The 109,291-nt window shown below is 31.9% G+C and overlaps 1 protein-coding gene and 1 long non-coding RNA gene across 28 annotated transcripts; one reads left to right on the top strand and one right to left on the bottom strand.

Annotated features, from left to right (window-relative positions):
• Nucleotides 1-2,600: 2,600 nt before the first annotated feature.
• Nucleotides 2,601-105,099, bottom strand: LOC127730361 (unconventional myosin-Ia-like). 4 transcript variants are annotated; one of them, XM_052238732.1, is made up of 31 exons: nucleotides 105,002-105,099; nucleotides 80,996-81,151; nucleotides 79,803-79,918; nucleotides 79,034-79,128; nucleotides 77,599-77,703; nucleotides 76,163-76,209; nucleotides 75,428-75,491; nucleotides 70,953-70,966; nucleotides 70,353-70,437; nucleotides 68,837-68,943; nucleotides 55,872-56,019; nucleotides 53,477-53,595; nucleotides 51,334-51,420; nucleotides 50,419-50,484; nucleotides 48,611-48,715; nucleotides 47,978-48,040; nucleotides 46,932-46,952; nucleotides 43,202-43,396; nucleotides 42,800-42,970; nucleotides 42,085-42,150; nucleotides 35,958-36,025; nucleotides 33,325-33,541; nucleotides 32,105-32,254; nucleotides 31,340-31,408; nucleotides 13,174-13,335; nucleotides 10,430-10,561; nucleotides 9,666-9,772; nucleotides 8,931-9,066; nucleotides 8,247-8,399; nucleotides 6,386-6,522; nucleotides 2,601-5,551 (listed from the first exon to the last, which is right to left on the bottom strand). In XM_052238732.1, exons 2-31 carry the CDS (start codon nucleotides 81,128-81,130, stop codon nucleotides 5,428-5,430), a joined length of 3,264 nt encoding a protein of 1,087 aa, XP_052094692.1. In that variant the 5' UTR covers nucleotides 81,131-81,151; nucleotides 105,002-105,099; the 3' UTR covers nucleotides 2,601-5,427. The 4 variants fall into 4 exon arrangements, with proteins under 4 accessions (XP_052094692.1, XP_052094691.1, XP_052094693.1 ...); XM_052238731.1 differs by lacking the exon at nucleotides 105,002-105,099 and adding an exon at nucleotides 87,723-87,811; XM_052238733.1 differs by lacking the exon at nucleotides 105,002-105,099 and adding an exon at nucleotides 85,884-85,908.
• Nucleotides 11,126-13,167, top strand: LOC127730375 (uncharacterized). 24 transcript variants are annotated; one of them, XR_007995078.1, is made up of 8 exons: nucleotides 11,126-11,298; nucleotides 11,365-11,452; nucleotides 11,541-11,633; nucleotides 11,766-11,848; nucleotides 11,915-11,958; nucleotides 12,047-12,139; nucleotides 12,182-12,220; nucleotides 12,287-13,167. It is a non-coding gene; the product is annotated as an uncharacterized LOC127730375 (long non-coding RNA). The 24 variants fall into 24 exon arrangements; XR_007995066.1 differs by having other exon boundaries at nucleotides 11,541-11,650; nucleotides 11,783-11,848; nucleotides 11,893-11,958; XR_007995083.1 differs by having other exon boundaries at nucleotides 11,541-11,650; nucleotides 11,761-11,804.
• Nucleotides 105,100-109,291: the final 4,192 nt, after the last annotated feature.

Genomic DNA, 109,291 nt, shown 5'->3' with positions numbered 1-109,291 from the left:
CCAAATTCACAAATTTTCTCTGAATTTAAGTTTTGAATTTCAAATTGTACATTTAACCTGAAGAAAACAATAACAAATTGCTTTAGGTTGAAGGAAAGGATCATGCCTGACTCATTAAATGAGTATCAAACAGCTAACCTCTCAAAGTATGGAAAGCCATTGGAGCCATAAAACTTTTAATTTTGGATAAAGGCTGAAATATTAAGGTTTGCACATGGTAAGAGTTAGGTAATATCTACAGTGAAGAAACAAACCCTTTTCTGATTATCACATTAAAAGTTGTCTAATGTACAAAAGTATACTCTGTATTGAGAAACTGAAGATATAAAATTGTGTAAAAAAAGGAAATGTCCTTTTCTGATAATAGATTCCTTTTGATTTAAAACTGCCTCAATGGTCTTGTGGAAGCATATTAGCCTCCAGTTCAAGAGTTTATGAGTTCAATCCCTGACTCAGTATTTCAAAATTAAGGAGATACAAAGTCAGTTAAAAAGTTGTCTGACAATTAATATTTTGTGAGGTTGAAAAATTTGTATGAGGATTATTTTCTGATTATGGAATATTAAGGCACAAAAATCAGCTAGATCATATTATTTCTTGTAAAATATATCTATAACTAAATCTAGTAAATATTTATCCTGAAAACAATTAAGTTTTGGTTTGGAGTTCCTATTACGTACAAGGGTATCTTTTGTACACCAAACACTCTGAATAAGAGTACAAATACATGACTAGCTTAAGACTAGAGACAAAACTAACTATACTACATGTTTTAACATTTCAAGTCTAACATTAATTTCACACAACTGTCTACATAAAAACTATATTTTTGAAAATAAAATTTGTTTTAATGATTAAAAAAGACTAAGACATAGAAAAATAAACAAAATTTCTTTCTGTTACCATTTAAACACAGAATTATCTAAAATGGTCACTATGATAACTTAGAATAAAATAAAACAAACTAAGTAATTGGTCCAGATTGAATAAAATCATCAATTTTGATTAAAATAATATCACAAAGCATACATAAAATGCTTCCATATATAAAAATATAAATATACATATAATCATGGAAACTTCTGATTTAATGTGAAATGTCTGTCATAAACTGAGAGGATTAATACACAGATATAATGTCTCAATATATTTAAATCATAATTGACACTACAAAAGTTAGTTATTAATCAATTATATTTTTTCTATGTATTGTATGATGGATAAGTAATAATATGATTAGATTTAGTTTTTGAGGTGCAAATGTTCATCACACAAAAACAATGCTATAAATTTTTTTACATTTGTTTATTTTGAGCTACTAAATTTAATAAAATGCTCCGCTGGGGCGCAGCTTGATACGACCGCAGAGGTCAAACCCTGAACAGTTGGGGCAAGTATGGACACAACATTCAAGCTTGATACAGCACTGAATTTGGATTGTAATTAAATATTTGACACAGCATAGGTTTCTGACACAGAATGAAAGTGGTCTAAGAACTTATAATTTTTTAATTTACCTATTCATATATGTGATGGACTGTGAAACTCAGATCAGGAGATTGGGAAATTTTGGTCAGGAGATTAGGACTCAGATCAGGAGGTTTTTAATCGACATAAATTTTGTCGTAAATGTAACCGTGTGCTGTAAAAATGGTCTTTTAAAGTGTGTTTTCTTCAACTTTCCATCCAATTTATTATGTTTATAGTACCCTTGTACTTATAAAGTTTCTTCATCTTTATATTTTACATGTTCAATCTAACATTTTTTTTTTTTTCAGTATGTTCTTTAAATTTTTTACTTCATATTCTATAAAACATTTATTGCAACCAGAAAATTTGTTTAACTATCTGCAAATAACTTTTGTTTGCATACTCAGAAAATCATTCTAACTGTAAAACAAGGGTCATAGTTATTATATAAATTTCAATTTAAGCCTTGAAAGGAAGTATAGAATCCTCAAATAATTTTCAAATTATTATTTTTTTATTTGTCCTAAGACATTTAAAATCATTTATTTACCATCCTTTTATGATTATTTGTTCAGTTTATATTTTATTTATATTCTTTTAAAAATTTTCATTATTAAAAGGAAAGTAACTTAAAACAGGATAAATCAAGGGAAGTAACCCAATAAATACACAGTTTTTGTTACACAACGGCAGTTAGCCTGAGGTAAAAAATCGTTGATTACCAGTATGTTTGACACCCAAGCTGACAAGTGAAGCCATATAATTATGCATGTTAATTGATTTACAGGTAAAATATAACTTCAGGTAATGTGAGTTACACCAGATGCCTGAGATGATATGTTGGGCAGAAATTTTTCATTCATGAAAAATTTCATACACGTGATTATAATTTTCCTCTTCAACCGGAGGTCGGGAGGAGACTCCTGAAAACAGGATTATTGTACTCCTGTCGGGAGGTTCACATGTATGCTATTCAAACCATATCATTATTATTTGCTTTTATATATAAATCAGAAATAACCAATTTAAAATGGAAAATTTTAAAGAAAAAAAAGGAAAAAAAAATCCCCCCCCCCCCAAATTTTTTGAACCCCCTTATGATTCATCGCCCTCACACTCAATCCCAGCTTTCCCTTTGTGGTATGGTACCTTGCAGTACAATTTTAGAGAGATCCATTCACTTGAACACAAGTTATTGTCTGGAAACTAGGTAAATGCTTGTTTTTTTGTCCCTTTTTGGCCCCTAATTCCTAAACGTTTAGGGCAATTACCCCCAAACTCCAACCCAGCTTTCCCTTTGTGATATGGAACCTTGCAGTACAATTTCATAAAGATCCATACACTAACACACAAGTTATTGTCCTGAAACTAGAAAAATGCTTGTTTTTTGCCCCTTTTTGAACCCTAATTCCCCAAATTTGGAGGAAATTACCCCCAAAAATCAATCCCAGTATTCCCTTTGTGATATGGAATCTTGTGATACAATGTCAGAGAGATCCATACACTAACACACAAGTTATTGTCATGAAACTAGAAAAATGCTTGTTTTTTGCCCCTTTTTGGCCCCTAATTCCTAAAATTTGGAGGCAATTACCCCCAAAATCAATCCCAGCATTCCCTTTGTGATATGGAACCTTGTGGTACAATGTCAGAGAGATCCATATACTTACACACAAGTTATGTCTGGAAGTTACAAAAATGCTTATTTTTGGCCCCTTTTTGGCCCCTAATTCCTTAACTGTTAGTACCATAACCCCCAAAATCAATCCCCACCTTCCTTTTGTGGTATTGAACCTTATGGTAAAATTTCATTGAGATCCATTCACTTAAACTAAAGTTAGAGTGCGAAAACTAATGTGTATTCGGACGACGACGCCGGACGACGACGCCGACGACGACGACGACGCCAACGTCATACCAATATACGACCACAAAAATTTTTTTGCGGTCGTATAAAAAGTAAGTGGACACCTGTTCCCATATGCATTGCAAAATAGTTTTAAAAAATCACTGTATATATGAAAGACGAGATAAATTCTATACACATATAATATGACACTTAACACAACAACAACATATATAACATACATGTATATGATTTTGAAGCAAAATATAAAATATTAAAAATTCTTACAATTACATTGATAACATGAGGATATAAAATCTTTGGTGAACACTTGATCTTAACAACATATAATAAAACACATATAAATATATTTAATAGAAGATGTTTATCAGGAATTGTTGATCATATGAACAAAATATTAATGCTAAATCAGGAACATTCAATATCTCAGAAATTTTTGATATTTATTTCATTTCGAGTAAAAAGTCAATTTTTAGATTACAGACTGGATGACATAGTTAAATGAAAATACATCACATTCTAATAAAATTAAAAAAAAAAAAAGATGAAAATTTGTTTGATGCAAAAACACCATGCAATTGTCTCTAACAATGAGAAACACTAGATTCCACATATCTAGTACATGATCTATTAAGATGCTCCTTTCTTAAGAATGGTGTCACTCTGTATAACCAGCTTATGATATGATTTTAGAAATCTGGAAAAAAACCAATAACAAAAAGAAAATGCATAAAACATTTTTTTTTAAAACCTTATACAGATAGTTTGCAATTTATCATTTTATCTTTGATCCCAGCTGAACTAATTAACTTCATTAAAACATGGTGTCAGATATTATAAATATGATTGGATAAATTTGGATTTTGAAGATCATAAAAATGATTCGTAAATTGAGAAAAAAAATTAACGCAAAATAATTTTCTAAGTTAAATTCAAAGCTTAGCAAGAAAACAAGGTTTGTCAGACACAGAGTAAATTAATTTGTAGAAGATGACAACCCTAAATATTTGTGATAACTTTCCTATCTAAAATAGTGAAACTTACAAATTTGTGCTCAGGCACTTCTCTGTGCAATGTTTGCATAATAAATAACCCTGAAAAAATGTAAGGCATATATGCAGGAAGAAAGACAACAAATTGGTTCAGAATTTCCCACAATTCACCATGAGCAACCATCTTCAAGAAGTAATGCATATTAAAGGGGAGATAATTCCACACTCGATTAACCTTGAAACTAAAAGTGAATGTTAAAATATATGGTGAGCACCCTTTTTCACACAGAATTAACATAATCACATCTTAAAATAGTATCAAATTTGAAATCTCTCTAGAGTAAAATATATATAATAAGTACATATATGGAGATGTGTTATGATTGCCAATGAGACGACTATCTACCAGAGAACAAAGGACATGAATTCAAGAAACTATAGGGTACCATATGGCCTTCAACAATGAGCAAAAACCCAAGATTAATTACTTTTTCATTCAAATAAAAATAACTGGAAACTAGGTATGAGGTATTTGCCTAAAAGTCTTTTCCGATGCTGCCCAATAAAGGATTGTCTAGTAACATAAAATAAGATAAGGGATAACATGTGTATCATACTATAAGGTATAAGTTTTTATATATACTTGATTGTTTCTGGGAAATCTATTGAAATGATCTGTTTGGGACTGACTGTCATTAAAGAAGTATGTAAACAGATATAAGAGGGGGAAATTCTCATTCCAGGGTAATTATTTACTGTAATTAAGTAAAAATTAATGTAAAATAAATAAATTTTGAAAATTGAAAAGTACAAAAATAAAACCTACCAAATATTCTTATAAAACATTTGAAAAAATAGCTAATGAATTATAATGAAAAAAGTGAGTAACATTTAATCAGTTCTCTCCTTTTTATCTTCTGCTGATTTCTCTATAGAAATATTTTGCAGCTGTTCATGTATTATAACTCGTGTTACTGATAAAGTATGTATGACAAGATGTGTGGGTTAGTGTTCTTCAATGAAGACTGCACACTTATGTTTCCTTGATCATGGTTCGTCCCATGTGTACCTATCTACTATCACCAGACACAACAATGATCACTGCACCATTATAGTAAGATTATGTTTTTTCCTGGCTGCCTTGACTGTCCCTGATGGTAGATCTTTCATTCCTTCTGTAAATGTGATCTCTACTTCTGATCCACCAAACAAGGCTGGGATTCTGTTAAGTAAAAATCAGTAATTTTTTTCAACACACTTGTCAGCTTTCATTACTTTTACAAATGATAGAAAATAGAAGAATCTTATGCAGAAATCCATCTTTTTCCAGCTCTCACATAATAAATTAGATTACTTGTTTAAAATCAAGATTTGGGTGAGGAGAGATACATACTGCAACCTTTCCTCCATTCAATGATTGTGTGCCTACTCACAGTTAGGAAATGTTTACATCCTTTCTTGTCATATATAACAGATAGTCTTTATGTTCATATTGTTGGTATTCTCTGCTGTTTTACAAGTGATTATACCTCCACCTGTTCAATTACATGCTATAAGTAGACTGTTTATATCTATTGGCGTGAGCTCCCTTTCTATTTTTATAAATTTTAGATTTTACATTTCCAAGTTATGGGGTTTTATTTATTAAAAAAGGGTGATTTTCCAATTTTCGGACCATAACTCAAAAATGCTTTGAGCAGTTTTCTTGAAACTTTGGTGAATTGTTTATATCTATTGATGTAAGCTCCCTTTCGATTTTTCAAGTTATGGGATTTTGTTCATAAAAAAGGGGGATTATCCAGTTTTCGGACAATAAACTCAAAAGTGCTTTGAGCAGTTTTCAGGAAACTTTGGTGACTATTTTATATCTATTAAATTAACCTCCCTTTAGTTTTTTATAAATTTCTGATATGACATTGAGGAGTTATGGAACTTTATTCTTTGAAAAAGCGACGAGCGTATCATGCACTCATGGCGCAGCTCTTTATTACTGGTGTAAAACATTGTACCAATAAAATATATAAAGCATCCCCACTAATGGGTTCTTTGTACTTACGAATTCTGTATCTGAACTTCTGGTGGTTTTGATGATGAATTTTCAATGGCTAAATATGACTTTGCTACAAGTTCTATCAAATGATCACACAAAAATACATAGTCTCCTTTCTTACTCCACAAGTCTCCATTCTGTTGCTGAAAACGTAAAGCACATAAACTATGTGACAGGTATTAATAGGATCAATATTAAGTCCAAAGAACAATTTCATGAAGATGGTGGAAATGGGACTTTTACAAATTTGGGAGAATTTCTTCATTTATTTCTTTGATGACAGTGTCAAGTTTTTCTATTTTCAGTTAAAATGGAGGCCATGCTTGATAGAAGTAGGGACAGACTATCTATTATAGAAATGAAAAGGCATCACAAATTTATTATTTTTTAAACTTTAGTAGCAATTGATTCTTATCATGATTGCTCACAACTTTTTTATATTGAAACAGTTATCCATCAAAGGAAATAAGAAAATAATTAAACAATATTACAGTCACATACAGGACTAGCACAAGTCAAACGATATATCAAATAGTTGGTTTGGGAAACCAGTAAAATGAGGATATAATTTTGACTATAAGTAAAAATATGCTTGATTTTGTCTTAGAACAGTCTTTCCATTCTTGATAAAGAGCTGTTATAAGGGTTCCTGAACATACTGGAAATATGACATTATCAAATAAAAAAAATGTGGAATGTGTCCATGGGACACAGATGATGCCCCTGCTTGCATATCATATAAAGATATAAAGGGACATAACTGAAGAATGTAAAAGTGACGCTACCAAAATTTGTACTGGATCTGAGTTTTGTGGTAATAAGCATTGTGTATAAATTTCATAACATTTGGTTGAGGCAAACTAAAGTTAAAGGGAAACGAAAAATTCAGCAATTTTTATGTTTATAAAGGGGCATAACTCAAGAACGGTAAAAGTGACACCACCCAATTTCGAACTTGATCTGTATTATGTGGTAATAAGCATTGTGTATAAGTTTCATAACATTTGGTTGAAGCAAACTAAAGTCAGATAACGGAAATGAAAAACTCAGCAATTTTTATGTTTATAAAGGGGCATAACTGAAGAACCGTTACCTTGACGGCACCCAATCTCAAACTTGATCTGTGTTTTGTGGTAATAAGCATTGTGTATAAGTTACATAACATTTGGTTGAGGCAAACTAAAGTTAGAGAACTGAAACCAACTTTGGGACGTACGGACGTACGTACGTACAAGGGTAAAACTTAATGCCCCCTCCGCTACAGCGGGGGCATAAAAATTGCTTTACATTCATAATCCCTCACATAAATCAAATATTTGTGGTTTATAAGTTATCTTCTACAGCCATACAATCATCCCTATTTTTGATGCATTATACTCCAAGACCAATATTTGATTTGTCATTTTTTTTAAATCTCAGTTTACTCTTCAACTACATTAAGTACAAAATGTCAATACAGACTGAACATCACCATTAAAACATGGAACAAAGACTTGTTTAAGTTAGTGGTCATCCTGTTGGTAATTGGACTGAGCACATTTTTTAATGTGTTTTATTTTCATGACATGGTTAAGGGGGGATTTGTGTGTACCTAAAACTGGTTAAACCCCACCATATTTTTTACCAAGTTTGGCTATTTGAACAATGTATTGTATGTCTTTCTTTAGACCTCTTATTTTCTCATAAGAGTAAGCTGTTGATGTCGTCTGCTGTACTGTCAAATATTCCTGTTATGCTTTTTATGTATTATTGATCATTATATTTCAAAATAAACTTGTATGAATAAAAGAAAATAAATAGTTGAGCAGGGATTTTGTCAACATTATCCTTGAAAAAAGTTTCCACTCTATAAACTTGTGATAGTCACCTTCTGTATGTGAATAGCTACCACACAATCCTGGAAGGGACTGACTGAGATTCTTTGAACTTCTGAGAGAGGTATCATGTATTTTATCATCATGGTTCTGTGATCAAGGAAATGCATGAATCTTGTTGTCATTACTAGTAATTGGTCTACAAGCTGAAAACAAAGTCACAAATGTAGAAATAGAAAAAGGGTATTTTAGTTAATGACTACACAGTAAATTAATTGTTTTTGTATATCATCTTAACAAATTGGATTAATCTTTATTATATAGACAGTTTTTTCTTCCAGTCAACAAACTATTTAATCCTCATCATATAAGTAGAGTATGAGAGAAGGTCTCCCCCATTTTCACATAATAACCTCAAAAGGAAAGACAAAAAATTTGAATCCCTATTGCTGAGGTGCCAACCACAGCACAATTACACATATAAGTACAAACAAATTATACAGAACTATGCTGCAAACTTTACTTTGATCTTTTTAAATCTATTCTATAATTTGGTGCAAAAAATATTTGATTGCTGTATAATCAACATATCCATTTCTAACCTTCTATTGACAATATCAACAGCCAAAATGTATTGTGTATCAATATTGTCATACAAGGTCAACAGCCTATAAGATAAATATGCCAACAAGTTTTGTTACAGCACTGCGAAATGCTTCGATACGGATTTTACAAACCTTTCCATTAGCTCTGTGGATTTTCTTCACTAAGTGAGAGAATATAATATGATGATCTTGAATTTTATCTGCCATTTTCTGCCATTGTGGATTTTGTCGAATATTTTGATAGTCTCCCTTGTAAGGCACTGATACACTGTTTAATACAAAGCAAAAGAATATATTACTGGATATAACTAGGCAGCTACTAAATTCCTTTTATATTTCTAGCATAAAATTTTAATTTCATATTCAAATGTGTTACTATATTTTAAGATACTGTAAATTCAGATATTAATGCGAGGTTTTTATTAATGCGAATAATGCGACTTGGTGATTATCGCAATAATAAGAACTCGCATTCCGATATCTCATACGGGTATCTGTATGCAGATTTTCTTAAAATCGCAATAATTAATCTCGCATTTTTGTCCATTCTCAAAAAATCGCAATAATAAATGCACGCAATAATTTCTGAATTTGCAGTACCAGAATCTTCATGTTGTCACATTATAATTGAAGTTTGCATTTTGTAAATAAATTTCCTAATGCATTTTAATTTCATTACAATCTACTTTTCTTAAATGAACTCTTGTTTAAAATGTAAGATAAACAACTGCAGTAAACATGTCTCAGTTAACAGAATATCAAAAGCATTGAAATCAGTCTGTGTACATTATGTATATTTACAACATTATGACTTGTGGGGCAACATTTCCAGTAAACAGAAAACCTGACAGTCTTAAAAAACCTTACGTTTGACTATAAGTAGGTTTCCTATCTTTAAAGAGTTTGCTGGCAGTAAGTTTTTCTCTCATCTTGTACCTCTCAGCTTCATCAAATCTCTGTCTATATTTCATGCACTAAAATTCAAATAACAAATCGTCAGAGTTTTACCAACTACAGCCTTGCATATTTTTAATTTGAGCAAATGATATGCTGCATAATAATCTGTTTATGTTATCATATTCTCACTGGTTATATAACCTAAGATGTCTCCAATAGTCTCTTTGATGACTGAGTGTTTTTAAGTTGACTACAATTTTATATTGAAAATTCAGATATTTTTGTGATGTTTTTATATTTGTGAAAAATTGTGCCACAGTTTTTTGATTTTTGAAAGCATTATTTTGTATGCAGCATTTTCCTAAATCCCAATAAATTAATCTTGCATTTGTGTCTGGTTTTGGAATAACCTATATAAAAAAAAGCCTATTCATGTACAGTTTATGGTGAAGTATAAATTGACAAATACCCTTATCATATGTAAAACTGGAACTTTGAACTGATATTAAATGAAATTTTAATAATCCAATCTTTACTTTGACAACATTTTTTTGTTATTCAATTTGTTCATATTTATTCTTTACTCTTATTTGAAAATATTAAATAGTATGACAGAAACATACCAAAATATTCACACTATTAAAAAAAAACATTATCTTACTGAAAGAAAATTATAGGATTTTTTTTCTACACAGCAAGTCTAAACAATAGTACAGTAGCTTTATAATAGTTACCCTCCATTTATGGTGAATATCTCGTAACTGTTCTGATGTCGTTGAGAATAAAGATGAACACTTTGGCCAAGTTTTCTCCAACGGTGACATTGATGGCAGGCTAGACTTTACACGTAACAGGAACCGTTTCTTCTGCAAAAAGCATTAATCTGTGTTATATACATATATATAATAAAACCTGTCTTATAAACACCCAATAGATGTATACCCAAATCTCTTTGTTCATATGTATGAATCTATAACAATGTATAAACATACTACTATCTCACTGATGTATACCCAAATCTCATTGTTCATATGTATAAATCTATAACAATGTATAAACATACTACTATCTCACTGATGTATACCCAAATCTCTTTGATTATATGTATAAATCTATAACAATGTATAAACATACTACTATCTCACTGATGTATACCCAAATCTCTTTGTTCATATGTATGAATCTATAACAATGTATAAACATACTACTATCTCACTGATGTATACCCAAATCTCTTTGTTCATATGTATGAATCTATAACAATGTATAAACATACTACTATCTCACTGATGTATACCCAAATCTCATTGTTCATATGTATAAATCTATAACAATGTATAAACATACTACTATCTCACTGATGTATACCCAAATCTCATTGTTCATATGTATAAATCTATAACAATGTATAAACATACAAGTGTTGGTTCACTAGATAAGCCTAACTTGTTTTCTATAGGTTTTCTATCTTCAGAAATAACTAGAGGCTCACGCCTATATTACAGTGTAGTGAGGCATGTTTTTTACATAAATTTACTGTATGAAATATACATCAGCAGGTTAGGTATTTTGTATCAGCAGGTTAGGTATTTTGTATCAGCAGGTTAGATATTTTGTATCAGCAGGTTAGGTATTTTGTATCAGCAGGTAAGGTATTTTGTATCAGCAGGTTAGGTATTTTGTATCAGCAGGTTAGGTATTTTGTATCAGCAGGTTAGGTATTTTGTATCAGCAGGTTAGGTATTTTGTATCAGCAGGTTAGATATTTTGTATCATCAGGTTAGATATTTTGTATCAGCAGTTTAGGTATTTTGTATCAGCAGGTAAGGTATTTTGTATCAGCAGGTTAGGTATTTTGTATCAGCAGGTTAGATATTTTGTATCAGCAGGTTAGGTATTTTGTATCAGCAGGTTAGGTATTTTGTATCAGCAGGTTAGGTATTTTGTATCAGCAGGTTAGATATTTTGTATCATCAGGCTAGATATTTTGTATCAGCAGGTTAGGTATTTTGTATCAGCAGGTTATGGATTTTGTATCAGCAGGTTATGGATTTTGTATCAGCAGGTTAGATATTTTGTATCAGCAGGTTAGGTATTTTGTATCAGCAGGTTAGATATTTTGTATCAGCAGGTTAGGTATTTTGTATCAGCAGGTTATGGATTTTGTATCAGCAGGTTAGGTATTTTGTATCAGCAGGTTAGATATTTTGTATCAGCAGGTTAGGTATTTTGTATCAGCAGGTTAGGTATTTTGTATCAGCAGGTTATGGATTTTGTATCAGCAGGTTAGGTATTTTGTATCAGCAGGTTAGGTATTTTGTATCAGCAGGTTAGATATTTTGTATCAGCAGGTTAGGTATTTTGTATCAGCAGGTTAGGTATTTTGTATCAGCAGGTTAGGTATTTTGTATCAGCAGGTTAGGTATTTTGTATCAGCAGGTTAGGTATTGTATCAGCAGGTTAGGTATTTTGTATCAGCAGGTTAGGTATTTTGTATCAGCAGGTTAGGTATTTTGTATCAGCAGGTTAGATATTTTATATCAGCAGGTTAGATATTTTGTATCAGCAGGTTAGATATTTTGTATCAGCAGGTTAGGTATTTTGTATCAGCAGGTTAGGTATTTTGAGCTTGCTTTCAGTAACTGTTTCCATTGTTAGATATATAGTACTGTTTATTATACTTGTGATTTTTTTATACCCATATTATAGAGTTAAATGATTTTTCTGAACTGATTTTTATTACACTATCTTTTCTGTATCTTTGTTGAAAGTGGAAGGATACAGATCTAAAAAAAAACCTATTTTGACCCACCTACATATTCATTTATGAATACAATAAAATCAATCTATATAATCTTTCAATTAAAAAAAATTGTTTAAAAACAATAAACATGTTTATCCTGAAACCAGAAATTACAAGTCAAGTTATGACGGAGGTGATTAACACCTCATCAATAAATAAGAAGTGGAGGTCATTATCGACTTTCATATGTAAACATTCAAGTGACCTTGAAAAGGAAGTGTAGCATCTGTGGACTGGTCATAATGTGATGTAAAAATAAGCACATCTCATTAACCTGAATGTACCTGTGAAAAGGAAGTCATGTATATGTAAACTGGTCATAATGTGATGTAAAAGTAAGCACATCTCATTAACCTGAATGTACCTGTGAAAAGGAAGTCATGTATATGTAAACTGGTTATAATGTGATGTAACATTCATCTAAATATAATATAACATGTATCAGTATTGCTTATATTGCCAAATATGGAGGTGTAAATCATTTATAGTTTAAAAGTGTTTATTTTACTGTCAAATATGTTTTAGGAATATAGATACATGTATATACCGTAGTATTTCTGGCTAATTTTCATAATGTAGGATTCAGTTAAATATTTTAAAGCTAATATTTAGAACATCCTGATCTTTGGTCTAGTCATTGATCTCAATTAAAACTTCTATTATATAGAAACTTACCAATGCTACCCTCAAGAACTTAACAATCTTTGGTCCAGCTATAGATTTAAATTTACGTCTGTATTCTTTCCTAACTTTCCATCCATTGTGATATTTATGAATGACACCAACAGCCCACAATTCCAGCTTCTCTCTCTTAAGCTTTCTCAGTAACACACGTGCCTATAAATATCAAATGAAATAGTTCAACAGTCATTTCAGGCAAAGCATGAATTTGCATATGATGACATACCATTGAAGTATGCCTTCAAAATATTGTATATCTGAAAATAGCTTACCCATTACTAATATTATTAGCTCCTAATCACATAAAAAAAATCATTGACTGACAAACAGCTGGCCAAGAAAAACTATGCAGAGTTTTGTTGATGATTGGATAAAGTAACAGCCAAGCAAAAGGCAAACTGATCAGAAAAAATTTCTTCCTCTATATCAAACAGTCAGGGAATCCAAGTCAAAATTAAATAGTATTTTGAGGATAAAGATATGCAAAAATTTTCTCCTTTTTTCCTCAATTCACTACTAGATTTGTGAAAATATAATTTTCGTACAAAAACTGGATTTACTTTGATCGCTACCTAAAAATCTGACATTTCCTAATCTCTGTTTTATGCCAATTGATTTACTGTTTTTCAGTTTTTGAAGATAAACCTTCAAGACAATTTGTCCACATTCCTCATCAAAAACCAGTACTGATCGTGCAAGACCCTCATGGGTAGTCAAGGTCATTAAACACCCCCTCTAGTAGTAGAAAACCAGTAGATTTGTAGGTACACTTTTCAATTCAAATATTTCAGATTATGCAGATATAAAATATGATTACAGGCAAGGATCCAGAAATTTTTTCACCCATTTCGGTCATTTGGAGATGACTTAAAAGTTGGGGTTTATATTTTCAAACTATCCAATTCATACTAGATTCATGGCATCAACGAAAATCGGGATTTTGACAGTTTCATCGCATTTACTTCATGATATTTCTTTCCATTTTTCTAAAAACATTCAAGAATGCAACAGTTTAGAATTGAAAAGATTTTATTGACTTATAGGTATAGAACCACTAATTAGTTCCTACGTATAGCTGTATCTTTGTCAATAGGTGAAATATTTGGGTAGTTTTGGTATCAAATGAAAGCTTGGGGACTTGGGATCACTATAGAACTCTTGTTAAAAGTTTCTTTTGAATAGCAAGAGGCTCTCAAGAGCCTGAACCGCTCACCTGTAATTTTTTGCTTAAATCTTTCATCAATGATTATTTTTGCTTTTCAAAACATATTAATGAGTGGTTTAAAAATGCCATTTTAATGTTCTTTGTATCTGTCATATTTTCTTCAAAAGCAAAAAATGCATTTAACCCCTATGTTCCATTTTAGCCATAGTGGCTATGTTTCTTGACATACAAGAAAATAAAATACAAAATTTATACTAGATACTCTGAAACTCATTCAGCCCAAGTTTGGCTGAAATTGATTCAGCAGTTTCAAAGGAGAAGATTTTTTAAAGTAAGCACTAGATGAACAAATTGTGAAAAATTGTCTTTAAAGGGCAATAACTCCTTAAGGACACATTTGACAATTTTGGTCATATTAACTTATTTGTAGATCTTACTTTGCTGAACATTTTTGCTGTTCACAGTTTATCTTTATCATTAATAATATTCAAGATAATATTAAACCAAAAACTGCAAAATTCCTTAAAATTACCAATTTAATGGCAGCAACCCAACAATGGACTGTTAGATTCGTCTGAAAATTTGATGGCTGATAGAACTTGGCCTAATAAACATTTTAACCTCTCATCAGATTTAATCAAATTGCTGAAGTGTTTGAGATATATTAGCCAAAAACTGCATTTTACCCCTATATTCTAATTTTAGCCATGGTGGCCATGTTTTTTGACAAAACAGAAAATAAAACACAAACTTTATTCTAGATACCATGAGGATCATTCAGCTTAAGTTTGGTTGGAATTGGTTCAGTGGTTTCAGAGGAGAAGATTTTTTAAAGTTAGAAAACATGATAAACAAATTGTGTAAAATTTTCCTTAAATGGCAATAACTCTTTAAGGGATCAATTGAAAATTTTGGTCATATAAACTTATTTGTAGATCTTACATTGATGAACATATTTGCTGTTTACAGTTTATCTTTATCATTAATACTATTCAAGATAATAAACAAAAACTGCAAAATTTCCTTAAAATTACCAATTTAGTGGCAGCAACCCAACAATGGGTTATTAGATTCATCTGAAAATTTCAGGGCTGATAAAACTTCACACTTTTACCCCATGTCAGATTTTTTCTAACTCCTTTGGTTTTTTGGATATAAGCCAAAAACTGCATTTTACCCCTATGTTCTATTTTTAGCCATGGTGGCCATGTTTTTTGACGAAACAGAAAAGTAAACACAAACTTTATTCTAGATACACTAAGGATCATTCAGCTTAAGTTTGGTTGGAATTGGTTCAGTGGTTTCAGAGGAGAAGATTTTTTAAAGTTAGAAAACATGATAAACAAATTGTGTAAAATTGTCCTTAAAGGGCAATAACTCTTTAAGGGGTCAATTGACAATTTTGGTCATATAAACTTATTTGTAGATCTTACTTTGTTAAACATATTTGCTGTTTACAGTTTATCTTTATCATTAATACTATTCAAGATATTAACCAATAAAATGCTTCGCTGAGTGCAGCCTGATACGACCGCAGAGGTCGAACCCTGAACAGTTGGGGCAAATTTGGATATAATATTCAAGCTTGATACTGTCTGAATTTTGATTGTGATCAAATTTTTGACATAATATAGGTTTCTGACACAAAATAAATGTGGTAAAAGATCTTACAAATCTATTGCGCAATACTGTGCAATTGAAGATTACTTCTTGAAATTTTACAAAATTTGAAGTTTGAAAATTTTTGAAAAAAATATGAATTCCTTAAAAAAATTTGAAACCCCCCCCACGACTTTTGGAATCCCCCATTGGAGCAATTACCCAAAGACTCAATCCAATTCTTTCCTTTGTAGTATGGAACCTTGTAGTACAATTTCAGAGAGATCCATACACATCTAACACAAGTGATGGTTTGGAAACTAGAATAATGCATGTTTTTGGCCCTTTTTTGGCCCCTTATTCCTACATGTTGAGGCAATTACCCCCAAACTCAATCCCAACCTTCCCTTTGTGATATGGAACCTTATGGTACAATATCAGAGAGATCCATACACTTACACACAAGTTATTGTCTGGAAACTACAAAAATTGTTGTTTTTGGACCCTTTTAGGCCCTTAATTCCTAAACTGTTTGCCCCATAACCCCTAATATGAATCCCAACCTTCTACTTGTGGTATTAAACATTGTTGTACAATTTCAGAGCAATCGAAATACTTATACACAAGTAGGCGAGTGACAATTTTCAAAAAGAGGCTTAGTTAACAACTTTAATGCACCCACCTAACATACGGCTATATTATATATCATTCGAAAGCTTATTACCTGTACTTTCATTTTTGCCCTGTCGTCAATAATTCGTACGGTGCAATTTTCGTTAAATCAAGGTCAAAGGTCTAAACTGCATCTTGTTCAAAGTGCACATATGGAGGTTATACATGAAGGGATTTGTTTCATAATAGAAATATTCAAATAGCGCTAAAAACAGTAATCGCTTTAAATTTACCAGAACATACCTGCTTTCAAGCTATCTCATTAAGTTGACCCTAATCTTATTAAAATGTAGTTCTCTGATTTCGTTATTCTCATGTGATATATGAGCAGGCGAGTCGTGATTGATCTTACTTTTAGTCAGATTGTTTTAACCCATGTTTTTAACACTTATACATAAAATTTTGTACGTTTTTTTTTCATGTCAATTTATCTCACTTATTATGGTTGTGAGATCTTCGCACCATTAGAAACTTGAACTGAAAAATATGAAAATAAAGTGAGAAAATCGCAAAAAGTCGCTGTCAGTTCAATAACAGAGGGCTCAGTGCACAATAAATATCCACGAACATAATTTAAGATCAGATGACATTAAACCAATTAAAACAAGAGTGCACACGCTGAAATGTCTCGCCTTCTTTACTAATCATTGATATTATGTTGATAGTCCTAAATATAAAGCTTTATTACAACTGTCACATAAACTTAACATTAACCAAGTAAACTAAACATTGACCAATGAACCATGAAAATGAGGTCAAGGTCAGATGAACCATGCTAGGCAGGCATGTACAGCTAACAATTCTTCCATACAACAAATATAGTTGACCTATTGCTTAAAGTTTAAGAAAAACAGACGAAAACACAAAAACTTAACACTGAGCAATGAACCTTGAAAATGAGGTCAAGGTCAAATAAAACCTGCGTAACTGACATATAGATCATAAAATATTTCCATACACCAAATATAGTTGAACTATTGCATATAGTATTAGAAAAAAAGACCAAAACTCAAAAACTTAACTTTGACCACTGAACCATGAAAATGAGGTCAAGGTAAGATGACACCTGCCAGCTAGACATGTACACCTTACAATCATTCCATACACCAAATATAGCTGACCTATTGCATGCAGTATTAGAAAGAAAGACCAAAACTCAAAAACTTAACTTTGACCACTGAACCATGAAAATGAGGTCAAGGTCAGATGACACCTGCCAGCTAGACATGTACACCTTACAATCATTCCATACATCAAATATAGTAGACCTATTGCATACAGTATAAGAAAAACAGACCAAAACACAAAAACTTAACTATAACCACTGAACCATGAAAATGAGGTCAAGGTCAGATGACACCTGCCAGTTGGACATGTACACCTTACAGTCCTTCCATACACCGAATATACTAGACCTATTGCTTATAGTATCTGAGATATGGACTTGACCACGAAAACTTAACCTTGTTCACTGATCCATGAAATGAGGTTGAGGTCAAGTGAAAACTGTCTGACGGGCATGAGGACCTTGCAAGGTACGCACATACTAAATATAGTTATCCTATTACTTATAATAAGAGAGAATTTAACATTACAAAAAATCTGAACTTTTTTTTCAAGTAGTCACTGAACCATGAAAATGAGGTCAAGGACATTGGACATGTGACTGACGGAAACTTCGTAACATGAGGCATCCATATACAAAGTATGAAGCATCCAGGTCTTCCATCTTCTAAAATATAAAGCTTTTAAGAAGTTAGCTAACGCCGCCGCCGCCGCCGGATCGCTATCCCTATGTCGAGCTTTCTGTGACAAAAGTCGCAGGCTCGACAAAAACTGGATAAATTCAACCACAATTTTTTCATTTCTCACAATTGTATAGATATTTTAGAATAAAATAACTTCATTTTAACTATATGTATTCTTAATATACATGTCCTATCTTTAATATGCCAATGATCAACCAATGCTTAATAGATGATCTACTAAAATAGTAGATCGTGCTCTTTTTTTTTAAATGCCTGAAATGAAAATATTATGTGGCAAATCTACATTGAAATTTGAATGCAAAATCATGGCCAATTAAATTTGAAATAAAAGTGGTTCAAATGCATTTATATTTTTGTTTCTATTAGGAAACTTTACTTGTAACATTTAGCTGAAGTAAACATCAACATTAACACGGCTGTGTTTGGTTAGAGGTTGCTTACTTTTACAAAAGGTGATCAATGCTGATTGGTATATTTGTGTTGTGACACCTACACAGTAACTTCGTCCTTGATACTAATAGCTATAACTAATGTATTGTTGATGGGGATTGCCAGTTTTCCTGCTGAAGGTCGGTGGTTCCTTGGGCATTCCATGGGCCTAAACCATTTAAAACTGATTGCCGCAAAATACTTTAGAAGCCAAAAGTGCTAAACTGAAAATTGCGTCAAACACCAACAATCAATCAATCATCTTTATATTAAAATGTATTTATATGTAAACTATTCAGGGAGTAAATTTGATTAATGGAAATGTATATATTGTTATTGCGAATTGCTAGATTTCCCAATTCAAAAATTAATGTAAGTAAATATAATTGCGAGGGTCTCAATTTATTTACAAGAAATTACGTAGTTGGATAGGATTAAATATATTGGCCAGGCATGAAGAACATTTCAGTGGCTAGCTTATAATAGTTTTCACTTCCTAATTCAATGCAAGATGCAGTATAAGCAACCAAGAAAACATACAAATATTGAATTATCAAAGTTTCGCTCCCAAACTTTTCCCTATATGCACGAATTTTCTGTGTATTCTATCCTTTAACATTTTTGCAGTTTTAAAATTTGTGTTTTTCAACATAATATCAACTACATACAAATTGTTTTAACAAAGAACAGCTAAAAAAGCAATTTTTTGCAGATGGCGGTATTTTGGGCAACTGCATGGTTGTTATAATTGGCTGTTTAATTAACAAGAAGCGTAATTGCAGTAATTAAATGATGTCAAAAACATCCTTAGCACTAACTAAAATATGTTATTTTGTTTTATGGTGAATAACAGTTGAATCACAGACATAAAATTTGATTTTCATGCATTTTTGTCATTTTCAATGGAATTTCTGGAAAACAGCGCTATTTATCAAAAATCCGACATTAATATTTCAAAGTGCTTTTGATAAGTTGCTATTAACATCTGTTCTAACAGATTTCCATATGTCCATCCAAAATGTCATTATTCAGAAGACAGAATATGCAAAAAAATGCTGACTTCTTGTAAAATTAGAAGTTTTCTGTCCTTGACCTTTCGTTGTAATTTGACAGAAACTGCACCATACGAGTTTTTGACGACCGGGCAAAAAAGGTAGTGCAGATGATGTGCTTTCGAATGGTATATGATTTAGCCGTATGTTAGGTGGGTGCTTTAAAAATAAAATTTTATGGTTAATGTCACTCGTCTTAAGCTATTATCCTGAAACTAGAAAAATGTTTGTTTTGGGCCCCTAATTCCTCAACGGTTGGGACCATCATCCCCAAAATCAATCCCAACTTTCCTTTTGCGGTATTGAACCTTCTTAAAAAATTTCATAGAGATCCATTAACTTAAACTAAAGTTATTGTCCAAAAAAAAAACCAATGTGTCTTCGGACGACAACGCAGATGACGTAGACGACGTAGACGACATCATCCCATTATACGATCCCAAAAATTTTTTTTGCAGTCGTATAAAAACTGCAAAATTTCCTTAAAATTACCAATTTTGTGGCAGCAATTAAAGGTATGTTGAATTTTTCCTTAAAATTATCAATTTAGTGGCAGCAACCCAACAATGGGTTATTAGATTCATTTGAAAAATTTCAGGGCTGATAAACGACAAAATGTAGGATCGCTATGTCTCGCTTTTTCCACAAAAGTCAAAGGCTTGACAAAAAGTATATAAAATTATAACAGGAGGGCACATTTTCCCTGTTGTTCAGATCAGAAGTACCTGTTTTTGTACTATCAAACTTCTGTTAACCAGTACGGTCTAATATGCAATTAAAGGTATGTTGAATTTTTCCTTAAAACTACCAATTTAGTGGCAGCAACCCAACAATGGGTTATTAGATTCATCTGAAAAATTTCAGGGCTGATAGAACTTTTCCTTCTAAACACTTTTACCCCATGTCAGATTTGCTCTAACTGCTTTGGTTTTTGAGATATAAGAAACTAGAGGCTCTAAAGAGCCTGTGTCGCTCACCTTGGTATATGTGCATATTAAACAAAGGACAAAGATGGATTCATGACAAAATTGTGTTTTGGTGATGGTGATGTGTTTGTAGATCTTACTTTACTGAACATTCTTGCTGCTTACAATTATCTCTATCTATAATGAACTTGGCCCAGTAGTTATAGTGGAAAATATTTTGTAAAAATTTACAAAATTTACAAAATTTATGAAAAAATTGTAAAAAATTGACTATAAAGGGCAATAACTCCTTAAGGGGTCAATTGACAATTTTGGTAATGTTGACTTATTTGTAGATCTTACTTTGCTGTACATTATTGCTGTTTACAGTTTATCTCTATCTATAATAATATTCAAGATAATAACCAAAAGCTGCAAAATTTTCTTAAAATTACCAATTCAGGGGCAGCAACCCAACAACGTGTTGCCTGATTGGTCTGAAAATTTCAGGACAGATAGATCTTGACCTGATAATCAGTTTTACACAATGTAAGATTTACTCTAAATGCTTTGGTTTCAGAGATATAAGCCAAAATCTACATTTTACCCCTATGTTCTATTTTTAGCCATGTCGGCCATCTTGGTTCGCCGGAGGGGTCATCGGACACATTTTTTAAACTATATACCCTAATGATGATTGTGTAAAAGTTTGGTTAAATTTGTTTTAGTAGTTTCAGAGGAGAAGATTTTTGTAAAAGATTACAAAAATTTACGAAAAATGGTTAAAAATTGACTATAAAGGGCAATAACTCCTTAAGGGGTCAACTGACCATTTTGGTCAAGTTGACTTAATTGTAGATCTTACTTTGCTGAACATTATTGCTGTTTACAGTTTATCTCTATCTATAATAATATTCAAGATAATAACCAATAAAATGCTCCGCAGGGCGCAGCTTGATACGACCGCAGAGGTCGAACCCTGAACAGTTGGGGGAAGTATGGACACAACATTCAAGCTTGATACAGCTTTGGATTTGGATTGTGATTAAATATTTGACACAGCATAGGTTTCTAACACAGATTGAATGTGGTCTAAGAACTTAAAAATTTTAAATTGGACATTCACCTATTATGGTCCAATATCCAAAATCTAAATACATGGTTAGATTCAGCATATCAAAGAACCCCAAGAATTCAATTTTTGATGAAATCAAACAAAAGTTTAATTTTGGACCCTTTTGACCTCAATGTGGACAAAGTTGATAATGGGGCCCAAAAATCAAAAATCTAAATACATGGTTAGATTCAGCATATCAAAGAACCCCATATATTCAATTTTTGTTGAAATCAAACAAAGTTTAATTTTGGACCCCGATTTGGACCAACTTGAAAACTGGGCCCATAATCAAAAATCTAAATACATGTTTAGATTCAGCATATCAAAGAACCCTAAGAATTCAATTTTTGTTAAAATCAAACTAAGTTTAATTTTGGACCCTTTGGACCTTAATGTAGACCAATTTGAAAACGGAACCAAAAATTAAGAATCTAAATACACGGTTAGATTCGGCATATCAAAGAACCCAAATAATTCAATTTTTGATGAAATCAAACAAAGTTTAATTTTGGACCCCGATTTGGACCAACTTGAAAACTGGGCCCATAATCAAAAATCTAAATACATGTTTAGATTCAGCATATCAAAGAACCCTAAGAATTCAATTTTTGTTAAAATCAAACTAAGTTTAATTTTGGACCCTTTGGACCTTAATGTAGACCAATTTGAAAACGGAACCAAAAATTAAGAATCTAAATACACGGTTAGATTCGGCATATCAAAGAACCCCAATAATTCAATTTTTGATGAAATCAAACAAAGTTTAATTTTGGACCCTTTTGACCTCAATGTGGACAAAGTTGATAACGGGGCCCAAAAATCAAAAATCTAAATACATGGTTAGATTCAGCATATCAAAGAACCCCATATATTCAATTTTTGTTGAAATCAAACAAAGTTTAATTTTGGACCCCGATTTGGACCAACTTGAAAACTGGGCCCATAATCAAAAATCTAAATACATGTTTAGATTCAGCATATCAAAGAACCCTAAGAATTCAATTTTTGTTAAAATCAAACTAAGTTTAATTTTGGACCCTTTGGACCTTAATGTAGACCAATTTGAAAACGGAACCAAAATTTAAGAATCTAAATACACAGTTAGATTCGGCATATCAAAGAACCCCAATAATTCAATTTTTGATGAAATCAAACAAAGTTTAATTTTGGACCCTTTGGACCTCAATGTGGACCAATTTAAAAACGGGGCCCAAAATCCAAAAACTAAATACACGGTTATATTCAGCATATTAAAGAACCCCATGAAATCAAGAATAAAACCCCATTGAAATTGGTCAAGAAATAAGCAATTTATAGGAAGTATCTTCTTTTGCACAATCCTGTGCTATTAAATATTTCTTGCTATTGCGCAATACTGTACAATTGACAATTTCTTGCTATTGCGCAATATTGTGCTATTGGATATGTCTTGCTATTGCGCAATACTGTGCAATTGAAGATTTCTTGCTATTGCGCAATACTGTGCAATTGAAGATTTCTTGCTATTGTGCAATACTGTGCAATTGAAAATTTCTTGCTATTGCACAATACTTATTATATAATAATTTACACATCCTGTTTGGTGTGTATCTCCTACCATATCATTATTATTTGATTTTAAATATAAATCAGAAATAACCAACTTAAAATGGAAAATTTTAAAAGAAACAAAAAAGGAAAAAAATAAAAAAAAGGAAAAAAAAATAAATCCCCCCCCAAAATTTTTTGAACCCCCATTATGATTCATCACCCCCAAACTCAATCCCAGCCTTCCCTTTGTGGTATGGTACCTTGCAGTACAATTTCAGAGAGATCCATACACTTGAACACAAGTTATTGTCTGGAAACTAGAAAAAAATGTGTTTTTTGGCCCCTTTTTGGCCCCAAATTCCTAAACGTTTAGGGCAATTACCCCCAAACTCAAACCCAGCTTTCCCTTTGTGATATGGAACCTTGTAGTACAATTTCAGAAAGATCCATACACTTACACACAAGTTATTGTCATGAAACTAGAAAAATGCTTGTTTTTTGCCCCTTTTTTTGCCCCTAATTCCTAAAATTTGGAGGCAATTACCCCCAAAATCAATCCCAGCATTCCTTTAGTGATATGGAACCTTGTGGTACAATGTCAGAGAGATCCATACACTAACACACAAGTTATGTCTGGAAGTTACAAAAATGCTTATTTTTGGCCCCTTTTTGGCCCCTCATTCCTTTACTGTTATTACCATAACCCCCAAAATCAATCCCAACCTTCCTTTTGTGGTATTGAACCTTGTGGTAAAATTTCATAAAGATCCATTCACTTAAACTAAAGTTAGAGTGCGAAAACCAATGTGTCTTCGGACGACGCCAGACGACGCCGGACGACGACGACGACGACGACGACGCCGGACGACGACGCCAACGTCATACCAATATACGACCACAAAAATTTTTTTGCGGTCGTATAAAAACGACAAAATTTCATTAAAATTACCAATTCAGGGGCAGCAAACAAACAACGATTTGCCTGATTGGTCTGAAAATTTCAGGGCAGATAGATCTTGACCTGATAAACAATTTTACCCCATGTCAGATTTGCTCTAAATGCTTTGGTTTCAGAGATATGAGCCAAAAACTGCATTTTACCCTATGTACTATTTTTTAGCCATGTCGGCCATTTTAGTTCGTGGGCGGGGTCATCGGACACATTTTTTAAACTATATACCCTAATGATGATTGTGGACAAGTTTGGTTAAATTTGTTTTAGTAGTTTCAGAGGAGAAGATTTTGTAAAAGATTACAAAAATTTACGAAAAATGGTTAAAAATTGATTATAAAGGGCAATAACTCCTTAAGGGGTCAACTGACCATTTTGGTCAAGTTGACTTAATTGTAGATCTTACTCTGCTGAACATTATTGCTGTTTACAGTTTATCTCTATCTATAATAATATTCAAGATAATAACCAAAAACGGCAAAATTTCCTTAAAATTACCAATTCAGGGGCAGCAACCCAACAACGGGTTGTCAGATTCATCTGAAAATTTTAGCCAGATAGATCTAGACCTGATAAACAATTTTACCCCATGTCAGATTTGCTCTAAATGCTTTGGTTTCAGAGATATAAGCCAAAATCAACATTTTACCCCTATGTTCTATTTTTAGCCATGGCGGCCATCTTGGTTGGTTGACCAGATCACCGGACACATTTTTTAAACTAGATACCCCAATGATGATTGTGACCAAGTTTAGTTAAATTTGACCCAGTAGTTTCAGAGGAGAAGATTTTTGTAAAAGTTTACGGACGACGGACGACGGACGCAAAGTGATGAGAAAAGCTCACTTGACCTTTCAGGTCAGGTGAGCTAAAAACTGCATTTTACCCCTATGTTTTATTTTTAGCCATGGCGGCCATGTTTTTTGACGAAATAGAAAATAAAACACAAACTTTATTCTAGATACCCTAAGGATCATTCAGCTTAAGTTTGGTTGGAATTGGTTCAGTAGTTTCAGAGGAGAAGATGTTTGAAATAGTTTACACCAGACGGACGACGACGACGACAAACGCCAAGTGATGGCTAAAACTCACCGTTCCTTTGGAACGGTAAAGGAACGGTGAGCTAATAAAAAAAATCGTAAGGGTTCCGCGGAACCCAGTGTCTCGCCTACTTTTGCTGTTAATCACAGGCTCAACAAAAATGAGGAAAAAAATTAATAAAAATATTCCTCTCTATACTAGCTTTTGATTGTAAGTAGCTTCTGTCCAAGTTTGGTAAAAATCCAGGATAGTTTATGAATCTAATAAATGTTTTAAAAACTTAAACTGCAGACTGTATGTAATGTTAACTGGAAGAAAAACTAAGTCCATTTATAAGTAAAATACGGAAAAAATGGAACAAAATTTTAACAAAATTTCCTACTAGATACTAGCTTTTAATCACAAACAAGCTTCTGTCCAAGTTTGGTACAAATCCAAGATAGTTTAAGAAAGTTGTTAAAATTTAAAAAAAACTTTAACCACAGAGTGAATGTAATGTTAACTGGCAGAAAAACTAAGTCCATTTATAATTAAAATACTGAAAAAATGATTTTTTTTTATTACAAAATTTACTTCTGGATACTATCTTTATGATCATAAACAAGCTTCTTTCCAAGCTTGGTGGAAATCCAGGATAGTTTAAGAAAGTTATTAAAATTTCAAAATTTTTAACCACAGATTGAATGTAATGATTCCTGGCAGAAAAACTAAGTCCATTTATAAGTAAAATACAGAAAAAATGGAATTTTCTTTTTACAAAATTTTCTTTTGGATATTATCTTATGATCATAAACGAGCTTCTGTCCAAGTTTGGTAGAAATCCAGGATAGTTTAAGAAAGTTATTGAAATTTCAAAACCTTTAACCACAGAGTGAATATTTGTGGACGCCTCCGACGACGACAACGCTGACGACAAAATGTAGGATCGCTATGTCTCGCTTTTCCCACAAAAGTCAAAGGCTTGACAAAAAGTATATAAAATTATAATAGGAGGGCACATTTGCCCTGTTGTTCAGATCAGAAGTACCTGTTTTTGTACTATCAAACTTCCGGGAACCAGTATGGTCTAATATGCAATTAAAGGTATGTTGAATTTTTCAGCACAAGTCAGGATAAGTAAAATTGAGAATGGGGAATGTGTAAAAGAGACAACAACCCGACCATAGAGCAGACAACAGCCGAAGGCCACCAATGGGTCTTGAATGCAGCGAGAAACTCCCGCACTAAGAAACTAAAATTAAAAATGATACAAGACTAACAAAGGCCAGAGGCTCCCGACTTGGGACAGGCGCAAAAATGCGGCGGGCTTAAACATGTTTTTTGATATCTCAACCCTCCCCCTATACCTCTAGCCAATGTAGAAAAAACAAACGTACAACAGTACGCCAGTAAAACTCAGTTTAAGAGAAGTCTGAGTCTGATGTCAGAATAGGAAACAAAAGAAAATAAACAAAATGACAATAATATATAAATAACAACAGACTACTAGCAGTTACTGACAAGCCAGCTCCAGACCTCAATTAAACTGATTGAAAGATTATGTCTTCATCATATGAATATCAGGCACAATCCCTCCTGCTAGGGGTTTAGTATTATACCATCATAAAATATATGAGAAGAACATAACCCGTGTCATGCCAACAACTGGTTTTAGAATAAATATGTTTAATTCCGATGCAAAGACCCTATAAGTGAATCAATATTAAAGCCAAAATCTGCAATCTTTAATGACCTGAAGTCAAGGGTCTGGAAATGCTCATATGAATATATTATTTATATATCTATTATATGTGTACTCCACATGAGGCACCCAATTTACTTTATACTTAATGATATGAAAGGCCATTATATTTGAGCATTATATATAAGGTATAGTTTTGACATGAAAGGACTGTCCCTTTATTTGAACTTAAAACAAAGTAGCCATTAATGCTTGAAATTGTAGAATTTAACATAGAAAGCAATGGGGCTAAGAATTAATGGTTTTATTCCTGATAACTTTCTCTGGAATTGACCACGCTACTTTTAATTTTGAGAAATGAAATAACCAAAAAAAAAGATCTCAATGAAATGACCAAAATTATTTCTGTAAAAAAAATTTTGCGACCTAAATCCCAATCTACCATTTCAGTCACTTAGCTTTCAAATTAGGTTACGTCTGACAGATATGAGCATTTCCAGACCCTTGACTTCAGGTTTAATGTTTTTTCCTGTTCTTTTCTTATTTCAAACTTATTGTCATATTTATTCAAGAAATGTTTTTTTCAAATTACTTTAAGTAATACCTCATCAAAGGTATGGTAAGTGTCACCAAAGGTTACTAAATAACTGTTTCATGTGACCTTTAATTATTTGTAGATCTTTTCTCATTAGTTAACAGTCTAGATTAAATGTATAAAATCAGTATTTTTTTTATGCCAAACACAAGAAAAACAAGACCCACAGGAACAAACAACAATCACTGAAAAAGAAATGTTGAACAAAACAAACTCCTCTTTAATAGCAATATTAAATGCTCCTGGATGGTATGGCTCTTCAATTCAAAGTTGTGGCTTGATAATCAGTTTGCAAATAATTCCACTCAAACCGTGGCAAAGGAGCCGTCTTAAACTTGTGAAGTGAGAGTTTTTTTTGCTCTGTGTTGAAGGGCCTCACTGTGTCTTTGAGATAAAGAACAGCAATTAAATCACTGTTTCTTTGCTTTTTGTGTTTTGTTTTTTTTTGCTGTGCATGTACTGATTTTGTGTCATGGATGGATAACCCATATCCTTTCTTTTCTATTATATGTCTACTCCACATGAGGCACCCAATTTACTTTATACTTAATGATATGATAGGCCAAGTAGTATTGTGGAAGTCACTGACAAATATAAAATAGACTGTTTAAATATATGTTTACAAATATTCTCTATAAACTTCAGTTACTGCAATAAGAACTCCTAAGTGTAATCATCATGGCTTTGAAATTTTGAACAAATTACTTACTACAAATAAAACTTTTTTTGTAATGAATGGTCATATATGGAAATGAAGAATCTTATACAATACTACTTAAATTCATATAGAAAGTTTTTGTGAATCACAAGTCTTATATATCCATCTTTACTAAAAACTTTGCAATAATTTACTAATTCTGAACTTTTTCCAGCAAATGACACTAATAACAATTTGTAATATTACTTTTGATTAAATTTTGAAATCAAGCCCTTTGAAATATCATATTTTTAAACATTTTTACAAGCAACAAGTGGTGCCGATAAAAAATGTATCAAATTACGGCCAAACAGATATTTACCATTCCTTTTACTAAAAACAAGAGGCTCTCAAGAGCCTGAATCGCTCACCTCTTATTTTTTGCTTAAATCTTTCATCAATGATTATTTTTGCTTTTCAATACATATTAATGAGTGGCTTAAAAATGCAATTTAAATGTTCTTTGTATCTGTCATATTTTCTTCAAAAGCAAAAAAATGCATTTTACCCCTATGTTCCATTTTAGCCATAGTGGCTATGTTTCTTGACGTACAAGGAAATAAAATATAAAATTTATACAAGATACTCTGAAACTCATTCAGCACAAGTGTGGGCTAAAATTGATTCAGCAGTTTCATAGAAGAAGATTTTTTAAAGTAAGCAAACTAGATAAGATGAACTAATTGTGAAATATTGTCTTTAAGGGACAATAACTCCTTAAGGGGTCAATTGACAATATTGGTCATAAAAAAACTTATTTGTAGATCTTACTTTGCTGAACATTTTTGCTGTTTACAGTTTATCTTTATCTATAATAATATTCAAGATAATAACCAATAAAATGCTCCGCTGGGCGCAGCTTGATACGACCGCAGAGGTTGAACCCTGAACAGTTGGGGCAAGTATGGACACAACATTCAAGCTTGATACAGCACTGAATTTGGATTGTGATTAAATATTTGACACAGTATAGGTTTCTGACACAGAATGAATGTGGTCTAAGAACTTAAAATTTTTTAATATACCTATTCAAACCATATCATTATTATTTGCTTTTATATATAAATCAGAAATAACCAATTTAAAATGGAAAATTTTAAAGAAAAAAAATCCCCCCCCCCAATGTTTTGAACCCCCTTATGATTCATCACCCCCAAACTCAATCCCAGCCTTCCCTTTGTGGTATAGTACCTTGCAGTACAATTTCAGAGAGATCCATACACTTGAACACAAGTTATTGTCTGGAAACTAGAAAAATGCTTGTTTTTGGCCCCAAATTCCTAAACATTTAGGGCAATTACCCCCAAACTCAAACCCAGCTTTCCCTTTGAGATATGGAACCTTGCAGTACACTTTCATAAAGATCCATACACTTACACACAAGTTATTGTCCTGAAACTAGAAAAATGCTTGTTTTTTGCCTCTTTTTGGCCACTTATTCCAAAAATTTTGAGGCAATTACCCCCAAAATCAATCCCAGCCTTCCCTTTGTGGTATGGTACCTTGCAGTGCAATTTCAGAGAGATCCACACACTTGAACACAAGGAATTGTCTGGAAACTAGAAAAATGCTATTTTTGGCCCCTTTTTGGCACCTTATTTCTAAAGGTTTTGGGCAATTACCCCCAAACTCAATTCCAGCTTTCCCTTTGTGATATGGAACCTTGCAGTACAATTTCAGAAAGATCCATAGACTTACACAGAAGTTATTGTCATGAAACTAGAAAAATGCTTGTTTTTTGCCCCTAATTCCTAAAATTTTGAGGCAATTACCCCCAAAATCAATCCAAGCATTCCCTTTGTGATATGGAACCTTGCAGTACAATTTCAGAGAGATCTGTACACTTGAACACAAGTTAATGTCTGGAAACTAGAAAAATGCTTATTTTTGGCCCCTTGTTCCTAAACGTTTTGGGCAATTACCCCCAAACTCAATTCCAGCTTTCCCTTTGTGATATGGAACCTTGTAGTACAATTTCAGAAAGATCCATAGACTTACACACAAGTTATTGTCATGAAACTAGAAAAATGCTTGTTTTTTTCCCCTTTTTTGGCCCCTAATTCCTAAAATTTTGAGGCAATTACCCCAAAAATCAATCCAAGGATTCCTTTTGTGATATGGAACCTTGTGGTACAATATCAGAGAGATCCATACACTAACACACAAGTTATGTCTGGAAGTTACAAAAAATGCTTGTTTTTGGCCCCTTTTTGGCCCCTAATTCCTTAACTGTTGGTACCATAACCCCCAAAAACAATCCCAACCTTCCTTTTGTGGTATTGAACCTTATGGTAAAATTTCATAGAGATCCATTCACTTAAACTAAAGTTAGAGTGCGAAAACCAATGTGTCTTCGGACGACGATGCTATTTTGGGGTCGTATAAAAACTGCAAAATTTCCTTAAAATTACCAATTTAATGGCAGCAACCCAACAATGGGTTGTTAGATGCATCTGAAAATTTTCAGGCTAATAGAACTTGACCTAATGAACATTTTTACCCCGTCAGATTTGCTCCAAATGCTTTAGTTTTTGAGCTATAAGCCAAAAACTGCATTTTACCCCTATGTTCTATTTTTAGCCATGGCGGCCATGTTTTTTGACGAAACAGAAAATAAAACACAAACTTTATTCTAGATATCCTAAAGATCATTCAGCTTAAGTTTGGTTGGAATTGGTTCAGTAGTTTTAGAGGAGAAGATGTTTGAAATAATTTACACCGGACGGACAACGACGACGCCAGACAACGGATGCCAAGTGATGGCAAAAGCTCACCGTTCCTTCAGAAGGGTGAGCTAAAAAGTGGGAAAAAACATTCCTGAGTGTAGGCAAATGCACATCTATGTAGCGGCTATTATTTTGCTATGGTTCCTTTGCACACTAATTCAGAATGGTATAAAAATGAAGCAGCAAACTGAACCACATCTCATCTGAATTAATCTAAATATTTTACAAACCTTCCACCCTCTAACATAGCATTGTAGCACCAGACTTGCTGCTTTTGTTCTTTGATACTGTTTCTTAGCCTGTGAAAATTTAATAGTACCGTAAATTCAGAAATTATTGTGTGCATGTAGTATTGCGATTTATAAAGAATGAACAAAAATTTGAGTTTAACTATTGCGATTATAGGAAAAGCCAAATACAGATAAATATATCAGATATCAGAATGGGAGTTCTTATTATTGCAATATTCAAAGAGTCGCATTATTAGCATTGAAAAAAAACTCACAATAATTTCTGAATTTAAAGTTATTAGAAAATAGATCTTTCAGTGCTGATGTGAAAAAATTATCAGAATGCACAATAAACAAGAATGTATCCATAGTACACAGATGCCCCACTCGCACTATCATTTTCTATGTTCAGTGGACCGTGAAATTGGTGTCAAAACTCTAATTTGGCATTAAAATTAGAAAGATCATATCATAGGGAACATGTGTACTAAGTTTCAAGTTGATTGGACTTCAACTTCATCAAAAACTACCTTGACCAAAAACTTTAACCTGAAGTAGGACAGACGGACGGACAGACATAAGGACAGACGAATGGACACACAGACCAAAAAACATAATGCCCATAAATGGGGCATAAAAATGACTCAACTGAAAAAATTAAGAACATAAAATGTGTAAAAGTAGCAGGATGGAACCCTACAGTCTTGTAATTTGAGGTACATGAAACTGTTTTATTCCTTTTAAATTGTTTCTCAATATACATACCCAGAATCCTCTGAATCGACAGGAGATTATTATTTGACTTTTCTTCATAAGCCGATAGAAAGTCCTCTGCTTCCATCCTTTGTATATTTTCTGTACCATTGTAGCCAAATCATGCATTTTCTGTCGCCTACTTTCTTCAATGTCAAATAGCTAAACAAACAAATAAAATTAACATAGAGTTATATACACTATCACCAAAGGACGTATTCTTTATGACGTGTCAAAAGAAAAGATCCTAAATACAAGTTTTATTAAATGTATATTAAGGTTTGATCAAACAAATTAACATCTGATGCATTGGGTTTTTGCCTATTATGACCCATTACTTTGCCAAATGTTTATTGAATTGGTTGTAGAACAAGAAGCCTGTGACAATGTGCCAGAGTCGATATGCAGTTACATGGAAGGAGTAGGTACTGTCAGATAAACATACTAGTTCCTATACACTTCCATAAAACATTTTTACCCTTAAGAGTTTTTTTTGGAAAAACATACAATTCCTGAAATACCAGATAGTGGGTTATTTTCTTGGGTGTAAAATTTAGCAGTTTAGGTTTATAAAAACTATACTGAAAATGTTGGCATTTTTCATTTATATGGCATATTCAAAATTCTGAATTATTATTTTGGCAGACTTTGAACTGAATGTTAGTAAAAGATTGCAAAATGGATGGTGAGATCCCGTCAATATGTGATATATTTCTAAGAAAATAAAAAAATTCTTTCAAAATATTTGAAAATGAAAAGCAAATCTCAAATAAACTGTATTTTAAAATTTGACACTTATTAATATTTGGATAATAATTAAATTTATAAAGACTTAGTGAAAGGAGCTGAGTTTTACATGTACCTCTAAAGAGGATTACTAATATATATTATCCCAGGTTAAAAGACATACATCATTTTTCATATTGGAGATGTGTTATTCAGAATTTACCTCGTTTTAAACGTATACATAAGAACCATTGTAGACATGCTGTTATATAAAAAATGTTTAACATATAAATTGGTGGAATTTATTTTAGAGTTTTGGGCTAACTGCTAAAATAAGCTTAAATATACAACCCACAAATAACTTCTTATACAGTACATTAGTTGAAAATTATCAAAAAGATGTATAAAATAAAACTGATAAATATCAAATCAATTAATAACGACTATAATATCTCAATAAATCATATAATACATTTATCTGAATATCAATTAATATAGTAGCATACCAGTTTGGGATTCTGTATAAATATTTTTGTTTTACCAAAGGCATATTCATCCACAGGAACTTCTTGAGCTACCAGTATTAACCGGACTCCTTCTTTTGGAGCACCATGCCATGAAGGCCAAGTCTCAGGAGCCAACATTTTGTAGCGAAATAAAAATTGTTCATAAATTTGACGGAATGCATAACCTGCTCTCCTTACTCGTACATTTTCCATTAAGCTGTAAAAAACACCTAAATTTCATTATCAGATTAAATCTTTCATGGTAAGATCTCCAGTTGACTTATCAACTAAAATGTTCCCTTTTGGACTTGCTGGTGCAAGCTGAATTTAAAGAAATACAGGGTGCTCCATTTATTTTCTTTTTAAGCCTCATGATAAGAAATAATACGATAAGTATAGGTTTTAAAGGAAGTTTGACTGGTCCTGGAATTCATAAAGGAAACTTAGACCACTATGCCAAAGACATGTATTTCATTTCTACAGGTCTAGGTCAATGACTCATATTATATTGAAGCCAAATGTCAATTAGGTAAGAATTTAAATGACTAAATGAAGTATGCAAGAGATGTTTTTTTTTCGCAGATTCAATAAGATTCAATACAACATAAGGCTAAAAGTTCATATTTAAATATCAACATCAGAAGTAGTCAAAATTCCATTTTAAGTATAAATGTCAAAACAAATGTATGTTTTAATTAAACACAGTTTGGTTTTAAAAGCTTGAGGACAATAGTGAAGAAAGAAACAACAAAAACAACAAATGTATAATTATCACTCTTACTTTTCCTTTTCACATTTCATTCAAAGAGGATAGATATTTGAGAATCTGTAGTTAATAAGCAACTTTTATAACTCTTCCTTCAGTCTTGTTATTGAAAATTAAAGAACAAAATTGTACATGAGACTTATATCATACCACTTTCAGACTACAAATGTTTACATCTTTTATTTATATATATATATATTAAACTAATTTGTTATAATTATTGTATTCCTGGGTAGAAATTCCAAAAAGGAACATACAATACATTATTGTAGTAAATAAACCACTTTTTGGGCACTGGCCTTCTTCAGTTTCCCTATTATCTTTCTAAACTACATCGTAGGCTAGTAAATTTTCACAATGCATTTACATGTATATAACTGTTCCAGACCATATGAGTTTTTGGAACATACAATTATGGTTATGACCATATGTGTATATACCCATATGGTCCTGTAATTAATGATGAACGTTGAAATGATGAACTTTTGATACCGTAACTTTCAATGGGTGCAATCCTTCGACTTGTCATAAAAAAGTTTATAAAATGTTGAGTTACTAGTATTTAATCATATGGTAACTAGTGTCACATGATTAATTAATAAAGTAACTATGAATAAGTTTTTTATAACCCAGTAAATTTTACTCGCAAGTCAGAATTAGAGTAAAGGCATTTTTATAGGGTCATTATCAATTTGCCCTGACGAATGACACTTTGTTGTCTTGAGAAGAAAACTCCAAGATATCTTAAGTAAATGAAGTGTTTAACAAGAAGTTAACTGTTTTAATAACAGATGAAAAAGTCAACAGAATAAAGACACTTTAACTGAAACTAGCTAAGGCAAGGAAACAGATACCCCAGATTCTGACAATATGTCAAAGACAAAAATTCTAGTTTGTAACTTTTGTCATTTTGGATTTGAAGAATGATTCATTAGTTCCTGGGAAAGATGTTAGAATTCTTACACAGTTTATCTTTGCTTCATCTTTTTTTAAATAATCCTGTGTGGCACATATTTTATCTGTCCAAGGGCAACTACTAAAAAAAAAAACTCTTTTTTTTTGTTCTTTAAAACTTATTAAAAATAGCTTAGAGATATGAGTGCTTGAGAGCAAATGCAATGCAATTTTTAATATAATCAATATTTCCATGGGCCATAACTCTTTAAAAAATATTTGATAGGCACTGATTTTTGAAGTTGTCTGTGACATTGCTGATATAAACATTTGATACAAATTTGATAAAAATGTGACAAAAATTGTACATGTAAGAGTGCTTATAATGTAATTTTCCATATAATTAATATTTCCAAGGGGCATAACTCTTTTTTAAAATAGTTGATTGGCACTGAATTTCAAACTTTTTCCGAGACATTGCTGATATAAACCTATGATATAAGTTTTATAAAAGTCTGGCAAGAATTGTACACATGAGAGCGGTAACAAGACCAAGAGGACAGATGCATGGACGGACGCCCAGTATTTTTATGTCCCCAGCAACGTGACGCACAGGGGACAAATTTGTCCATAACAGGTTTGTTTTATTTCTTACTTTCTGCCATTGCAATTTAGATGCTTTGAAATTAGGTTTTCTATGTTTTGTTTTCCGAACATACTTGTTTTGTTTCTAACTTGTTGATTAAAAAGCACACACATAGGATAAATGAGCATAGATCATTGGTAAATGTTGATCATGCATATCTGAACAATATCTATATGGTCTAAATACTCATATGGTATGATCCATTACTATAAATGGTTTAGCCATACGTGTATGGTCCAAATGCTCACATGGTCATGAACATAACCATTGAAACATATACTTTTAAATGAACAAACATTTTCCTGTATCTAAAAATAAAACTCCTACCCTAAATATCTGACTTGATGTTCCACAATCTTCAAATCCAACTGATTGCTTTTCTTAAAATCATTTGGCTGTAAAATATCAACATGTATTCTATTAGGCAATGAAATACTGCTAAATGATACATAAGATGTATCCCAAAATTATCTTCATTAGACAGTACCTAGAATTAAATTTTCAAAAGTTTTTAATCTAATTGCAACTGGTTATGAATTTTTTTAATGCACCAACAGATTTGTAAATTTAATTTTTTTTTTAAAGTTACCAAGGTAACTATGTTTTGTTTCCTAACCATTTCTTCAATCCATGTTCTTCAAGCATTCTAAATTAGTTTGGATGCAAATATTTTGCTGCTTTAATACTTTATTGTTATCGCCAGTCTTTGATTTAAAATGTTAATAAAATGCTTCGCTGGGCGCAGCTTGATACGACCGCAGAGGTCGAACCCTGAACAGTTGGGGCAAGTATGGACACAACATTCAAGCTTGATACAGCTCTGAATTTGGATTGTGATTAAATATTTGACACAGCATAGGTTTCTGACACAGAAAGAATGTGGTCTAAGAACTTCAATTTTTTTAATTTACCTATTATGGTCCAATGTCCAAAATCAAAATACATGGTTAGATTCAGCATATCAAAGAACCCCATATATTCAATTTTTGTTGAAATCAAACAAAGTTTAATTTTGGACCCCAACTTGGACAAACTTGAAAACTGGTCCCATAATCAAAAATCTAAACACATGTTTAGATTCAGCATATCAAAGTACCCCAAGAATTCAATTTTTGTTAAAATCAAACTAAGTTTAATTTTGGACCCTTTGGACCTTAATGTAGACCAATTTAAAAAACGGGACCCAAAATTAAAAATCTAAAAACACGTTTAGATTTGGCATATCAAAGAACCCCAATAATTCAATTTTTGATGAAATCAAACAAAGTTTAATTTTGGACCCTTTTGACCACAATATGAACCAATTTGATAGCGGGCCTACAAAATAAAAAATCTAAATACATGGTAAGATTCAGCATATCAAAGAACCCCATATATTCAATTTTTGTTGAAATCAAACAAAGTTTAATTTTGGACCCCAATTTGGACCAACTTGAAAACTGGGCCAAAAATCAAAAATCTAAATACATGTTTAGATTCAGCATATCAAAGAACCCCATATATTCAATTTTTGTTGAAATCAAACAAAGTTTAATTATGGACCCCAACTTGGACCAACTTGAAAACTGGTCCCATAATCAAAAATCTAAACACATGTTTAGATTCAGCATATCAAAGAACCCCAAAAATTCAATTTTTGTTAAAATCAAACTAAGTTTAATTTTGGACCCTTTGGACCTTAATGTAGACCAATTTAAAAAACGGGACCCAAAATTAAAAATCTAAATACACGGTTAGATTTGGCATATCAAAGAACCCCAATAATTAAATTTTTGATGAAATCAAACAAAGTTTAATTTTGGACCCTTTTGACCTCAATATGAACCAATTTGATAGCGGGTCCACAAATAAAAAATCTAAATACATGGTAAGATTCAGCATATCAAAGAACCCCATATATTCAATTTTTGTTGAAATCAAACAAAGTTTAATTTTGGACCCCAATTTGGACCAACTTGAAAACTGGGCCAAAAATCTAAAATCTAAATACATGTTTAGATTCAGCATATCAAAGAACCCCATATATTCAATTTTTGTTGAAATCAAACAAAGTTTAATTTTGGACCCCAACTTGGACCAACTTGAAAACTGGGCCCATAATCAAAATTCTAAACACATGTTTAGATTCAGCATATCAAAGAACCCCAAGAATTCAATTTTTGTTAAAATCAAACTAAGTTTAATTTTGGACCCTTTGGACCTTAATGTAGACCAATTTAAAAACGGGACCCAAAATTAAAAATCTAAATACACGGTTAGATTTGGCATATCAAAGAACCCCAATAATTCAATTTTTGATGAAATCAAACAAAGTTTAATTTTGGACCCTTTTGACCTCAATATGAACCAATTTGATAGCGGGTCCACAAATAAAAAATCTAAATACATGGTTAGATTCAGCATATCAAAGAACCCCAAGAATTCAATTTTTGATGAAATCAAACAAAGTTTAATTTTGGACCCTTTTGACCTCAATGTGGACAAAGTTGATAACGGGGCCCAAAAATCAAAAATCTAAATACATGGTTAGATTCAGCATATCAAAGAACCCCATATATTCAATTTTTGTTGAAATCAAACAAAGTTTAATTTTGGACCCCGATTTGGACCAACTTGAAAACTGGGCCCATAATCAAGAATCTAAATACACGGTTAGATTCGGCATATCAAAGAACCCCAATAATTCAATTTTTGTTAAAATCAAACTAAGTTTAATTTTGGACCCTTTTGACCTTAATGTAGACCAATTTAAAAACGGGGCCCAAAATCCAAAAACTTAATACACGGTTAGATTCAGCATATTAAAGAACCCCAAGAATTCAAGAATAAAACCCCATTGAAATTGATCAAGAAATAAGCAATTTATACGAAGTATCTTCTTTTGCACAATACTGTGCAATTGAATATTTCTTGCTTTTGTGCAATACTGTACAATTGACAATTTCTTGCTATTGCGCAATATTGTGCTATTGGATATTTCTTGCTATTGCGCAATACTGTGCAATTGAAGATTTCTTGCTATTGCGCAATACTGTGCAATTGAAGATTTCTTGCAATGGTGCAATACTGTGCAATTGAAAATTTCTTGCTATTGCACAATACTTATTATATAATAATTTACACATCCTGTTTGGTGTGTAACTCCTACCATATCATTATTATTTGCTTTTAAATATTAATCAGAAATAACCAACTTAAAATGGAAAATTTTAAAAGAAAAAAAAAAGGAAAAAAAGAAAAAAAAAGAAAAAAAAAAAATCCCCCCCCCCAAATTTTTTGAACCCCCTTATGATTCATCACCCCCAAACTCAATCCCAGCCTTCCCTTTGTGGTATGGTACCTTGCAGTACAATTTCAGAGAGATCCATACACTTGAACACAAGTTATTGTCTGGAAACTAGAAAAATGCTTATTTTTGGCCCCTTTTTGGCCCCCAATTCCTAAACGTTTCAGGCAATTACCCCCAAACTCAATTCCAGCTTTCCCTTTGTGATATGGAACCTTGTAGTACAATTTCAGAAATATCCAAACACTTACACACAAGTTATTGTCATGAAACTAGAAAAATGCTTGTTTTTTGCCCCTTTTTTGGCCCCTAATTCCTAAAATTTTGAGGCAATTACCCCCAAAATCAATTACAGCCTTCCCTTTCTGATATGGAACCTTGTGGTACAATGTCAGAGAGATCCATACACTTACACACAAGTTATTGTCTGGAATTACAAAAATGCTTATCTTTGGCCCCTTTTTGGCCCCTAATTCCTTAACTGTTGGTACCATAACCCCCAAAATCAATCCCAACCTTCCTTTCGTGGTATTGAACCTTATGGTAAAATTTCATGGAGATCCATTCACTTAAACTAAAGTTAGAGTGCGAAAACCAATGTGTCTTCGGACGACGCCGGACGACGCCAGACGACGACGACGACGACAACGACGCCAACGTCATACCAATATACGACCAAAAAATTTTCAATTTTTGCGGTCGTATAAAAAGGGCATCAAAATCCGATTAAGCTTAAAAATAAAATGCTCCGCAGGGCGCAGCTTGATACGACCGCAGAGGTCGAACCCTGAACAGTTGGGGCAAGTATGGACACAACATTCAAGCTTGATACAGCTTTGTATTTGGATTGTGATTAAATATTTGACACAGCATAGGTTTCTGACACAGAATGAATGTGGTCTAAGAACTTAAAAATTTTAAATTGGACATTCACCTATTATGGTCCAATATCCAAAATCTAAATACATGGTTAGATTCAGCATATCAAAGAACCCCAAGAATTCAATTTTTGATGAAATCAAACAAAGTTTAATTTTGGACCCTTTTGACCTCAATGTGGCCAAAGTTGATAACGCGGCCCAAAAATCAAAAATCTAAATACATGGTTAGATTCAGCATTTCAAAGAACCCAATATATTCAATTTTTGTTGAAATCAAACAAAGTTTAATTTGGACCCCGATTTGGACCAACTTGAAAACTGGGCCCATAATCAAAAATCTAAATACATGTTTAGATTCAGCATATCAAAGAGCCCTAAGAATTCAATTTTTGTTAAAATCAAACTAAGTTTAATTTTGGACCCTTTGGACCTTAATGTAGACCAATTTGAAAACGGAACCAAAAATTAAGAATCTAAATACATGGTTAGATTCGGCATATCAAAGAACCCCAATAATTCAATTTTTGATGAAATCAAACAAAGTTTAATTTTGGACCCTTTGGACCTCGATTTGGACCAACTTGAAAACTGGGCCCATAATCAAAAATCTAAATACATGTTTAGATTCAGCATATCAAAGAACCCCAATAATTCAATTTTTGATGAAATCAAACAAAGTTTAATTTTGGACCCTTTGGACCTCAATGTGGACCAATTTAAAAACGGGGCCCAAAATCCAAAAACTAAATACACGGTTATATTCAGCATATTAAAGAAACCCAAGAATTCAAGAATAAAACCCCATTGAAATTGGTCAAGAAATAAGCAATTTAAACGAAGTATCTTCTTTTGCACAATACTGTGCAATTAAATATTTCTTGCTATTGCGCAATACTGTACAATTGACAATTTCTTGCTATTGCGCAATATTGTGCTATTGGATATTTCTTGCTATTGCGCAATACTGTGCAATTGAAGATTTCTTGCTATTGCACAATACTGTGCAATTGAAGATTTCTTGCTATTGTGCAATACTGCACAATTGAAAATTTCTTGCTATTGCACAATACGTATTATATAATAATTTACACATCCTGTTTGGTGTGTATCTCCTACCATATCATTATTAGTTGCTTTTAAATATAAATCAGAAATAACCAACTTAAAATGGAAAATTTTAAAAGAAAAAAAAAAGGAAAAAAAAAAAAATCCCCCCCCCCCAATTTTTTTAACCCCCTTATGATTCATCACCCCCAAACTCAATCCCAGCCTTCCCTTTTTGGATTGGTACCTTGCAGTACAATTTCAGAGAGATCCATACACTTGAACACAAGTTATTGTCTGGAAACTAGAAAAATGTGTTTTTTGGCCCCTTTTTGGCCCCAAATTCCTAAACGTTAAGGGCAATTACCCCCAAACTCAAATCCAGCTTTCCCTTTGTGATATGGAACCTTGTAGTACAATTTCAGAAAGATCCATACACTTACACACAAGTTATTGTCCTGAAACTAGAAAAATGCTTGTTTTTTGCCCCTTTTTGGCCCCTAATTCCTAAAATATTGAGGCAATTACCCCCATCATCAATCCCAGCCTTCCCTTTGTGGTATGGTACCTTGCAGTACAATTTCAGAGAGATCCATACACTTGAACACAAGTTATTGTCTGGAAACTAGAAAAATGCTTATTTTTGGCCCCTTTTTGGCCCCCAATTCCTAAACGTTTCGGCAATTACCCCCAAACTCAATTCCAGCTTTCCCTTTGTGATATGGAACCTTGTAGTACAATTTCAGGAAGATCCATACACTTACACACAAGTTATTGTTATGAAACTAGAAAAATGCTTGTTTTTTGCCCCTTTTTTTGCCCCTAATTCCTAAAATTTTGATGCAATTACACCCAAAATCAATCCCAGCATTCCTTTTGTGATATGGAACCTTGTGGTACAATGTCAGAGAGATCCATACACTAACACACAAGTTATGTCTGGAAGTTACAAAAATGCTTATTTTTGGCCCCTTTTTGGCCCCTTATTCCTTTACCATAACCCCCAAAATCAATCCCAACCTTCCTTTTGTGGTATTGAACCTTGTGGTAAAATTTCATAGAGATCCATTCACTTAAACTAAAGTTAGAGTGCGAAAACCAATGTGTCTTCGGACGACGCCGGACGACGCCAGACGACGACGACGACGACGCCGACGCCAACGTCATACCAATATACGACCACAAAAATTTTTTTGCGGTCGTATAATGACACTGCACTAATTTTTTAAAACAATAGACTAACCTTGATGCATCTAATATAGTTGGGACTCTTTGATAGTAAATTGTCCATTAATTCTGTCACTGAAGCCTATAAGAACAAAAGATTTTTTACAATGAATTAAACATTTATTTTGGCATAAAGGCAGGAACATCTTGTATGCAGAGAGGGGTCACATAAAAGTAGCTGTAACATTAAAATTATTCTTAAAACTAATTCACTAGAATTTTACCATTGTATATCCAACCTATTCAATTAGTCTTTTTGTGTTATGTTCTATTTTACAAGTTTTATGTTATAATGTCATAAAAAAATAAAAACAGGAATCAGGAAGTTTCATTCATAATTCAAAGAATTGGAAAATAGGACGATGGGTGTCTGACAGATCAGACAAGCTCCCACACGTTACAACTCATTACTGTCCAGCTGCTGAACAAATATGAAGTAAAAATGTTCAGTAGTTACTGAAAATAAGGTATGACAAAAATATTTGTTGAACTGATGAAGTAGGGACATGTTTGCAATAAAAGCCCTATTCCTAGAGTGGTATAAAATAGTTGGACATTACATGTTTTTACTCAAGTTAAAAGTTATCTCCCCTGAAACTTATTGACTTCCTCAACTCATCAGTCAATTTGATGCTGTAGCATTGAATTTTAATAATTATAATTAATTTTTACTTGGGACAAATCTGTATATCTTTATACATTTTTTAGACTTGACCTGAAGATATCATTACCTTAAACTGTGACCCTGCTGTTGGAGGTCTTTTTCTGGATTTGAGCTTTGGGTCTCCTTCTGGGAAAAAGCTTGGCAACAATTTATGTTTACACTTGAACATGGCTTGAGACAAATCTCTGAACAGGAGATCATTGTTTTTGTCAATAAAACCATTCACTTTGTAAACAACCTAAAAGAAAAATATGATTTTGATGTACTTGCAATCAGAATGGATGATTTTCATGCATGTTTCTAGAGTATGAAAAATATTCAATTTATTTCATAAAAGATTAATCTACTGTAAAAAGTATCCTCATGCAAAAGACACTGATGTTTTTTTACTGATGAAAAGTTCTTAATGAATTTTCAACAAGAGTGAACTTAAAATATATCAATGGACATAAAAGAAATTAATTCTTACACTTCCAGCAAAATGTTTTAATCTGAACACATAAATATCCAAAGTTTTGTCCGACTGATTTTTTCTACATCCTCGACTCTCATAATGTGGGTGTGTAGCACAGCTGACATTCATTTTCTCCAGGAATGTCATATCTGTCACGTTCCCTGGTCTCATACACTCTTCATCTAACATGGCTAATATACCAGTGTTAGGCTAAAAACAGAAACATTCAAATATCAGTACATGTATATCAAACAGTCAGAAATATAAAACTGGCAGAATACTACTTAATGTGGTTAATAAACCAGTACTGAGCTAAACACAGAAATATCTAAATATAATAGCATTACCTTAAATAGCTTAGCTGAACACAGAAATATCTAAATATAATAGCATTACCTTAAATAGCTGAGCTAAACACAGAAATATCTAAATATAGTAGCATTACCTAAAATGGCCTACTTAAATACATGTACCAGTGTTTTGCTGAAGATCACAAACATTAAAATGTCAAAATATTACCTAACAGGGCTTAATCTAGTAGTGGCCAAAAGAAAACCATGTGTGTATCAATAACCACACATTATGACCTAACATGACTAATATACCAGTACTGAGCTACAAAACTGAATCATTACAATTTCAGAAATCAGATAAAAATCAAATCATTTTACAGCTAAAAGTGTTATAATCTTGTACCAATTCATTAAAATTCAAAAAATCTCTAATGTACTGTTCTAGTTATCTTGGTTATATAACATATTTCAGGCTAAAACAATTCCTTATAACCACATACCAAATATTGTTGACAAATAATTGCATATTTATTGAGGAACAGGCCTTATCCTGAAAACTAAGCCCCAAAACTTAAACCAAAGGGTTGAAGTATGACAAAAAAGTCAATGTCATGTGACATAGACCAGCATGAACAACCTCCAAAAAATGTTTGATAGCTTACATGTATAAGTGAAAGTTTGGTAACTTATATATTACAGATGTTGCTATTAGTGCCATCTGAAAGGTAATATGCAAGTCTCACATTCAGTAACTTTCATAGCAGGCAAGATAAAAAAAAAGTTCACCATAACAACTTTGATCCCAAAGAGTAATTTGCTTTCAAATATCTCTTGAATAATACATGTGTTTTAATTGAACTGAATAGTTTTTAATCTGTTGACAAGCAATTCATAATAATATGTAGTATGATGAAAATCATCATTAAATGTCCTTTTTATCATGCAACTGTGGTTATAGGTACATGTACAATCTGTGTAATATATACATGTTGAAATTTGACAGGAACGTGAATATAAATAACATAATAAAACCTTTATAATGCCAGTATTAGTAAACAAATTATAAATACAAATCAGGATAGTCATGCAGAGTTATCAATCTATATTTATCCATGATTCTAGAAGATTTCATATTTGGTTTATGAGAACATTACTTGGAGAAAACCCAATATTTTTCAATATGTGACTGCCAGTTTTCCATATAAATAGATACAAAAGGTATGAACAATGTAACCTAAATAGTCTTGTACATGCTTATTTTAAACTTGTATCTTGAGAGTTGAGAGAGTTAAGTGATTTGATTCTGTGAAAGTATCGTTATTGTGTATACTGTTTTCTCTTATAAAAAAATCAGCATAAGTATGTGGGCTTTTAAACTTGTAATTTTCAACAGGTACCAGATATCAAAGTAAGCAGTGTCTTCCAATTTCGGAAACAACAAAATCTGCAAATATCAAAACCCCAAAAAATAAAGTTATATCTATATTTACACTAAAATACCTATTCCCTCCACTATAACAATTTTTCTAAAGTTTGACAGAGATTATGAATGGTTCTCCCTTTTTAAACATTATTGAAATTAAATACGAACAGGTGATACATGCAGAATAAGTTGTGGGGTTTACATCAGTACCTGACAGGTTTTTCTTCCTACAATAACAATGTATGTTTTCTGAGTTATATTGTATCGATATACGTTAGTTATGGGAAGATTTTACCATTTTTTTTAAAGAAACCTTTCCCCATATATACGAAATAAAAAAACAGTATATGACTACATTAACTAATTGTTAGTACTCTAGATTAGTTCTGAATTACTAAGATTTCTACCAAAATGACAGGATGATGCAGAGAGCTGTAAATTAAAAGCATTTATCTATATTAGAAATATTCTAATTTTTATACACCACAATTAAAATTAGTGTCACTCGAAATGACAAAATTAAAAAGAATAAAATAAACCAACAACATAGCCTTCAATAATATTTTCTTCAGTTTTTCAAGTTTAACCATAGTAACAAATATTGAAACACTCCTGGTAAATCAGACATACCATTTTAAAATCAACTTATTTTTAAAAGAAACTTTTTTGGTAAAGAAGCTCATAACATAGTTTGTCAAATTTCTTTCTCTTAAATGTGATATGAATAAATAAATATATAAAAATATTTCTAGAATATATGTACAATCATTCCCTTTCTTTGTCTTTCTACAATACAAAGCCTTTACAGATTCCAGAAGACAATACACAGACAGAGATAACATTTAACCACACCAGACACCAAGACAAATACCACACAAACAATTAGGAGAAATCTTAAAAACTCTGAAAAATATTGGAGATTCTTAGGCAGAAAAGATTTACCATAGTCAGAATAATCTATTTACAATTCATTTGTAGTCCTACTCTGATAAAACAAAGTGATTTTGAAGTTGTTTTCTTTTTTACTAAAACTAACAAATAAATTTGCATAAAAGAAACTTTTGCTGTCAGAATGAGAAATATATTTTGACCATTTTGAGCCCAACTTTAATTGTCCCTGGATTTACAATTTTAGGATAGATGTGCTACATAGTTCAGTTATTAAAAGTTTTCAGAAAACCATAGTGCTATGTTGGTCATCCGTCACTACAAGAATCTAAACATTGGTTGAAAATTGGCATATAGAAAGGCAATGCATGTACGGCTATAAATGGTTCTTTAATATGAAGTAGTTAAACTCAAGATAAAATAAAAAGACAGAAAAAATTGGTTGAATATACAGTGTTTTTGAATTCATGGTGGTATGGCACCTTAATTTGGTTTTGAAATTGAGGTGAATTTAAAATTCTGATTTTGACAATAGAAAAAAATGGTTGAATATAGTGTTTTTGAATTGGTGGTATGACACCTTAATTTGGTTTTGAAATTGAGGTGAATTTAAAAATTTAATTTTGACAATAGAAAAAAATGGTTGAATATAGTGTTCTTGAATTGGTGGTATGACACCTTAATTTGGTTTTGAAATTGAGGTGAATTTAAAATTTAAATTGTACTTCCTTTTTCTGTTATAGAGGGGCTTCTCTATTGAAACTTTTTAATGAACAGTTAAAATTTTCTATCATATTAAAACTGACAAAATATGAAGTATATACAATATTCTTCTAAATTGAACAAAAATTAATATATAATTTGACCTCATTTGAAATGAGTCCTGGTACATTCCATGTCAGCTGTTGATATGCTGCAATTTTCAAGGATTAGCTTCAGTTAATATTAATCTAAACATTAGAAATTTAAAAATAGTTTAGCTTTAATCATTTCCATTCTGGCACAAACTTTGTAATCATACAGCATTCTAACCTGCCTAATTAGTAACTGTTATGTGGAACAAATAAAATTTCTACGCATATAGGATATTTTGCTACAGTTCAGCTGGGTACATAAAATAATATTATGGCAGCAGACTTACATGAACTTTTCTGCTAGGACTCTGTAATCAAATCAACAATGCATTCATAACATGCAGCAATCAAAGGGAAATAACTATGTAACATGCTGCAGTCAAGGGAAGTAATTTTTACATGCTGCAGTCAATTATGTCCCATGCTTATAAGTATTAAGTATTGTTTGCTTGTAGTCAGGGAATATATCTATTAGGAAAATTCAAGTATTCCAAGCTTAAGAATATAATGTTTACATTGTAAAGCTCCTAAAAAGTGAACACACTTACATCACTGTCATGCAAGAGTTAATAACAAGTCATTTGTAAACCAACTAAAACAAGAAGGACAAATTGTAAAATGCTATTTAGAAAAAAAGTTTTGAAGTTTTACATCTTGATTTTCTTAGTGACCCCAGTAAAAGAGAATTAACTCTGAACAGGGACTTGTTCATTTACTCCTGTATTTAATGAACACTAGTCATAAAATTATGTATTTTTCAGGCTTTTCATCTCGTTCTACAACGTATTTCAAATTCACAAAACTGTCAATATCATGTGAATCTGTATGGACATCCCTAGAGGGAATATAAGTATTACAAAACAATTTACACATCAACATTGGTTACCAAGAAATTACCCTTAACACAAAAAATACTAGTCAATCAAGTATGACATTTAGGTCACAGTGTCTCAAATGTTGCTTTAACCCTGTTGTACAATACAAGATGTCAACTTGGGTAAAATATCACTGTATGCCATCTTGGTTTTATAAGAAACAGAATTAAAGGTAAAACCAAAGAATTAATTTCTATACATATCTAAGCCACATTTCTGGCAGTAAAAATCTAAGAAACAATACCTACTGCATCTTTAAAAAAAATGTCTGATAAATTGATAGGAATAATAAATTTCAGTACATTTTTTAAATCACTTAACTGATAAATATTCAGTTTTTATAAAAGCTGGATATTAATTCATCAGCATCCATAAAAAGTATGTATTTTATCAATGAAGACCCAGTTTTAGGAGTATAAACCCTATTTTAATATATATCTTAATCAAGCTAATTTTACCTTTTCTATAAGGTCACAGATAACAGCATTGTTAAAATACTCTACATGAATCCACTCTATTCCCTACAAAATATTTCATCAATTTTAAACATATGTTTATTTGAGGTAATTCAAAAGTAACTTTTTATCTCAATAATTCAAAGCAATACTGTAGATTCATTATTATTCGTTGGATACCAATTTTTGTGGATTTCGTGGGTACAGGGAAACTGCGAATTTAAATGTTCAACAAATTACAAATTTGCTGTATCATTATATGCAGATTTTTGAAAAACAATGAAATCAAATATCCACGAAAATGCAAATTTTCCTCAATCCATGAAAACTGGTACCCATGAAAATCAATGGATCCACAGTATACTTATATGGCATCTATAGATATTGAATAAATAAGATTTAATAAAGATCACTTTCTCTTTTTTGTTAATAGCCTCAAAGCTTTTGTAGAGCAGGCTAGCATTTGGCTAGCTGCTATGGATTGGATCCCTGGTCGTCAAGTCAACAAAAGAATTTATAATTGTTATTTGTTGCTTCTCCATATTTTGGAGTAGTTGTTACTGTTTGAAAACAACATGTTTACAATAAAGGTGCCATGATTAGAAATACAAAGATTCTTCTACTCATAATTCTCACCTCCTTCACATATTCCTCTTGTTCTTCTTTCAATGTTCTTTCTATAAATATCTGTTGTAATTTCTCATTGCAGTAATTAATTATAAACTGTTCATATCCATTTGTCTGAAAAATAAATGATTTTATTTTTTTATTTCTTTTACTTGTCAACATTATGAATACAAAACTATTAAAAAACTTACATAAACTTTAATAAATATCCATCTTAATTTGCATAATATGCCTTTCTTGACTCTTATGAATAAGCATGGGTAAAAGGAGTAGAGGTGTATACCAGTACATCTTCAAGACAGCAAACATCATAAAACAAGTAGAAAATGTCTAGGGGTCAACATACAATCTCCAACAATAGACAAATGTTTATATCATATGTCAAGCTCTTATAGTTGAGTCCAGCTGCGATCAAATTAAATATGTTTATATTATATGACAAGCTCTTACAGTTGAGACCAGCTACGATCAAATAAAATATGTTTATATTATATGACCAACTCTTACAGTTGAGACCAGCTGCGATCAAATTAAATATGTTTATATTATATGACAAGCTCTTAAAGTTGAGACCAGATGCTATCAAATCAAATATGTTTATATTATATGACAAGCTCTTATAGTTGAGACCAGCTGCCATCAAATTAAATATGTTTATATTATATGACAAGCTCTTATAGTTGAGACCAGCTGCAATCAAATTAAATATGTTTATATTATATGACAAGCTCTTATAGTTGAGACCAGCTGCGATCAAATTAAATATTTTTATATTATATGACAAGCTCTTACAGTTGAGACCAGCTGCGATCAAATTAAATATCGTTATATCATATGTCAAGCTCTTATAGTTGAGACCAGCTGTGATCAAATTAAATATGTTTATATTATATGACAAGCTCTTAAAGTCAAGACCTGCTGTGATCTAATTAAATATGTTTATATCATATGTCAAGCTCTTATAGTTGAGACCGGCTGTGATCAAATTAAATATGTTTACATTATATGACAAGCTCTTATAGTTGAGACCAGCTGTGATCGAATTAAATATTTTTATATTATATGACAAGCATTTACAGTTGAGACCAGCTGCGATCTAATTAAATATGTTTATATCATATGTCAAGCTCTTATAGTTGAGACCAGCTGCGATCAAATTAAATATGTTTATATTATATGACATGCTCTTATAGTTGAGACCAGCTGTGATCAAATTAAATATGTTTATATTATATGACAAGCTCTTAAAGTCAAGACCTGCTGTGACCAAAATAAACAGATACTACCAAAATTCTTCTTTCAACATCAACTACTTTAAAGTAGAAACACACTTAGATATAATCAAAGAAAACCACTGATTATGAACTGTGTAAGATTCTCTTGGGTAGTTGGTTAACTCTAATCCATGAACGATAGACAAGGACAAGACTTTACTAATATACGAGATAGGTTTCAACTTACTAACTTATTTAATTTATTATTATGTGACCATGCTGGTATGGCCAGTTTGTAACAGATATTATTTTGGTAAGTTCTATTTGTGACAAAATCTGTGTTACTACAAGCATTGACAAGCTAGATGTTATATATAATTGACATAGGACCTTATATTTTAGGATTCATATTAAAAATCATATTGTCTAAGTACCAAATAATTTATTGCCAGGTTCAAATATATCAAGACAACAACATTTCTATGGCGTCTAACTAAAGGCAAGAAAACAAAATGGTGGAACTATCATAATTTCTAACTTCTATATCTGTTAACCTTTTTACCATGACTGATAATTTAGCTACACAGCTGGATACAAACTCACCTTAAATACTTCAAAACCATAAATATCTAACACTCCCATTGCTTTGGTTTTCTGTTTGGACTTCACCTATAATGAAAAGTTATTCTATTGTCTTAGGACAGATAGACTTGATCCTCAATACAACTTTAAAAGTATTGAATAATCTTTCAAATGATTTTTAATCTAATATAGGGGAAATGTTGAAAACTCACAAAACTAGTTAAATTCATATTTAATTCCCAGTGATAGTAACTTTGTCTGTGTTGATTTTCCCATTTTTTTAATTCCTAACTTACCATGAATGAGGAGATATAAAGCTTTCTATCTGATATTGTTGACTGCTTATACTAAATGTTGTATACATAACTTGAATACATTCAGTTGTTTGGTTGCTGTGTTTTACCCATTTTCACTTAAACTTTTAATCCACATCAAGACATCTGACAAATAATTGCTTAATATAGAAAAAATATTTTTATCAAAATCAGCAATGTTTTGTGGAAAACAAAGTAATTTGTGTTTAAAATTCAAAGTCCCTTTTTATTTAAAGAACTTTCATTATTCTTAATTTTGGCTTTGCACAAAAAAACATTTTTCTTTTCAGAAAAACTCATACAGATTAGACATAATACAATACAAGTTTATTCTCCAGATGTAAAATTTCATTTCTTTTGGAATATTCAAATGAAATGCTAAAGTCTATCATTGAAATAAGGGTAAAATAACAATTCAAACATTGTACATAGTTACTTACAGACTGAGGCCAACTAAATAACAGATCCATAGTTTCAAGAGATGGACTTAATTAATAGAGGGTGTTAAAGACATATTCTGTACATTAATGCCATGGATTCTAACTTTTCCTTCCAATTTAAAAATGGTCTTTAAATTTAGAGAGAGTATAATTATAGGAGAACATACACTATTTGTACTTACTCTAATACTGTCATTAATCCTGGATACTAGCCATGAGAACAGTCTGCTATAAATAGCTTTACATAAAGCATCTCTTGCATATATTGCCTATGAAGAAAAAATTAAATTGTTTCTTAACAAGGAAATGACATGTATCTTACCATAGATCCACTAGATGTTTATTCTAGATGTTTATTCTACAAGATGAATTTTTATAACCTATACTAAAAATATGATTGACTCTGCCATTTTTCTTTTTCACTTTTTTGAAAATGTTCAAGATAGATTTTTATAACTTATACTAAAAATATAAATTGACTCTGCCATTTTTTTTTCACACTTTGAAAAAGTTCAAGATGTTGAATTTTTATAACCTATACTAAAAATATAAATTGACTCTGCCATTTTTTTTTTACAATTTGAAAATGTTCAAGATAAATTTTTATAACTTATACTAAAAATATAAATTGACTCTGCCATTTTTTTTCACACTTAGAAAATGTTCAAGATGAATTTTTATAACCTATACTAAAATACAAATTGACTCTGTAATATTTATTTTTGCATTTATATTTTTACATTTTTTTTCCATATTGATGTAAAACGGCCTTATATGGTTTTGATTCTGAGATCACTTCATTTAATTCTGATAAGGGGTTTAGGAGGAGAAGTGAATACAGACATGTATTGTAGAGTGCAGACATGAGAAAGCCCATGTCATGCCCATGTAAACCCCAAAAATCATTCAAATGAAGGAATGAAATAGGAGGTGAGTAAGATTCTATGAAAGTTTTACATCCTACTGTTAAGAAATGGAAATAAAAGTGGAATGGACTGACAGCCCAATCACTATATACTTGGGGTGGGGAGGGGGGAGAGGTTGTATAATGACACTGTAGTAAATTTAAGAGCTGGCTTTTTGGAAAGAAAGAAATCAAACAAGAACTGGTCTATTGAATGATATAACTTAAAAAATCATATACTTTTTTTCAGACAAGAGTGCACACGCTGAAATGTCTCGCCTTCTTTACAAATCACTGATATTATGTTGATAGTCCTAAATATAAAGCTTTATTACAACTGTCACATAAACTTAACATTAACCAAGTAAACTAAACATTGACCAATGAACCATGAAAATGAGGTCAAGGTCAGATGAACCATGCTAGGCAGGCATGTACAGCTAACAATTCTTCCATACAACAAATATAATTGTCCTATTGCTTATAGTTTAAGAAAAACAGACCAAAACACAAAAACTTAACACTGAGCAATGAACCTTGAAAATGAGGTCAAGGTCAATTGAAACCTGCATGACTGACATAAAGATCATAAAATATTTCGATACACCAAATATAGTTGAACTATTGCATATAGTATTAGAAAAAAAAGACCAAAACTCAAAAACTTAACTTTGATCACTGAACCATGAAAATGAGGTCAAGGTCAGATGACACCTGCCAGATAGACATGTACACCTTACAATCATTCCATACACCAAATATAGTAGACCTATTGCATACAGTATAAGAAAAATAGACCAAAACACAAAAACTTAACTATAACCACTGAACCATGAAAATGAGGTCAAGGTCAGATGACACCTGCCAGTTGGACATGTACACCTTACAGTCCTTCCATACACCTAATATACTAGACCTATTGCTTATAGTATCTGAGATATGGACTTGACCACCAAAACTTAACCTTGTTCACTGATCCATGAAATGAGGTCGAGGTCAAGTGAAAACTGTCTGACGGGCATGAAGACCTTGCAAGGTACGCACATACCAAATATAGTTATCCTATTACTTATAATAAGAGAGAATTTAACATTACAAAAAATCTTAAACTTTTTTTTCAAGTAGTCACTGAACCATGGAAATGAGGTCAAGGACATTAAACATGTGACTGGCGGAAACTTCGTAACATGAGGCATTCATATACAAAGTATGAAGCATCCAGGTCTTCTAGTTTCTAAAATATAAAGATTTTAAGAAGTTAGCTAACGCCGCGAGCCGCCCCAGGATCACTATCCCTATGTCGAGCTTTCTGCGACAAAAGTCGCAGGCTCGACAATAATGGTGGTTGCTTAAATCAATTGGGATTTTGCAATGACAGGTTCAAAGATTCAATACAATATTTTACAAATTGAAAAACACACCTCAGCAACCTCTAAATCTCTTTTGACCTTATCACCTTTAGCCTCTACAGTACGTGTGGTCAAAGCTTCACACATCAGATCTGTTGAACATCCTAACATCTCACAGACATCACTGATTTCTGTAAAAAAAATGACATGTAGAGTTTAAATGATGAGACTTTAACTGAGGGTCTGTTGTCCACAAGATAAATTAGTTATACAGAAGCATTTTACGCATTTTCTTATTCCCTGACATATTAGGTAGATCACAGCCTATACATTGTGTAATTACCTAACATGTTTGACAGCCAATATAACCTGACATATAAGGCAGATCACAGCCTATTTTATCTGATGTATTAGGTAGATCACAGCATGTATTACCTGACATATCAGGTAGATCACAGCCTATATTATCTGATGTATTAGGTAGATCACAGCCTATATTATCTGATGTATTAGGTAGATCACAGCATGTATTACCTGACATATTAGGTAGATCACAGCCTATATTATCTGATGTATTAGGTAGATCACAGCCTATATTATCTGACATATTAGGTTGATCAAAGCCTTTATTACCTGACATATTAGGTAGATCACAGCCTATTTTACCTGACATATTAGGTAGTAAAGCCTATACATTGTGTAATTACCTAACATGTTTGACAGCCTATATAACCTGACATATTAGGTGTATCTGTCTATATTATCTGACATCTTAGGTTGATCACAACCAATATAACCTGACATATAAGGCAGATCACAGCCTATATTATCTGATGTATTAGGTAGATCACAGCATGTATTACCTGAAATAATAGGTAGATAACAGCCTATATTACCTGACATATCAGGTTGTTCACAGCCTATATTACCAGACATATTAGGTTGATCACATCATGCATTATCTGACATATTAGATTGATCACAGCCTATATAACCTGACATATTAGGTTGATCACAACCTATATTATCTGACATATCAGGTTGATCACAGCCTATATTACCTGACATATAAGGTTGATCACAACCTATATTACCTGACATATTAGGCAGAGCACAGCCTATACTACCTGACATGCTAGGTAGATCACAGCCTATATTACCTGACATATAAGGTTGATCACAACCTATATTACCTGACATATTAGGTTGATCACAGCCTATATTACCTGACATATTAAGTTGATCACAGCCTATATTACCTGACATATTAGGTTGATCACAACCTATATTACCTGACATATTAGGTTGATCACAGCCTTTATAACCTGACATATTAGGTTGATCACAACCAATATAACCTGACATATTAGGTTGATCACAACCTATATTACCTGACATATCAGGTTGATCAAAGTCTATATTACCTGACATATAAGGTTGATCACAACCTATAATACCTGACAAATTAGGCAGAGCACAGCCTATATTACCTGACATGCTAGGTAGATAACAGCCTATATTACCTGACATATCAGGTTGATCACAGCCTTTCTTACCTGGCATATAAGGTAGATAACAGCCTATATTACCTGACATGTTAAGTACATAACAGCCTATATTACCTGACATGTTAAGTAGATAACAGCCTTTATTACCTGACATGTTAGGTTTATCACAACCTATATTACCTGACATATTAGATAGATCACAGCATGTATACGCCATAATGAGAAAACGTCGATGTAAAGTCACGTAACGTAATTGGGGCACCTGTTATTGAATTTTGTATAATATCATCCTGTAAAATCAAGATTCATTTCTTCATAACTTAAGGAAATTTAAATTTTATATTAATATATAAAAAACAATTCAATTTTTTTTTTTGTAAAATTATGTTAATTTAGGTTAAAATCCTGTTAAGAAAGAATCGAGTTCTTAATTCACACAATTTATCTTTTAGATTTCATTGTGCAAATCACTTTCTCCTGAATCATTAATATGTTTTCTATTATACAGAATGGTTTAACTTATATCACCACTGCTAAATGTTATTTAGAAGAAAAAAAGTACCGAAAAATTATAACTTTCCCAAATCAGATTGCAGCATGAACACCAAGTTTTTGAAGTAAATCTCATTGTTTCACATTGTAAGGTAAAATATGAACATTTGTATGAACATATACCGGGACATGTAAATCAATCAAGATATACCTGCCCATTAGGACCCCAATAGTGTCTCATCCCATGTTTATTCCTAGTTTTTTTTATCGATGACTGTCTTAGAACCTCATAAACAAGATGTATATTTTATTGAAAGTTTTCTTACATCCCTTTCACCTACATGCCCTAATAACTATTGATCATGCTGTTTGATTTTTCATCACAATCTACCTATTATTACCTGACATATTAGGTAGATCACAGCCTATATTACCAGACATATTAAGTAGATCAAAGCTTATATTACCTGACATATTAGGTAGATCACAGCCATCAGTCCCATCCTTGTTACTTTTAGGTTGAAATAAAACATTTCCCAGTTTCAGAATACTGGCTACTAATTGGAATGTCATCGTCACTTCTTCTGGTTTAAAACCAATCACATTCATACCATTCTAAAATTAATTGATAACAAAACTTCATTAAATAGTATCACTGACTGCAATTTTGAAAATTCAACATTTTCAGGACTACCTTGACCTACCATGCACTGTTTAATATCTCTTAGAAAAACATGTTTTAAGTTAATGAGACCACCTTGAACCAAAATTGTAACCTACCTTAAAAAGAAAATTAAACCTGATACGGGATGAACAGACAAACAGATGGACACAAGCACAGACTGGAAAACCTCAAAACATAATGCTGTCTACAATTGTAGGGGGTGCCAAAAAAATAAGAAGGGACTTAAAATAACCTCACTATTTTTAGGAAATCAATGAGATAAATCGATTAAGGACATCTGCACAACTTCTACATTTGGATTAATAAATCACAGACAATTGCATAGTTATTACAAGTGATTGAAGAACTGCACTAATTTTCATCTTTATTAATGTCATAAAATAAAAGTGATAGACAATTTTACAATTATTTGAAAGAACAACCCAACTAATATAATTTCATAATTAGCAAGAAAGTATATACAGAAATACACTAACATCTACGTCATGTGGTATCTGGTGGACAGTTATCTCATTGGCAATCATACACATCTCCTTATTTTATATAACTAAATAAGACGGAAGTAAAACAAAGCGAGAAGTTGAGAACATCAATGAATTTAACCTTAAAGAAATTTGACAGTTTACCAATTTCTTAAGATCTAATTGCGTAAACAAATGAAGCTGTTAAGATTGGATGAATCAATGGATCTTCTTTGACACTAAATTATCAGAATTGGAAAACATTCAGAACAGCACCAAGATCGAACCTTGATTCCTATGTTATCAATTGCAAAACAGCACAGATGTGGCTATTATTAACATTCGTTTGTTACGCTCACTTAATAGGCATTTTGTCAAAGACATTGAAAATCATGCGATCACTAAAGATTTCTCAATGCCAAAAAACAAAGATAAATCAAAATATACTTTAGAAGCAACCATTGCGTTTTGAAATTAATGCACATTAATATCAGTTACAAAACAGTATTGGAGTAATTCCTCTGCTTGTCTTCCATTGGCATTTTGAGATTTTGGAAATATTTTTGCAATCGGCACAAACAACATTAAGGGCATCTTCAAGGGATACATATCCTAACACTTACATACGATTATTCTAAACCTTTCAAATATTCTCTGTATGAATAAGTTCAATAGCCTTTTAAACTTCAAGTTAGTTTCATATCACAAAAATAAAGTTTATTCTACAATGATGCTCATTAAAAAATTTGTAAAGGGTTCTAGGAACACTGTGTCTTGCCAGCAACTGCTGCTATCAGTGTAAAAGCGTAATGTTGACTGTAAAAAGTAAGTCAATTTGTCAGTAAAATAATCCATGAATGTTAACAAATTTATCATGTCAAAAAATTAAATCCCAGACAATGTTAACTGAAAAAAGTCCATCTATATGAGTAAATTATTGAAAAATGAAAAAAAATATATTTTTACAATTTTATTTCAGACATTAATATGCAAATGATTGCAAATGAGGTATTTGTGATTTTCACTGGAGAAGACCCTTGTTGAAACATAAAACATTGAACTAAGTGACTGTTGAACCAATGTTGCTCCATGGAGGAAGCCATTAATTTCCCCGCAGCTGGAACAAAGTTTCAACTGGTTAACAATTTTAAACGGTATGATTGTTGATCTTGTATTGCTGATAATATTTCTGTTTATAATTTCTCTCTATTGTCTATTTTTTGTTTACAAAGAAACAGCTGAAAATATGGTAAAAATTATCATTTAAGCGCAAAACCTTCTATAAGAAGACAAATGACAATTTCAACTATGCTGACCTATTTGCAGATCTTGCCTTGCTGATTATTTTTGCTTTTAAAAGTTTCTATCTATCTATTATAGATAAAACACAAAAATGCAAAACTTTTGTTAAAAATTGTCAAAAATAAATGTGGTCAAAGATCTTACATATCTATTGCGCAATACTATGCAATTGAAGATTTCTTCTTGAAACTTTTCAAAAATTCAAAATTTGAAAAATTTTGAAAAAAAAAATATGAATCATCTAAAAAGATTGGAAACACACCCCCCCCCCCCCCCAACTTTTTAAAACCCCCCTTGGAGCAATAACCCCAAAACTCGATCCCAGCATTTCCTTTGTAGTATGGAACCTTGTAGTACAATTTCAGAGAGATCCATACACTTAAACACAAGTTATTGAATTAGAAAAATGCTTGTTTTTGGCCCCTTTTGGGCCCCTAATTCCTAAACGGTTGGGACCATCATCCCCAAAATCAATCCCAACCTTCCTTTTGTGGTATTGAACCTTCTTAAAAAATTTCATAGAGATCCATTCACTTAAACTAAAGTTATTGTCCGGAAACCAATGTGTCTTCAGACGACGACGACATCATACGATCCCAAAAAATTTTTGGGGTCGTATAAAAACATAATGATAATGCCACTCCTAAAGAAATGAATGTAAACTTACAGAAAAATAATGGAGAAAGTGAAAACAGGAATAGCATTAAAGCTAACCATGAATAAATTCTACCGAAGTCATCAAACTAACAGTTATTATATTAATCTACTGACAACTGTCACGCAAGCAACAAGTCACTCCTTCAAGGTATATATAAGATACAGTATTAACACCTTGCATTCTTCTCTCTGAATCACAGGCTGTGATCATCACCTAAACCATCTACTTAAAACAGTAAGTTGATAAAAAGTTTATGATCTATATTGATGATCTAAGACAATTGAGAAATTATATTCAATTAAAACAATGATTTACGTTGTTATCAAGACAAAAAAATTCTTTTATTTTTCAACAAAAAATTGTAATAATGCTGAATGTTAAGTAAATTAGTTTTGTATTTCTTTTATTTATTATTTATTAATAATGTTATTCTAATAACTCTTTTTTCATCAACATTTGTCCATTTCCTTATTTTTGTTATGTTCTTTTATAGCCTAAATCAACATTAACTGAATTGAGGATGGTAAAAAGACAGGAAGATTAAATAAACATAATCTGTATTAGATCATCCAGAATGTTGGTTAACTTGAAAATTGATATCATGAGAAACCAGACAAAGTTTTTATGCAATAATACAAATGTTACTTGTGAAACAATGACAAAAGACCAAAATCTAGCAACAGCTTTAATCGCAGTAATTATTCTCTCTGTTGCAATGTTTCTTGGTATTATTTCAATCTTTGCTGCATTACATAAAATTTGGAGTAGGAACTGGAAGACACAATTTACCTTGGTTCAGTTGTTGATTGCAGGATTAGTTGTTTGTGGTGTTCTGGCACCAATACAAATTGTCAGGATCAGCCTTATGCTAAAAAAGTATGAATTTGTCGACCTGTGTCATTTTCATCAGTTTTTACATCTCAATGCAGAGGGATGTATCTACCTAACAACAATAATATTGGCATGTGACAAACTAAAGAGAAAGTTTTGTGACTTTAATAATAGACTGACAATAAAAAGAATATTCCTAACTATCTCTTGGATACTTGTTCTACCTTTTGTCACATGTATCATTCAAGCATCAGAAAAAAATCCTACATCAATATCTGTCTTTTCCTATGACTGTACTTCTCATGGAAGGACGAAAAAGCATAGCCATTTAGTGGAATCTGTTGGTTGTTATGTGTTCACAGCAATATTTTTCACTACAACCATAATATATATGGTGTACATTTATAAACTGTGGAAACAGAAGATGACGGAGAGAAGACGAATAACACAAGATCCTGATTTTAATTTTAATCATGTGGATCCATTTGTCACTGAAACCAGTTTGAATGGAAACTGTGCCAATATTCCTGTTGCTCCTCGCAGTCCAACTGGCACTACTCTGCCAATCTCAGCCTATGAAATTTCAGAGCCACCACATGCAAGTCTTAAAACAATAACCATACCAGATACTCCAAGACTTCAAGTTACTTCAATTATGGAAAATGCAAATGGTCAAATGTTCATGGAAAATACACATACCGCTATAGACAATGTCACAATGAAAGATGATGTCATTTTACAGCCATGTCAACAGAAAATAAGTCAGCAAATCAATGTAAAAGAAGCCTATAGGAGTAACAGTATAAATGATGTTTCAGAAATTCTTGGAACGAGAGACTCACTGAAGTCCTCTACAACAGGAACAACTACTACAAAGGACTCTGTCAGATCCAGTATTAGCGACAAAATTAAAAAGGAATCTTTGGCTTCTGGAATAACAGCCAGTACTAACATGGATTCAATGTTCTTAGGGGCAACAGGAAGTAGCACGAAAGAATCAATATCAGGGAAAGAATCAATTTCAGGGCAAGAATCAATCTATGATTCTGTAATATCTGGAATAAACGCACCTTCCAACAATAGTCATATGGAAAAGATGAAAAAACAAGTACCAAATTTAAAATTAGACCTTAAAGAAATTACAAATTTTAAAAATGATATGAAGACTTCAAAACAGAATGAGACTTCATCAGAAGATAAATGGGGAAATTTGAGTTCACATTCATTGAATTCCGATCATGACGACAACTCCTTAAAACTGAATCCACTTCGTCATACAAGGGTATGTGCTGGAAATGTGTGGCATCCTGAGTTAGCTAAACTAAACACTGATATAATCACATCAAACAAATCATCACCATACAGAATATCAATTAAAAGGAAGAAAAAAAATAATAAGAGAAAGAAAATATTAAAAAAGCAGAATTCTATGGATAGCATTGGGAATTTTTCGTTTACTTCTGTTCAGTCTGATATAGGTCCTATTGGAGATCACTTGCTTGATACTGTATCCTCCCAATCTTATAAATACAATGCTAGAAGCATAGATAGTTTCCTTGATGATGGTCTTGCTAATATTTTAGAACAGCCTGAACAGGAAGATAACTGGAAAAGTAGTGGTTCAAAACAGGGAAATAGTATAGTGGTGGATAGCCTAGATATTCCTGAGATGAGAATGCGTAGCAATACTGGAAACATGCAGGACCGAAATCATTTGATGGTTGAAGAACATGATGAGTTCAGACAGAGAGCTCAGAGCGATCTGACTGAAGACAAACAGAAAAGGTTATTGGAAACAAAAAAATTTCAAAGCCTTAGAAATCGTAGACTGTCGAATGCAGGTAATTTGCTGTCTTCTCAGTACAGTATCTTCAGTTTGTCGACTGACAGTAGTTTTTCTGATGTGTATCCTGAACAGGATCAAGCAATGAAGACAAAAATCAAATTAATTACTCATAATAACTTGGATAGCTCGATAGACAGTACAGATATAGATTCAGCTGACTTTGACAAATGTCCAGTGGATCTACCAGATTATGTCAAAATATCTAGACATCATGGTAAAGAATCAAAATCAAAGCACAGACACAGAAAACTAGTAGATTCTATGACACAAACTGAAGAAGACATATTTAATCAGGATAACACTGAATCAGATAAAATGGAGTATCCTCTCATTCGTGTGATTCGTCCGAGCGATCCAGGTACAAACATGCAACCTTTGAGGTATGTTTCAAGTTTTAAAGCAATTACTGAGGACAATGACGATACTAAATCAGTGGAAGGTTTAAAAAGAACTATGAAACAATCGGGTGATCAACAAGCACCACAAGATTCAGAATTAGAATCCAAAAAGCTGCTTGATGTAGTGAAGAGTAGTCTGATGATAATAGTCTCACTCCTTGTCTTTTATGTGCCAACGTATGTTACAATCTCCTTTCTAGACAAACTCCCAGCTGACATGGGATTAAATTTATTAATGGTTGCACGTAGCATAGAATATCTATATTTTTGTTTTGCGCCCAAAATATATCTGTATGCAGATGAGATACTGTGATGACATTGAAAATTGCTTCTCTTATCTATATTTTTGTATAGTGCTATATTTGTCGTTTTTTCATAAACCACTTTTCACTGGTAGACTATAAAAACTTCACAGGACAAGATTATTCACAGAGTTTTTTCACATAATACAAACAAGAAATTTTTTAAATATCATATAAACTCATCGCTAGTTAAATTTCATTAAATTAGAAACAAAACACAAAGAAATGACCATAGATTATATGTTTTTTTGGTAATAATTTGCTTGGGGAGGTATTTAAATTCTCTTCTTTTTTTTAACGTGTTTACTTTTTTTTCTATTCTAATTTCTTATACAGATTAAATCAATTGAGAAAAATACAACTTAGAAGTCAAATAGCCAGGAAATAAAAATTAGACAACACAAAAATGAAAACACAATGTTGAAAGAAACTGCATAAAAAAAATTCGTCAGTTTTATTTTACATAATAGAACTCCGTCAAAATCTTTTTAAAATACAGTTAAAATTATATATTTACAGCAAATAATTAACTGTCTGAATACTTTTGTCCTTCGACTACTATAGATTTATTGATAACTCCTTAAAAGTCATTTTGTGTGTGTTTTTAAAAAATGCTATTAAATCTTGTACATGTATTATGACTTTACCATATTTTTTTATTTTGTGTTAATATGGAATGTGATCAAATATCAAAGAATCAATTTAAAATTGTCTTTCCAAATGTGTTTCAACTGTTTTTGTCTATCTTGGTAATGTATTTATTCATTATGACAAATATAAATATACCGCAAAGAAAAAATTGAAAGTTATATTTTGTCATTAAATAGTAACTGGATGTGAATTTGACCTTAAAAGTTGTTCTAAACAACAAGACATCTGGAAGGTCCAAAACTGACCAATTTTTTTTTTTACAATCATAATAAAAACAGTTGGGTCAAGAGGAAAATAACAGGGCCAGTTCAATTACAGAAACAACCATCAATTATTGTAATATTCAAAATTTAAATTTAGCTTATATAACAAAAAAAGTTATATAAACAGACATTTATGTTGATATATAATCACTTTGTTGTGGACAGACTTTTCACAGTTTGTCTCATATATGTTAATTAACACAATATTTTCATAAGAAAACATGTGTTATTGATTATAATTCCTTTCCCGTTAAACTAAGTACTAAAATCAGGACTAACATTATGATAGGGAGAAGTTTTCTTTTTAATTCTTTTAAGAGAGAAGTAGTGAGACATAAGAGGAAAGTGTTAAATGGCTTGAAACTTTATTCTGTTTGCTTGCTACATTATGTTATTTTGCAAAGCCTGATTGTATCCTGCTATTTGTTACTCATTCTGTTTTTTTTTATTTGTTTTTTTTTTTTCATCTTATGCCTAAGATCAAAATTTGGATACTATAAACCCTGATATGAGTTCAAAAATGTTACCATACCCATTTTTATGTGTAATATAAAAATAAGAAGATGTGGTATAATTGCCAATGAGACAACTCTCCACCAGAGACCAAATGATGTAGAAGGTTAGCAACTATAGGTCACTGTACAGCCTTCAACAATTAACAAAAGCCATACGACATAGTAAGCTATAAAAGGCCCCAAAATGACAAAAGTAAAACAATTCAAATTAGAACACTAACAGCCTGATTTATGTACAAAACAATAAACAGGAAAAAATATGATATACAGCAACATATGACAACCACTGAATTAGAGGCTCCTGACTTGGGGGAAGCACATACAGAATCTGATGGTTAAACATGTTTGAGGGCGACCTAACCCTCCTAATGACCTGATCTACTGATTCTAATACACAGTAACAATTTTTAAGCTCTGTGTATTTGAGCCACTGTGAATTTTTAAAACAAAATGGCACATAAGGTAACACAACAGTCTATTCTTTTAAAATGAGACTGTTTATGTTTGAACTTCTGTATCTTTGTCATCTGCGGAATTATAAAGAAAATGAGCTACTGCTTTAACACACTGTAACTCATATAAACAATATGGAAACATTAAAAAGGTGTCACATTTGGTGTAGAAATATTTTGTGTAACATCATATTTTCTTAATTAGAAGGTTCACTTTTTCAACAACAAAGTAGTTTATTTCTATTTTGTATAAATAGACACAGACTTACAAAAACCATAACCTTGTCTCAGGATTCCAATATCATGTCCTACTATGAAATAATGGCTGGATCTATTTTCATTATAATGACCTTCTAAATCAAAAATATTCAAAATTGATTTATTCAAAACTCGCCCATATATACAAAAACTGAAACACAAGTTTGTAGAATTTTTTATGCTCTTTATGACATAAAAATACTTTTCATATCTCTTAAGCTGACCATGGAAGTATTATATTGACAGGAACTCCAACGGAAAATTAGCACATTCCCATCCCACTGATTTCTTTAAGAAAATAAAAGGTTCTGACTCAGTTTGTCAAGTACGTGATAACTCCTTTGTGGGGTATCTGCGATGCTGCCTTCGCCTGTTCTGCTTACTGAAGCTGGTCTTATCATGTGATTTGTAATCGAATGCCTTATCTACCTACCAATGTAAATAAACATGGAAACTACCATGGATATTTGTGGATGGCCACATGAATGACGACACCTGTTTCCGTCTAATTAATGAAGGCGAAAGCTGAAAAGATTTTAAAAATCGGTCCATATCTAACAGAATGACATAAGAAAATTAACTGTATTCGGAAAGAAGGCAAGATTATTTTTAGTCGTGTTTAATATGTTTTAATCATTGGAACTTGGAAATCGGGAAATCTCCGGTATTAAAAATCACATGTACCTGAAGTAGGGTGTTTGCAGAAAATAATGTGATACGCATGAAGAGTGTAAGATGGCATAGGATAACTCAAATTTTAAGTTAAAGGTTGCAAATTTTTATCGAGTGTTACAAGAATATTTATGGTTTTCAGGTTACAAGACAGATAACATGTTACATGTTTTGTAATAATTCAAAAGTTAAAAACAACCTTCATCCTAGTCCGAGATTGCCCTGACGTCTGACGGATTTTTGTTAGGAATGCCCGATTGGCTTAACTTTGATATTTTTGGATGTATTTAAAGAACAATCATCATGATGGTCCATATCTCGAGGTCCCTTTAAGCAGTATAATATTTTTTTTATTCTTAAGATTTTATAATGGGAACCAATTTAATTTTGTGGGTAAATGCTTAACAGTTCTGAAACATCTTACTACGTTTGTTAAGTAATTTATGTTTTGTTTCTTGTCGAATTCCATAAAATATTTGCCATTGGACTTTCAGTAAACAATTAATCAAAATATTTGTCAAAGTTAGAAGTAAACCTCAATAATAGATCAAGAATACAACTATTTTTTTCCTTACACAAGGAACTTATTGTTATTTAAGCAAATATTAAAGTAAGGAGATATGGTATGATTGCCCATGCGCTGTTTCATTATGCCAAAATATGATATTTTTTCCCGATCAAAGCCCTTTAAAACCCTTTTCATTTTGTCAATTCCTTGACAATTGAGTACACATCCGGTTATTTCGGTAGATTCCGTAATTACAATCAATGACGAGGTTCCAAAAATTTGATTCAACCCATGCATCGATATAACATGTCGAGTTAATTAACAGATACTTAACAATTTTGCAACATCGCACTATAAACGTTTGAAGTTGGTTTGTTGGATTTCCTGTCAATATAATACTTCCATGAGCTGACAAAGCCAATTTCAGAATAAGAACAGTTTAATTCTAAATATTTAAAAAAAAAAATGTTGGTTATTTAGAAACATGCAGATAAGGTGGTTTCAAAAAAGCTTTTGGAAAAGATTCTTGGCTATCTCTTCTTCATATGGCACTTCATTTGTTTTAATATTTTTTAGCTGTTTAAATACAGCCACCCCAAATTTTCCTGACAGTTGTGCTATCTTAAAATTTGTTATTTGATAAATGAAGTACTATCTGGCTTATAATATGAATTATTTGAATGTAATGTCATTTCCATGTGTTCTTTCCTTGTCCTTTGGTCTCTGGTGAATTTTTGGCAATCACAACACATCTCATTATTTGTATATTTTGTAGGCTATCAGCTATGTGACAGTTCAAATTTTAAGATCCATATCCAAAGAAGTTCAGGGGTACCGATTGTGCAAGGTCATTAATCATTCCCTTAGTAGTATCTTTAAAAGTCAAATTTATGGATATACATGTATGATTCCATCAGTAAAGCTTAATGTTCCAGAAAGTCAGGATAGTGAGATGGTTCAATATGATTCAATTTGATTTCATTTATTTACTGTATATTACTACCCAAACCCAAAAAGGCCTATTGAAGTCTCCATGATTTTTCAGAAATTAGATTTTCAGGACTTATAGGATATTGCAGTGCATTATTGGAAAATTTTCTTTTTTGAATAATGATGTTTGCCATGGCAATAAAAGATTGCATTAGGGGTTCTTAAAGAAAATTACTTCACAGTTGGGTAGTAATGCCTTTACTGGTACATATAATAGGTATCATCTTTGGTCAAATTTGAAGAAAATGACATAGTTCTCAAGTCTAAGAAAATGGGGGAAATTTCTCACACAAATCCATAATAGGTGTCAGCTTCAACATGCATGCGATGTTTGTGTGAACTTTCCGGGATCTGTGTTAATAAACTGGAGGAGTTCATTACATAAAATAAGTATCAACTTTCCTCAACCTGCCTGTCCATCATCATTCATACTATAAGACGGTTTTGGCTTAATCCAACCTGGCCAATAAGCTAAATTATGGCGATTTACAACTTTCATACTCTAATCTTTTAACTACATAGTATACACATATTTATTAACTGATATTTATCTTATAAGTTTTAAGAACTAAAATTGTGGGATACAAAACTTAATGCTAAGCTTTCTCTCTCTCTGGTAAAAGTCAGTTCTTGTTAGTGATATTTCTTATGTGGACAAAATAGGTACTATCAAAACCAGTAGAAAAAGGCTATATGTTGTTTACATCCTTGTCCTTTGGTCTTTGGTGGATAGTTGTCTCATTAGGCAATCATACTACATCTCCTTAATGTTATAATATGTGTATAAAGAGAAACAAATGGCATATAAATCTGCTTTTTTCGACTTAAAAAGTCGAAATTGACCTTCCTGATTTTTATACTGTGCATTCCACATTATCCATGATATACCAATTTTCGTGGATTTCGTTGTTGTAACAGGTGAACTGCGAACCATGTTCAAAGAAAATTTTTCAGAAGCATGTATGCATACTTTGGCATAACCATGAAATCAAATATCCACAGAATGCAAGTTTTCCTCAATCCACGAAATTGATAACAACAAAATTAAATGAGTCCACAGTATTCTATATTGCAGACAACTGGATGAAGGCTTGCTGGAGTTAACTTTTGATTAGGACTGTTTTCTTTAGTTCAATGATATTTTTTAAACATCTCAGTTGTTTGTCCATGAACTGGTTGGCTTTTGATAACAGATTAAGAATTGTATATCTATTTTCAAATAGATTGTTTTCTTAGTATCAACCCTATTTACTAAATCTTTTAGACTATGCACAATTATTTGTTGGTTAAAATCTAACGTATGAAATGTACCACAGATGGATCAGCTGACTGAAACACCATCATAATCCGTTTTCAAAAGCAAGATTTGAGAAATACATTTTTATGCATCAAAATATTTCCATAAAAAACTCATAATATAACCTGATGTACTTAAAAAAATGCAAGGTCACCATAACATAGGCTCATTATTGATACTTCAGCTATGAATATTCAGTTAATAGGAGCTTGATGTGCAATGAATTAGAAAATGCATCACGTAGTATGAAGCTTGATACTAAATTTCAGGAAGTTCTAATTTATAGTTCTTAAGAATAATGTGACTAAAATATGATGGGAAAGATGGACATAAGGACTGACAGACATAACCCTTTGGATCAGGTGTATAAAAACTTATCACTATTGCAATGGACATTTTGGCAGTTTGTCATCATTAGTTTACATGAACTATTTTTATGCCAAATATTTTCTTCAACGAAATACACAACTGGCATAAAAATTCAAAAAAAAAACATTAAAACGCATACATATTTTACATACCCAAAAAGAACACCCTTTTAGTATTTTCTAAAAATAGCTTATGTGTAAATAGATCAATTGTTGATCCAGGATTTTGAAAAAAAGGGATAAATACCAGTTGTACTAACCATATTCATAGCTCCCCAAAGGGGGCCCTAAATTTGCTCTGAATATACACAATGTTTGCCTCGAAATATATTAGTCACTTAGTGAAACAATCAATTCAAGAGTTTTATGATTTATGTTGCACAGAATTCATGGAAAAAAAGAGGAGTAAAGATATTTAAATATCGATCCAAGGGAATATGTAGACTGATAAGTGTATCTTATAAATGTAAACAGGTAACAGTCTGAAAATTTCTACACTTACAAATGTTTGACAAGTGAACTTCAAAGGTATTTGACAAACATAAATTTACAGATTTCCTTTTGATAAGAGCTTAAAGCAATACCACAACTAAACAAGGTCATTATAATTTATAAAATAAATACATAAAAAAAACTCATTAGTATATACAAACTTTATTGAAAAATGCATCATAGGCAAATGTGACATTCAAAACTCTTAAATTCTAAAAAACATACTTTCTTCTTTGAGGGCATTCTACCAATTCTTACCAATCGATACAAATACAAACTTTAACATGAATAGGCAATTTAATTAGTTCTATCCCTATCAAGCTTATGGCAAACATTAGTTCTTTATAATATCATTTCATACCATTTTTGATCTGTATAATTACACTTTCACTGAATTGTGTTGGAAAATATTATCCCATGTAAATTTTTTTTTATACTTTTCTCAAAGTTTCTACCACTCCGTAAATATCAACATCAACCCACCTTAATTACACTAAAGCTATGGTCATCATCTACTGTATCAACATCTACACAACCACTCTTTTGTAAAAACACATACGATTCAGGATCTGACGACAGTTTTAATGCATCTATCAAAATAATAGAAGTCAATAAAAATTCAGAATAGAAAATATATAAAATTAATCTACGGTTATATGAGAAGATTTGGAGAAAATATCAACAAGAAAGTAAATTAGCAACCTAACTAAACTTCATGAAATTTCATCTATAGTGTAAATTTTGAAAGGAAAAAATGAGCATATTAACCAACAAAATACATCTAAAGTGTTAAGTCAATTATTTAGAAATACGTAAAATACATTATAGTATTTCTATCTATGCCTTTATATGTATGGGTTTTCAAAAAGGGTTCCAGTATTCTAGCAAGAATCTGTGAGCAGCTGAGTATACAGTCCAATAAAAATAACACTTTTGTGATGTCATCATTTTCCCAATCAATTTTCCACACTGACAAAATATGAGAGTACTTCCTTGTCTGAAATGGATTTGATCAAATTCACTCAAAAAAGCTTAGTAATCCAAATGTTGAAGAACAGTATTACATTTTACAAGAACTGTAGTGGGTTATTCATTGATATAGTACCATAGGTTTCTGAGAAATGGATATATACACACTATTGATATAATAAACTATTGACACAGACAAAATATGTAATGCCTGTATGTAATTTTGATAGTGTATAGCAAATGTTGAAATTTAAATGTCCAAACTTTAACATGTAAACTTATATATATCAGATATCAGAATGTGAGTTCTTATTATTACAATTTTCACCCAGTTACATTATTTGCAATAATTTCTGAATTTACAGCAGATATATATTTGCAGACAACTGACATGGATTTCAGTTCACATCTTTATCCTCTGGTCTTTATGGATAGTTGTCTCATTGCCAGTCAAACTACATCTCTTTATTTGAATATTTATTGATATTTCATATTTAGGGGACCAAAAAATTTCACATAGTCCACCTCTTGTTCTTTTTTTAAATCAATTATTTGAAGTCAGAAGATAAAAAAACAGCTTTGAAAATATAAATGGAGAATGTGTCCATGGGACACAGATGATGCCCCAACTTACATATAACGTTATAAAGGGACATAACTCAAGAACGGTTAAAGGGACGCTACACAAATTCATACTTGATCTGAATTTTGTGGTAATAAGCATTGTGTATAAGTTTCATAACATTTGGTTGAGGCAAACTTAAGTTAAGAATAGAAAGGAAAAATTCAGCAATTTGTCCATTTGTAAAGGGGCATAACTGTTGAACAGTAAAAGTGACGCCACCAAAATTCGAACTTGATCTGTATTTTGTGGTAATAAGCATTGTGTATAAGTTTCATAACATTTGGTTGAGGCAAAGTTAAATTAGAGAACGGAAACCAATTTGTGGGACGTAAGGACGTACGGACGTGGGTAAAACTTAATGCCCCCTCGACTACGGCAGGGCATAAAAACTTGAGTTCATCATACCAAGTAACTCTTTATCAGCACCTCGTAACAGTTGATAGAACACATGGAAATTTCTTTCTCCTTTCATCTGGAAGGCTACCCGTGACTGGAAAATAAAGCCATGATTTTAGAACATAATCAAACAAGCAACAATTTAAATTATCAATTATGTTTTTCCTTAACTGGTTATCTAGTTTAAATAATAAGTTTTGTAAAGAGTCAAGAATGCTGCTATTGGATTATTACTATTTTTTCTGAGGTAAATCATATATCCTTCTTTTCAATTAAAACTTAATATATCATGAACGTATATACATTGTATTAACATTAAAGAAAAACATCCTCTTTAATTGTTCTTATCCAGAATAAATCCAAAATTTATCACTACCGCAAACTAAATTAACCATATAACAGTTCTATCACTTTCTTTTAAATTTTAATACTTCATTAACAATTATATAGGAAATAGTAGCTTTAATACCAAAATTCAATACGATTGTCAATTGCTAAAAAAATGATATGGAGCAGAGAAATCAAATATCATGGCTTCTGGGCATTTACGAAACTCTTGGGAACTGATGATTTTTAAGTAGTAAGATAGTATATAGTTTATATTTTTACCTTTTCCAGTAAATCTGTAACAAAGAAAAAAATAATGCTTTATAACTTGTAAATAAAATGCTTCGCTGGGCGCAGCTTGATACGACCGCAGAGGTCGAACCCTGAACAGTTGGGGCAAGTATGGACACAACATTCAAGCTTGATACAGCTCTGAATTTGGATTGTGATTAAATATTTGACACAGCATAGGTTTCTGACACAGAAAGAATGTGGTCTAAGAACTTCAATTTTTTTAATTTACCTATTATGGTCCAATGTCCAAAATCAAAATACATGGTTAGATTCAGCATATCAAAGAACCCCATATATTCAATTTTTGTTGAAATCAAACAAAGTTTAATTTTGGACCCCAACTTGGACAAACTTGAAAACTGGTCCCATAATCAAAAATCTAAACACATGTTTAGATTCAGCATATCAAAGTACCCCAAGATCTCAATTTTTGTTAAAATCAAACTAAGTTTAATTTTGGACCCTTTGGACCTTAATGTAGACCAATTTAAAAAACGGGACCCATAATTAAAAATCTAAAACACGGTTAGATTTGGCATATCAAAGAACCCCAATAATTCAATTTTTGATGAAATCAAACAAAGTTTAATTTTGGACCCTTTTGACCTCAATATGAACCAATTTGATAGCGGGCCTACAAAATAAAAAATCTAAATACATGGTAAGATTCAGCATATCAAAGAACCCCATATATTCAATTTTTGTTGAAATCAAACAAAGTTTAATTTTGGACCCCAATTTGGACCAACTTGAAAACTGGGCCAAAAATCTAAAATCTAAATACATGTTTAGATTCAGCATATCAAAGAACCCCATATATTCAATTTTTGTTGAAAGCAATCAAAGTTTAATTTTGGACCCCAACTTGGACCAACTTGAAAACTGGTCCCATAATCAAAAATCTAAACACATGTTTAGATTCAGCATATCAAAGAACCCCAAAAATTCAATTTTTGTTAAAATCAAACTAAGTTTCATTTTGGACCCTTTGGACCTTAATGTAGACCAATTTAAAAAAGGGACCCAAAATTAAAAATCTAAATACACGGTTAGATTTGGCATATCAAACATGTCAAAGAACCCCAATAATTCAATTTTTGATGAAATCAAACAAAGTTTAATTTTGGACCCTTTTGACCTCAATATGAACCAATTTGATAGCGGGCCCACAAATAAAAAATCTAAATACATGGTAAGATTCAGCATATCAAAGAACCCCATATATTCAATTTTTGTTGAAATCAAACAAAGTTTAATTTTGGACCCCAATTTGGACCAACTTGAAAACTGGGCCAAAAATCTAAAATCTAAATACATGTTTAGATTCAGCATATCAATGAACCCCATATATTCAATTTTTGTTGAAATCAAACAAAGTTTAATTTTGGGCCCCAACTTGGACCAACTTGAAAACTGGGCCCATAATCAAAATTCTAAACACATGTTTAGATTCAGCATATCAAAGTACCCCAAGAATTCAATTTTTGTTAAAATCAAACTAAGTTTAATTTTGGACCCTTTGGACCTTAATGTAGACCAATTTAAAAACGGGACCCAAAATTAAAAATCTAAATACACGGTTAGATTTGGCATATCAAAGAACCCCAATAATTCAATTTTTGATGAAATCAAACAAAGTTTAATTTTGGACCCTTTTGACCTCAATATGAACCAATTTGATAGCGGGTCCACAAATAAAAAATCTAAATACATGGTTAGATTCAGCATATCAAAGAACCCCAAGAATTCAATTTTTGATGAAATCAAACAAAGTTTAATTTTGGACCCTTTTGACCTCAATGTGGACAAAGTTGATAACGGGGCCCAAAAATCAAAAATCTAAATACATGGTTAGATTCAGTATATCAAAGAACCCCATATATTCAATTTTTGTTGAAATCAAACAAAGTTTAATTTTGGACCCTGATTTGGACCAACTTGAAAACTGGGCCCATAATAAAAAATCTAAATACATGTTTAGATTCAGCATATCAAAGAACCCTAAAAATTCAATTTTTGTTAAAATCAAACTAAGTTTAATTTTGGACCCTTTTGACCTTAATGTAGACCAATTTGAAAACGGAACCAAAAATTAAGAATCTAAATACACGGTTAGATTCGGCATATCAAAGAACCCCAATAATTCAATTTTTGATGAAATCAAACAAAGTTAAATTTTGGACCCTTTGGACCTCAATGTGGACGAATTTAAAAACGGGGCCCAAAATCCAAAAACTTAATACATGGTTAGATTCAGCATATTAAAGAACCCCAAGAATTCAAGAATAAAACCCCATTGAAATTGATCAAGAAATAAGCAATTTATACAAAGTATCTTCTTTTGCACAATACTGTGCAATTGAATATTTCTTGCTATTGTGCAATACTGTACAATTGACAATTTCTTGCTATTGCGCAATATTGTGCTATTGGATATTTCTTGCTATTGTGCAATACTGTGCAATTGAAGATTTCTTGCTATTGCGCAATACTGTGCAATTGAAGATTTCTTGCAATTGTGCAATACTGTGCAATTGAAAATTTCTTGCTATTGCACAATACTTATTATATAATAATTTACACATCCTGTTTGGTGTGTATCTCCTACCATATCATTATTATTTGCTTTTAAATATTAATCAGAAATAACCAACTTAAAATGGAAAATTTTAAAAGAAAAAAAAAAGGAAAAAAAGAAAAAAAAGGAGAAAAAAAAATCCCCCCCCCCCAAATTTTTTGAACCCCCTTATGATTCATCACCCCCAAACTCAATCCCAGCCTTCCCTTTGTGGTATGGTACCTTGCAGTACAATTTCAGAGAGATCCATACACTTGAACACAAGTTATTGTCTGGAAACTAGAAAAATGCTTATTTTTGGCCCCTTTTTGGCCCCCAATTCCTAAACGTTTCAGGCAATTACCCCCAAACTCAATTCCAGCTTTCCCTTTGTGATATGGAACCTTGTAGTACAATTTCAGAAATATCCAAACACTTACACACAAGTTATTGTCATGAAACTAGAAAAATGCTTGTTTTTTGCCCCTTTTTTGGCCCCTAATTCCTAAAATTTTGAGGCAATTACCCCCAAAATCAATTACAGACTTCCCTTTGTGATATGGAACCTTGTGGTACAATGTCAGAGAGATCCATACACTTACACACAAGTTATTGTCTGGAAGTTACAAAAATGCTTATTTTTGGCCCCTTTTTGGCCCCTAATTCCTTAACTGTTGGTACCATAACCCCCAAAATCAATCCCCACCTTCCTTTTGTGGTATTGAACCTTATGGTAAAATTTCATGGAGATCCATTTACTTAAACTAAAGTTAGAGTGCGAAAACCAATGTGTCTTCGGACGACGCCGGACGACGCCAGACGACGACGACGACGACGACGACGACGACGACGACGACGCCAACGTCATACCAATATACGACCAAAAAATTTTCAATTTTTGCGGTCGTATAAAAAAGTAAAGCTGTCCTCTTATTAGGACCCATAGCCTCACTTGAGGAAAACATAAAGGAATAAAGCATTTTACCTCCATGCAAATAAGAATCAATCTTTATGACTGTTTCGTTATGTGAAGACGTTCTTCATTATTTCTTTAGAATATATGTCATAATGACTTTATGACTTCATGACTACTAGTAGTCCTAGGTGGTTTATAATTGATTTTTTCGTTTTTGCCATGACATTGTCAGTTTGTACTCGGCTTATGAGTTTGAATGTCCCTTTGGTATATTTCGCCTCTCTTTTACAATTCTTTCAGTCTTGTTTTGGGTGAAAATAAGTAAACTGTAGTATATCTTTAATTTTAGAAGTAAATAAAATGTGTGTATCTATTTGTTTAAATAATTGTTTTCCCTTCTTTTCCTGATACCATGTGTAAAAGTATTCTGCAGTATTTAAAAATCATGACACCACTGATAACACCGGTAAAAAATTGTAAACACTTTATTTTGAAGGAATATGAATATTTTAAAAGTTATAACTTTTTTATGACCTTAACTATAATGAAATACAAATTACAAGCATCTATTATTTCCTTATGTATGCTAGTTACATAGTAATGTCTTCCTGAATATCCTACACTTTATGTAGTTTTACAGTCTTAGAATTAATGATAAAAGAATTAAGAAGCTTTCCAAGTAATCATCCATCTTTTAAGTATGTTTTCAGAAACAAACAAAAAAAATTCATGTATCCTCTTTCTACACAATACAATGCATAATGGCTGCCGTGGAATATCAAATTTTATTTTAGTCAAAATTACACACAAGATTTCCATCAGGTTTAATACAAAAAAAATACAAATGTGAGAGCTAATGTTGATGATTTGTCCCAAGTATTAGCCAATTCAAAATTCATGGACCCCAGGTTTTTTATACTGATTTTCTAAATACTTTATTTTTTATAAACCTGTGAATTTCTGGTTTTATTTATTCAAGGTTATACTTACAATTAGTAATGACTCCACCTAAGGGATCTCCTTTGTAATCAAACTCAATGTCCATATACTTCCCCTAAAATTAAAGTATAATAATATAGTCATTCTGTGGAAAACACATTGAAGTAAAACTGACCCGACAGACAACAGTCAGTGATATTAATGGCTAAGAAAAAAAACATGAAATACTGTGAATGCATTATTGTTTATGGAGTACCAACTATTTTGAATTTTTGTATTTCCCTCCAACCATGAAATTTAGTACCCATCAAGCTATATATTTTCCTATATGTGTGAATGTGTTTATCATAAAACTGCAATTTTAAAACCCTTTTTTTTTAAATTATGTTTTCACAAACTACGAAAGCTGATACACACATAGAAAAGTACTTCCACAACATAGAATTAGTTCTGTCAGGCTAATTTACTTGAACAGTAATAACTTTTTTCGAACTGAAATTATTTCACCTTGCACAAACATTTATTTCATTTTACTACAGTTATCTACTTTAATTTCATGCTGAATGTTTTAACCCTGAGATGTACAGTTTAACTGTAATTTTTCAACCTTTTTGAAAAGTGAATTTTATATAATGATTCCATTCATTTTTTGATAATGACCTTATAGTTTTTCTTCAAAGACAGTATTATGAATATACTGCTTTTTATATACATTATGTTAATCATTTATATGATAAATTAACTCAGTCATAATTTACAATGATTCTCAACTTTTATAAAACTTACAAATCGTGAAGAGTTGTCGTTTCTGTTTGTCTTTGCATTCCCAAAAGCTGAAGAAGAAAAAGAATGAACTTTTTACTAACTCTAAAAATATTATGTATTCTATATTGTGAAAAACTCCCTCTCTTCCTTTTATCTATATATGTATCACTCTAGGAGATTTCATAAATACACAACTTTTGTCTCAGGTGACACAAGAATGGATCTATATCTGTCAACAAAAAATTCAGAAATGATAAAACTGAAAATAGTGAAAAAATTAATAAATCTAAGTTCAAATCATTGCTAACTATCAGTGAAAGCTTAAACAGAATTTATAACATCATATTTGATTTACACCAAAACATACTTACTATATATATAATGGAATGACATACAGTCTTGTTACAATTACTTTCACTGGAATTTAACAGGGATTTTTTTAACCTTTATATCATCAACAAATTCTTCAAAACTTAATAATTCATGACGACTTCTAACATTGTCCCATTTCTTATCAATACTATAACAGTACAGTACTACATGAAAATGTGAATATTTAAATACCTTCCAAGACTGGATTTGACAGTATGAAAATGTGAATATTTATATACCTTCCAAGACTGGGTTTGACAGTATGAAAATGTGAATATTTATATACCTTCCAAGACTGGGTTTGACAGTATGAAAATGTGAATATTTATATACCTTCCAAGACTGGATTTGACAGTATGAAAATGTGAATATTTATATACCTTCCAAGACTGGATTTGACAGTATGAAAATGTGAATATTTATATACCTTCCAAGACTGGGTTTGACAGTATGAAAATGTGAATATTTATATACCTTCCAAGACTGGATTTGACAGTATGAAAATGTGAATATTTATATACCTTCCAAGACTGGATTTGACAGTATGAAAATGTGAATATTTATATACCTTCCAAGACTGGGTTTGACAGTATGAAAATGTGAATATTTATATACCTTCCAAGACTGGATTTGACAGTATGAAAATGTGAATATTTATATACCTTCCAAGACTGGATTTGACAGTATGAAAATGTGAATATTTATATACCTTCCAAGACTGGATTTGACAGTATGAAAATGTGAATATTTATATACCTTCCAAGACTGGGTTTGACAGTATGAAAATGTGAATATTTATATACCTTCCAAGACTGGGTTTGACAGTATGAAAATGTGAATATTTATATACCTTCCAAGACTGGATTTGACAGTATGAAAATGTGAATATTTATATACCTTCCAAGACTGGGTTTGACAGTATGAAAATGTGAATATTTATATACCTTCCAAGACTGGGTTTGACAGTATGAAAATGTGAATATTTATATACCTTCCAAGACTGGGTTTGACAGTATGAAAATGTGAATATTTATATACCTTCCAAGACTGGGTTTGACAGTATGAAAATGTGAATATTTATATACCTTCCAAGACTGGATTTGACTGTAACAGCTGCTCTTTGACCCTGTCTATATCTTGTCCTTTTCCAGACACCTCAGCAACATATTGCATTATTACCTTACTGGCCTCTGAAAAGATTAACTCTCACACTTAGTACAATCTAAAGAACAATTTCTATCATATAAATAATCTAGATAAAATTAAGTGCATATTTAGGATGAGAACATTTATGTGATGTACAAATATGAACCCTGCTTTGTACCTGACCAACACGCTGGGCCAGATCTTTTAAGTGCAATCTGCAGGAAGGCATGTCACTCCTACACATCATTCTAACTACAGGCCATCAAGCCTTTGCTCTTACTCCTTAATGGTTTGACCCAGCTTTGGATCAAACCCAACCCCTTTCAACACTGGCAATGGGTTAACTGAGCCAATGAACATGTCTAATAATCAAATTAACAGCTTGTTAATAAGCTGCTCCATTTAAGGTTGATAATAAAAATTCTACATCCACAACAATTGGTGAAAACTTTAAATTTAGTGTTTATAAGAACACATTTTGTTTGTGTAACTATTTTTGTTCACATATGTCAACCTCCACATATGAGAGCAGCTGGAATTTTTAACAAGAAATTATCATTTGACCTTTCAATTGATATATATTTACAATACCAGGAAAACATCGACGAGCAAATACAGTGGCATAAGGGCAAATGTTGATCATGCACTAACAATCATTAGAAGTAAGAGCATAATTAAGCATGAGTAAGAGCATAATTAAGCATGAGTAAGAGCATAATTAAGCAGGAGTAAGAGCATAATTAAGCAGGAGTAAGAGCATAATTAAGCAGGAGTAAGAGCATAATTAAGATCATATTTTAGCAAGTTAAAATACAAAACAAAAATCTGAACTCAAAACTCCAATTAAACCTTGCTTCTTAACACAATCATTTCTGTATGACTAAGCCTAAAACAGGGACATGTCAATCTTTCAATTTGTACAGTGTAGCATGCTATTAATATGTTTATCCAATGATAGTATAAGTTTGGCTATAATAATGAGTATTGCAGACTTAAAAGAGGTTTGTAATATAAGTCATAGTCTGTTAAAAGTTCACTGAAATACAGGTGGTACTTCATAATTAGGACGACTCAATTTTAAAAGATGCCTACTCTCTTTACTAAAATGGTCAAAGTCCATGTTTTGCAATGAGAATTCCCCAAAAATTATTTGGATAAAAAAAAAAAATGCCACCAGGCACTGAATACTTTCTGAAAAAATTTCACTAAAATTCAGTCATTGTTTTAGTATTAGTTGCAAATATATGGACAAACAAATGGACAAACAAACACACTAATGGACGGCAGACAAAACTATTCCTATATAATGCTGATTCCCTCAGCAGAGAGCATAGTAATACAAATATCCTGTCTTCAAACTGAATGAGAACAGACCTGTCTTGCCAGCTCCACTTTCCCCACTGATTATGATACATTGGTCCGAGTTTCTGTCTCTCATAGATCTGTAAGCTCCATCTGTGATGGCATAGCTGTTCAAATAAATGGTCAAATTCATCGAATTATGTTTGAATTGCACATACTGTTAATTAATCAAAATGTAAACATTCTGCCACATGTATAAACATCAAATACAGAAATAGTATCATGTTCAAATGTTTTATTGGTTCACCATCAAGGATACACCTCCTTCTTATAACAAAAGTTACCCTTTTCAACTGCTTTCAGTTTAAGCCATATTACTTATCTTCTGTATTTTTGTTTTATCTGTAACCAAACTATTTAAATTGAAACATTTATATGCTAACACTTGCATAATCTTTTTATTTATTCTAATTTAGTTACAACTTGCAAACTGCATACTGATATAGTGGCAAATATTTCATAAATCTTACAGCAATCATAAAACTTCCAAAGATCAGCAATATAAGTAAATAATATCACACTATTTCGTTTCATGTAAACAATACTCCCATCTACTATGGATTCATAATTATTCGTGGGTTACCAATTTTCGTCTATTTTGTGGGTATAGGTGAACCACAAATTCAAATGTCTAACGAAGTACAAATTTTCCATAGGCATGTATGTAGACATAAGCAAAACCACGAAATCTTACATCAATGAAACTGCAATTTTTCCTCAATCCACAAAATTGGTATCCATGAAAATAAAGGAATTCATAATACTATGAATCTCTACTTACATGTGAGGAGGCAATTCATACATGTTTCTATTACGATATTCATCAATGATGTCATGTGTGTACAGCGACACAGGTTTGTAGGGGTTGACCGACACCACCACATTTCCAATGTAGGTCTACAATGAAATAAATCAGAAAGAATTAAGTCAAAATTATGGACATGAATATAATGAACCTTATAATCAACAAAAACAATATATCTAGTCTATACATGTAAATTCTTTGTTTTTAAAATTATCAAATGACTTCTGTTTAGTCTATAATATACAAAACAAGCATTCTGAGAGTATTGCATGGCAATACATAGTCACCTACCGGTTTTACTGGAACAAAATGCTAACTTGTTCTATAACTTGTCATGGTGTAAACTATATAACAAATATCAAGTCAATATCTTCAAGCATGACGAAAAAAAGTGTGGAAAACTGATTATTTAAGTGAATTTTCTAAGTCCAAGGACCATAACTCTGCACAAAATCATCTGACCAGAACAAAATTCGAACTTGATCTGTAACTTGTCATGATAAAACTATATACCAATTATTAAATCAATATCTTCAAGCACGAAGAAAAAAAGTGTGGAAAACTGATTTGCCGGACTGACGGATGGACAGAAAGACAGAGAGACAGACGGATGGAGTGCAAACCTAAAGTCCCCTTCGACTTCGTCGGTAGGGGACTAAAAAATCATGTTAAAAGACCATCTTGTGACTGTTGGATAATGTTCTGAATTTGGATATTTTGCAGTCTCATACATTTATTGTGGTGTATGTGCAATGGTACTAGTCAGTTCAGGCAGTTCTTTTAAAAATGTTATATCAAAATAATGAGGTATGATTGCCAATGAAGGGCCTTTGTGGCTGAAGTATTCGATGTACTGTATTACTAGCCTGTCAACACTGAGGTTGTGAGTTTTAATACCACATGTAGCATGTGTGCTAAACTCCAATCATAATTGACTAGGAATGTCCGTTTTCCTACTGAAGTAGGTGGTTCTCTCCATGTACTCTACAGGTCAACATACAGCCTTCAACAAAGAGCAAAACCAAAACTGTACAGCAAGCTATAAAGGGACCCGAAATAACATATGTAAAACAATTCAAACAAGAACCAATCATACTTCTCCTTTTACACTGAAATATATCTCCATACTTTGATATATCTGAATCCATTAAATTATGGAAATAACTTACATAAATCTGGTCATGATTGAATCTGTCGGTTAGATTACGGATGAAGTTTTCCTCTGTCAATGGATGAAGTAGAACAGCATCACTAACCCCTACATTGTTTTCAAATATGGCAAGAGTTCCTTGGTGTAGGGCCATTCTGTCACATGACCACTAACACTGAAAAAGAAAATACAGTTATCAATTTCATGTACCAACCTTGCTATCTCAATGGTTACTTTGCATATGGTCATTGTATATGAAAGGATTGAAGGAAGGTTCAGATGCTTTGTACTGATGCTGCCCTGGCTACTGAGTGGAAGTCAGTTCAAACAAGGGCATATTGGGAACCATAAACCAATAAATCCTTTTGGATTGCTAGGAAGAGTTGCTGCTAGGATTCTTAATGTGTACGTAAAGAATATGTACACAAGATACCATTTTTAAGAACACAAATCAACAAGGCCTGGCTTCCAATGTAACACAGTAGATCTCTGTTCAGCAATATTTCTAAAGTTTGGCAGGTGAAGTCCATGTGCTCAATGTCTACATAATGGAAGCTGTATTTTCATACTCATGGTAATTTGATGGGCTTTTGATATGGAATGTAATTCATAAGCATGGACACATAATCAATCAGTTAATCCACAGTAAGGAATGCCCTAGAAATAACTGATTGCCTATCTCTTGCACTGCTGTAACTTTTTGAAGCATTAAAAGAGTATGTTTAATTGCTTGGAAATATACAAATTCATATATATCATTTCTTTTTAAACATTTTGGTTTCATTACTATCATACTAAAAGAGACGGTCCATTAGGGCTAATTTCGGCCTAAAATTCAAAGTACAACTGATGAAAGATTTTTGACATTTTTTAAACACTTAAGTGTCTACTTTAGTTGATTCAATTAGTTTATGTTAAAGATTTGAACTGATTTGGTCATTAAAGACGCTCAAATTCAAGCTTAAATAGGAAAAATCTATCAAATATGCCACAAAACGTCACTTTTCAGATGGTTTTTGTCCAAAATAGAAGTGGCTGCATTCGTGTTCAGTCTTAACATTTATATATGTTATGTATTATTATCAAACACTAAATAAATTTAAATATTAAGACTGAACACTAGTGCTGCCACTTCCATTTTAGACAAAAACCATCTTAAAATGAGCACAAATGCTAATATTGTGAAGATTTCAGTACTTTTGCATGAAATAGTGATGCTAGTACCCGTTTTATTTCCATTGTATTGTCAAAAACAGTCCATATTTATGTAACTAAAGTATTCTACTTTCCAATAAATAGCTAAAAGTTTACATTTTCAACAACTTTGTAAAAATGTTATATTTTGGGGCCAAAAAGGGGTCTTACTGGCCCTACTCCTTTCATAAAACTCTTGATATTGGATGCTATAATCTACTAGTTTTGATGCAAAGAATAGTATAATTACAGCTACATACATAAACAGTTAGTATACAAGTGCTGTTATATGACTTGTATATATGGAAAAATACAAGGAACAAATTACCATACGTTCAAGTTCCAATTCTTTACTGACAACTAAGATAACCGAAATTTTGTTCAAATATTTCCATATATATCTGTTCAATTCAAAAGTTAGCATACATCTTATTACTTCTTTTTAATTTAATCTTTCATATCCAACACCAATGTTGGTGGTTTAAATAAATAGTCTATATAAACATCAACAAAAATATAGTAGCTTAAAACCTAAAGGTAAACACATTCACTTTTTAAAATTTAAATGCCAGTTATGTAGACACACTACAATATTACATGGTAAAAGCTATCATAAACAGCTCTTTGATGTGTTTACAACTTGTCTTTTTCTACACATTTAATGATTTAATGTATTTGGTATACACTTTTTGACATTTCAATAATGGACTTAATGTTTATTATGCTGATTTTACTATCTTGATTCCATAATTCAAATCATGATTTATGACACTGTATAAAGACTTTGTGAACTTTTACACAATATGATTTCATAGGTACCTCAATGATAACTTATTGAACTTTTAAATGATTTAACAGATTAAATAAATCTAAGGAATGATTTTACAGATCAAAGACATCCACTAAGAAATCAAGTACCAGTACATAAAAGAAATGTACTGACATCACATCTAATATATGGATACTGCCAGCCATAACATTTAAACATGGCCTCTTAAGTATGACTGAAGACAGTACATTGAATATTACTGAAACAAAAACCCAGAACATTCTTATAACAAATATCCTAGACTATATCATGTATCCGGGTGCAATTCTCATCTTTCATTTTTAGCGTTCCACTGAACCTGTAATTCAGTGGTTGTCCTTTGTTGCTGTATATCATATTTGTTTTTTGTTTATGGGTTTGTACATAAATCATGTAACATGTAAAATAGGGAAGCTGTAAACCTTGATGACATAGTCTGAGTCACCTTGTTCTTAAATGTAAAAGGGTTTTTATTTTAGGAAGCGTGCCAAAACTTGACAAATGCACTGAACTACAGTCAACTCCTTCTAAGACTTCTATTAGTTCTAAGGCATGATGACTGCTGTTTATATGAATTGACATCTGTAATTCCCATAAAGATAGGTTTTAATTTCTCTCCAAACAAATTCAGTCAATTTTGTCAATAAATGGAAAGAAAATCGAACAAAGGAAAGAGAAAAAGAGTGTCTCAGCAAATATTGTCAAGGCCATGTATGTAGCTTACATAACACTAAATGAAAGAACTTATGGAACAAATGAAAAAAACAAGCCAGCATCCTATTTGCATCAGATGTCAGCAGTTTGATACTTTAAACTGCCCTCCAAGTAAAATAGTGCACTTGTTTAAATTTCTTACAAGTTGAACTGTTTTCATGGCTAGGACACTGAAAGAGGTAGGATAAATTTCACATCAGTGCCATTTTCTAACAGATTTTCAATCTTTTCTAAATTTCACAGTATCATAGATTCAAAAGTGTATTTGAATGTTTTAAAAGTATATTGGTGTATTTGTGAACAGGCTTACCAAAATTATAAATGCCTATTATAAGATGGGTCAAAATTGCAATTTTGACAGATTTTGACAAATTTTGAGTATTCATTCAATAAACGTTTAATAACATCCTTAACCAAAATAAAATTCTATGGGTTTAGTAAAGCTATAAATTGTTTAGTCAACTATGAATCAATATATTTTGGTTAGAGATGTCTTTAGATCATGTAGATGTAACATTTTACAAAAACATGTGAACTCTGATATATTTTATCTTCAACAGCAATATTATATGTAGCGCAGAATATTTTTATTCTTTAGAAATAAGTCAATTTTTTTTTTATAATTTGTGTGAGAATATATACATGTGCAGCCTCTTTTTATTTATTTAGCATTTTCAGATTCCGACCCTGTGAGTGAAACTTATGCAGGGGAAATTTGTCCTATCCATTTGCAAAAAAGGTCAAGGAAAATGAACCTGATGAAACCATACCGAACTTTTTTTGTGAACTTATTTGTAAACTGAGTAATACAAAGTAGTTACTTTTAATACATCCTTGTTCTTTGTTCTATGGTGGATAGATGTCTTACTGGTAATCATACCACATCTCATTATTTTTATCACGTAATTTAGCTTTCATGCAATCCTGGTAATTTTACTATACAGATAAAAACACACATGGAGTATATAATGAGGGATAATAAATACTGAGTAATTGCTTGTACTTATCTAAATAATTTTAGATTTTTTAAAATAAATTTCATATGGAATGTTATTATAAATATAAGATTTGGGATGATTACCAATGATAAAACTTAAATAGAACAAAGGACATTTAAGCTGTGAACAATTACAGGGTACTGTATTGCCTTCAAAAATGAGCAAAACACACACTGTTTAGAAAGCTTTAAAAGGTCCATTATAACAAAATGTGAAATAATTCACAGATTTCAAAAGAGAAAACCAACAGCCTAATTTACACTTCCACAATGAAGATTAAACAAGACCAATACCGGGTCTGGACCCAAGTCGCTTCATGAAATTGATAACAGATCGAGTTTCATTGGAGCCAGGAAAACTTATTTAACAAACATAAAGTAATTCCCAGTTTCCTAAAAGCAAAGAAAAGATTGATGAAAACTGTCTGTGAATAAAGAGTGTTGCTAATCAAATTTCAAACTATCAGCAAACAGGAAGTGGCTACACAGCAGATGTTAAAATTGCATACAAGCTACAACTCAATATTTTCAAGCTGCAGACCAAATATATTCACTTTTGGACATATGGATGGATGAACAAAATGATAAACGGAGTCAAGTGGTTACTATACCGGCTTTCGCTGTTTGGGACACTGATAACAAATATAACAGACAGTAACAAACAACAATTTTCTATTGATTATAAGAACTATTTTGAGTAGCAATTGCTTTCACAAGAAATGAGCATTTGTTTTCCTGTTTAATAATCTCATGAACATTAATTCAACCACCTTAAATAAACAGTCATTTAAATAAAATACATTTACAAACTTATAATAGACCACGAATGTATATAAAAATCAGTTTCAAGATAATGGTTTCTGTCAGAGCCTTGGCAGTTAGATGCTAAAACTGATGATTCAGGGCAAAGCATATATATTATCCAATTTTTTTTTTTAAACTTTTATGATTTTGCATAGAGCCTTTGGTATTTTAGATGTGATTAAAGTCAACAACAACATTTTTATTACATTTCTTATAGTTTCAAATAATTATACATCTGATGTCAACATGGTCAATGAATGTGTACCAGAAAACAAATACATTATCTTAAAATACTAGTATCTGGTATTTAGTCACGTAAGAATAAACCTTTCTTTCCAATATGATCTCAGTTTCAAGCCCACCCTTCCTTCACAATTTCTTCAGCCTTACCTTCACCTTAAATGTATACATGCTCTATCTAAGCTTCCACAAAATGATTTACCCTAAATTCAGTAACATATTTCTCAATTACTTGTAACAAAGGTTTAAGTACATCCTATATGTTCATATCATACACAATGACAAATAATACAGAGTCTGTGTTATAATTAGTCAACTGTTACTTTAATTATTTGCAGCATGACAGATTTAATGATTCAACATTGTATATCACTTAATAATCATTAATAATGCCCTCAGAATGAAATTATGTAACATCCATTATAAAATACTTAAAATTAATGATGAAACTGCTGAAATAATGCTGTTCTGTATTCATCTTCATAAATAATCAACTAAAAGAATTTTTATCACTAAAAGAATTTTTATCCCAAAACTTTCAACATTTCCATCACTTATAATATAATGCTAACTATTTTGGGATAAATGCTATAGATTCTTCCTAAAGTGTAAAAGTTATGTAAGTTTATCTAGTGTTTCAATTATTCATATAAATATGTTTTTGTTACAACAATAAAACTTAATTTTCTTACCAGGCGTCCAGATAGTACAGAAAATTCCAATCTAAACTCTTAAATTACCAATAAGATAAAAAAAGAAAAACAATCTCTCATATGCACATTCTTCTTTGTGTATTCAGCAATACAATACTATGCACAATCTGATTGATAAATAATCCTGATCTTCATAGAAGCTATATTTGTAAGATATATGTCTCCTGATAAAACTAAAATTATATGAAATTGAAGAACAGCTAACAGATGAGCATAGCTCCAACAGAAATAGAAAGAGCTGATAACATCAGTAAATGTACATTTGTTTAATCCAATGTTTACCATCATATCAAGGACTTAACAAGCAATTAACACTATTCTGACAAATGTGAAATGAAAAATCCAGAGGGTTCTAATATATAAGTCCATGTCCAGGGACAGCTTGTAATTAATTTCTTAAATGCAATACTGCCCTCTTATCTTGAATTTAATGAACATCAAATAGTCTTCCCTCAGTCAATGCATTATTTGTTTTACCTACAGGAAACTTTCCAACTGTAATCTGTTGAGGAACCCAATGATCTATATGATTATAAAACTAAAGAAAAATTCAACCACAATTGTCTAGACTGACAAAGTGACCCTGAACATTTTTTATAGAAATTGAAAACATCTGAATTACACTTTCAAAAGTAAGTTTGGTTATTGGTTTTATTTATTTAAATAATGTGTGTCTTTATACAAATTGTTTTGTTGCTTTAAGCATACTATTAGATTAAGCTTAAAGATAAAAAAAAGATGCAAAACTAGATTATTGCAAAGTTTTAATTAATAAAAGGAAATAATGCGACCAGGTGAGAATCGCAATAATAAAACACTCATTCTGATAGTTGATATGTATACATGCAGATATTCCTTAAATCACAATAATTAATCTCGTATTTTTGTCCATTCTTCAAAAATCGCAATAATAAATGCATGTAAAAACTTCTGAATTTCAGTAGATATATTAATTGCATGTATATAAATAGGCTATTACACATGTATACAAGCATACTCAAAATTAAGGATCTAATTTCAATACAGACTTAGGACTATATTTTCAGTGCACTATACTTCCTCTTTGGCTTTTAAAGAATGTCATTTAAACTAACATTAACCTTAAATATATAAATGGCACCTGTGTCTTTAAAGAAACCTACATGACTTAGCAGCTTAATATGTGCATATATTTTCAAGTATATTAAACATATAAAGAAGAAAGTTTTAATAAATTGTAAAATTTAATTAATGTTACTTATTTGCCAGAACATTCATATAATAACATTTAACTAACCTTGACTTTCAGTGTTAAGATTCTCTACATATCACTTCAAGGTTGAAAAGATCTTAATCATCACAACTGCTAAAAATAAATTTACCCACTTCTAACTTTACAGATATTTACATGTAATTTTTTTTTGTAACAAATGACACTTGGTTTTACTGGTAATTTTGAATACACTTTACTAGCCATAATGCTACAACAGACCATGGAAGTAATATTGTAAATATTACTTCCATGAACAGACCATCTTGAGGTAATGACATCCCCTACTCTCTGTTTAGGATTTAAATACTGCTCATTTTGAATACATTTTACTAGCCATAATACTACACTAAAGACCATCTTGAGGTAATAACATCCCCTGCTCTCTCTGTTGAGGACATAAAATTTCACAAAAATAACAATTTTCCCCTATATGTATATTCAACGTTTAATATTACAGAGAAAAATATTTGTTCAACATGGTTAATTTTCCCCTTTGTTCTGTTAGCAATTTTGTAAGTACCAGTAAATGCTATTTAGAAGGAATAGTTTGGAAAGGAAAACGGTTCCATGGAAGATGTTTTCGCCAAAGCTAATGGGTGGTGATGAATGTCAGATGAGGCATACAAAGTAATGTTAATAGCTTACTCTCTTCTGTTTTAGGCAAAATGAGCAAGACATGAAAAAAAAAATCTGAGAAAGTATGTACTATGTCCTTTTAAAAATAATCAGAAGACAAATATTCATGAAATTTCAAAATTGAAATATAAATGGCCATTTACAAAATGTTTAACTGTATCATTCAATTAATTACCTGTGTACAATAACTCACTCATAAAAGTATTACTAAAGATTTAAATTATGTCATACCCTACTAAAGTGTGGCTAAAGTTATCCAATGTTTAAAATCCAGCTTAAACGTGTCCCGTAAGACATGTTTTGTACATATTGACTTTGGAAGGCTTTCAATAAAGTGATAATTCTTCCCCGAATATCAACAAGAGAAACTATACTACAATGACATTTACACATAAGGGTTGATATAAAGTACAGCATAGCTTCCCTGCTACAGTTACCGTAAAATCTTTGTTTTCAAAAGAGTGCCGGTGAAAAATAACATCCTGTTTGCCAAATTAAAATACTATCTTTAGATATTCAATTTGAGACCCTATAACAATTTTTTAGTTATTTATTTACATAGTGTGTACTGAGAACTGACATATATAATTCTAGTGCCTTTAAAAAGTACAAAACATCATATGCATGAAATAAATTCAACACTGGACATATACAGTTTGTGTGTGATCTCACTTTCAATTCTTCATTTACAGAAACAGACATTAACTAGTTTTGAGGTCAACAGAAGTAAATCTAACACTAGCCATAAGGAATCATTCATGCCCAAATTTATTCAAAATGACAAGTTCAATTATTCATTCATTATTTCAATAATACAAAAATCAGTTCATTCATTAATCTATTCCCAAAATCATTTTCCCCGAAAATTATATCATGTCTATTACATTTGTAGAAGCAAAAGTAAAGATTAGCAGAGAATTATTTCTTTGTTATTTCAGTAGGTGTTTTGGTCAAATGATAGCATTTTTATTAAAGTGGTCACCTGGATTAAGCTGTTTACCCTAAACAGTTTTGATGATGATGAGGATGAATGACTGCTTAATGTCCAGCGGCAAATCAATATGCATATTCAGGACGAGAACACCTTAATGTAATATGAATATTAACCTTGCTTTGTACTAGACCGTCATGCTGAGCCGGATTTTAACGTGCAAGTTCACAAGGTAACAGTCCGCAGGAAGACATGTCACCTTATCCGGACACATTATTCTGACTTCGAGCTGAATAGTCTTTGCTCTTACTCCTTAATGCCACGTGCTTAGCAGAGAAGCAGCAAATACCAATTTTAAAGTCTTTTTGGACCCTGCCAGGGTTAGAACCCATGACCTACCTCACTCGAGCAAACACGCTACCACAAGACCACTGAGGCAGTTAAACAGTTTTGAACAGTTCTATCCATAACCAGTTTTTGACATTTCTTCCTTCAACATGTTGATAGTTCTACTCTATAACAGATTCTGACAACCACAGCACAGTTCTTAAACAGCTTAGAAAATACCTAGATGACAGATTATTCGGACAGTTTTTAAAGAGAGGTTATAACTGATCTAAACAGATACCCAACCTAACATGTTTTTTTTTAAATTGAACACCTGAAAAAAGAGTGAAACTGATAACGTTTGTATTACTGGTGGAGAAATCTTGTGTACAAGTGTTATAAGTGAGGCACATTCCACACATTATGTAGTAAATATAAAAATACCAGTAGAGTATACCCAAACATTTCAATTTCTATAACATATCAGCTTGAATTATTATAAACAATTGGTCTTCTCAGCCATGTAGAGAGATATAGTCAGACCATAGGTGTCATGTTTTCCAATGCCTGCCTAAAGGCTCAGTAGAACTGTATCTACTAGACTTTATTCAAAACTTAGCCTGATTTCACTGTACATACAATATTACAAAATGCATATATACAAAGTAGCATATATCTTTAAAGCTGTCAATAGGTAGACATTATATAAGACGTTTTTATCAGTTAACAGGGGTCACTAAAGACTTACTGAAGTATTAAATCTAACCATTTAAATCATTCATAAATTTTATACAGTGAAAAACTTGGGTGTGATCTACATGTAAAGATTTTGATTATTTAATATGTACACAGGATCAAATTATCAACTTTTCTTCCATTTCCCTTCCTAAGTTTTCAGGTCATTAGCGATACAGTTTAATAGTTTAAAATTATTCTCAAAATCTAATAAGGTGTTACATGAACTGTATATTAGAGAAGGAAGTTGTAGGACTTCAAACAAGTCAAAGTACACAGTTAATTGATACATTTTATAGCAACAGGTGTGAATTTGAAAACTTAAAAAAAGAAAATACAACAAAACAATAGCAAAGTATGAACAGTAAACTAACAAACCTTGAGTTGTATGACAAGTAAATAGTAGTTCCTGTTTTCTCTAAAGGTCAGAATCCTTGTAGATAACCACAAATCAAGATTATGGAATATTTCATAAGATAGTACACATGTTCTTGTATTTTAAAGAAACCTAAACTTACAAATAATGAAAAATACACAATTATTCCTGGTAAAGTTTTAGGTCATAATACAAAATAAAAATAAATGAGATCTTCTATAATGACTTGTTTTACTTTTCATCCAAAAAAAAACCAAGAAAGCATACAGGCTAGACTTGCTACAATTCCTTTTATTTCTTTCTAAACATTTTTGTGGGGCCCAACCCTTCCCCTTACCCGAGACAGTTACTAATTTATATGTTTACTGAAACTGCCATGTCAGATACTGAATGCCTCAGTTTACTGATTATCCTCTGAAGGTGTCAATATAATGACAATATCTTTGTTATAGTAGTAAAATTGTTTAAGGGGTGAAATTGGAAAAAAAATGAGGAGGGGACATGTAGCAGCAACAAAACAGTAAAACATGTAACATTTTATGTACAATTTCACCAGTCATTCTAGACAGCATTATTTGTACTTTTTAAATTTTCTTACATATACAATTATCACAGTATTTCACTATTAAATCTGTTCATTTGGACTCTGTTGAACATTTGTCTCATTGGAAATCATACCACATCTCCTGATTTTATAAGTATTACACGACATGTATGTAAATCCCCTGCAAAAAAAGAGTGAACATTCTACTATGCCTGTCCTCTTTGGTTTTATTATCTCTAAAGAAGATGTGAATGGCAATCAAGGTTTAAAGACAGAAATACATTGTACATGCACAGGTAAAAATAATTTGACATATAAATGAATGAAAAATATATATACATACAAATGTATTGTACTATATATAGTAAATTCAATATAGATCATTATCCATTTATGGGCACACCTGTCCTGTAACATAATTTTCCTAAATTATAGAATTCTGATGCCATTTGCTATTTTTCAGACAATCTTACCTTCATAAGATGCAGCCTGTAATTCCCAACTTCAAAAGAATGTCAGAAAACGATCTCCGGTAAATAACGAACACACAAACAATCAGACTAGATAAAAGGCAAAGTTAGATCCATCACCTTGTTGCTACTTGGCAACTGAAATATTACCTGTATATTTTATCATTAGTACAAATCACCTGATGATGCTTAACGAGTTGTTGATTTCATACAGATTTTTACTCCATCTATATGAAATGCTACTTTGGAGATTGTGACAGAATAACTGATATGTTTCATTTACAAATTAGACCACTGTTGATTTCAAAGTAATTTAAACTATTTTTATCAGATTTATAGAAATCTCTGCAAACTTTACTAACCTGAGTTACAGACATGAAGTTTGGAATGCAAGTGATCTTCAAAATATACATATTTACAAATCTTCTAAGTTGTAAAAACATTTGATCTATACTTTTGATAATACATTTTGACTGCTTGCTGTTACAAGGGGAAGACAGCAACCAAATAACACAAATAAACAAAAAAAAACCATCTTCAGGTCAAAATATTTACTGTTTTCAATGATGAATTACATACATGTATAAAAAAAAATAATTCAATATAGACCAAGGCCATTTGAGTAGAGTGTTTGTATCAGAGATCAACTGCCTAAAACTCTTTGTTACATATCCAAGGAGTTTGCTTATTTCTCAATTAAGAAAAAGCAGAAATATCCCCTTGGGTAAAGAACATGATCAGAAACAGGATTAAGAAAAACATATGAATAAATGGAATGTGGGGTTTACATCAATAATACAACAACAAGTGACACAAATAACCAAAAGATATCAAAAGATCATTGATATTTACAAGAGATACTTACCACCTGCAAGGAAACCTCAATTCGTCAAATTGATTGGAGACTCAACGTGAATAAACAAAATATTGAATGTTCTAATGAAACCAAAACTTAGAATGATGATTATTACTGTAATTCATACATAATACATAACATACACTTTCCAATAAATCATAAATTGAGACTTGATGATGCTAGGCTGAGTGCAACATGATATGCTGACTATCAGGTTAAATATATATCTAACAAGGGAATTCCAACACAGAATTTTGCATGATATAAATCCTACCATATACATGTATGTACAATTAAGTGTTCTTGTTGCCAAAATGCTGAAATATTTAATCGAGAGAAATCTTAAGTAAATGATCCGTTTAAACTTGAGATGAAAATAAAAATTCTACTTGAAAATTTTTAGTGCAACTTGCTGCACATGTCCAATTACCTCTTATAAACTATACACATGTTAGAGCTACCACAAATCCTACTGACAAATCTATTCAGAGATTTACATTTAGTGTAGAAACAGTAATACGATTAAGAGTTTGCAAAATCTATCAGCAGATCTAAACTGAAAGTTCTTGTCAAGAAGAAACTAATGAAAAAGATCCAAATCAACTTGGAAAAACACGAAAAAATGCTGCATATACATGTACAAACATGAATGTATCTAGATTACGTGGTATTTGTCAATTTTTTTGTATTCTTTAAAATAAACTTTGGTACAGCATGAAATCACAGTATTTAACTCTTAGATTCGAGGTTTTACATACTTGCATAAGCCATGATATTGGACCCCTTCAAAGATTTAGACACCATATATAGACTAGGCAAAAAATGCTTTCAAATACATACATATCAAAAAAACTAAAAACTCTAAAGAGCCTGTGTCGCTCAGCTAGGTATATGTCCATCTTCAACAATCAACACTCTCCAACATTGTCATGATTGGGGACTAAAATAAAATTCATGACACAAATCTTTTTTGTTGGTCTTCTATTGCTGATAGTAGTTTCTGTTTACAGTTTCTATCAATATTCTTTAGTTTTTACCCAAAACAAAAAGTGAGAAAAAAATTGTCATTTAAGGGCAATTACTACTGAGTCTACTAATGATTTCAGCAAAATTTGACCTGTTAGTAGATCTTGTCTTGCTGATCATTTTTGCTATTTAAAATGTCTATCTATATATTATAATTTTCAAGATAACAAGAAATGAATGTAACAGGATGCTGTTACGAAGTCTCCCAAACGAAGCTCCCATAATTCATAATTCCCAGGGTCGCCTGACATTGGGCAACTTCCAGTGAAAATTGGTTTGGTCCAGTAAAGTTATATGCATTAGTGATGCCTGGGGACTAACCTTGTATATCATTCAAATCATCTTGGCATGACAAACCAGAATATATATGGTTTAGGGGTGGGGATCTCAACCATTTACAAGATATTAGAACATTGGGGGTGGGGGGGGGGGGGGGGGGGGGGGTGGGGGACCCCTGGGGACTGACCGTATACGTCATTCAAATGTTCGAGACATGACAAATAGGAATATATATGGTTTAGGGGTGGGGATCTCAACCATTTACAAGATATTAGAACTTTCTCAAATGGCAGGGGGTGGGGGTGACCCCTGGGGACTAACCCTGTATATCATTTGATGTGCTTTATCATGACAAACCAGAATATATATGGTTTAGGGGTGGGGATCTCGACCATTTACAAGATATTAGAACTTTCTCAAATGGCAGGGGGTCGGGATGACCCCTGGGGACTAACCCTGTATATCATTCAAACCATCTTAGCATGACAAACCAGAAAATATATGGTTTAGGGGTGGGGATCTTGACCACTAAGAAGATATAAGAACTTTCTCAAATGGCAGGGGGTGGGGGTGACCCCTGGGGACTAACCCTGTATTTCATTTGAAGTGCTTTATCATGACAAACCAGAATATATATGGTTTAGGGGTGGGGATCTCGACCATTTACAAGATATTAGAACTTTCTCAAATGGCAGGGGGTCGGGATGACCCCTGGGGACTAACCCTGTTTATAGTTCAAACCATCTTAGCATGACAAACCAGAATATATATGGTTTAGGGGTGGGGATCTTGACCACTTACAAGATATTAGAACTTTCTTAAATGGCAGGGGGTGGGGGTGACCCTGGGGGCTAACCCTGTATTTCATATGATGTGCTTTATCATGACAAACCAGAATATATATGGTTTAGGGGTGGGGATCTCGACCATTTACAAGATATGAGAACTTTCTCAAATGGCAGGGGGTCGGGATGACCCCTGGGGACTAACCCTGTATATCATTCAAACCATCTTAGCATGACAAACCAGAATATATATGGTTTAGGGGTGGGGATCTTGACCACTTACAAGATATTAGAACTTTCTTAATGGCAGGGGGTGGGGGTGACCCCTGGGGACTAACCCTATATTTCATATGATGTGCTTTATCATGAAAAACCAGAATATATATGGTTTAGGGGTGGGGATCTCGACCATTTACAAGATATTAGAACTTTCTCAAATGGCAGGGGGTCGGGATAACCCCTGGGGACTAACCCTGTATATCATTCAAACCATCTTAGCATGACAAACCAGAATATATATGGTTTAGGGGTGGGGATCTTGACCACTTAGAAGATATTAGAACTTTCTTAAATGGCAGGGGGTGGGGGTGACCCCTGGGGACTAACCCTGTATTTCATTTGATGTGCTTTGTCATGACAAACCAGAATATATATGGTTTAGGGGTGGGGATCTCGACCATTTACAAGATATTAGAACTTTCTCAAATGGCAGGGGGTCGGGGTGACCCCTGGGGACTAACCCTGAATATCATTCAAACCATCTTAGCATAACAAACCAAAATATATATGGTTTAGGGGTGGGGATCTTGACCACTTACAAGGTATTAGAACTTTCTTAAATGGCAGGGGGTGGGGGTGACCCCTGGGGACTAACCCTGTATTTCATTTAATGGGCTTTATCATTTAGAACATTTTCAATTAAAAAGATTGTGTCTATCACAAACGGTTTTCAAATTATAATCATTTGAAAATTTTAAAAAATAAAATCCCATAGGGTTCTATAGTAAAACCCTCTTTTCTTTTTGCCCCTCAAAGTACCCCTTTATAAACCCAATTGCACAAACAAAACCCTGATTGCACCACTAGACATGTTAGTCTAACATATTGTGAAACCCTAAGTTAATCTGACAAGCGGTTTTGGAGAACGGGTGCGGACAAGTTCAAATTTAAAAGCGGCGGAAGAAGAAGAAGAAGAAGAAGAAGAAGAAGAAGAAGAAGAAGAAGAATAATAATAATAATAAGAACTGAGCAAAAACAATAAGTCTTCCCAAACTTCGTTTGGGAGACTTAATAAAGGGTAGGCAAAAACACTATAAATTGGTATAAATGGTCATTAAAGGGCAATTACTCCAATAAGGAGTTGTCTGATGATTTCAGCCATGTTCACTTTTTGTAGATCTTGTCTTGCTGATCATTTTTTCTTTTCAAAGTTTCCCTCTAACTATTATATTTTTCAAGATAATAGGCAAACATGAAAAAAAAATAGTAATGTTAAGTCATTTAAGGGCAGTAACTCCTGTAAGAAGATTAAGACGTCTGACAGTTTTCGCATAAATACACAACTATGTAGATTTCAACATTCAAAACATTTCTGCCCCTGTCAGAATTTGTCTACCTATAATGGTTTTCAAGATAATAGACAAAACCTTCAGTTTACCCTTCTGTTCTATTTTTAGCCATGTCAGCCATGTTGGTCGACAGGCAGGGTCATTGGACAAACAAGATACCTCAATGATGAATGCATAATTATAGCTAAGTTTGGTTCCAATTGGCCCAGTAGCTATAGTTTCAGCAGAGAAGACTTGTGTAAAAGTAAACAGATGACACAAGACGCCAAATAATGGGAAAAGCTCACACTGGCCCTTATGGCCAGGTGAGCTAAAATTGGTGTCATCGTATGTTGCTATGACGTGTGAAATTTTCACTGCATTACATACTGGACAGGATAAAGATTTATTCATGTCAAGTTTTTCTTTATTTGAAACAAAGATAAATTCTGTTCATTTTTTTTTTTGAAAAATGCCAATTTAATAACAAAGACTATAATTTAAGAGGAAAACAATGGTGTTATTACCCCTTAAATGCAGTGATGCAAAACCGAAAAAACAATTTATAAACAAGAGGCTGCTAAGAGCCTGAATCTCTCACCTGGAAATTTTTGTGTAGATCTTGCATCATTTTGCTGTTTTATGTATCTTAATGCATGTTTGAACATGCCATTTAAAGTTTCTCACTAGATCTATCACCTAGTTTCTGCAAAATTTGGTAAAAATCATCTTTTAAGGGCAATAACTTACTATGCTGAACATTTTTACTGTTGAATTTTCTCTCTATCCATCATACATGTCATATATAGCTTTTGCAAAAATAAAATGAAAAAATTAAAAATTGTCTTTCAAGGGTAATACTTCTATAAGGGTTTCATTTGCAATTTCCGTCATTTGACTTATTTGTAGGTCGTACTTTGCTGAACATTTTTGCTATTCAAAGGGTCTGTCTATCTACATGTATCATAGTTTCTGAAAAAAATTTAAAATTCAATAAAAGTAAGGGCAATAACTCCTGTAAAGGATCAATTGACAAAGGAGTAGGGCCCGGTAAGACCCCTTTTTGGCCCCAAAATATAGCATTTTTACAAATTTGTTAAAATGTAAACTTTTAGCTTTTTATTGGAAAGAAGAATACTTCTGTTCCAAAAATATGGGCTGATTTTGACAGTACAATGCACATGCATCAGGTAATAGAATCATAATTCATGCAATATTACTGAAATCTTCACAATTTTAGCATTTGTGCTAATTTTAAGGCAGTTTTTGTCTAAAATGGAAGTGGCTGCTTTTGTGTTCAGTCTTAATATTTAAATATATGTTGCATTTGATGATAATACATAACATATCTAAAGGTTGAGACTGAACACGAATGCGGCCACTTTCATTTTAGACAAAAACCCTCTGAAAAGTGACGTTTTATGGCATATTTGATAGATTTTTCATATTTAAGCCTCCATTTGAGCGTCTTTAATGACCAAATCAGTCCAAATCTTTTACATACACTAATTGAATTGACTGAAGTAGACACTTATGTGTTTAAAAAATGTCTAAAATCTTTCATTAGATGTACTTGGAATATTATGCCAAAACAAGCGCTTACCGGACATTCTCCTTTGATCCTTTCATTTATTGGAAGATCTTACATTGAAGAAAATTTTTGATGTTTAAAAGTTTGATCTATAAAAGTTTTTCAAAAAATAAATGGGGAATGTGTCCATGGGACACAGATGATGCCCCCGCTTGCACATAACATTATAAAGGGACATAACTCAAGAACAGTAAAAGTGATGCTATTTTGTACTTGATCTGAGTTTTGTGGTAATAAGCATTGTTAGAGAAGGGAAACGAAAAACTCAGCAATTTTTTCCATTTGTAAAGGGCATAACTCTAGAACGGTAAAAGTGACACCATCAACATTCAAACTTGATCTGTGTTTTGTGGTAACAAGCATTGTGTATAAGTTTCATAATATTTGGTTGAGGCAAACTAAAGTTAGAGAACGGAAACGAAAATTCAGTAATTTTTCCATTTGTAAAGGGGCATAACTATAAAACGGTAAAAGTGACGCCACCAAAATTCAAGCTGCTGCTGGATCTGTATTTTGTGGTAATAAGCATTGAGTATAAGATTCATAACATTTGGTTAAGGCAAACTAAAGTTAGAGAATGGAAACAAATGGGAGGCACAGACGTACAAGGGTAAAACTTAATGCCCCCTCAGCTACTGCGGGGGCATAATTATTATTTAAGGGGCAATAACTCTAAATTAGGTAGTCCAATTCATCTGAAAATTTCCAAGCAATTAGAATTTTATACTAGATACATGCACATGTACCATAAGGATCAATCAACCTAAGCTTGGTTGAAATTGGTTCAGTAGTATCAGAGGAGAAGATTTTTCAAAAAATTTATGACGATGGTGGACACCCAAGTGATGGCAAAAGCTCACCTCTCCTGGTGAGCTGAAAAAGCCTATATATTTGATTTTAAAAAAATGTTGAAAAAAAGTTTTTGGTCCCTTTGAAAAAAAATTCTGGCCCATTTTTCAGTTAACAGATTGGACCACATTTCTCAAATTCCATATCAGCTCAGTTGTTGACTGGTACCATAATTTTATAATGACAGTCAATACTTACAATAACTAGTCTAATAATATTTTGTGACAAAACCATTGCATCCATAGATAATTCAAGCAGCAATGATGATGACAAAACAGGCATAATATAATACTGTGGATTCAAAATATTATTATTCGTGGGGATACCAATTTTCGTGGATTTCATGGGTACAGATGAACCCAATTTAAATGTTCAACAAATAACTGCTTTTCTATAGGCTTGTACATATTCAGACTGTGGCAAAACCACAAAATCAAAATATCCACGAAAATGTAACTTTTCCTCAATCCACAAAAAATTGGTACACAAAAGAATAAATGAATCCACAGTTTGATCACAAAAAATTTCAGTCATGCATTTAATTACACTATCACAAAAATGTTTGTCACAGCGACCTAGATTTTGCTCATCAGTGTTGTAACATACAATATACAACAGTAATACAGAGATGAAATATCATTTATATGCATGAATATGATAAAAGCTATCTGAAGTTATTCACAGCACGGTATTGTACAAATTTGTAGTCTGAAATATGCATTAACTAACATATATCACATTTCAGTCACTGAATCAAAAAATGTAGGTCATCATGGTCATTGTGTTCTACTTTTGTTGATGAACAGAAGTAATATTATACTCTACAAGACAGAAATACATGTACAATGTACATATATCACTGATTTAGTACAAGTTATGAGACATCATGTCTAAACAGAACGTTAACCTTACTGCATGTTCTAAAGCAAATATTGTAAATTGAACATTAATCTCAATGTAAGTCCATTAACTGTCTCATCAGTGACTAAGTGCTTTTTAATGTCCTACATTTATGTTCATAGTATACATTCTTATATAATAGCCATGATCATATTAATTACTACAGTTAGTTTGTACATATCAAACATTAAACTTAATATAAATCAAAGAGTTGTAAAATGTAATTTGAAGTGATACATTTTTTTGTGGAATTCTGCTATTCATGTACATGAATGCAGGCCTACACATACCGGTAGTTGTTAATGATTGTAGGTCATTTATAAAACATGGTGTCTGCCCAGATGCATCTGTACACCAAATTATTGAGTAAACTAAAATGTGGGTAAAGAAAACAAATTGAAAACAGCTTTATACATGTACATGTATCTAAATGAAGCTCAAGATTAGGATAATTGTTTAAGGTAAATTAATTACTCCCATCTTATCTTGCTTTATAAATCCTTCATATCTAAGTAGGGGCAGAGAAGACATTCGGTACATCACCATTTTCATACATTTTTAACAAGTTGAATATCAAAAACACATACTATATCATATAGTTTTCGACAAACAATTTATCTGCATCTATCATGATTATGTAATTTCAAAGAGATAAATAGGTTTGACAAATTCATAATGCATTTACGACATCTCATTATTTTAAGATACTAAAGATTTAATCAGCAACCTTGCATCTTAATTTCACATCCTTATTATATTACGAAGATTGAAAAAGTGAGCTTTTTCATCCACTCAATACAATGTAACTCATAGTACGTCTCCCCGCTACCGAGGATATCATAAGCCATACACATTGTACACTTGTACCAGTAGCTCAAATAATTGACAGCTGTATAATTACTACACTGAATGTTAATTTTTATCCTGTATTTCCTTTCATCTTAAGCTTAATTAATGAAATGAATGAACTTAGCCGATGAATGAAATAACTGGCCTTAAGGGTAATATAAATGAATTATAAACTTGTATCATTGTGAATTGTCAACTCTTACCATAGAAAGTTTAATTTTATCTTTGAAAACTTATACATTTTTTATACCTTCGTAAACATTCCATACTCATTACTGCAAACTCATACCAACTTATAGTTGGGTCCAAAACAAGAATGCCTTCTAGTAGTATTCAACATTAACGGACTGCTATATTTACTTGTTTACTTATATCTCTACATGATATATCTCCAACTTATGATACCAATAAAAACTTAAAGGCTGTTTTATTATTAATTATGCTTTAAAACTTATTCCCACTAGAACTATTTTTAAGGAAATAATAAAACTGTAGGGATTGCAACAACACTAGTTAGCCAAAAATAAACAGTGAAGCTCCCCCTGTATCCTCAAAGTGCTGTCCTATGCATAAAAAAAATTTAATTTTGACTGAGTACTTGAAAATTTTCAACTTTTTACAACCCCAAAATACTACAAATATTCAAATAATTAGTTTGTTTAATCTATTAACATGATCAAGTTGTCCATTTTTTGGCTAGAAAGATTTGTATACCAGAGTTTTAGCTAGGATTTAAGGTTAGAAAGGCATTAGACTGAATAATCTTGTTTCTTTGTCATCTCATATTCATACATGTGATGGACTGTGAAACTCAGATCAGGAGATTGGGAAATTTTGGTCAGGAGATTAGGACTCAGATCAGGAGGTTTTTAATCTACATAAATTTTGTCGTAAATGTAACCATGTGCTGTAGAAATTGTCTTTTTATGTTGTTTATAGTACCCTAACTATACTTATAAATTTTCTCTAGCTTTATTCAACATGTTCAATCTAACACTCTTTTTTTTTAGTATGTTCTTTACTTTTTATCTTTTGTATCATTATTCTTTAGAATAATCACTGCTATCAGCTCATTTGTTAATCTATCTGCAAAGAGATCTTTTTTGAATGTTAAGAAACACTGTCAAATTAGAACAACAAATGGAAGTTTTTAACGACCTTGACTGGCTATACAGCCCTTGCACGGTCGGTAAAATTAGAATCAAAGGTCATAGTTGTTATAGAAATTTCAATTCAAGCCTTAAAAGGAAGTATAGAACCCTCAAATTATTTTCAAATTATTATTTTTTTTATTTGTTCTAAGACATTTAAAATCATTTAATTACCATCCTTTTATGATTATTTGTTCAATTTATATTTTATTTATATTCTTTTAAAAATTTACATTATTTAAAGAAAAGTAACTTAAAACAGGATAAATCAAGGGAAGTAACCCAAAATTCATTCTTAAATACACAAAGTTTTTATTACACAACAGCAGTTAGCCTGAGGTAATAATCGTTGATTACCAGTATGTTTGACGTCAAACCCAAGCTGACAAGTGAAGCCATATAATTATGCATGCTAATTGATTTACAGGTAAAATATAACTTCAGGGGAAGCAGGACAAATCGCCCCACTGGCAAATCGCCCCCCTTTTTCACCAACTCGCCCCACTTTTAAAGAAATCGCCCCAAACTGGTTTACCAACTCGCCCCACTTGTGAAAAGGGTTAAATCCTGTTAATTTTTCTCCTGCCAACTCGCCCCACTTAATGAAACTAGAGGCACTAAAGAGCCTGTGTCACTCATTTTGGTCTATGTGCATATTAAACAAAGGACACAGATGGATTCATGACAAAATTGTGTTTTGGTGATGGTGATGTGTTTGTAGATCTTACTTTACTGAACATTCTTGCTGCTTACAATTATCCCTATCTATAATGAACTTGGCCCAGTAGTTACAGTGGAAAATATTTTGTAAAATATTACAAAAATTTACAAAATTTATGAAAATTGTAAAAAATTGACTATAAAGGGCAATAACTCCTTAAGGGGTCAATTGACAATTTTGGTCATGTTGACTTATTTGTAGATCCTACTTTGCTGTACATTATTGCTGTTTACAGTTTATCTCTATCTATAATAATATTCAAGATAATAACCAAAAGCTGCAAAATTTTCTTAAAATTACCAATTCAGGGGCAGCAACCCAACAACGTGTTGCCTGATTGGTCTGAAAATTTCAGGGCAGATAGATCTTGACCTAATGAACAATGTTATCCTCGTCAGATTTGCTCTAAATGCTTTGGTTTCAGAGGTATGAGCCAAAAACTGCATTTTACCCTATGTACTATTTTTTAGCCATGTCGTCCATCTTGGTTCGCGGGCGGGGTCATCGGACACATTTTTTAAACTAGATACCCTAATGATGATTGTGGACAATTTGGTTAAATTTGTCTTAGTAGTTTCAGAGGAGAAGATTTTTGTAAAATATTACAAAAATTTATGAAAAAAATGGTTAAAAATTGACTATAAAGTGCAATAACTCCATAAGGGGTCAACTGACCAATTTGGTCAAGTTGACTTATTTGTAGATCTCACTTTGCTGAACATTATTGCTGTTTACAGTTTATCTCTATCTATAATAATATTGAAGATAATAACAAAAAACGGCAAATTTTCCTTAACATTACCAATTCAGGGGCAGCAACCCAACAAAAAGTCGTCTGATTCATCTGAAAATTTCAGGGCAGATAGAAATTGACCTGATAAACAATTTTTTTAGATTTGCTCTAAATGCTTTGGTTTCAGAGATACAAGCCAAAATCTACATTTTACCCCTATGTTCTATTTTTAGCCATGGTGGCCATCTTGGTTGGTTGGCCGGGTCACCGGACACATTTTTAAACTAGATACCCCAATGATAATTGTGGCCAAGTTTGGTTTAATTTGGCCAAGTAGTTTCAAAGGAGAAGATTTTTGTAAAAGTTGACGACGGATGCCAAGTGATGAGAAAAGCTCACATGGCCCTTCGGGCCAGGTGAGCTAAAAAGGTAAAATCTAGATGAATATGTAATTATCAGATCTGCCAACTCGCCCCACTTTAAAACGAAAATTTATTAAATTATTTTTATTGACTATGAGGTGGCATGACTCAATTCATCAGGACTTTTCTATTTTTCATAAGTGGGGCGAGTTGGCAAGACTCAATTCATCAGGATTTCTCTATTTTTCACAAGTGGCATTCACGTCACACAAATACTGATACTCACTTCTTTCTGCTTTATTTTAACAAAAAGAATAGAATTACAAAATAGATATAAGAAGATGAGGTATGAGTGCCAATGAGACAACTCTCCATCCAAGTCACAATTTGTAAAAGAAAAACCATTCTAGGTCAAAGTACGGTCTTCAACACGGAGCCTTGGCTCACACCGAGCAGTAAGCTATATATAGCCCAAAAATGACTAGTGTAAAACCATTCAAACAGAGAAAAGCATGTTTATCTAAGGTTTTCATAGGTATTGATTTTATTTATGAGTGGGACAGGAACATAGATATACAACGGGATTACATCTTTTGCATCAAGTTGGTTGATTTGGCATTACTAAATTCATCAGGATTTATCTATTTTTCACAAGTGGGGTGAGTTGACAGACCTCATTTCAGAGGGATGTTTACCCTTTTCATAAATGGAGCAAGTTATCCAACCTATTTTCAATCCGATTTTACCCTTTTTCATAACTGGGGCGAGTTGGTAAACAAAAGTGGGGCAATTTTTCCGAGTTGGTGAAAAAGTGGGGTGATTAGGTGTGGGGCGATTTGCCAGTGGAGCATTTTGTCATGGATTCACTTCAGGTAATGTCAGTTACACCACACCAGATATGTTGGGCTGAAATTTTTCATTCATGAAAAATTTTATACACAGGATTTTTTTCTCTTCAACGGGAGGTCACCGGGAGGAGACCCCTGAAAACAGGATTATTGTACTCCCGTCGGGAGGTTCACATGTATGCATATTTAAAAAAAAATAGAAGTCCAAACGATAAAAAATAATTATTAAATGACATATATATACACACAAGAGACAAATTATTCAGTCTAATGCCTTTCTAACCTTAGCTTAAACACTGGTATGCAAATCCTTCCCCCTTTTCAAAGTCTGTGCAGAGCCAGAGGTGCAAATTATTGTGGATATTTTTATGACATGGTACTAGTTGAACACGGTCCTAGCTTGCATTGGTACTAGGTGACAATGGTACTGGATTGCAAATTTTATAACAATTTGACAGTGATATGAGTTAACTTATTTCCATATAAAATAGAAATATATACATGCATTTGTTTCAATATCAATAGGACTATCGCATTGGTGCATTTTCCTGTACATTATCACAATGTCTATTTTATTACGTCACAGTAAGAGTCAATTGACCAATGACATCATTTACGCTGATTCAAATCAAAAGTTCATTTATTGACTTTTAATATTAATATAATATGCATAGATCTGAGTCATTAATAGAACTACTTCGCCGGTTAAAAGTAATCGTTTTACCAAATACACAATGTTCTGCACTAGTCAAATTAGTAGGCAGACTTGAACTACCTTCCGACTTACCAGAAGCAAAATTTATGTAGGTTCTTTTCTTCAATTAGCAATTTTTCTTAAAATATTCGTTGCTGGAAAATCATAGCTACCAGTTTTGTCAAAACCGGAAACAGTTTTTCGACAGAAGTTTTGCGCAAACTCACACTTCCAGCAAAAAGATTGCGATTCAATCGCCATTTTCAACATTGCAGCTTGATCAGTCGTAGTTACTAAAAGCTGGGACTAAATTATACTATAATAGTAATAATATTATAGTCAGTGGCGGATCCAGAATTTTTCATAAGTGGGGGCCCACTGACTGCCTAAGAGGGGGCCCGCTCCAGTCATGCTTCAGTGATTCCCTATATAATCAACCAAATTTTTCCCAAAAAAGGGGGGGGGGGCGGGCCCCCTGAAAAACCCTCTAAATCCGCCTCTGGTAGTCCCAGCTGAAAGCAATTGTTATATTTGAAAAATTACATTACATGTATGTTTCATAAATATCCGTACTTTTGATTGACTGAAAGCAGAGACATGTAAAGGACCCCACTGGACTGAATAAGTTTTAATAACTTTTGTAGGTCATCCTAAGCCAGGTAATAGGCTACAGTGAAAATCTAGTCAATTTGAATTTCATTCAATATTTACATTAATCTAGTCTATTCATTTTATCAAAATATCATGACAATTTTCATAATTTTATTTTTTAATTTATATTTTTTAGTAAACTTGTAAATCATTTTAGTGTCTATAAACTATGTCTAGTGCTATATCTGTGTCTCTGTAATATATTGTATTTGTCAAATTCATGCCTTTTATCTTGAATAAATATATATATATATATATATTATATGTCTCTGCTGAAAGTAATCACGAGGCATTCCAATATATCTTCAAAATTGAAATTGTATTTCTCCGTAAAATCAAGGATTTGCATGTTAAATTCAACATTCACTAGTAACAGCACGTGCTTTCAATACATATATAAATCATTGGTCATCTCATGACAAAGTCACAACAATGCATAGGAAAAGAAGTTGCGTTCTTTAAAAAAAAGAAAAGCAACACGTGAACCCGAGACCGCTGACTGGTCGCCAAAAAATTGTTGCTGAATTTTTATTTGCTTTTGATTTGAAATAATTGACTGTGAATAGAATAAGATAATGATGATGTTAAAACTTTTTTATTGAAAATGTGTAATTGTGTGTAGATTCTTACACAGTCAATTGAAAGCAATGTTGGATAGTTATGAATAGAAAATTGATACTATTTGAATTAACATTTTAAGGCTTTAACATTTATGTTTTTGATACGGAATTTATCAGCAAGGGCGAGCCCACTAGGGCGAGCCCACTAGGGCGATCTGATATTGGAGATGATGAACTTAGTCTCATAAAATAAAATGCCAGTATTCTTTTTATCTTTAATTGTCTTAATTGACAGTTTTTTTTGTTGTTTTTTTTTTTGTTGAGAATATGAAGTAATACGAAATAGTTAGTAAAACTAATTTTACCCGTACAAAACGTCGGATATAGTTGTTTTGTTGTATGAATGAAGTCGCGTGCGATTCATTGAAAAATTGAGGTGGAAGACATGAACACATGATGTTGCTACACTTCTACATGACCTCAATGCCTAATATTTTCGAGTATCAGGCCTTGTCCTCGATTCAAACAATATTAGGCAGCAAGATGAAAGGGAAAATGTACAAATTAACAATAAATATAGAATAATCGAATTTTTGTTTTTGATACTGACTTTATCAGCAAGAATATCAAGCGGGCTGATATTTGGTTTCATATTGTGTCGAGCAGCTTATATTTTACAATATCATTATGCAGACAACCTGATAATTGATTTATCCGATTGTATATGTGTATTTTGTATGTTTTCTTTGTTTCGTCAGCAAACCGGAAGATGACTTGATAAGTTCGGGTCAAACTTATCAACGTCAGTTCATTCATTACAGATGACGTCGTTGATATGTCCGGGTCAAAGTTATCTACGCTGGGTTAACGTGTTTGGCGTGACTAAGCCGTGATATGCAATTTTATGAAGGACTGAGCAGAGTGATACAGACAGTGGGAACACCGATAAGTACCGATTATCAGTTTGTCTGCATATTGATATTGTAAAATATCAAATGCGAGTCACAATATGAAGATTTTTGTCGAATGAGCGCAGCGAACGAGTTCAAAAAGGCTTCATAATTTTATTGTGTTGAGTAGCTAATATTTTACAATATAAATATGATGAAAATCTGATAATCGATTAATCATATCCAACTAAGTAAGACATCACGTGACTTTAGTGACGTATGATGAGAGGCCATTTTGAATTAATTTGTCCCATTAAATTGCATAGGTGCTTCAATAAAGTTCAATTTTCTCATAAACTTGACCCGTTTTTTAACTTTTGCAAATCAATCCTTGGTATTCGAACATAATTCTATCTTATAATGTTGGTTCTGACAGTTTAATTTTTGATTAAATTAGGTCTCTGGAGATTCGTAAAAATCGTACTTTTTCTCGTTATTTCTCCGTTGACTTAATGTTAAAATCTAGTGACCCCATGTCTACTTGTACTTCAAATTCACAAATTCGGCAAATAAAAGCAACACTTTGCAAATCGATTCAGAATATAAAAACATATATCTTGCGAAATATTCTACTTAAAACAGTTTAATTTTAAAGCAAATTTGGTCTTTCATCGATTTAAAAAAAGGGATTTTTCGGGATTTTTCAAAATGGCGGATGATGGAAATGTTGCATCAAATCTAGGATTTGTATAGTAAAACTTTCCTTGATTAAATTAAATTTTTCATGCAGAATCTCTGATGTTTCTGTTATTTTCTTTGGTGATATTTCGATATGATTGATTTCAAAATTTCTTGATAAAAAAAATATTTTAAGTGTGACACGGGAACATTTATTTTGACAGATATCCAGAATATACTCAGAGACATATAATACAATATTATATTGTATTATATGTCTCTGATATACTGTTCCCAGAAAATAGTTAACAATAAAATTTATAATAAATTTTTTCGCCTCTTTTTTTTTAAGGTGTTTTTCCTGTTTTCTGTATAATTTATCTTTCTTTAGAAATATATTTATACATTCCTTTTAGAACAAAAAATGTTTTCGTCCCAAGAGAAAAAAAAACCAACGCCCAACAATTATTATAGATAAATATTCTATACCTTTAAAATCTCATGTCCCTTGACGAACAGGTGAACTCTGACTTGGGTTATAATGTTACATTATACAATTATAGCCTTTGTAGGAGGTCGATACAAGGATATATTGACCTGAAAGAAGTATATTGACTGAGGACGAAGTCCGAGGTCGATATACTTCTTTGGGTTGATATATCCTGTATTGACCTCATAAATAGGCTATAATTGTTATATTATTAATTTCCGACCATATTTGTATCAAAATCGTCATTTGATTTTGTTGTAATTTTATAGATATGATATTGTCTCCTAGACAATAACAACAGATTAGTTGTTATTTCATTTACTTTTTTGATGTTTTTTTTACATGTTATGTATTTGAAGATTTTTTTTCTTCAAATAATCGATCATAGATGTTTTTTTATAAAACTTTTAACAATTTCATGAAATTCATTACATGACGTCACAAAGTATATCGGTTTTTTAGATATTCTAAAAATAACCGTGCAATATGCTTTTTGCTGTGCAATATGCTTTTTGCTATCCGCCGTTTTCTCTCTACCTTCGAAAATATAGTTTAACATGTGACTATCCCTGAACGAATCAAATTAGTTAAAATATACGAATTAATAATATAACAATATATTGTCAGGTAGACGTGCAAACCAAAAGCAACCAGGTGACATTAACATCCTGTGTATACATGTATTACCAGAGTTTAAATTTTGTGATATACAAAAGTTTTCATAAATGTACAAATAAATATCTTCTCTTCCCCGTGTCAAATCATCAGAAGTATGTATCATAATAAACTATAAGAAAATATGAATATTATGAAAATTTCTGTAGAAAATAATTTTTGCTTAAAATGATAATAAAATATTTATGTTTCCATAATTATTTTAAAGAAATATTCTGATTCAAATTTTAATTTAAATGGATTTTTTTTTATTTCATAGAAAATTAAACGAGATTTCATTGCATATGATTTTATTATTTATTTTTTTAATTCAATATTTTAAGCAAAAATCCAGGCATTCAATGAATCGATATTGAAAGTTTAACTTGTGTAAAAAAATTGTTATTGTATACATTTCAACAGAGACATATAATACATTTGCTCTGATTTCAACAACATT

Source organism: Mytilus californianus, unplaced genomic scaffold (assembly GCF_021869535.1).
Source record: "Mytilus californianus isolate M0D057914Y unplaced genomic scaffold, xbMytCali1.0.p SCAF_2, whole genome shotgun sequence".
NCBI lineage: Eukaryota > Metazoa > Mollusca > Bivalvia > Mytilida > Mytilidae > Mytilus > Mytilus californianus.
The sequence above is the reverse complement of the archived record's forward strand: the minus strand, read 5'-3'. Positions and strand labels throughout refer to the sequence as shown.

Bases quoted from the DNA above. Each gene is read 5' to 3' on its own strand.
- LOC127730361 (XM_052238732.1), bottom strand. From the start codon at position 81,130: ATGGCCCTACACCAAGGAACTCTTGCCATATTTGAAAACAATGTAGGG. The intron at 43,397-46,931 runs GTAAGTCTGCTG...TTCTGTTTTTAG, and splicing joins GTCCTAGCAGAAAAGTTCAT to CCTAACACTGGTATATTAGC. The intron at 10,562-13,173 runs GTAAGTTTCTAT...TGCTTTTTGCAG, and splicing joins AGTTCTTGAGGGTAGCATTG to AAGAAACGGTTCCTGTTACG.